Here is a 141,408-nt window from a genome sequence, read left to right as displayed (position 1 = left end):
TGAGGTCACCCTCCCAGTTATCTTAACTCCTTAAGGTCACCCTCCCAGTCATCTCAACTCCCTAAGGTCACCCTCCCAGGAATGGGAACAAAGCCCTTAAAGCTGTTCCAAGAAACAGCCCCAAACAGAGAATAAAAGGGTAAATTGAGCCAGATAGCCAGATAGTGCTCAAACAGTATGATTACCAGAAACTATTGACCAGAATCTACGCCCTGTTGTAAAACATTGTGAAACATGTTGTATGTTATCAGCAAACCCAGACCCCCTTTGAAATTTCCCGGCAGCTTTGTCCCCCTTTTCCCTTTCATGTGCGACCCCTCCCGATGTGTGGTTTCTGCCTTTATAAACCTACAAGATTTTCTGCTAGGGACTCGACTCCTCGAGTTGGGTCCCAGTGCGCTGGAATAAACACCTCTTGCGGTTTGCATCAAGTGACGCCTCCTGCGGCTGATTGGGGTTGCCGTCCGTCCATGGGACAGAGTTGGGGTTTCCTTTTGGGGGGGCCTTACACTACCAGTTCTTTATTGGTGAAAACATGAATCCAGATGGCATGGTCGCTCTCCTGGACTACCGTGAGGATGGTGTTGAAAGAATGGACATTTTTTTAAGCTGTCTGTTTTATCTCAACTCCCTAAGGTTTCCCTCCCAGTAATGGAACAAAGCCCTTAAAGCTGTTCCAGGAAACAGCCCCAAACAGAGAGTAAAAGAGTAAATTGAGCCTGATAGCCAGATAGTGCTCAAACAGTAGGATTATCCGAAACTATTGACCAGAATCTACACCCTGTTGTAAAACATTGTGAAACATTTTGTCAGCAAACCCAGACCCCCTTTGAAATTTCCTGGCAGCTTTGTTCCCCCTTTTCCCCCTTTCATGTGTGACCCCTCCCGATGTGTGGTTTCTGCCTTTATAAACCTACAAGATTTTCTGCTAGGGACTCGACTCCTCGAGTTGGGTCCCAGCGTGCTGAAATAAACACCTCTTGCGGTTTGCATCAAGTGACGCCTCCTGCGGTTGATTGGGGTTGCCGTCCATCCATGGGACAGAGTTGGGGTTTCCTTTTTGGGGGCCTTACAGTGTGACCCCATATATGATTTTCTTTAAGGATGGTTTAGAAATGGAAAAATGTTAACAAATTTGGCAGTTGCTTTGGATTTATCATCTGTCATCATAACTGGCTGCTGCTTGTCATCCACACAACACCGGACTTAAGACAAATGGAACTGATACCATCTTGAGCACATTTATTTTGACCGTGATTTATTTGGAGTGGAGGCATTGTTTTTTAAGAAAACATGTCATGTAGGTTGTCTAAAAATAAAGTGCATTTAAACTCACTTGAGAGAAGTTCTCTTAGTTTAATACATGTTTAAACTAAATCCAACCTGTAGTGTTCCTGGAGAAGCTAGAGCCTGATTGTAGGCCACCATTAGAAAGCTGACTGTCTTCAGAAAATTCCTGCAGTGAAAACTACTTCTGCAACTGGAATATAAAAAAACAAGAATCAAAGTTTTAATTCTGACTTGTAATAAAGGGAAAGACATGCTCATAGCAGTGCCAACATTTGAAGTGTGGAACCCTACACACTGCATCACCTACAACGGAAGTAGTTAACCCTGGAAGAGATTACCAAAAGAATAAAAAGAGACTAACTCAGTTGGAAGCAATGTATTGTCTGAGCTTATTTTAACCTAAGTAGAATCAAGTCACCTGGAAAGAACCACCAATCCCCTGTTAACTAGAACAGGGGTTGGCAATTGGGCCCATCCTGCCACCTGTACAACTCCAGGTGGTGGTTGTATCTTTAAATGGTTGGGGGTGGGGTTAAAATATATGGGATATGAAATTGAAAAAAAAAAAAAAAACCTTATAATGACTATCATCCAATGAAAATTACTAGACAGGGGCTGGGGAGATAGCTCAGTTGGTAGAGTGCTTGTCTTGCATGCACAAGGCTCTGGGTTCGGTCCCCGGCACCGCGGAAAAAAAAAGAAAAAATTACTAGACAATGGCAAGAATAGGCAAATCTATTTGTTTGGTGGGATTTGGGGTTTTTATTTTATAGTATTAGGGATTAAGCCCAGGAATGCTCTATCACTGAGCTACATCCCCAGCCCTCCATATTTTTTATGTTGAGATATGCTCTTGCTAAGTTGCCCAGGTTGGCCTTGAACTTGTGATTCTCCTGCCTCATTCTCCCAAGTAGCTGGTGAAAGGCTATGGAAAATAATATTTCTACAAGACAGCTCCCCAAGAAAAAAGGGAGGAACTGTGTGGCTCGGGAGGAGGTAGGGGAAATTGATCAAACATTAAACCTCTCCCAGGGCATTCTTTCCTGATAACAATGGGCCCTGGGGGGGAAAGGGGCAGATAAGGAATGCTGGACCCTAAACCTTGACCTTCCCCCATGTCAAATTAGTCCTAAATGACAATGGGCAAGATTTGATTACTCTTCCCTCCAGATCTGGTACAACTAGCCCCTACCGGTCAAAACTGCACATGCACAGTTTCTAATGATTACATCATCCTCATTGTACCCTATAAAACCAAAATACCCTCGGTAACTGATGGCCATTTTTCCAGGTCTGGAAAATGGGCCCCAACAGTGCCTGAGGTCTGCAAAGGAATAAAGTCTTCTCTGAATCTGTTCAGGTCTGCTGTCCCTCCTTTTGCACTTATAGCTGGGAGTATACACATGTGCCACCACACCCCACTTAAAAACAGGCAAATATATAGGGACAGGTAGTAGTGATACCTCCATTTACCGGTGACGAGTCCTACTTCCTCAAGTGTTGAAGTATAATGCCAGAGAAGCACTCAGAGGAAAGCATAGAGTAGAATGTAAGAATCTTTATTAAAGAAAAGTAAAAGCAGACTTCTTGTAGGTGGAAGAGGGGAACCCAAGGTGGAATCTCGGATTGAGCAAATCTTGTCCTTTTTATAGGTTTTATTCTCCCATTCTTTCCCCCTTATCTCTTTCCTTCCTGCCTACATGATTAGGCCCGGTTTTGCATAAAGTAAGAAGGGATGGTCAGGGGGAGGGCCAAGGTGATTCAGGCAGGTAAGAGCCCAGGGGGCATTAATTAGCATCTCCTTGCCTGTAGTCCCTGACAAGGGCAGGTAAATTTGGTTATCAATGGACTCCACAGGTCCTTGACATTCCATTCTCCCCAGGGTGGTCTCCAACTTCCAGAGGCAAGTGGCTTTCATGGCCCCCATTTCCTCGATCTGACCCTTGATCCCCTATTTCTCCACTAACTGCCTGTCCCCAATTCTGGCTTCATAGGGGACTGGATGCCTATGGCTGGGGGTGTTGGAGGAATGAGGACTTGAAAAAAAATTCTAAAAGTAACTTGGTTACACAATTTTGTGAACATATTAAGCCGCCATTAAATTGTGACTTTGTCACAGAAGAGATGTTTCCATAGGAGGATTTATTCAAGTAGGAAGAAAAGAGACAGAGATCCCACAGGGCAAGTGTACTAGTTTAGGGATTTATTTAACTATTGAGTAGAAGCATTGATCAATATTGTAAGTGTGAAAGGATGGGAGGCAGACCTGAACGGATTCAGAGAGGCCTTTTTTCTTTTGCAGATTCAGGCGCCATTGGGACTAATTTTCTGGTTGGGGAAAATGACCCTCGGTTACAGGGGGTATTTGGCTTTCTGGGGTACAATGATGCAATCATTATAGGCCACGTACATCAGGGGCTAATTGTACAGGTTAAAACTTTAACTTATGCTAACCAGGTATTCTTGTGCCTAGTGGCTCGAGACCCCACAAAGACCACCAGAGACCACGATCAATGCAAGTAGCAAAGAGTCATTTATTAGCAAGCTCGAGCCTGGTCCTCCGCGCACTCGGTAACCTGTGACGCTAAAAGACCCTGAGCCCTTGTTCAGCAGGCTTTTATAATGAAAGGCAGACAGTTTTATAGTGCTCTTTTTAATTGGTTAACATTTGAACAGCTAAACATTAGTCCTCCTCTGGTTGGGTCCTGCCAATCTATTTGATTCTCATTGGGTCCCACCAGAACTGAATGGTCCTAGAGGAAGAAGGGAGGAGGGAAGGGGTGAACTATGCAGGAGATGAGTCGGGGTTAGGCCCCCTGTCCTTGATAAATAAGGTTTCTAGGCAGCTGCACATTCCTCAGACAAGTATCTCTTAACAACCTCGATAAGCACGGGGGCCCAGCAGTCCTGTTTGTGCTGTATTGGCTCTTGAGGGTACAGTCGCAACTGCCTGCATCCTGGTGATTAAGACAGTTAGCTGCACAGACATCACCCTGTTCTCAACAGTATTAGACAAGTATCAAGGCTATTGGTTCAGCCCATGACCTTTTTTTTTTTTTCCTAGAGCGGCATTCTATTCTTTTTTTTTTTTTATCATAAACAAATGGGATACATGTTGTTTCTATTTGTACATGGAGTAACAGCATACCATTTGCATAATCATACATTTACATAGGGTAATAATGTTTTAATGATTCTGTTATTTTTTCCTTCCCCCCACCCCTCCAACCCCTCTTTTCCCACTATACAGTGCCTCCTTCCTCCATTCTTGCACCCCTCCCACCCCCCATTATTGAAGCCAGAATTGGGGACAGGCAGTTAGTGTAGAAATAGGGAATAGGGTCAGATGGAGGAAATGGAGGCCATAAAACCATCTGCCTCTGCAAGTTGGAGACTGCTGTGGGAGAATGGAATGTCAAGGACCTGCAGAACCCATTGATAACCAAATTTACCTGCGCTTGTCAGACTGCAGGCAGGAAGATGCTGATTAGTGCCCCCTGGGCCTTTACCTGCCTGAATCACTTTGGCCCTCCCCCGCCCCATCCGTTTTTCACTTTTTCACATCTCACCTGCAAAACCAGGCCTAATCCCGTAGGCAGGAAGGAAAGAGATAAGGGGGAGAGAATGGGAGAATAAAACCCATAAAAAGGACAGGATTTGCTCATCCCACGGATTCCGCCTTTGGGTCCCCTTCTTCCACCCGGGAGAAGTCTGCTTTTACTTTTCTTTAATAAAGCTGCATTTTCCACTCTACGTTTGCCTCAGCGTGCTTCTCCGGCGTTATACTTCAACACCTGAGGAAGCAGGACTCGTCACCGGTAAAGAGCGGTATCATTATGTGTCATCATCCACTTATCAGTGAGATCATTTGTCCTTTGGATTTTTGAGATTGGATTATCTCACTTAGCATGATGTTCTTCAATCTCATCCGTTTACCTGCAAATGCCATAATTTTATTTTTCTTTATAGCTGAATGATATTCCATTGTGTATATATATACCACAGTTTCTTTATCCATTCATCAATTGAAGGACATCTAGGTTGGTTCCACAGTCTGGCTATTGTGAATTGAGCAGCTATGAACATTGATGTGGCTGTTACCTCTGTAGTATGCTGATTTTAAGTTCTTTGGGAATAGGCCGAGGAGGGGGATAGCTGGGTCAAATGGTGTAGCCCATGACCTAATTTAGTCTGTCCTTTTAGTCCTTGAGTTTGAATTTTCCTGTAATCTCCATTTGGCACCCCCCCACACACACAGACATACACACACATAGTTTCATCCCCCTCCACCATCGGGGACAAAGTCTTATTGTTATGTTTGGAATGTTTCTGATTATTTTCATGGAGTTGCCTTTACATTTGAAAAAAGTCTTAAATGGGGCCCATTACCCTGACTGCCTGACCATTTTACTGTCTATCTCATCTCCTACATTGAGACACATTCTGGCAATCAGGAATACTTGTTCAGCAACTAGCATACGTCTGCCACTACTCCTGATGCCTCAGAATTACACACTGAGGAAAGGCTACTGCCACCAAACACCTTCATAAGGGTAATTTTGTATAGTCTCAAACATCTTCAATTGGAGTATTATTGTAGCAGAGGTTCAGTTTATGCTTTGAATATAGCCCTTGCTGCTCTGCCAATGCAACTGTTATTTTAAAGGGCACGTTTCTTTCTCTTCCTCTCTTTCTGCTCCTCCCTAATCTCTCCACCCCCTAATCTCAGGGGAAACAGGATTACCTTTCTTCCCCATCCTTGGCAGAGTTATCTATCCTTGAGCACACACCCACCATAGGAACTAAATAATTCAGACTTGGGGATGGCACCAGAAGATCTCAGAAATGATTATCTCCCAAATTATTAAGTGAATTACAACTCCTGACAGACAGAATGTAGCCTTCGAATCACCTGTAAGAAATTCCATGAAAACCACTCCGGACACAGGAAATCACATAAGGGAGTTTATCAAGTAAACGAAGTGTCTCCCTGCAGGGTAAGAGAGAAAATGAGAAGAAAAGAAAGAGAGAAAGGGCACACGCTACACAGAGTGGAAAGCAAGGAGGAGAAAGAAAGCAAGTGAGTAGGAGAGAAAAAGCAAGAGAAAAGATGGTGGGGTAGCTACCCTGAAGCAATTGAATTTCGCTGGGCTAACAGGGGACCAATAATGGAGAAGGACACTTGCAAGCTGACTGATGAACCAATAGCTAGCTAGGATGTTCACAGACTGACAGGAGTTGGGAGGCGGGGAAATGGCTGCAAGGGAAAGGGTGGGGAGAGCAGCTTTGTACATTACATCACCTCTTTAAAAGACCCTGTACTCACTGATGGGCAGAATCAGAGCCTCTAGGACGGAATCCCCTGTGCTTTTTCCTTTGCTAGCAAAGCAATAAAATTTATTTTTCCTTTTTCTCAAAACCATGTCCTCATTATTGGATTGGCATTGGGGATGAGGACTGAACTTTTTGTAACAATTGGGTTATTATTATTACTATTATAATTGTTACGGGTTGTTTTGAATTCTGCACATATTCTGGCTATCAAACCTTTGTCAGATGTATGGTTTGCAAAAATATTCTTGCATTCTGTAGATTATCTCTTCACTCTGTTGTTGCCTTGGCTGTGCATAAGCTTTTTAGTTTTTTGGGGTTTTTTGATTGTTTGCTTGGTACTGGGCAATGATTGAACCCCAAGGTGTTTAACCACTGAACCATATCCCCAGCCCTTTTTTATATTTTATTTAGAGACAGGGTCTCACTGAGTTGCTTAAGGTCTCGCTAAATTGCTGAGGCTGCCTTTGAGCTCTTGATCCTCCTGCCTCAGCCTCTTGAGCCACTAGGATTACAGATGTGTGCCACCATGCCCCGCAAGCTTTTTAGTTTCATGTAATCCTACTATAGTTTAGATGTGAAGTGTCTTCCAAAATCTCACCTGTGAGACAATACAAGTTTTATCTGGGCACAGTAACACACTCCTGTAATCCCAGCAGCTCAGGCATCTGAGGCAGGAGGATTGCAATTTTAGCAAGGCCCTAAGTCATTTGGTGAGACCCTATCTCAAAATTAAAAGAACTGGGGATGTGGCTCAGTGGTAAAGCATCCTTGGGTTCAATCCCCATACCAAAAAAAAAGAGAGGTGAAGTGATTGAGTTATGAGAGCCTTAACCCAATCGGTGAATTAATCCCTTGATAGGGATTAACTGAGTGGTAACTGAAGGCAGGTTCTGCCTTGTCTCAGGCCCCAAGGAATGGAGTCCACCATCTGTGAACTGAGACATCTGAAACTGTGAGCTCCCAAATAAATAAACTTTTCCTTCTAAAATTGTTCTTGTCAGGTCTTTTGGTCACAGTAGTGAAAAAGCTGCCTAAAACAAATCCCTATCTACTCTTTTGTAAACCTTATTTCCTGCCTTCTTATTAGTATGCTCCCTGGAGAAGAGAATTTTGCTTTATTCATCATTTTATTCCTAGTGCTTGAAATAGTGCTATTTGTTCATTCTGGGTTTTATCATTCAATTAATATCTATGATGTTCAGTAGATATTGAATAAATGAATACATTATTTAATGAATGAACAAATACATGACTTGGCTCTTATCAATTTCAATGTTATTTTCTTGAGCTTACTAGAATCCTTTTCAACACGTACCCATTCATCGTTTCCTGAACATACTGTTTACTTTGCCACCTCTGTTAATTTTCTCTACTCTTCCCATCCAAGGAACTACATTTTCCTTTAGGACCAAGCCAAGTCCCACCTTCAGTGTGAACATTTCCCTAACTATCCAATATTTCAATGACCTACTGTTTCATCTTCAAAGTTATGGTCTATACCTTCCCAACATATAACATTTTATATACTTTCTCTTGTTAAGTATGTATTTTATCTTCTTAATTGATTTTACGTTCCATAAAAATGGGAATCCTAGTTTTGTTTTCGTTTGTTGCTTTTTGTTTCTGTGTTGCCCAGGCTGGCATTGAACTCCAGAACTCCAATGATTTTCCTGCCTCAGCCTTATGAGTAGCTGGGACTGTAGGCTCAAACCAACCTGCCCAGCAGGAATCCTATTTTTTTGGACCCAATTCCTAGTCTAATCCTAGAAGCTCTCAATAAATACTTAGTAATTTCTAATGGTAGATTTTTAGTTTTAAAATCATAATCATCATAAAAGATCTAGGCCACTCTTTAAACTTAATTTAGTTTGTAAGTGAATAATGAAGCTGTTAAAATATGGGTAACATTTCCATCAAATTTAATACTAGAACATATATATTCTACAGAATTATAATATATAATTATAATAATATACATAATATATAATTATATAATTATAATTATATTCACGGAATTGTAATTGTATAAGTTGTTAGTTTGTGTTGATACCTTGTGAATCAGTTTTCACAGGCAAATGTTATAGTTGCATTCTAGGACACGTGTTCACACGATCAGTTCTTTGAAACTATATTTGGATGAACAAGCTATTAAAAGCTCTTGTACTTAGTGACCTTTAGGCAGAATTTGGATTGAATACTCACGTTGCGGCTGCCTGTTGCTGAGTGGAAAACAGCAGAAAATCCTGGATTCAAACATCTATTGGGTTTTGTTTTGCTTTACTCTGTTTCTTTTCACTTTGCCTTAAGAAGATGAACAATGAAACCACAACCTTGATATCCTTGAAGGAGGCAATGAAAAGGTTGTTAAGGGGTTCAGGAAGGCAATAAGCATGGGTCTGCTATTCTGGGAAGATGGGGAAGCAAAGAAAGAAGAGAAGGAATAAGCAAAGAACTACAGATATACTAGAATTTTCTGTTGAAATGGTTTAAATCTTTCAAGTTCAAAAAATATGTAAATTAACTGCAAAAGAAAAATCTTCTCCTAGGTGCTGTAACACCATTCAATTTAAACATATACTAAATGCTAGATTTACAATAATCCAAACTGGGGATAGACTTGAGCATGTCTCCTGTTTCCTTGTTGGTCAGCCTTCAATAAAAGCTCTTTTCTTCTGCCAAAAAAAAAAAGTGTAAAATGTGATTTCTGCCCTCAAGGAGTGCAGAGCACAGCTAATGGTGGTTTCTGAAGGGTTAATGGAACAGAAAATTCAATTTTGCCTTTGACATTTAAAAAAGGACTCTTCGTAGAAAAACATTTAACCAGTGCACGTTAAGTTTATGAGGAAATGAAATATAGGAAAGAATCTAGATTGAGGAAATTACATGAAAGCCATATGTAAGCTTGGAATTACATATTAGTGATTGGGATGTATAAGAGGACAGGCAGAAGATGAAGGAAAGGGGAAAGGGCTTAATGTTTCCTGCTGAGGAGATCCCATTTGGCATCTAAAGTTATTGGGCAAACTTGGGTGGCATAAAATGTATATCATCTGTTGGGTTACATAATCAAACTGTATTTTAGAAACTATGTCTGGAGGATGGATTGGCGATGAAAGCAGTTTCTAGGTTACAGATGATGAGCTGGCTTAGATCCTGGGATGGAGGAGAGGATAGATTAAAGAGACATTAATTGGAGGGTGAGGGAAAACAGAGTCCAGAATTATTCTGAGATTTTCAGTTCAACTAACTGGATAAATGGTGAGGTCATTAAGGGGAACTATAGTAAAAGCAGACTTGCACTCAGATTTGCATGTCGTTTAATATTTATTTACAATGGTCTGAGCATGCCTTTTGGTGGGAGGATTCTAAAAAATGTTGCAATTAGGGGTTGGGGATATAGCTCAGTTGGTAGAGTGCTTGCCTTGCAAGCACAAGGCCCTGGGTTCAAATCCCCAGTACCAAAAAAAAAAAAAAAAAAAAAAAAAGTTGCAATTATAAATATATACTGATCGACAAGCTATAATTTATTCCTAGAGTTTAAAACTAGAGATGAGCTATAGCATTGTAATCTTAAAAATCTAAACGTTAATACCAGCAGTATGCCAGGTGATATGGTTTTGACTTGTAGACAGAGACTGCTTTCATATTAGATTATGCAGGTTTCTACACCTATGAAATGCACATTTCATATTCAGGATTATCTATGTGCTAATAGAATCTAAGTAGTGAAAAAATCCTTACTTATTAATCTCTGAAGATGGGAGGCATGTTAGTAGATTCAGCTCAGGACAGCTGAATTTGGCATTTCCATCCAGGTAGAAATGTGCAAAACAGATGAAAATATAGGTCTAGAGCTTAGGAGCAAGGTGGTACCTGAAGCTGAATTAGCCTTTGGGGAAACTGAGGATCAAAAGAAGATCATCAAGGATATAGCAACCACAAAGGTATTCAGATCCCTGGGGAAGTAACTTTAAAAAAAAAAATTTTTTTTGTAGTTGTAGATGAACAGCATACCTTTATTTATTTATTTTTATGTGGTGCTGAGGATTGAACCAGGTACCTCACATGTGCTAGGCAAGCACTCTATCGCTGAACTACAGTCCCAGCCCCGTAATGTGTTCTTATGCATCATTTCTTTCTTGAAAGACAAGGTAGATAGCTTTGGGAAAATGAGATGTGTTTCTCCAGTTTTTTTGTGGTTCAGTTACACATAATTCTGCTGCCATAGTGCCCTCTGGTGATCAGGGCTATTCAGAGTTACTCAGATCCCCATGTTGGGTTACATGACTCAGCATCTCGTTCACATCACTGATGTCAATTATATAACATAGAAATATTTTATTAATTCTAGGTAAGTCCTATTCTAGGTATTAGGGGACAGGCATAAAGATATCTAAGAAGTGGTCTCTGATTTTCTTCCTCCCAGAACTTATTTTATGAAAAGCTAACTTAAAAAATGAAGTAGAGGGTGAGGAGTGATAGGTAATACAGGTAGACCCTATAAAAGAGAATCGGGAGGGCAAGAAGATCTTCAGGCAGAGAGAGAATAAAGAAGGTGAAATTTGACCTGATCCTTGAAGGAAAGGAAGGATTTGGACAGTCATAATATGGTAGAGAAAGCCATATAATTATACAGTGGTCCTAGTATTACCTAGCTACATGACATTAAATCTCAGGATTTTAAAACTCAATTTCTTTATCTATAAAATAGTAAAAATGACTGTTTCACTTCTTATGGTTGTGAGAATCAAAGTCATGCATGTATAAAATATTCAAAGTATAAAATATATATAAAGACAAGACTTAATTCAAGTAACTAGAGAATTAAAAAGTCTGAAGGAAGGAAAGAACAAGTATGAATGCTAGAGGGAATGGCAAGTGGGAATATCTACTTATGATTTTATTTATTTATTTAACAATTTTTTTATCGATACATTGTAATTATACATAGCAGTAGGCTCCCTTTTATGCATTCATACATGCACATAAAATAATTTGGTCAATTTTATTTCCCTGTACCATCTGTTCATAATTTTAAATTTAAATATTTACCCAGGGGTTGGAGGTATATCTCAGTGGTAGGGTGCTTGCCTAGCTCACACAAGGCTCTGGGTTTGATACATAGCAACACACACACTGAATTTCATAGTGGTTGTACATAATGTATACCTTAGATTAAAGTAAAACCTTAGTTTTTTCCCCCTGACCTAAACTAATCCTTGATTCTTTTTATCCTATAGAGTAGACCATAAACTCCAAGCTTTAGAAGCACAGTTCAAAGAACTGGACAACACCAAAGATACTCTGACACAGAAATTTGAACAGCATAGCAAGACTTTAGCAAGCCAAGCAGCTCAAGAAGAGATGTGGACAGCAGTTTTGGCACTGAAGTGAGTATTGATAGAGAAATCAGTGGAATTTTACGGCATTTAAGAGCTTGCAGTTGTTATTCCAAAACTGAATTTAATATGGTTCCACCAATAGATTGTGAAGAAATTACATTTCTTGGGTTTATGCATTCAAAAACGATCAATTTGAATACCTATATTATATGCCAGGCACTGTGGTACATGTCATCACAGAGTCTCTTACTAGAACATAGATGGACACTAAAACTCCCTTGTCATTGAATTACTTCTGGTAGGGTAGCCTGAGAACACAGCGATCCAGGTTAGTGCAGGGTCTAATTCTAAAGTATTTTCTAAAATACAACAACTGGTTCTTCTAATGGGTTTGTAATGATCAAATGCATTTTTATGTCTGTTAATGGTGTTCCCTTGCATAAGAAGTTCCTCATGTTTTTTCATAGGTTCACTACAATGGAACTGAATATTTTATACAGCTACATCATTGAAGTACTCATCATCTTGCACACTCGTGTGCTTGAGAAACTGCCAGACCTGGTGAGAGGTCTTCCCACCTTAACTTCTGTCCTTAGACGAAAAGTTAAGAACAAGCGCATTAGAGTTGTGTGGGAGTCTGTTCTGGAGGAGTGTGGGCTACAAGAAGGCGATATCATGGCACTCTGTACCTTCTTTATTGCACATGGTCACAAGGCAGATCATTATGCTGCTAAAGCACGACAGATGTACATCAGGGATATCACATTCATGATCACTAACATGGTAAAGTACCAGGCTCTGCAGGATGGTTTGCTGAGGGCTGTTCAGGTCATTGAGAAAGGGAAAGCAGTGAGGACCCCTAAAGAGCAAAAGTCATCCCTAAAAGAGTTGATACCATCAATCAAAAACTAACCTGCTGCCCCATAACCCTGATGTCACTTGTAGCAATTTACCTTGAAAAAAGCAAAAAGTATGCACAATTTATTTATTGCAGATTTATTTTTATAGCAAAAAGTGAAGGTAGTATTAAAGAATGTGAAATGTGTACAATGAATATTTTTATTTATGTCTATAAATGAATGAAAAAGCTATTTAACGATATGGAGTTATCATCATAATGTGTTGTTTTTAAATATTCCTATATGTATTGTTAAGTGGAAAAATGAAAAAAATCAATATTTTATGACATGTAATATTGGTTTAGCTATCCATAAACTTCTGCACAGATACATAAGAAATTATTTTAGTTGTTTTAGGAAAGAAAACTAATACCTTAGAGGTCAAAGGTAAGAGGAAGTCTTTTCATTGTTAACCCATTTTGGACATTTTGAATTTTGAACTATTTGAATGTACTGTTTATTAAAAGGTGAATAAACAATAAAACCCCTAAAATCTATATCATGAGATGCTGGCATATATTTGTTCTCTAGTATAGTATTGTAGTTATTTACGCTGAAAAGGGAAACTGATCACTTATTTATAATGTTTATTGAAGACCAAATGCCATGTGCTAGGTGTTGTAACAGAAACATTAAAAAATGTGGACACTGTTCACAAGGTGAGGACTAAGTACTGATACTTTCTTTTTTTTTTTTTTTGCAAGCATATTAAGCAGGTTTTATTTAAAGGTAATAATACAGACTTCTCCCGGCAGGGAGAAGGGGGCCATGGCTGATGTTCTAAAGTCCCAAGAAGTGTGCTCACCCTACATCTTTTATAGATTAAAGTCTCTTTTGTTCTCCAGTTCTCTCCCCCCTTATCTCTCCTTCCTGCCTACATGACTAGGCCTGGTTTTGCATTAAGTGAGAAGCCATGGGCAGGGGGAGGGCCAAGGTGACTCAGGCAGGCAAGGGCCCAGGGGGCATTCTGATACTTTCTTTGGAAGGTAAAAATTCAGGTGGTCAGAGTGAGGTAGTATGCTGAAAGAAATGCATGCTGATGACCCACTTCACCACCCACAACAGACATCACTAATCCATTATAGAGTATGCTGTCTTGCTGAGCCAGATATGCCTTGGAATTGTACTTGACACATATTCCCTGGCATCCATTGCCAACTGGTCATTTGGCACATGGTATGAACATACTGCCTTGGAATATATGCCCAAGTCTGTTTCCCATCTCTCTTTTCACAGTACGATGGTATGCTTCAGGAATTCTCCATATACAATTCTCTTTATAACAGCAATAACATTATTACTAGTAGTTAACACATAAGCTTCTTACATATAAAAATCACTAAATCCTATGCTATTATTGGACCACAAATTCCCCAAGCTCTCTACCAAGAACCCACAACTCCTTGTTTAGGTTCCACCTGGAAACCATTCCTTTATCCAGTCTGAATGCCCTCAGCAAACCCAAATGACCTTAAAGCCTATTTCATGCACAGTGATTTTCTTTTCTCCTCCTATACCCCTGCTTATTATTATCTGAACAAAACCAAACCTCTGCTGGGCGCAGTGGGCAATGTCTGTAATCCCAGCAGCTTGGGAAGCTGAAGCAGGAGGACTGAGAGTTCAAAGCCAGTCTCAGCAACTCTGCGAGGCCCTAAGCAACTCGGCGAGACCCTGTCTCTATATAAAATATTTAAAATGGCTGGGAGGGCTGGGGTTGTGGCTTAGTGGTAGAGTGCCCATCTAGCATACGTGAGACCCTGGGTTCAATCCTCAGCACAATATAAAAAAATAAAGGTATTGTGCCCACCTACAACTTTATATATATATATATATAGATTTTTTTTTTTTTAAAGGGGGGACTGGGGATGTGGCTCAGTGGTTAAGCACCTCTGGGTTCAATCCCTGGTACCAAAACTAAACAAAACCAAACCTCAGGTCTGACTTTTAAGTACTAGGGATCACATTCTTTATCTATTTCCCTAGCCAAATTCTGCCTTTTTTTCTTTTTGGGTGCTGGGGATCGAACCCAGGGCCTTGTGCTTACAAGGCAAGCACTCTACTGACTAAGCTATCTCCCCAGCCCCCTGCCTTTTTTTCATAGAAATTAATTCTGTAGAATCAGTTGTGGTTCAAAAAGCTAATGGACCTGGGTATGCAGCTCAGTAGCAGAGTGCATGCTTAGCACGTGCAAAACCCTCAGTTCAATCCCTAACACCACTACCACCATCACCACACACACACACAGAGTTAATGCCAAAATGCATAAAATGTGAAATTATATTCTTATTAATTAACCTACTTTCTAGAGCTTTGCTCTATATTGAAACTTAATACTAAAATGGTGTACATTTTTTTTTTTTTTTTTTTTTTGGTACTAAGGATTGAACCCGGGAGTGTTTTACTACTAAGCTACATACTCAGCCCTTTTTATTTTTTATATTGAGACAGGGTCTTGCTACTTTGCTTAGGGCCTCACTGAATTGCTAAGGTTGGCCTTGAACTTGCAATCCTCCTGCTTCAGCTTCCCAAGTCTGTGGGATTACAGGAGTGTGCCAATGCATCTGGTTATTATTTTTTTAAACTTTGAGACATGATCTTGCTAAATTGCTCAAGCTATGCTTGAACTTGTGTTTCTCCTGCCTCAGCCTCCTGAGTGGCTGGGATTAAGGCGGGTGCAAGGGTGCCTGGCTTGGTGTATGCTACTATTTAAATGAGGCTTGTGACATAAAAGGCTAAGCCCAGAACTGAGATGACCTTGAAGTTTGTTGCCCAAGTTTACAGTCCTCAGGCTTTAAAAAGGAAGGAAATCCTAAAACAATTTATCTCTAGGGTGCAGACTTTAGGGGGCTGGACTATAGGAGGAAGTATAAGTGCCTGTCAAGTTGTCTCAAGTCTGCAGTTACTCTGACGATAAACTTCTCAGAGAAGGGAACCTCTGGGGAAAACCTTCTTAGAAATGCTTTTCTACTGTTAAATAAAACATACAGAAGGCCACTGGACTGAGTTCTTATGCTATGCCTAACAGACTAAACCAAAAGGGACTTACTCATGCTGAATCGCCAAGCCACAGAACCAAAACTAACCTTCACCCCAAAATCAGAAGAGATTGTGAATGTAGCTCAATGGTAGAGTATTAGACTAGCACGTATAAGGCCGTGGGTTCATCACCAACACTGAAAAACAACAAAGATAGGAGAAAAATAAGAGCCAAATCTCCAACAGGTCAGTTTTAGCCAGTAAGGAAATCCTCTCCGCACTTTACAAGAAAAGAAATTTTGAAACCAACCACCAATCTGCTTTTTGTTGTTTCTTTCTTCACCCCTTTTCTGCCTATAAAGCCAATCTTTGCCCAGCTCTTCAGAGCCCAAAAATAAAATTGAAAATAAAATTCAACTAAGATCTCTAAGTTGAATTTGTCGCGATTTTGTCATTTGACACTAAGAACTTTAATAGGAAAAGATAATTTGAAGATTACAAAAAAATTACAAAAATTACTGTTTTGGTCTTTTTTAGAGGTTTCCCTTTTCTACCTGTAATCCCAGCGACTTGGGAAGCTGGGGTAGGAGGATCGCCGAGTTCGAGGCCAGCCTCAGCAACTTAGCGAGGTCCTTATCAACTCGGTGAGACCCTGTCTTTAAAACATAAAAAAGGGCTAGGGATGTGGCTCAGTGGTTAAGCATTCCTGGGTTCAAACTCTGGTACCAAATAAAAATAAGAGTTTCTGCAGCCTCTGAGAGCATGCCCCCAGGAAAGACCAGGAACCACCCACCCTGACGCGAGGAGGTGGCACTGCCGAAGAGCTTCCGGCGGCGGGCTGGACCACAAGGGCGGCGCGCCTAGGTCCCGGAAGTCCCGCCCAGTCGAACATTAGACGCTCTGCCCTTGGCGGATTCTGGGATGAAAAGGGGCGTTTTGGCGGGCAGTTGTGACGTCATTAGCTCGTGTTTGGTGTTTCGGCAACTCTGTAGCGAATAGGGTTTGTGTTTGACCGAAGAGCTGTGAGGGGCCTGTCAGTCACCGAGCCCTAGGGCACTGAGCCGGGCCCCCTAAAGCTGGAACGCGGGGGCTCGTGAGCTGCCCCCACAGCAACGGTAAAACGGAAGTCCTGCGGTCTGAGCCCGGTGTCCTGGCGGAAGCGGCATTCTCTCAGCAGTGGCCGGGAGCCAGCCCCGGAGCCGCCCGGAGCATCCCGATCTGGTAAGCGGGAGGAGGGGAACTTGGCGCGGACTCTCTGCTGCGCCGGAGCCACCGTCTGCCCTGCCGCAGCGGTGGTGCTCCTCCCTCGGAGCCTTGCTCTTCCGACTAAAACCTTCATTTATTTTCTTGGACATTTGTCTTAAAAAGGAGTCGCCGCCTTGCAGGGCTTTGGTGGTTACCTGACCCTCACAGCGTCCTTTTGCTTCAAGCCCGCTTCGAAGCTCCTATTGTCGGAATGGTGATACGCTGCTGGACGTAGTGTTTGAAAACAAAACTGTTCATTTGCTTTCTCTGTAGTTGACTGAAAAGACGATTCTTTTTCTTTCAGGTGTTGATGTAGACTGGGCCTCATTAGCATATTAAAATGGCTCTACCCAAAGACGCCATCCCTTCCCTGTCGGAATGCCAGTGCCAGATCTGTGTGGAAATCCTAATCGAGCCCGTTACCCTTCCTTGTAACCACACGCTCTGTAATCCGTGCTTCCAGTCGACTGTCGAAAAGGCAAGTTTGTGCTGTCCCTTCTGTCGCCGCCGGGTCTCTTCGTGGACTCGGTACCATACCCGAAGAAATTCTCTTATCAATATGGAACTATGGGAAATAATTCAGAAACACTATCCAAAGGAATGCAAGCTTAGAGTCTCAGGGCAAGGATCGGAAGAAATCGGTGAGTAAAACCGCGCCTTTTTTTGGCTAACCCAAAATCCTTTAAAAAGTGAGTCACCATTTTTCCCTTTCAAAAGAGAAGAGGAAAAAAAAAATCTGACTAGAATTTGCCTAAGTTGTTATTGAAGGTTTTGGTTTTGTGAGCCCCGAAATATTGATTAAAGTCAAGAGCAGGATTTTGTCCTCTTTTTTTTTTTTTTTTTTTTTTTTTTGCGGTGCTGGGGATGGAACTCAGGGCCCTGTGCCTGCAAGGCAAGCACTCTACTGACTGAGCTATCTCCCCAGCCTGATTTTGTCCATTTTTATAATGCCAAAACTCTGTTCGATTGCCACGTTTGAGTTAAAAATTAAAATCTTATACATATATGGGTGGGTGTGTGTAGACATATATATATGTGTGTGTATACACACACACACACAGATGAGTAATTGTAGTGTACTGCAACCACAGAAGGAAACTACTGATTCCTGTGTTAATATTTCTTGTACCTTCTCTTTGTTATCTGTCTGTACATTTTCATTCATTGTGTCTCTGTTCTGTTAGCTTTCTATTACTAGTTCCATCTAGTTCAGTCCTTTAAATCAAAACCCTCCACAACGTGGGCTTAAGAGCCCCAAACCAAACACTTGACTCCAGCTTCATTTTCTAATGTGAGCAGTAAGCCATTCATTCAGTGTTTCCTATCTAGGCTTTGAACGTGGTGCCTGTGCTGTGGTGTACCTGCCATTTCTTTATGGTTAAGGAACTATTTAACAAAATTTTTAAACATTTTTAAGCAGTAGTTGTCTTTTTAAAAAACTACTTTATTGAAATACCATACAATTCATCCATGTAAAGTGTTTATACATATATATGTATATATACATATATATATGGTTTTTTTTTTTTGGTATTGGAGATTGAATTTGAACCCAGCAGCCCTTAACCACTGAACCATATCCCCAGTCCTTTTTATTTTTTATTTACTTATTTATTTATTTTGCGGTGCTGGGGATCGAACCCAGGGCCTTGTGCTTCCAAGGCAAGCCCTCTACCAACTGAGCTATCTCTCCAGCCCCCCTTTTTATTTTTTGAGACACGGTCTTCAGTTGCTTAAGGCCTTGCTAAGTTGCTGAGGCTGGCCTTGAATTTGTGATCTTCCTGTCTCAGCCTCTCCAGTAGCTGGGATTATAGACCTGCACCACTGTGTCCAGCTAGGGGCGGTTGTAAATGGACACAATACCGTTATTTATTTTTTTATGTGATGCTTGGGATCAGTCCCAGTGCCTCACATGTGCTAGGCAAGCACTCCACCTCTGAGCTACAACCCCAGCCCCAAAACTTTTTCATTACCCCAGAAAAAATAACCATTAAGCAATGACTACCCCCAATTTACCCTGCCCTCAGACACATAACCTGTGTTCTACTATTATCTCTATGAATTTCCCTGTTCTATATATTTTATATAAGTAAAATCATAGGATATCTTTTATGTCTGGCTTGTTTCACCCAGTATAATGTGTCTGAGGTTCATGCACATTGTGGCATGTATTGGTACTTCATTTGAGGGACATTCATGGATATATTGTATTACACTCATGAACATTTGGGGTTTTTCCATCTTTTGATTGAATAATGCTGATATGAATATGCATATAATATTCATATTGAAACAAGTAATTGTTTCAATACTTGTTTTTATTCTTTTTTGCATATAGTCATCTGTTGGTATGAGGAGATTGGTTCTATTCCTCCTCAGATCCCAAAATTGATTCTCAAGTTTTTTATATAAAATGGTGTAATATTTTGCCTATAATCATGCACATCCTTCCAGCTACTTTAAAAAAAATTTTTTTTAAATTGTAGAGGGACACAATACTTTTAATTAATTAATTTATTTTTATGTGGTGGTGAGGATCAAACCCAGCACCTCACACTTGCTAGGCAAGGGTGCTACCACTGAGCCACAACCTCAGCCCCCTCCCATGTACTTTAAGTCAACTCTGGATTACTTATTATACCCAATACTATTGTAAATTCTTTGTAGATGTTACACTGTATTGTTTATGGGAATGATGAGAAAAAAAGTTCATACATGTTTAGTACAGACACAGGTTTTTTTCTGAATATTTTAAATCTGATATTGGTTGAATCCACAAATGCAGAACCAGTGGCTACACAGGGCAGACTATATATCTAAGTGTGGAATTGCTGAATCTGCCAAACTGTTTTCAACAGTGGCTATACCACTTAATATTGTCATTAGCAATGTACAAGCTTTCCAAGGTTTGTTTGTTTTTGTTTTTTGGTAATGTGGATTGAACACAGGGACACTTGACCTCTGAACCACATTCCCAACCCTTTTTTATTTTTATTTTGAGACAAGGTCTGTGCCACCATACCTGACTTGACTATTAGTGATAAAGTTGTTGAGAAAATTTTTATACAAGTTTCGGTGCTGGGGAGTGAACCCAGGGCCTTGTGCTTAACAGGTAACCACTCTGTGAACTGAGCTATATCCCCAGCCCACAAGTTTTTTTGTTCTTACATATCCTCATTTTCTTGCATAAATACTTACTTAGGAGTAGAATTACTCAGTCATAGAACAGGTACTTATTTGTTCTTTTAAGAAACTGGTAAGATCTTTGTCATTTTATAATCCCAACAAACATCTATATGTTCTGGCTTTTGCACATCTTCACTGATCTTTGGTATGTCTCTTTTTTAAATTGTAACCACCGTAGTAGGTTCTTAGTAGCATATCACTATAGTTTTTAGTTTGTATTTCCATCATTCCCCACGATGTTGAGTCCTTTTTTCATGTGCTTATTGGCAATTCTATTCATTTTCTCTCTTTTTCCTTTTGGCTCTTGTTTCTTTATTCTGCTTTTTTACTTCATTTTTTTTCTTTCCGCTGTACTGGGGATTCTGCTCAGGGCCTCACGTATGCTAGGCAAGCATTCTAACACTGAACCCCCAGTCCTTTTAAAACTTATATTGAAACAGGGTCTCCTAAGTTCCCAGGCTGACCTTAAAATTGAAATCTTCCTGCCTCATCCTCCCTGGTAGCTGGGATTATAGGTATGTACACCTATGCCTGGCTTATTCATTTTCTTATGTCTTTTGATAAGTTGAAATGTATAATTTTTATGAAGTCTAATTCATAACTTTTCCTTTTACAATCATTGCTTTTTGTGTCATCTTTACCTGAGGCAAAGATACTCCTATGTTTTTTCTAAAAGCTTTGTAATTTTAGCTTTTATGCTTAGGTCTCTGATCCATTTTAAGTTAATTTTTGAGTATTCTGTGAGATCAGGGTTGAGACAACTTTTTTCCTTGTAGATATTTGTCATTCCCTGCACCATTTTTTGAGAAGTTTTTTCTTAAAAAAAAAAAAAAAGTAGGTTTTTTTTCTATTCCACTTGTTTGTTGGTTGATTCTGAATTAATATTACACTGTCTTGATTACTATAGCTTTACAGTATATTTTGATACTTTGCAGTATAGTATGCTATGATAGTTCTCCAACTTTGTTCATTTTCATTAGGTATTCTAGGTCCTTTGTATTTTCATATAATTTAAAGGGGAGGGGGAGCAGAGGGGACCAGGGATTTAACCCAGGGGTACTTAACCAGTCACATCCTCAGCCTTTTTTTGAGACAGTCTCAGCTAAATTGCTTAGGGACTCTAACTTGTGATCCTTCTGCTTTAGCCTTCAGTTGCAGGGATTACAAATGTGGATAGCACATTTGGCTTTAAGTGAATTTTTTTAAGAATAGAACTTGAAATCTTCCTTTTCCAAGTATCTACAATCATTTAAAATCCCTCCCTAGCCCCAGAGTAGAATTTTACATGAGAACTTTAATAGTTAGGAATGGTCTCAGCCAGGACTATCCCAACTATGGTCCACAGACCATACTTGACTTTGACTTTCTTTTCTTTTTGAACAGTGGATTGAACCCAGGGGCCTACTGAGCTACATCCCCAGCACTTTTATTTTTTATTTTCGAGACAGGATCTTGTTAAGTTGCTGAAGCTGACTTTGAATTTGTGATTCTCCTGCCTTACCTTCCCAATTCACTGAAACTATGGGCAAGTGCCACCATGCCCAGCTCACCTTTTTCTCTAATGAAGTATTATTCAAATGCATGCGCTACATTCATTTATGACTATAGGGACTTGTGAACTGTAATGGCAGAATTGAGTGACTTGACAGACCATAAGGCCCATAAGACAAAGTATTTATTGTACTGTCCTTTACAGAAAAAATCTGCCAACCCGTAAGTTATAACATCTGATAAAGCACCACCTTTTGGCATATATCCCATTCTTCTTTATTAGAAATGCTATAATAGAAGTGTCCTTCTTATATACCTAGGCTTAGTTTCCAGCCCCTCCTGTTTTTTTAAGGAGCATTATACTTGTGTTTCCTGTGTATTCCTGTGTTGTCTCAAATGGATTGTCCTCAATGGCTAAAATAAATGAGAATTTAACATTCTTCATCCCAATTTATTATGGATTTATAGCACTGTTTTTAATTTGTTTACTGATTTGCAAAGTACTGGCCTGTTGGTCATATGAAGCCTGCAGACATGTTTTTTGTGACCCATCTGGCATCAACATTTAAATTGAAATATTTCATATGAAAATGGGATTTCTGGATTTTCTTGAGAAAGCCAAAAAAATACTACAGTGTGCCTGAGTTTTCTGTTGGCGTAGTAAGCTGGAGTTGAGTTGTCTCTGTGAGTAAGATGTCCCTATAAAGAATCTTATTTTATGGATGTGTGCTTTTTATAGTACCTTATTCTCCTTTTATGGAATAAAATTCTCATCAGCTCTGCTGAGAGGACACACACATACACACACACACAATTCAGCTTATGTTTTCTGTTCCTGAATTGTTTTTCACTTCAAGGTGGCCCTCCCCTCTTTTCTGTATGTATAGCTTGGTATTTTTCTTTAATCTTTAATTTCTATAATCTGATATATTTCAAATATATTTCAAATATCTGGTGGTTTAGGTTTCATATTTAAAAATGAGATCCTGGATAAAAGCTCCATGTACATAGATGGGATTGGTGACTGGAAGACATTGAAGTCATGCAGACGGAAACTGGCCATTGTGCTTTGCCAGCTGTAGCTGCCAGGTCACAGAAGGCTTTGTTCTGGGTTACCACTTCTTTCATTAGGTACTGTGAGTCTCTCTAGACAGTTCCGTTTCTTTAAAGAAATATGCTTATGTGTACCTGTATACATATCCAGGAAGAATGCCTATCAGTCAAGTATTCTGATTTCTGAGTTTGTAAACTTTGAATTTTTGTGTCCTCAGTCTCACACTTAGTCACTCTGGACTCCTTTGTGCCTTATATTTCTGGATCTGAGCCACTCTCTGGGCAGATATGGAGCGGAATTCTCTTCGACCTCCTCTATAGCCTTTTCGTTCCAATGATTCCATCAGTCATCTTTCTTCCATTGGCTTCCCATTTTCTAGAAGTTGGTTAAAATTTGTTACTGACTTGACCACCCCCTATCTCTTTAATGTTGTGGGGTTACCTATTTTTTTAAAAACTATTTTTACTATTATTTTAATGGCATTGAGAGGAAGAATTAAGGATTATGTATTCATGTGCCACTTGGAACCAGAAAATTTCTGGCATTTTAAAATGAAATCCCAAAAGAAGATATTATTACTATAACTATTGATACATTTTATTTTAATTTTATATATTTATAGTAATACAATTTTAATGGAAGGCCAAAATTAGCCATAAAATTCTATTTGCCTATAATATTATTTTCTTTTTGATGTGAAATAGTTGATGATTATCAGCCCATTCATCTGTTAAGTAAACCTGGAGAATTAAGAAGAGAATATGAAGAAGAGATAAGCAAGGTAGGTGCTAAATAGTTAATCTTTTTTTGAAAATTTTCTCTGCTGTTTTCAGTCTCAGATTTTACATGTAATTTTATTTTCTTGAATAATTAGTATATGTTGAAATGTAAGTATTTAGATGTACTTTATAAAGGTTCCATTTTTTAGCCCATATTCAAAATAGTTACATACTAGCTTTAATTTCCTTATACATAATTGGTGTCGTTTATTGGTATTATTATCCCTAAGCATTTAAGGATATAGGAAATTTCTTTCACCTGATGTTTTGAGCTAAAAGAATGGAAAGAGGGTAGTAGATTGTAGGTTTACATGAGGAAAACATATGGGTTACTTGTAAAGAAAAATGGAAAAGAGGGAGTAATGCTTAGTGAATTCTTTGACTTCACTAGTACAGTAGTAGGAGAACCCTAGTATACTCTTCTGTATGGGTAGTACTGTCCAGTAGAAATATGAGTGTGTATGTAATTAAATTTTTCTAGTAGCCACATTTAAAATATTATTTTTCTTTTTTTTAATTAAATTTTTTTTATTTTTACATTTTGATTCATTGTACACAAATGGGGTACAACCTTTCATTTCTATGGTTGTACACAATGTAGATTCACACCATTCATGTAATCATAATATACATAGGGTAATATTGTCTGTTTCATTCTACTATCTTTCCATCCCCACCCCCTCCCACCCGTTTTCCTCTACACCATTCAAAGTTCCTTCATTCTTCTCTTCCCCGCTGCCAACCCCCCTCCTTATATATTGTCATGCACTTATCGGAGAAAACATGAGGCCTTTGGTTTTTTGGACTTGGCCTATTTCATTTAGCATGATATTTTCTGACTTCATCCATTTACCAGCAAATGCCATAATTTTTATTCTTCTTTATGGCTAATATTCCATTGTGTATATATACCACAGTTTCTTTATCCATTCATCAATCGTAGCGCATCTAGGTTGGTTCCACAATCTGGCTATTGTGAATTGAGCTGCTATGAACATTGATGTGGTTGCATCACTAGTATGCTGATTTTAAGTCCTTTGGATATAAACCCGGAGTGGGATAGTGGATTGAATGGTTGGTCCATTCCAAGTTTTCTGAGGGATCTCCAAACTGCTTTCCAGGGTGGCTGCACCAATTTGCAACTCCACCAGCACATCACACCAACACATTATTGCTTGTGTTCTTGATAATAGCCATTCTTATTGGAGTTAGATGAAATCTTAGGTGCCATCATTTTTTAAAAGATAAAATTAATATTTTATTTATCCAGTATATCTAAAATGATATTTTACCATATAAGAATTATATAAAATTATAATTGTTTTAGTAACATAAGGATACATAAAAATTTATGAGAGATCATATCTTTTTTATCTTACCTTACTCAGACTTCAAAATCTATTATATGTTTTGTACTTAAAGTACATTTCAATTTGGCCACTTCACATAGCTAATGGCTACTGTATTAGACTGTGCAGCTCTACAAGACCTAATAAACTATTAAACATAATTGTTAGTGTATTGTCTAAATAGTGTCGTAAGTAAGGGTTTTTTGTTTGTTTGCTTTTGGTACCAGGGATTGAACCCAGAGATGCTAAACCACTGAGCCATCTCACCAGCCCCTGCTCCCCGCTTTTTTTTTTTTTGAGACAGGGTCTTAGTAAATTGCTTAGGGCCTTGCACTTTGACTTTGGGATCCTCCTGCCTCAGCCACCAAGCCTCTGGGATTATAGGTGTGTACCATTGCACCTGGCTATCCTTAATAAGCATTTTAAAGAAATAATTCAACCCTTAAAACATTGCAGTAATAACAGCCTCTATAGGTTGCCTTTGACTACAAATAAAAGAAGACTTGGGATGGTGATAAAGCTCAGTGGTAGAGAAGTTGCCTATCATGTGCAAGACCCTGGATTCTCCCCTGAGTACAGCAAAAACCGAAAAGAAAATTTAAACTACCTAAAGCAATAAGAAAATTATAATTAACTAGAATTTCAGAGGCTTTAAGTTTGTTTTCTTATGGAGCTCCAACTCCATTTCTTTGCTAAATTTTGTGAGCTGGCTCTAATCTCAGGCCAATAGCAAGATGGTTATACAGTTTTGAACCTTAGATTCATATAGAACAACATGTGGAGGAAAAGCAGTGTCTTCTCGTGGTATTTCTTTAAGAGCAAGAAAACTTAACACAGAAGTCCTTTAACAAACTTTCCGTCATGTCTCATTTGTTTGAATTAGGTGAAGAACTTCTGAATCAAATGTTTTGGACTGCCAATGTAGTTCTCATTCAGGCAGTATAGTATAAATGAGTATAAGTGCGGCCGTAGGTCCTAGAAATGGAGTTGGAATCCAACTCTTGCACTCACTAATTGAAGAAAGTAATTGTTTTTTCTGTTTCCCTCCCCTATATGTCCTGTAATGGTTACTTCTTCATTATCTGTTTCTTTCCTGTCCACTGTTTGGGGATTGATCCTAATTTCAAGGATAGGCCCTGATTAGTCTAAGTCAGTTTTTATCATTCCATCTCCTTTCCTAGGTTTTGGTTCAGAAAGTTAGGTCTGTCCAAGTCAGTACATGGCATTCTGTTAACTGAGAAAAGTATTTCCAAAAAGAACTTCCACAAATGTCTATCAGTGTAATAGAAACTGTGATAAGAACTGAAAAGGAAGGGTCTGGGGTTGTGGCTCAGTGGTAGAGCCCTTGCTTAGCACGTATGAGGCACTGGGTTTGATCCTCAGCTCCATGTAAAAATAAATTAATTAATTAAATAATGGTATTGCATTCATCTACAACCAAAAAAAATTTTTTTTTAAAAGAACTGAAGAGGAGATATGGGTTCTTAATCAAGGTTTCATTGGGCTGAGGAAGGCTTCCTGAGGGAGCCCTCTTGAACTATTCTGTTTTTTTTTTTTTTTACCTCCCCCGATTTGTACTTCATTTGAGATATTTAGATCTTGCCAATTTTTCTTTTTTTCTTTTACTGTTCTTATTAGAAAACACTACAAGTATATTAACTTCAGAGAATTATCCTTTATTATTTTGTAGGTGGAGGCAGAGCGACGAGCCAGTGAGGAAGAAGAAAACAAAGCCAGTGAAGAATATATACAGAGATTATTGGCAGAGGAGGAAGAAGAGGCAGAGAAAAGGCGAAGTGAAGTGGAAGAACAATTAAAAAATGATGAAGAACTGGCAAGAAAACTAAGCATTAATATTGTAAGTTTTAGGAGAGGATTTTGAAGCATTAACATTCCAGTTACCTTGACTATGTTTTTCTTTTCTTTTTTTTTTTTTTGGGTGCTGGGGATCGAACCCAGGGCCTTGTGCTTGCATGGCAAGCACTCTACCAACTGAGCTATCTCCCTGCTCCTTGACTATGTTTTTCATTAAGTTGAAGATGAAGCAGTCAACATAATTAGAAGCTATTGTGGATATCTTTGCTCTAGTTAAAACAACTTATTTAAAAACAGACTGCTATATGAAGCATATTTTTTTGTATTGTTACATAATTGTAACTACACATACCCTCAAGATACATTGTAAAGTTATCCAATCCCCTACTGTGCTGGGGATTGAATCTAGGGCTTTGCCCTTGATAGGCGAGTGCTCTATTGACTGAACTACATCCCCAACCCTGGTTACTTTTTTTTAAATCTTAAAAACAAAACTTTTTTGGGCTGGGTGTAGTGGCACCCACCTGTAATCCCAGTGATTCAGGAAGCTAAGCCAAGAGGATCACAAGTTTGAGCAACTTAGCAAGATCCTGTTTCTAAAATATAAATATATAAAAAGGACTGAGGATGTAGCTCAGTGGAAGAGTACCTCTGGGTTCTATTCCCAGTACCACACACACACACATCACATACATACACACTCCCCCAAAATAAAACCTTTTTTGGGCTGGAGTTGTAGCTCAGTGGTTGAATACTTACCTAGCATGGGTAAAGCCCTGGTTTTGATTTCCAGCACTGCAAACCAAATAAAACTTTTTAAAAAAACCAGGGATTGAATCCAGGGGCACTAAACCACTGAGCCCCCAGCTCTTTTTTATATTTTACATAGAGAAAGAGTCTCACTAAGTTGTGGCAGCTGATTTTGAACTCAATGCTCCTGCTCAGCCTCCTAAGCCATTGGAATTACAGGCGTTTGCTTCCACGCCTGGCTCAAACAAAACCTTTAAAATATGTTGTTAGTAAAATTAAATTATATAGGAATTCTATTCAGTGAAAAATAAAAGCTTCCTTTCTCCTTCTTCCACCTCTCTTCTCCTATTCCTGTTCCATCAGTCTCTTTTGCCAAAGGTAACCTTTATTAACGGTTTCTTAAACTTTCCCATTTATTCACCTAAATGATTGTAGTAGTCATACCGTTTTGTTCCCTGCATGTCTTAACTTGATATATCTTAGAAATTTCTCATATTACTAGATATAGTCTATTCATATGTAGATGTAGATCACTTTTTGAAAGTGAAGCACCTAATTTTTCTTTTTTTTCCCCTCTTTTCTTCCTGTGGTGCTGGAGATGGAGTATAGGATCTCATGCATGCTAGGCAAGCACTCTACCACTGATCTACATCCCCAGCCTGGTTCTTAGATAATGTATCAAACTGGGATTTTTTTTTTTTTTTTTTTTTTTTAATTGTACCAGAGATTGAATCCCAGGGGCACTTAACCACTGAGCAATATCCCAAGCCTTTTTTTTTTTAATATTTTATTTTGAGATAGAGTCTCACTAAATTGTTTCAGGCCTTGGTAAGTTCCTGAGGCTGGCCTTGAACTTGCAATCCTACTGATACCACCGCTGTTTACCGGTGACGAGTTCTGCTTCCTCAGGTGTTGAAGTATAACATCAGAGAAGCACACCAAGGCAAGCACATATTAAGCAGATTTTATTTAAAAATAGTAATAATACAGAGTTCTCCCGGGAGAGAGAAGGGGGCCATGGCTGATGTTCTAGGTCCCAAAAAGTGAGCACGCCCTACATCTTTTATAGGTTAGGGTCTCTTTTCTCCAGTTCTCTCCCCAGTTATCTCTCTCTTTCCTGCCTACATGACTAGGCCCAGGAGATGACGTAGCAAAGAAGGTAAGAAGCAGATGGCAGGGGGAAGGGCCACAGGGAAAATTCAGGCAGGTAGGGGCCCACGGGGCATTAATTAGCAACTCCCTGCCTTCCACTTTTTGGGAGGGGCTGTTAGGTAACCTTGGTGACCAAAAGGGCTCTAAAGACACTGACATTCCAGTCGGGGGCAGTCTCCAACTTCCAAGAATCTGATGACTTTCATGGCTTCCATGGCTTCCATTTCCTCGATTTGACCCTAACTGCTTGTCTCCAATTCTGGCTTCACTACTTCCTTGGCCTCCTGAATTGCTGGGATTTAAGGTTTGTGTCACCACACCCTACTTTTCCCCTTTTTACATATCCTTTATTTTCTAAATTTGAGAAGGATACATTTTAAAAGATACCCGATCAGGAAAATAAGTTAAAGACATTGATGAATTGAATAATAAATGGAATAGGGAAGAAAATATGTTAAAGAGAAGAATTTGGAGTTATCTGTGTACCGTCTTTCAAATGTCTAGTTGTAGTCCTGGTTTTCACATAGCATTATGAGAGTAGATTTATCAAAATTTTAGAATAATTTTTGGTTTAATATGTATATTCCATGGTGAACAATCATATGAACTTTTCCAATAGTGTGATAAGAAACTTAGGAGACTTATTATAGTAAGTAAATATCTGTGATATTTATTGATATGCCCTTAAAACTCGGTTATTTTTCTCTCTTTTACTCCAGGTATATTCAAAGCTCTTTAAAATTTCCCCTATAGATTAAAATAGTTATAATTATACACAACACTTTATTAGAAAAATCCTCAGAAATTATTGAGATTAGTATTATGCCTTTTTGTGCTTTATAATGTACAGTAAGAATTAATTAATTTAGACCAACTTTGGTAAACTTGGTTTTGTTTATATAGTGTTCCCTCAATATCTGCAAGGGATTATTAGTTCCAGGACCTCCTGTGACTACAAAAATTCAAGGCTACTCAAGTCTCTTATATAGGCATTGTGCACATAACCTACAAACATTCTCTTTTGTGCTTTATATCATTTCTAGATTATTTATGATATCTAAAACAATGTAAATGCTATATAATTGTTATATTATATTGTTTAGGAACTGATTTAAAAAAAGGTCCACATGTTCAGTTCAGAGGTAATATTTTCTCCCAATATTATCTTTTAAAATTTTAGTAATTTTCTTTATTAAATAATTTTGTGATAATTATTCTTTATTAAAAATTTTGTGATTTTTATGTTTTTTAAAATAATAACTTCTTTATTTATTTATTTGTTTTTTTTTTTTTTTTTTTTTATGTAGTGCTAAGGATTGAACCCAGTGCTTCACATATGCTAGGCAAGCCCTCTTCCACTGAGCCACAACCCTACAATCCTACCCCTGATTTTAACCTTTTTATATTTAACATTTCAGTGACATTTCTTACATTCACAAATTTAAACCATCATTAACACTATTTCGAAAAAATTATAACATGCCAAACAGAGACTTTGCAATCATGAATCAATCCATAACTCTAAATTTCCCTTTGCCTAGTTCCTGGAAATCTGGTATAGTTTTCTTCTCTATGATTTTGTCAATTGTAGATGTTTCATACAGTTTAAATCATACGCTTTTTTTTCTGTATTATTTCAGTTTGCTCATGTCTTCACAGTTCATGTTGTACTATGTACAGAACTTCGTTTCTTTATGACTAATATTCCATTGCATGTATATACCACATTGTGTTTGTCGGTTCATCTAATGATGTACATTTGGGTTGTTACCATCTATTCACTTTGTGACTAATACTTCAGTGGACAGTGGTTTCTACACAATTAACCTGCTTGAGAACTAGTTTTTTTCAATTCTTTTGTGTATACACCTAGAAATGCTGGGTGCTAGATTAACTCTATGGTTAGCTTTATGAGGAATCATCAAACGATTCTGCCCAGTGGCCATATCACTTTACATTCCCACCAGGCATGAAGTAATGGAGGAATACTCCAATTTTTCCACATCTTCAGCAATATTTATTATAGAAGGTATATATTATAGGAGGTATAAATTAGTATCTTCTTGTGGTTTTGATTTGCATTTCCCTAATGTGAATGATGTTAAACATTTTTACTTTGCTTATTGTCATTTGTTTATCTCCTCCAAATATTTTCTTTTTTTTTTTTTTTTTTTTTTTTTCTGATACTGGGGATTGAACCCAGGGGCACACTTAACTACTGAGTCACATCCGCAGCCCTTTTTTATATATTTTTTAAATTTAGAGACAAGGTCTTACTGAGTTGCTTAGGGCTTTGCTAACTTGTGGAGGCTGACTTTGAACTTGCCATCCTCCTGCCTCCGCCTCCCAAACTGCTGGGATTATAGGCGTGTGCTACCACACCCAGCATCCCTCAAATATTTTCAGTTCATGATCAGGTGAATCCCTGGGTACACAGCCCATAGGTATAGAGAGCTGACTGTACTGATTTTTGCGTGGTCACTATTCTTCAAAGAATGTATAGAGATTAAATATGGTTCCTGAAACATTTTGTGGATTCTGAATTAATTAGTACAATTAATAGCTTATTTTATCATAAAGTTTTCATTAATTATGTCTTTTCGTGCTTTTCTTGTTGAAGAATAATTTGTTTGAGGGAAGTACCTTGGCTTCGCCTTTGACTTCCAGAAAATCTGATCCACTTACAAGCAAGTCACAAAAGAAAAATAAGAACAAACAAAGAAACATTGGAGATATTCAGAAGTAAGTGAATATGATTATCGATTATCTGTTGACCATCTACTGTATTAGGGTTTTTTGTTCAAATTAGACCACTGGTAATTAAAAGTTTTCTCCATGAGCTCTTATGAAAACCATAAAGACAATCTGAGAATTGATATAAAGTGAAAAGAAATGAGTTACTCTCATGTCATTCCTGGCTAGCACAGGAGAGATGGTGAAACCTGTCATGCTTTTTACCCAGTCACTTATTTTGATTTTGGCAGATTTGCACTTTTTATCTCGTTTCAAGATTTACAAGTTGGATTTTCACAAAATGAACCAGTTACATTTCTCTGCTTCTTAAATTCAACTGGAAAAACCTAGTCCACGATAGGCTTATCTTCATTGAAAGTTTCCTCCTCTCCCTTTTTTCCCAGTTTATACATCATATTTTTTTTCTATTGTAAATCAAAATAAAACAAAACATGGATCAAGTAGTCACTGATGGTGTGAGCTAGTTTCCCTACCTTACCCCTCTAGAATCTCTTAGTAGGTAGAGAGGTAGAATTGATGGTTTTGTGATGCCATAAGTCTTCCATTGTAACTCATAGTTGAAAAAGTTTAAAAATCACAAATGACTTCTGATTCAGCTTAGTACATAATGTGCAGGTAATTCAGCTTCCTTCCAAAATTTGTTGAAATTTTGAGTTTCAAAATTTTAGAGTGGGAGGACTTTTGGAAAGAGAGTTAAAAAAAAAAAAAAGGTAGTTGCTGTTAAATGAAAAAAATGTGTGGCTCTGTCAATATTGTTAATAATGGTGATTGATATGCAAAGTAGAAATCAAAAGAAAACCTTTTAAAACAGGAAAAGCAGGGCTGGGGATGTAACTTAGTGGCAAGTGCTTGCATAGTGTGTACAAGATCCTGGGTTCAATACCCGTTAACTGGGGAAAAAAACAAAGAAAAGCATAGATAGGTATTTCATGTTGACATAATATTATATTGCTTAAGTATATGACTTATGAATCTTTGAATATTTAAAATATATTTTGAAATAGAGATTTAAAAATTACTAGAAGAAACAGACACCAAAAAACTGATAAAGCTAAAACAAAGTTAAAAACAGTTGAGGTCCTTGGAGCGTGGCTCAGTGATGGAATGAATGGTTAACATGGCCCTTGGTTTAATTCCTAGCACCACAAAAAAAAAAAAATTATGAAAATGGAGCCAGGCACAGTACCTCACTTATAGTCCTATAGATACTCACAGGAGTGAGGCAAGAAATTCACTTGATCCCAGGAGTTCAGGGCCAGCCTGGGCAACATAGCATGACTCTTCTCTTACCAAAAAAAAAAATGAAAAATAAAAACTTACAAGGTTCTAGTCTCTAGAATATGTTAAATACTTGTAACTCAACAACTAAAGACAACACAGTTTATAAAAGGGCAAAGGACTTACAGGTATTTCCAATGAAGTATAAGTGACCTGTAGGCACATGAAATGATACCCAACATCATTGGTAATTAAGAAGTGCAGAAAAGAAAAGAAAAAAAAGAGGAAAGACTGAAAATAAATTTAAAAAGACATTCCCAGGGCTGGGATTGTGGCTCAGTAGTGGAGCATTTGCCTAGCACATATGAGGCACTTGATTTGCTCCTCAGCACCACATAAAATAAATAAATAAAACAAAGATTAAAACAAAGTCTTTAAAAAAATTAATAAAAGACATTCCCAGGATACTTGCTGGTTTTTGGGGGGTGGTTATTTTTGTTGTTTTTTGTACTGGGTTTAAACCCAGGGGTGCTATATCACTGAGCTACATCCCCAGCCCTTTTTCCCTTTAAACTATGTGGTAATTATTTGAGTTTCCATGGTAATGTAAATTTTTAGAACTTTGGAAGTATGGTATGCATATTTTAAAGTACACTAATCTTAAGTGTACTTAGTGAATTTAAAAAATTTTTTTTTTTAGGCATGATGGATGTTTATTTTATTCATTTATTTATATGTGGTGCTGAGAATCGAACCCAGTTCACATGCTAGGCAAGTGCTCTACCCCTGAGTCACAACTCCAGCCCCCTTAGTGAATATTTTAAAAATACTTTTTAGTTGTTGATGAACTATTTTATTTATTTATTTATTTATGATGCTAAGAAGCAAACCCAGTGCCTCACACATGCTAGGCACAACCCTAGCCCCACTTAGTGAATTTTTGCATGTATATAAACCACCAGTCCCTGAGTTAAGGTACAAAATATTTACAAAAAGTAACCCTTTGGCTGGCTGGGGTGGAGACTCAGTGGTTGAGCATTTGCCTAGCTTGTATGAGGCACTGGGTTTGTTTCTCAGCACTGCATATAAAGAAATGAATAAAGTAAAGGTCCATCAACAACTAAAAAAATATTTTAAAAAAAGGTATCCTTTTGGGGATAGGGATATAGCTCAGTTGGTAGAGTGCTTGCCTTGCAAGCACAAGGCCCTGGGTTCAATCCCCAGCACCACATTAAAAAAAATAAATAAATTAAAAAAGGTGCCCTTTTTATTTCTAGTCAGTATCCCCTCCCCATAACTATGATGTATTGTGATTACATTTTTCTAACTATTCTCTTGTAAAACTTCATTTTATGAAGTAAACGATTCATTTTCATGATATTCTTCTTTGTAATCATTAAGATATATGTGCGGGAAAAAAATCACAGAAGATTTTATCTATTTTTTGAGGGGGAGGTTGGGGTTACTGGGGATTGAACCTGGGGACACTCTACCAATGAACTATAGGTACCTCAGCCCACCCCACCCCCACCTTTGTTTTTTTAAATTTGAGACAGCCTGGACAGTTCCAGTCTGGTCTCAAACTTACTACCGTCCTCCTTCCTCAGCCTTCTGAGTCTCTTAGATTATAGGCATGTACCCTACATGAGTGTGTTTGCTTTAAAAAAGATAAGTGGGGCTAGGGTGCTACTCTGGTAGAAAGCTTGTTCAGGGCATGTGTGAAACCCTCTGTTCAATCCCCAACACTGCAAAAACAAGCAAAACAACGACAATTATTTGGTGGGGTGAGGAGTAACTGAGCCAAGATACTGCAGAATCTGCCAGTTCTTTATTAGATTGCCTAGGTTGCTTCATGTAGGCATTTTGAAAGTTCTAGAGAAACAAAAACTGTTTCAGGGAGAATATTGGAATTCCAGTTCATCTGAAGGGCAGGGTAGCTGATTCCTATATAGAACCACCATGGTTCTTTGAGTTGGGAATAAAATGTACCATACCAGCTGACTATGGATTCATTTCCCAACAAGAAGATTGACTTCAGCCTTTCCCACAATCACTTGGTTTATTTTCACTCTCTGTGGACCAGTAATCTGAAAAATAACTGAGTTCTTTTTAGGGATTCAATAATTGTGCAAATTTGACATGTACTAACTGCTCTCAGTAAAGTAGTCCTGACTGTGAAAAGAAAAAAAAGGAAATCATAGTTTTTAAAAAATTAGTTATAAGCATATCTTTGGCTCACAGGAGGCACTGGGCTTAATTCCTAACACCAAAAGGGAAAAAACAAAGTTATATATGAGGAACCAAATGAGAATAGAAAGGGCCAATATGTGTATTTCCTTTACTTCTGTTTATTGCAATGAACATGTATTGATACATTACTTGCTATTTTATAAATAAAGAATAACTGGAAGAGTTTAATGAATCTTCACTGATTCTGTCATGTATTTGATCACATTTTGTTCTCTGTTTACGAATTTTGAAATAACTTACATAAAACCTAATACCTTGGTACTGATATATACTTTCTAACTAATGGATTTTTGCCTTTTTTTCTTTAATTATAAAAATAATATCTAGCTGTTTTTTAAAAATTACCCAAAGTTACTATTACTTGAAAACAACATTTTGGGAGATTTCTGTTAATGTTTATTATAGTTATGTATATGATTACATCGCTTACCATTTAAAAAATAAACCTACAAACTTGTAATCTTCCTTTATTATTCTTTATTCTGTTATAGCATCTTCTATTTTATTTTAAACTGCATTTTTTTCTTTTTTTCTTTTTTTTTGCGGTACTGGGGATCGAACCCAGGACCTCATGCTTGCAAGGCAAGCACTCTACCGACTGAGCTATCTCCCCAGCCCTTAAACTTCATATTTTTAGTGGCAAACAGCCTATTAGGAAATAGCTATTATGTTTATATATGTTAACATATCTTTATGTCTGTAAACAGGTAGTTGATATAAAAAGTATATAATGGTAAGAATCTAATCATGAATTCTTTTTCAACAGAGATTAAAAATGTAGTAAACAGAGGCTCATGGTATGTGGTTTAGAGATAGAGAACTTGCTTAATTAGCATGTGTAAGGCCTGGGGTTCAATGCCCAGCACTGAAAAAAGAAAAAAAAAAAAATGGAGTAAATAGCCACAGTTTCTGATATGAAAAGACACTAACATATATTTTTTCCTGACTTAAAATGTCATTTCTGTTAATTTTGGGAGGACTCGCGTAACTTAAAGCTATCTGTCTTTTACAATTTTTTCAAGAATTAAAAAATACTTTTGACTTTTACTTCCTTTTTTACTATTTTTTTTTTTCTTTTTCCTTTCACTAAAATATCAGTGTCATCTTATTTTGTTTTAACTGTGCTGGGGATCAAACACAGGACTTAAACCATGCCAGATCAGATGCTCTGCTGCTGATCTATACACCCAGCCCTGTAATACTCTCGGTTTTAAGTTTTGACCTGGAGTTAGGCCAAAATACCTGAGATCAGGAGATGAAACACACTCTGACAAATCAGCTAGTGAGTAAACTGGACAACCTTGGGCATAAATAGTTAATCTGGCCATAGCATACTGGGTATATGGCACTTGTCTTTCAAAACATTTATACTTGGATAATTTTTTTAAAGGTATTTGTCACCTAAATCTCTATTTGGATCAGCATCACAGTCTGAAATTGTACAAGAAGTCAGGAGAAACTCCATATCTGAGGTATGTTGATACTGAAGATGTTCTTAGTTGGGCACATTTACTAGTAGTATAGATTACTTATACTTGTGTTTCCTAACATTTTTAAAGGCACTGTGGTTGGGGGATACCAGGAATTGAACTTGGGGGTACTTGACCACATCCCTAGCCCTATTTTGTATTGATTGAGAGACAAGGTCTCACTGAGTTGCTTAGCATCTTGCTTTTGCTGAGTCTGGCTTTGAACTCATGATTCTCCTGCCTTAACCTCCTGAGCCTCTGGGATTACAGGCGTGTGTCACTGTGCCTGGCTAACGAGAATACCCTTTTGTAGTCATTTTAGGCTTACCTAAACCAGGAATAAGCAAACCTTTTCTCTCAGGGACCAGGTAGAACTATTTTAATCTTTGTGATCAAAACAGTCTCTGTCATATCTATCCAGCCATGCTATTGTAGTTGAAAGCATCCATTGCCAAATGTAAACAAGTGAGCTTATCTGTTACAGTAAAACTTTTGTTTACAAAAATAGGTAGCAGGCTAGATCCATAGGCCATACTTTCGTGATCCTTGATGTAGATACTGAAACTCATAAAACTGAGGTAGACCTGGTACCAGCTTCACTTAGATTATAAGATGAGAAACAAATGTGCTAATAGGGCAGCATCAAGTGTATCTATTTAGAAGGTGTCCTCATAGCTGAATTTGTAAGCAATGGCCTAGAAACAAGACCATGCAAGTGAATGTGGTAACTGCCAAAGCTCCAGGGCCTATAAAAATCAATTTATTTCTGGTAAAAGCCTGTGGGTATAGCTTCCAGGGATCCTAGTAAGGAACATACCTAGTCTAAAGAACTATAAGTCACTTATAGAAGAAGCCTTGAGCTTAGAACACTCTTAATCCTAACACAGATGCAGTTCACCAATCCGGGGTCCTTTTTACTAAGCTGTTTGGCCTAGTAATACATGTGACATTTCACCTTTATCAGATTTCCAGGTAAATAGAACTAGGGAAGAGGGATTCATGCCAAGTCAATTTCCTACAGAGAAATTTTGTTAACTATTTTCTCTCAGGTTCCTAACATTTGTTTCAATTAAAACTAGGCGGTTTTATACCACCAAACATGTAATGAACATTTACTGTGTGCCAAATCATGTATGTGTAATCTTTAATTTTTTTTTTTTTTCCCGGTGCTGGGAATTGAATCCAGGGCCTTGTGCTTGCAGGGCCTTGTGCAAGCACTCTACCAACTGAGCTATCTCCCCAGCCCCCATAATCTTTAATCTTTATCACAGCTACAAATTCTCTTAGGTCATCTTCTTGTGCTCATTAAAAATAAATAAATAAATACACACAGACACACACATATATTTTAGTTGTAGATGGGCACACTGACTTCATTTATTTTTATTTAGTATTGAGGATCAAACCCATTGTCTCAGGGATACAAGACGAGCACTCTACCACTGAGCCACAACCTCAGCCCCTTCTTGTGCTTAATTTACATTTAGGAAAAACAGGTGTGGTGGCACAGACCTGCAATCCCAGCAGCTCAGGAGGCTGAGGCAGAAGAATCACAAGTTTGAAGCCAACCTCAGCAAAATTGAGGCACTAAGCAACTCAGTGAGACCCTATCTCTAAATAAAATACAAAATAGGGCTGGGGACATGGCTCAGTGGTTGAGTGCCCCTGAGTTCAATCCCCAGTACCAAAAAAAAAAGTGCTATCAGGAATGATAAATGGAAAGCAAAATAGGCAAAAGAATAGATATGAAGTCTCCAACACATAGGATATTCTTTGTTCTGAGGCACATTATCATCAAAGCCTTTTTTAAGGCTTTCCCATTGTCAAAACTATTCCTAGCTCTTGAATTACCTAAGACCTAGAAGTGAGAAGAAGAATTATACTAAAGTAAGAGTAGTTAACCTAAGGTCTAGATGGAAGAAAAAGTAAGTATTTTGCTAATCTCTAATTTTAGTTTTTAATTTTGGATGCAGACAGCAACTATAGTAATAGTAATAGTATCTGTGACTTTGTTATCAATAGAAGGTGCAGCTATTTTTATATCACATTATATTTGTTACGGATCTCTTGAATATCATTTATAATCATCTCTATTTGATACTACAAGTTTTTGGACTTGCTACTATGTCTTAATGTGTCTATAGATGAACATTTGGTTTATTAACATTTTAATAATTGTGTTGCAATGTAAATTCCTTCCCTTTGAAAGGCCATTAATATTAATTTTTGTATTTGAAAATATTATTCTCAGATGATGTCTGTCTAGAAGTTTCAACAGAATGTCAAAAGGAGGATCCACAGTGCAGAAAGTGGCTTTAAAGCCCCAGACTAGAAGTTGTTTGTAAGGTGAAAGAGTGAAATGGTCTTGATGCCAGCTTTTGGCCATACGAAGAATCTAGTTTGCAAGTTTTAATCTGTAGGTTTTCTTGGAATTGAAAATGAATTAATGCCCTATTCTAAACTGGCCCATAGGATTAACAATAAATATACTAAGAAAGAAGTAGGCCTAGAGATGTAACTCAGAGGTAGAGTACTTCTTAGCATCCAGAGATCCTGGGTTCAATTTCTAGCATCACAAAAAAAGGGAGGCTTCCCTTCAAATACCTTATTAGTAATACTTAACAATATATAGTGACAGTTCAGCTATGGTATTTAATATATACCATTATTTGGTGTTTTCCCCTTGTATGTTCAGTATTTTTTTTTTTTAACTTTTATCTATTTATTTTCATTAACTTTGTTTTTTTTACAGTATTTTTGTTTTCTACAGGAAATTGACAGTAGTGATATGAAGAGCCCTAAATGGCAAGATACAGAAATTGAAGAAAACATGCCAACACTTTCTCCTCAAATATGCCTTGAAATTCAAGAACAAGGTGCAAAGTCTTCAGTAGAGTCACCTATGCCATGGTTATGTGTCTATGATGCAGAACAGTGTCCTGAAGGAAAAGCCAAAACACAATCCAACAATCATGATCAAGAGTTATGTGTCATAAACTCTGAAGGACCTAAAACCAAAGTTCCATACTCTAAAGAAGCTATAATTAAGTCTTGTGGCAAGGCAGAGAATGGGTGTACTTCCTCAGATAAAACACAAGTAATTGGAGACAACCCAGTTGAGACAGAAAATGAAGAGTCTAGCCAACTGATCAGTAAAGGTATTTCAAAAAGAAAAAGCCAAGAATCTTCACTTGAAGCAGTCAGGGATCCATGCTTTTCTTTAAAACGGAAGAAAATGTTCTCATTATCTTCTTCAGATCAAGAGGAAACAGAAATGAATTTTACCCAAAAACTGATAGATTTGGAGCATTTACTTTTTGAGAGACATAAACAAGAAGAACAGGACCGATTATTAGCATTACAACTACAGAAAGAGGTGGATAAAGAACTAATGAAGCCAAACCGGCAAAAAGGATCCCCAGATGAGTACCAGTTACGTGCTACATCCTCACCTCCAGATAACTTACTAAGTGGGCAGAAGAATTACAAAGATAGGAACTTCAAAAGGCAGACTGATGTAGAACATCCTAAACCTCGGAGAGGCTCAAGAGATGAAAATTGGCAACCTTCTTTTAAAATTCAGTTGAACCGTTCAGTTAATGGAAAAAAGATGTCAAACTCTACTAGAGAAAGTTGTAATGTATCTAAAAGTACTCATTCTCTACAGCCTAGTAATTCACAGAAAAGTATTTTTCAAATGTTTCAGAGATACACCAAATAATGTGGACAGAGGGAATGTCTTCTAGTAAAACTGGATTGTGAAGCTCTCTTCTGTCATAGAATCTTTATAAATTTCACATGAATCTCTGCTTTCTGAGTATACTTCTTATCTTTAAAGACTGTGATTACAAAGGAAGAATATACAAATGTGTTTCTATAAAACTCAGCGTTAAGCAAGGGTCACTATCCATTGTTAATAACTAATGCGTACTAAGTTTAACAATCCTTTTGTATGTACAAATGCATTCGGGAAGCCCAAGAAGTCTTAAAGTGCCACTCTAAAATAATAATAATAATAATAAGTTTTATGGCCTTTGCTCATTTACTGTCATGAATAATCAAAACAAAGATGATATCAAATAGTTAAGGAGTCCTTGTAGGATTTAGTCTAGATTTTCTTTTTTACTTTTCCTTATATTTACACAGCACTTGAGATATATCTACCATAACACTTGAGTAGTTAATTTCCATCACTAATTAAATTTTAAGCATCATAGCATTTTCTTTGACTTAAAATAGATTAGGACAATGTTAAATCAGAGTTTTCTAGTAAACTAAAATTAATTGACAGATAGGAAAGCCAGATTTTTTATGCATAAAGAGTTAGGGGCTGGGGAGATAGCTCAGTTGGTAGAGTGCTTGCCTTGCAAGCACAGGGCCCTGGGTTCGATCCCCAGCACCACAAAAAAAGAAAAAAAAAAAGAAACAGTTAGGAATAGACCAAGTGGGGTAGATTGGCAGTTTAGGAGCATTCTGGACCCAGTTTCTAATAGTTGATGTTATTTGGCATAATGTTCTCTCTTGTCTTTCTTTGCAATAAATGACACAAAAATTTTGGGTTTATACCTTTTCACACCATAGTATTCACTGTCATAATCCAAATTAGTTTTCTGAATTTTTAGAAATTCATACTTCTGTTAATGCTATTTCCTGAAAAAATGGAAATTTGCTATAGAAGAGTCACATCCCAGTATCTTGTTTTGGAATCTGAAACAACCATGAGTTTTATTTCCTTATACTATCATTTGTGCTGATACTTTTCTTTGTGCTTGTGGACAGTGAGAATGTATGTAGGTTTTGCTCTTACCCCTGAAAGTTAAATCAGAAGCAGTGATTTCATTCGTGAAACTTTAGAGATTAATGCTTTTAATTCTGCTGCTAATTTAAAATTCTAGTTTTTTCTTTCTCAAAAAAAAAAAATTTTTTTTTTTTGGACCTCTAAGTAATGATCGTGGTGAGATGAGGTGTAGTCAGAAACTAACCAAATTTGTCCAAAACAGATTAAAATCTGCCTTACCATCAAACCAGTATTTTTCTAAGAGCAATTCACTTAATGTTTTAGCATAGACATTGTTGGAACTCCTTGAATTAAGTTATCCAAAGCTTCCTGAAATGTTCTATGACCAAAAGGGAAAGAAATAATAAATAGCCTGTGGTGTGATATATCTCGGATTTATTTATTTAACCACTTATTCATCTGTGAAGAAGTCTTCCTGACTAGAGTTGGCTTTAAGATAAATTTGAATTTCTCTATTAGTCTTTCTGCTCTTCCATGTATGCATTTTTATTAGAAGTTAATAAATATTTTGTGCCAGTCATTAGAATGTAATGCTGTTTTTTCCTCATTTTTGTGGGATATGAGTACGTTTAATTTCTTAGTACTAAAGCTGTACAGATGTCATGAATCCGAAAATTAAAAGAATTATTAAAAATTAAAATTGATAGTTACATATATTTCACTACTCAAATAGAAATTGGCTATATAAAAAGTATAAGTCCTGCATAATGAAACTATCATAAAGCCAGATGTGGTGAACATGACTGTAATCCCAGCAACTTTGGAGGCTGAGTCAGGAGGATAAGAAGTTTGAGGTCAGCCTCAGTAACTTAGTGAAACCTAGTCTCAAAAGAAAAAATAAAAAGGGCTGGGGATGTAGCTCAGTCATCCTTAAGTGCCCCTGAATTCGATCTCTGGTACCATAAATAAACAAATAAATAAATAAATCTACCGTAAAAGACATGGCAAACTGGGGGAAGACATGGTTACAATTCGTCACAGAGCTAATTTCATATATATATATATATATATATATATATATATATATATAATATCGGTTCATTAAGGTGTAGCTCAGTGGTAGAGCGAGCACTTGCCTAGCATGTGAAAAGGGTACATAACATCACTTATGTCTTTGCTTTCTTCAGTTAGTAAAGATGAAGTATTTCATTTTTGTGTATGTATGTGGTGTTTTTAATTTTGGCAAGAATGGGGGAAATGAGCATTTTTATGCATTGCTTGGTATGAATAGATCATTGAAAATCCCTATGGAGGTAAACTTAGCAGTTCTACTTCTCAGGTTTTCTTAAGGCTGTTGTCATATGTATGCTGAATGACACGCACAAAAATTTTTTTATTGCATTGTCTGTAATAATAAGCTTAGAAACAACTTTAGTGTCCATAATAGATACTCAATAAATGATGGTACAATGGAATACTGTACAACAGTTTAAAAAATGTTATATGAAAAGAATAAGAGTTAAAAAATAAAAGACGTATGCAATCTTTTGTCTAAAGAAGGGAAATTATTTTGTATGTATTTGGTTTATACCTGTAATCCAGCAGCTCCAGAAACTTAGGCTGGGAGATCCCAAGTTCAAAGGCATCCTCAGCAACTTAGAGACGCCCTGTCTCAAATAAATAAGGGCTGGGGATGTGCCTCAGTGGTTATTGAATCATTGAATATTTCATCTAGTCAAAAAACTAATAAATGTTCTTAAACTATTGCAAGATAAGCCGGGTTCAGTAGTACACGCCTATAATCCCAGTGGCTCAAGAGGCTGAGGCAGGAGGATCGAGTTCAAAGCCAGTCTCAGCAAAAGTGAGGTGCTAAGCAACCCAGTGAGACCCTATCTCTAAATAAAATAGGGCTGGGGATGTGGTTAAGTGCCCCTGCGTTCAATCCTCTGTACCCCACCTCCAAAATATTGCAAAATAAAGGAAGCTTATAAATCAGCCTGAACTACTTAGGTGACCCTTTTGCCTGTTTTAAGAATTATTATAAATCAGGAAAGTTTTATTCAGTGTGAAAAGAAAATAACATTGAAGTTGATTTCATTTTTATGCTTTAATGTGGAGTTTTTAAATTATTCGAAAGCAGAGTTTATGCTTTCCAGGTAGGATTTTAGCAGATCCACAATTCTGATGTGAATGAAAGAAACCAAATAAAAGTGTAAAATTGTCTATTTTAAAAGCATTAGTGAGCTACTGAAAATGAAGACAAAGGGGCTAAAACTAGAGAAAGGGGAGCTTAAGAGATAAATTGATAATTTGCAACCACCTTTTCCCTCCTAGCAAGATCCTATTCTAAGTATAAGACAAGAATCAGGCCTGCTGCTAAAGAACAGAGACTGACAGCTCTTGGCCAACCCCTGAGACTGGAGTAACTTGGAGATTTGAGGGTCGTTGACTATGTGACTGGTTTCCCCATCAAGAAGACTGCAGAAAACTGCTGGGCAGAAGCTAAAAGCTAGACTGAAAACCAGGTTCATGGCGCTGATAAGACAAAAGATGAGATTGCTATGGAAGGAACCCTACTGAATACAAGTTTCTCAATTGAAAGCCCTGTAACAGTCTGCAGACCATCCCAATGGCCAAATCTGACATGCTATTATTCATAGTGCTATGAGCTAAGAATGGCTATAAATAGATTTTAAATTGTGTACTTCATTGGTCTACAAACATTTTAGTCTATAAGGAATTGAAGACAGAACTGGTAATTCCTATGTGAGTTTGTAGACTATGAAAACAAGAGCATGTAAAACAGGAGGAAGAAAGAACAAAATTCCCTTACTGACTTGGTTTCTACCTGTATGACCTTGGGGCAGCTATAATACAAAGCTGCTCTCCCCGCCCTTTCCCTTGCAGCCATTTTCCCTATCTCCCAACTACTGTCAGTGGTGAACATCCTAGCTAGCTATTGGTTCATCAGTCAGCTTGCAAGTATCCTTCTCCATTATTGGTCCCCTGTTAGCCCCCCAGGATTCTTAAAGATAGCTTCACCGCCATCTTTTGCTTTTCTCTCTCCCTGACTCACTCTCTTTCTCCTCCTCGTTTTCCACTCTCTCTAGTGTGTGCCCTTTCTCTTTCCCTTTCTTTTCCTCTCATTTTCTCTCTTACCCTACAGGGAGACACTCTGTTTGCTTAATAAACTCCCTTATGTGATTTCCCGTGTCCGGTGTGGTTTCGTGGGATTCTTTATAGCAACTACTTAACTTTTATTACCTCAATTTGTAAAATGGAAATCATAAAGTCACCAACAGAGTTGCTATGAAGAATTAAGGGAATTGATATGCTTGGAGTACGTGGCTCAGGTAGCAACAAAAATGATCCATAACAAGCGCCTTCCTCCTGACTATCCTCCTCTCTCACTAGTTCATCAGTCCACTTTTGAAAGTCACTTCTTGGAGTCATCAGTAATTCATGCTCCCATAAGTCCCCAGATACAGCATCCAGTAAATTGCAGACATGGCTCCAAAAGAAACCAACTCTCACAAATATCTGTGACTTGCTCAAGTTTTTATATTGGTTCCAAATATGTGGTATAGATAATGCTGTGCAAAATATACACTAAAATTTTTTGTATTAAAAACATTGGGGGCTGGGGAGATAGCTCAGTTGGTACAGTGCTTGCCTTGCAAGCACAAGGCCCTGGGTTCAATCCCCAGCATCGCAAAAAAAAAAAAAAAAAAAAAAAAAAAAAAAAGATTGGGGCCAGGCACAGTGATACATGTCTATATTCCCAGCAACTTCAGGGGATAAGACGGAAGGATAACAAGTTCAAAACCATCCTCACCTGGGAGTGTAATTTAGTGCATGAGGTCCTAGCTTTGAGAACAAGCAAAGCAAAACAAAAAAATGGAAGAGGATTGGGGAGTCAAGCCACTACTACATGTTTACCTATTTCTTCCTGTATAAAGATCATAATCACAATTTAAAATTTTAAGGCTGTGGCTGGGGGTATAGCTCAGTGATAGAGCTCTTGACTAGCAGAAACAAGATGTGGGTTCAACCCCCAACACTGCAAAAATAAACACATCTTGAGTATGATTTTTTTCCCCAGAATATTTTTCCTTGTCTTAAAAGGACTTGGAGAAATATAGACCCTGAGTTCAACAGGTGGGAATTAAAGAATCCAGATTCTTCTCCTTTCCCATTTCAACTTGACTTTTGTGATCCCAGGCTACTGCAATTCGGATCCATCCCTGAGATTTCAACTAAGAAGGCTCACTCTCAGGGATGATAAATTGAATCTATCTATCCATTATTTGTATCATTTCTATTAAGAACCATAAAAGTTTGTTTACAATAAAATTTTTTTAAAAAATTTTAAAAAAAAAACCATAAAAGGGTCAGGCATGGTGGCACACACCTGTAATCCCAGCAATTTAGGAGGCTAAGGCAGGAGGATAAAGTTCAAGACCAGCCTCAGCAAATTATTGAGGCCCTAAGCAACTTAATGAGACCCTGTCTAAAAAGAAAAAAATAAAAAGGGCTGGGGATGTAACTCAGTGGTACAGCACCCCTAGGTTCAATCCCCAGTGCAAAAAAAAAAAAAAAAAAAAAAAAAAAAAAGTCTTGGTTGTCTCTTTTACTTAAGGTTAAACTATGAATTTTTCTGAGATCCAGGATAATGAAGGGAGGTCTGCTCCTATTCAGTTATACACTAGACAAAGATAGGTTATACTGGATGTATTGATCCAGTTAAGAAATTAAAAACCACAGTATTTCAACAGTAGGCATTCAACATAGGTAATTATTTATATAGAAGATAGAACAAAAGAGAACACTGAAATAACCCAAAGATGACAACTGCAGAAAGTGGACCCTCAAAGCTGAGAAAAGGTCATTTTTATTTTTGGTTATTAGAATGTAGGAGTTTAGTGGGGCTGGGCCTGTAGCTCAGCGGCAGTGTGCTTGCCCAGCACGTGTGAGGCACTGGAGTCAATCCTTAGCACCACATTAAAAATAAACAAAGGCATTTTGTCCATCTGTAACTACAAAACATTTTTTTTTAAAAAAAAGAATGTAGGAGCTTAGAGTATGGGGTAGGTTGGACCCTGAAGACTAGGTATGTAGAAATCTGAGAAGGAAATACTCCCAGTTGCTGTTGTTACTTTTGAAATGGCCCAATTAACTCTAACCCTAGAAAAGGAAGAAATTTGGAGATTGAAGTCAACTACCACTGAACTACACTGGCATGAATAGAGAGGGGGAAAAAAACCCAACTCATTAATAAAATTTAGTAGGAAGTCAGCTGATAAAGGACTCTGGGATTTTTTTTTTTTAAACATAGAATTTAGAATGGCATGTTTGGAAATGAGACAAGTGGGTAGGAAAACACACCAAAGATGTTTTCCTTTAACAGATTTGAGACTAAGATGTCTGGAAGTTTCTAAGGCAAAAGCCTGTAAGCTTCTATCTTGACAAGATGGAGTAGTATTACATGTGAGGAAATGATGCTTATCCAAGCAGGGGATCAGGAACTGAAATTGATTTTCATGCACATTTACGTTTGTCAGGATGAACCCAATTACAATGTATAACTACAAAGCTCTAATTTTTAAAAAAAGATGCTTATTGATGAATTCCCAGGAGCAGTCAAACCTCATTAAGGATCAATGGAAGAAAACTGGAGAACCTTCAAGGACCTGAAGAAAACCCAAGTGTTTAGTTTCTCTTGCCCTGATTATGACCAGAACAAGGTTGTGTGCACCTCACCCCCACACAAACTGGCAGTCACTTGAAGCTATCATTATCATTGTCCTATTTTCTGAGTCCCTACAAACCCTACAAATTCCTGCAATTCCTCACCTACAGAGATGCCTAGAACGTATTTTTCCTATTTTCTCCATATAAAATCAAGCCTGTAGGACTGGGATTGTGGCTCAGTGGTAGAGCACTTGCCTAGCATGTGTTAGGCACTAGGTTCGATTCTCAGCACCACACATAAGGAAATAAAATAAAGATCCACTGACAACTAAAATATATAAAAAAAAAATTAAGCAAAGCATTTCAGCTCATATATAAAACTGAATAATATAGACAAAATTTCTCATTAGTATCCAGAGGGAAATAAAACAGACATTCACATATATTCATTATGACAGTAATCTGTAAAAAAAAAAAAAAAAAGTCAAGTCTCTAGACATCATCACTGAATTCCCAGAGCTCCTAGTAGGATATACCCAGAAATAATAGAACACCAGGATACAATTCGATTTCTCTATTAAAAGGAGGGCATTTAAGTAATTGGAACTAGAACATAATGAAGTAATTCTCCAGAGTAAACCTAGATTACAAAAGATCAGGATAGAGGACATGTAACAATTCTACCAAGAGACACTGGCACTAAATCAACTTGGTTTTAATGTGCAAGAGATTCTACTTCTACAAACTTGAAATGCTGTCACTAATTCAATTCTAAATTTATTGAATTGAAACAGTGTTAAAAATCTCAGGATTTCAAGAATGACTGAAAAAGCACATTATAAACAAAAAAATCCAGGCACCGTGGTGCATGCCTTGTAATCTCAGCAAATCAGGAGACTAAGGCAAGAGGATCTCAAGTTCAAGGCCAGCATGGGTAACTTAGTGAGACCCTGTCTCAAGATAAAAGAGAGAGAGAGAGACAGAGAGAGAGAGAGAGAGAGACAGAGAGAGAGAGAGAGCTGGTAGAGCCCTCCTGCTCCACCCAATCCCTAGTACCAAAATAAATACATAAATAAGTAAACAAAACTTGATTCCTTCTATCAGCAAGCATGTGGAAAACTTAATTTAAATCTTTTTTTGTATAACGCTAAAAAATATATGAATTTAGAGTCAGGAATCATGGAGTAGGTTCAAGGTCTACCTGGGCAACATAGTGAGTCATCAGTCTAGGGGGAAAAAAAAAAAAAGAGAGAAACAAAAAGAAAGAAATCAATAAACACAAAGAGTATATGAATTTAGCTGATTTATTTTTAGAAGAATTTAACTTTTTAAACCAATAGTAATTTTTAAAGAAGAGTCTTAAAAACAAAATTTTCTTTGGTGCTGATAAGAAGAATAAGCCACCTGCTAAAAAGTAGATGAAAGACAATTAAGACTTAGGTATTTAGTGGGGAGAAGTGGCTAATTTTAATGTTGTATAGTAGCAAAAGTCCTCATTTCTAAGGCAACCCCAGATGTCCCCAATTGATCACTCCTCTTTTCTTTGGCTTAAAAAAGTCATTTATGTATCATGTAATTTTCTAAAAATGTTTACTTTAAATTTGGTGACTTTTGCATTAAATGTCTTTTGATATTCTACCTTAATTTTACAGAATGTGGTTTGCGTTTTTGCTACAGGAGCTTGAGAACAGTTACTAGAGAAAACATTTATTATGAACGTGGTTGAGATATTTTTGTTTGCTTGTTTGTTTTGGCGCTAGGGATTAAAGCCAGGACCTAAAACATGCTAAGCATTCTCTCTACCACTGATCTATACACCAACCCAAGATTAAGAAAAAAAAAATTATTATTATTACTTTTTAGTTGTAGGTGGACACAATACTTTATTTTTATGTGGTGCTGAGGATCAAACCCAGGGTCTCACGCATGCTAGGTAAGTACTCTACCACTGAGCCACAACCCCTGTCCAATTTTTTTTCTCTCTCTCAAGGTTCTCAATATTTATTTTTCTATTTAGGTTTTTTCCTTTATTTTTCTATTGGGCTATTTGTCTTTTCTTTTTAATTTCTAGGGGCTCTTTATGTATTAGAAAGTGATCCACCGGGCATGGTGGTGCACACCTGTGATTCCAGGGACTCTGGAGGCTAAGCAGGAGGATCACAAGTTGTAGACCAGCCTCAGCAATTTAGGGAGGCCCTAAGCAACTTAGCAAGACCCTGTCTTAGAATAAAAAATAAAAGGGAGACCAAAGAAATTAAAGGGATATGAATAGGAAAAGAAGAACTCAAACTGTCCCTATTTGCTGATGATATGATTATATACTTAGAGGAACCAGGAAATTCCACCAGAAAACTTTTAGAACTCATAAGTGAATTCAGTAAAGTAGCGGGATATAAGATCAATGCACATAAGTCTAATGCATTTTTATACATAAGTGATGAATCTTTGGAAAGAATAATTAGGAAAACTACCCCTTTCACAATAGCCTCGAAAAAAATAAAATACTTGGGAATCAATCTCACAAAAGAGGTGAAAGACCTCTATAATGAGAACTACAGAACACTAAAGAAAGAAATTGAAGAAAACCTTAGAAGATGGAAAGATCTCCCACGTTCTTGGATAGGCAAAATTAATATTGTCAAAATGGCCATACTACCTAAAGTACTATACAGATTCAATGCAATTCCAATTAAAATCCCAATGACGTACCTGACAGAAATAGAGCAAGCAATTATGAAATTCATCTGGAAGAATAAGAAACCCAGAATAGCTAAAGCAATCCTTAGCAGGAAGAGTGAAACAGGGGGTATCGCAATACCAGATCTTCAACTATACTACAAAGCAATAGTAACAAAAACGGCATGGTATTGGTACCAAAATAAAAATAGAAAGGTAGATCAATGGTACAGAATAGCGGACATGAACACAAACCCAAATAAATACAATTTTCTCATACTAGACAAAGGTGCCAAAAATATGCAATGGAGAAAAGATAGCCTCTTCAACAAATGGTGCTGGGAGAATTGGAAATCCATATGCAACAGAATGAAACTAAACCCATATCTCTCACCATGCACGAAACTAAACTCAAAATGGATTAAGGACCTCGGAATCAGACCAGAGACCCTGCAGATTATAGAAGAAAAAGTAGGTCCAGATCTTCAACATGTCAGCTTAGGACCAGACTTCCTCAACAGGACTCTCATAGCACAAGAAATAAAAGCAAGAATCAATAACTGGGATAGATTCAAACTAAAAAGCTTTCTCTCAGCAAAGGAAATTATCAGCAATGAGAAGAAAGAGCCTACAGAGTGGGAGAACATCTTTGCCACTCATACTTCAGATAGAGCACTGATTTCCAGAATATATAAAGAACTCAAAAAACTCTACACCAAGAATACAAATAACCCAATCAACAAATGGGCTAAGGATATGAACAGACACTTCACAGAAGAAGATGTACAAGCAATCAACAAACATATGAAAAAATGTTCACCATCTTTAGTAATAAGAGAAATGCAAATCAAAACTACACTAAGATTCCATCTCACCCCCATTAGAATGGTGATTATCAAGAATACAAGCAACAATAGGCGTTGGAGAGGATGTGGGGAAAAAGGTACACTCATGCATTGCTGGTGGGGCTGCAAATTAGTGCAGCCACACTGTAAAGCAGTGTGGAGATTCCTTAGAAAACTTGGAATGGACCCACCATTTGACCCAGCTATCCCACTCCTCGGCCTATACCCAAAGGACTTAAAGTCAGCATACTACAGAGATACAGCCACATCAATGTTCATAGCTGCTCAATTCACAATAGTCAGATTGTGGAACCAACCTAGATGTCCTTCAATTGATGAATGGATAAAGAAACTGTGGTGTGTATATATACAATGGAATATTACTCAGCCATAAAGAATGATAAAATTATGGCATTTGCAGGCAAATGGATGAAATTGGAGAATATCATGCTAAGTGAGATAAGCCAATCTCAAAAAACCAAAGGACGAATGATCTCGTTGATAAGTGGATGATGACACATAATGGGGGGAGGGAGGGGTTAGTGTTAGGGTTAGAGTTAGGGTTAGGGAGGGGGGCAAGAATGGAGGAAGGAAGGACGGTATAGAGGGAAAAGAGGGGTGGGAGGGGTGGAGGGAAGGGAAAAAATAACAGAATGAATCAAACAACATTACCCTATGTAAATTTATGATTACACAAATGGTATGCCTTTACGCTATGTACACACAGAGAAACAACATGTATCCCATTTGTTTACAATAAAAAAAAAAAGATTTGTCATGAACAAAAATAAAAAAAATAATAAAAATAAAATAAAAGGGACTGGGGATGTGGCTCAGTGGTTAAGTGCCTTTGGGTTCAATACCCAGCACCCCCCCACCAAAAAAAAAAAAAAATACAAAAATAAATAAATTAAAGAAACTGACCCTTTCTATGTATTGAGTTACCAAAAAAATTCCCTCCTAAGAGTCTCCATGTTCCTGGGAAAAGATTGTTCTGTATTCATAGTAACAAGCAGCCATCGGAATAGGTTATACACTTGTCTAATCAATGACAATTTGGTTCATTGAACATACTTCTGGAAACCAATCAGTGACAGTCTTGTGTTTTGAAAGTCAGCTCATCATTGGTGGTCTCAAATCCAGGAAACACACCTCTAAAGCTGATTCCAACCCACTCCTGCCTCTATAGCCAAAACAACCCAAATCATTACACTTCTAAAAATCCTATGACATCAATGAGATTGACAGTTTGCTTTGTGCAATGTGACTATGCCTGTGACTTAAGTAATAAACTCATATTTGGGGGTAAGATGAGTGGTGGTCTCAATTTTACACAAGTTTGTCATTTGACCTAGATTATGAGACTTTTTGTTTCTTATGTTTGCCATGTTGAAGTTTCTAATTTTGATATTTTTTCAATCTTTTTAAAAATGAAATTTGAATTTTTATTTAAAGCATTTTTCACTACATATACAATTTTCACCCTCTCCCACCAATATGTGCAGTTTTTTCCCCATATTTCAATGTTTAAGTCATTTGTTATTTAATCTGGTATAGGGAGGGAAGTGTGATCTTTTACGGTCCCACATCCTCTTCAGCATTTATTATTATTTGTATTTTGATGACTGCCATTCACTGGAGCAAGATGAATTCTCAGTGTAGTTTTGGTTTGCATTTCCCTTATTGCTAAAGATGTTGAACATTTTTTAAATATATGTTGGTCATTTGTATTTCTTCCTTTGAGAAGTGTCTGTTAATTCACTAGCCCATTTAATTGACTGGGTTATCTGGGTTTTTTGTGGTAGGTTTGTGACTTTTTTCTTGAACATCTATGAGAAGCTTCTTGGGAAACTTAAAAAATAATTTTCAACTACTTTGGGTAAATAGCACAACTTCTGAATTATATACTAAGAACGTGCTTAATTTTTTAAGAAATTGCTGAACTGTGTTCCCAGTGGTTATACCATTTTGCATTCCCATGAGCAAGAAATGAGTTACCTTTTTTTTTTTTTTTTTGGTACCAGAGACAGAACCCAGGGTGGGGGGAGCTTAACCACTGAGCCACATCCCCAGCCCATTTTTATATTTTATTTAAGGACAGGGTCTCACAGAGTTGCTTAGTGCCTCCCTAAGTTGCTGAGGCTGGTTTGAAATTGTGATCCTCCTGCCTCAGCCTCCTGAGCCACTGGATTTACAAGCATGCACCACTGGGCCCAGTGCCATTCTTTTGTGTGTGTGTGTGCATTATAACTATATATAATAGTTGGGATTTGTTATGCCATATTCATAAATGAACATAACATAATTTTGTAGGTTTCATTCCCCAGTACTTTCCACCCCCTCCTCTCCTCCTTCCCTCTTGATCCCCTTCCTTTACTCTGTTGGTCTTCTTGGGAGACATTTTGAAGGAAACTGAGGTCCTGTGTGAGCAGGTAAGGGTGACCTGCCAGCAAAATTTTGGAAAAGAAATATTGTGATCTCATTTGCATAAGATCTGGAATATTCAGGTTATACTTTCAAAAACTTATAGGTAGTATATGATAAGATGATAAGAAGAGGGTTCTAAGAATCAGTTAAACATTTAGATTCTGCTTCTAGTTATAGCCCCAGCCTATCTGAATGTTTCTTAAATGGTTAAATCATAAGTATGATAGAATAGGTTTTTGAAATATTTAACCAATATTTTATTCTGTTCTTGCATTACTTGTTCCTTCCTGCATTATCTAGCTGGGATACTAGGCAGGTTCCTTCAGAAATGGATTTACCTAGAAGAAAAAGAAAAAAAATCCCAACACTGCAAAGAAAAAAAAAAAAAAGTTTAGGAAAGGATAAACATCTCTCTTTTATAGTAGTCCTCCTTTATCCACAGGGAATACTTTCCAAGACCCCCTGTGGATGTCTGAAACTTCAGATAGTACTGACAACAGTACATGCTGTGTTTTTTCCTATACCTCTTACCTATGATAAAGTTTAATTTATAAATTAGGCACATCGTTTAATAACTAATGAAATAGAATGATTATAAATAATATCCTGCAATAAAAGTCATGTGAATGTGGTCTCTTTTTCTTTTAAAATATCTTATTTTACTATACTCACTCTTGTGCTAAAGTGAGACTATAATGCTGAGGTGATGAGATTAAGTGAACAGAATAGCATCAGAGTACTGTTGACCTTCAGATAAGATGTTAGGAGTCTCATCTGCTTCAGCTGATCCTAGACCATTGAGCCATGATGATATCAGTCTTTGGGTGTCAGACTGCAGTTGACTGCAGGAAACTGAAACTATGGAAAATGAAACTGCAGGTAAGGTGAGACTGTCGTACTTTGTAGTAAAAATGTACCAATCCACAAAGAGAACTCACACCCTTTTAGTTTTTTTTTTTTTTTTGTGGTGCTAGGAATTTGAACCCAGGGCCTTGTGCTTGTGAGACAAACACTCTACCACCTGAGCTATATCCCCACCCCTTAGTTTTTGTTTTTTGAGACAAGGTCTAGTTATGTTGCCCTGGCTGGTCTCTTGAACTTCTGGGTTCAAGTGATCTTCCTGCTTCAGTCTCCTAAGTAGCTGAGACTACCAATGCATGTTACCATGCTGGGCAAGAACCCATGAATATTAACATACACATCAAGTTAAGGCTTTGGGAAAGATACCATCTCTGAGTCAGAAACGAGTCAGAGAATCTACAAGAGCTCATTTTGGCTGGCACCAATTTTATCTTTTTGGTCCTGATACTGGTCTATATTATCTGAGAAGAAAGATGGCAGATGACATGGCAGGACATTAAGCTCCTGTTATTATTTAAAAAAAATTTTTTTTACTTACATATGGACACAATACCTTTATTTTATTTATTTATTTTTAGGTGGTGCTGAGTCTCAAACTCAGTGCCTCACATAAGCTAGGCAAGTGTACTACCACTGAGCTACCCCCAGCCCCAGGCTCCTATTATTTTTAAGCTGAATCAGTGGCTCTGCCCTTCCAGGTGTATAAGGCCCATGAGAAGATTCACCAAGTACTGTAAAAGTCCTAATCCCGGAAGAGTGGAGGCAATGGGTCCTGTATTACAGCAGATGTATAGACTCTATAGGGAAGAACTTTTAAAATTACTCATCAATGCAAAAGCAGGTGAACACACTGCCCTGGATCCATGCTTACCTGGGAATCTGAGGAGCCCAGTTATCTACTGCTGTGTAACAAACAAATAATTCCAAAACTTGAAGACATAAAATAATAATGAACACTTATTATCATACGAAGTTTCTGTGGGCCAGGAATTCTGGAATGGCTTAGCTAAGAGGTTCTGAATGAGGTTCCATCAGGATATGGCTAAGATGTCAATTGGCTGTGGTTTCTGAATGAATGACTGGTGACGGAAAGTCAGTCAGTGCTGCCTGTTGGCAGAAAGCCTGGCTCCTTGCCACATAGGTTTCTCCACAGAACTTCTTGAGTAGCCTCATAATATGGCAGTTTTCCCTGAATAATTAAAGCAAGAAGGAACAAAGTAGAAGCTGCAATTCCTTTTATGGCATAATCTTGGAAGTCTCCCTCTTCTGACATATTATTTTTATTAGAAGCAAGTCACTAAATCCAGCCCGCTCTAAAGAGGAGAGGAATAGGTACCCTTTTTTGAAGGAAGGGAGGTAAAAAAATTTGTAGATGATATTTTAAAACAACTCTTGGTAGTATCACTAACACAGGCCTGAACTGCGTTATAAGAGGAGTCCCCGTGTTGTGGAATCTAACCTGGGACAAAAGCCCAGGTCCCCTAATTACAAAGGGCAAGACTTTTGGATAAGAATTACCTTTGAAATTCCGCCCTATAACACAGTCATAACCAATGAGAAAAATATGGAACTCTGCTGTGAGTTTCTGGGAAAGATTTTGCTTGGCTGCTTTCCTCTTCTTTCTGCCTTAAACACTTAAAACATGAGTTAAATTTTTGCAGTTGGAGTTGCAAAAATTATCTTGCAAACATGAGCAAAAGGCTGAGAGTTATCAGCCCAGACTTCACTGAAAAACTACTAGCTTATCTACCTCTGGACATCTTGTTACATAATAGAAGTGAGCCTCTATTACTAGCCACAGGTAGCCAAGTTTTCTATTATTTACAGCCAAAATTATGCCTGTTTCCATCAACATAGTAGAAAGCAGGGAAAAAGAAAAAGGGTCCATTCTTAGATTTGTAATTTCAAAACCCAAGGCTTCAGGGTGGAAAAACAAAAACAAAAACTTGGGATATGGACAACAGATTAGGTCCCTTTGTGATGATGGGACCTGGGATTTGTCCCAGATGAGATTCTATAGGACAGGAACTCCTTCTTACAAATGGTTTTAATAAAAGTAATAATTGATGAATAGTATCTAGGCTATCCCATCCCTAGGTTTCACAAAAATAATATAGTCTAGATAATAAAAATTAAACTGAGTTATGGAAAAATAAAATTATACTTAATTGTTTTTTTAATTACTTTTTTATTTTTACAGACTACATTTTGAGTCATTGTACACAAATGGGGTACAACTTCACATGTCTATGGTTGTACACAATGTAGATTCACACCATTCATGTAATCATAAATATAACATAGGGTAATACTGTCTCATTCTACTACCTTTCCTTCCCCAACCCCCAACCCCTTCTACATCATTTCCTCTATACCATTCAAAGTTTCTTCATTTTTCTCTTTACCCCTCACCCCCCCCCTCGTTATATATCATTATCCACCTATCAGAGAAAACATTAGTTCTTTGGTTTTTTGGAGTTGGCCTATTTCATTTACTGTGATATTTTCCAACTTCATCCACTTACCAGCAAATGCCATAATTTTATTCTTCTTTATTGCTGAGTAATATTCCATTGTGTATATATACCACAGTTTCTTTATCCATTCATCAGCTGAAGGGCATCTCAGTTGGTTCCACAATCTAGCTGCTATGAACATTGATATGGCTGCATCACTGTAGTATGCTGATTTTAAGTCCTTTGGGTATAAACTGAGGAATGGGATAGCTGAGTCAAATGGTGGGTCCATTGCAAGTTTTCTGAGGAATCTCCATACTGCTTTCCAGAGTGGCTGCACCAATTTGCAACTCCACCAGCAAAGTAAGAGTGTGCCTTTTTCCCCACATCCACGCCAAAACTTATTATTGCTTGTGTTCTTGATAGTAGCCATTCTAATTGGAGTTAGATGAAATCTTAGGGTGGTTTTAATTTGAATTTCTCTAATTACTAGGGATGATGAGCACTTTTTCATATATTTGTTGATGACCTGTATATCTTCCTCTGTGAAGTGTCTGCCCAGTTCCTTAGCCCATTTATTGATTGGGTTCTTTGTATTTTGGGTGTTGTTTTTTAAGTTCTTTATAAACTTTGGAGATTAGCGCTCTGTCTGAAGTGTGTGTGGAAAAGATTTTCTCCCACTCTGTAGGCTCTCTTTTCACATTATTGATTGTTTCCTGTGCTGAGAAAAAGCTTTTTAGTTTGAATCTATCCCATTTATTGATTCTTGCTTTTATTTCTATAAACTTGAAATGCTGTCACTAATTCAATTCTAAATTTATATGATCATTCAATGCCTGCATTTGCTGTCTTATATCATCCTTTGTTTCACAAATCATCTTAATCACGTATAATCTGAAGTCCTTTTCTGACATGTCTTCTACCATACTGTCACTAGATTCTATTAATACAGAATCTAGGTTCGTTTGGATCATTTTCTTCCCTTGTTTTTTCATGTTGTTCATGTACCTTTTCCTCTAGCCGTGCAGATCTGGGGTATTGCAGTTTCCCCCCTATAGGCTTATAGTGACCCTATAGGTTCCAAAAACCTCTTCTTTAAGGGGGAGATCAATATTAGTAGCACCCAGTACAGACAATATGCAGCCCTAAACCAAACAGCCCCTTTGAGGATATTAACTATATTGTCATAATAAACAGAATGAGTTCAATTAGATCTACAGTATAACAAATAGATTTGCAATAAGGTCTGCAGTTTCTAATGGAGGACAAAGAGAATGGGGAGGGGTGTAGAATGTAAATCTTAATGGGATAAGAAAAAAATATAAAAAAGTTCTAGATTGTAGAAAGAGTGAAAGTTTAATGAAAAGAATTTGGTTGTTAGCATGAGAAAAGGGAGAGACTCCGAGGAAACAGGCAAACAAAAGTAAAGTACAAAGAGTATGAAAAGTAAAGAAAAAATTAAAATTTTTCAAAAAGGAGAAAAAGAAAAAATCTACACTATAACAGTCATATAGTATTCAAACCTCCCAGTCTTCAGTAGCCTGATACATGAGAGGTACCTGACAATGAGCTTCCAGTCTCCAGCAGGTGCCTCAGGATGGGATTTGCCCCACCTAAAGATGGGAACTTCCACTTCCAGGATAATCCAAGATGGCCACTCTGGCTTCCAAATGTGTTAGCAAATGGGAAGCTGTAGCTTGGAGTTGGGCATGGTTGGCCGGGGGTCCTAGAGGTGGGGTGCAGTTGGTTGGGTAGGAATCCTGGAGGTGGGGCACTGTCAGTCTGTACGGGGATCCTGGAGACAGGATGTTGTTAGTCAGGGTGAGGGTTCTTGGAGACAGGGCTCTGTCAGTCTGGCTGGGGATCCTACAGGTCCTGGTCGTTGTCTCAAAATGGTGGCAGCCACGTGTAACCAAACCTGCAGGTACTGTGACAGTGAACTTCCAGGCAACAGCTGGCAGCTGGCAATCCACTGACAGTCTGTGATTGGCCTGGTGGCTACCAGTGGACAATCAGCAGGTGGACCTCAGGCGGTGGGTGATGGATAGGTAAAAGGCAGGTGATGGGCAGGCAAGAGGCAGGCAAATGGCAGATGACAGGCACCAGACAATGAGCAATCTGCAACTCAAAAAGTAGTCCATATGCTGGCAGAGTGCAGGTGATTGCAGTAGCCAAATGGGGTAAACAGCAGGGGATCAATAAGCAGCAAAGACTGCCTCATCGAGAAACATATTTTCTGCTTAAAACCCAAGTCACAGAGTGACAAGAAACGCAGCCTCCCTCTAGTCTGCCATCTTGGATCCTCATGAATGATATCTCCTCACTTCATTGTTATATCAGTTTGTGAGGTAAAATTTATACTTACATTATACAGAAACTCTCATTGACTGAAAATGTCATTCCTTTCTTGCCCTTTGATGTCTTACTATTATCCTAAACAATACTCACAGGCATTCTCTGGAAGTTCACTTTTCTTTTTTATTTTGTGATGCTAGGGATCAAACCCAGCACCTCATATGTGATAGGTGATCACTCTGACACTGAGCTACACTTCCAGCACCAGAAAACTTATTTTCTTTTGATCTTTTACTAGAAATCACCATTTTCTCCTCCCAGGCTTATAGCCTTGAGATTTCCTTTTAATTTTGCCTCTTCTTTTCTTTTAAACTTTTTTTCTTTTAATTCTTCCAGGCCAGCCATAATCTTTTAAACTTTTATTTATTTTTATTAACTTTTTTGACGGTGATAAATATTTTTTTAAAAATTCTTTTCATACATGTATATAAGAAAATAATATCTGTCTCAATCTACCACCCTTCACATCCCCACCTGCCCCACCCCTCCTCTCACTCCCTTCTGTACAATCCAATGTTCCTTCATTCTTCCCTACCCACCCTCCAAGTATGGTTCAGCATCCACTCATCAGAGAAAGCATTTGACTTTTGTTTTTTAGGATAGGCTTATTTCACTTACCATGATAGTCTCCAGTTCCACCCATTTCATGCAAATGCCATAATTTCATTCTCCTTTAAGGTTGAGTATTATTCCATTGTGTATATGTACCACATTTTCTTTATCCATTCATCTGCTGAAGGGCATCTAAGTTGGTTCCATAGTTTCACTATTGTGAATTGAGCTGCTAGAAATATTGATGTGGCTACATCACTGGAATTTGATGATTTTAAGTCCTTTGGGTATAAACTGAGGAATGGGATAACTGGGTCAAATGGTGGTTCCATTCCAAATTTTCTTAGGAATCTCCATACTGCTTTCCAAAGTGGTTGCACCAATCTGCAGTCCCACCTGTATGAGTGTACCTTTTTCCCCATATCCTCACCAACACTTATTATTGCTTGTATTCTTGATAATTGCCATTCTGACTGGAGTGAGATGAGCAGTTTTGATTTGCATTTCTCTAATTTCAAGAGATGATGAACATTTTTTCATATGTTTGTTGATTGATTGTATTTCTTCTGTGAAGTGTCTGTTCAGTTCCTTATTGAGTGGGTTATTTGTTTTTTTTGTGTTAAGTTTTTTGAGTTCTTTATATGTCTTGGAGATTAGTGCTGTATTTGAGGTGATATTTTACCATTCTGTAGGTTTTCTCTTCAAATTGTTGATTGTTTCCTTTGCTGAGAAGAAGCTTTTTAGTTTTAATCCATCCCATTTATTGGTTCATAATTGGTTTACTCCTTGTGCTTTAGGAGTCTTGTTAAGGAAATCAGGTCCTAAGCCAACATGAGAAGATTTGGGCCTACTTTTTCTTCTATTCTTCTCTGTTCTAGTGTCTAAATCTTTGATCCACTTTGAGTTGATTTTTGTGCAGGGTAAGAGGTAGAGGTTTAATTTCATTTTGTTACATATGGATTTCCAGTTTTCCCAGAACCGTTTGTTGTATAGGTTATCTTTTCTTGAATGTATATTTTTGGCACCCTTGTCTAGTATGAGATAACCGTATTTATGTGGGTTTGTCTTTCTGTCTTCTATTTTGTACCATTGTTCTACATGTCTATTTTGGTGCCAATACCATGCTGTTTTTATTACTATTGCTCTGTAGTATATTCGAAGGTCTGGTAGTATGATGCCTCCTGCTTCATTTTTCTTGCTAAGGATGGCTAAGGATTGAATTCTTGGCTATTCTGGGTCTCTTATTTTTCTAAATGAATTTCATAATTGCTTTTTCAATTTCTATGAAGAATGTCATTGGGATTTAAGTAGGAATTGCATTGAATCTGTATAACATTTTTAGGTCATTTTGACAATATTAATTCTGCCTATCCAAGAGTATGTGAAATTTTTCCATCTTCTAAGGTCTTCTTTAATATCTTTCTGTAGTATTCTTTAGTTTTCTTTGTAGAAGTCTTTCACTTCTTTTGTTAGATTGACTCCTAAGTATTTTATTTTTATTGAGGCTATGGTAAATGAGGTAGTTTTCCTAATTTCTCTTGCAGTGGATTCATTGCTTATGTATAGAAATGCATTTGAGGGCTGGGGAGATAGCTCAGTTGGTAAAGTGCTTGCCTTGCAAGCACAAGGCCCTGGGTTCTGTCCCCAGCACCACAAAAAAAAAAAAAAAAAAAAAATGCATTTGATTTATGGGTATTGATTTTATATCCTGCTACTTTGCTGAATTCATTTATGAGTTCTAGAGTTTTCTGGTGGAATTTTTTGGATCTTCTAAGTATAGAATTATGTTGTTGGCAAATAGTGATAGTTTGAGTTCTTTTCCTATTTGTAGCCCTTTATTTTGTCTGCGTGATTGCTCTCATTAGAGTTTCAAGGACGATGCTGAATAGAAGTGGTGAAAGAGGGCATTCCTGTCTTGTTCCAATTTTTTAAGGGAATGCTTTCATTTTTTCTCCATTTGGAAAGATGTTGTCCATGGGCTTAGCATAGATAGCTTTTACAATGTTGAGGTATGGTCCTAGTATCCTTAGTTTTTCTAGTGCTTTGAACATGAAAAGGTGCTGTATTTCACAAATGCTTTCTCTGCATCTATTGAAATAATCAAATGATTCTGGTCTTTAAGTCTGTTGATGTGATGTAGTACGTTTATTGATTTCTGTATGTTGAACCAACCTTGCATCTCCGGGATGAACCCTACTTGATCATGGTTGCACCATCTTTTTAATATATATTTGTATGTGATTTGCCAGAATCTTATTGAGAATTTTTGCATCTATGTTCATCAGGGATATTCGTCTGAAATTTTCTTTCCTTGATGTGTCTTTGTCTAGTTTTGGTATAAGGGTGATGCTAGCCTCATAGAATGAGTTTGGAAGGGTTCCCTCCTTTTCTATTTCATGGAAAATTTGATGAGTATTGGCGTTAATCATTCTTTGAAGGTCATGGTAGAACTCAACTAAGAATCCATCTGGTTCTGGGTTTTTCTTGGTTGGTAGGCTTTTGATGGTATCTTTTATTTCTTTGCTTGAAATCGATCTGTTTAAGTTCTGTATGTCCTCCTGCATCAGTTTGGGTAGATCATATGTCTCTAGAAATTTGTCAATGTCTTCAATATTTTCTATTTTATTTGAGAATAAATTTTCAAAACAGTTTCTAATTATCTTCTCTATTTCAGTAGTATCTGTTGTGATATTTCCTTTTTCATCACAAATTTTAGTAATTTTTCTCTCTCTTTGTTAGTGTGGCTAAGAGTTTATCAATTTTGTTTATTTTTTCAAAGAACCAACTTTTTGTTTTGTCAATTTTTGAATTGTTTCTTTCATTTCAATTTCATTGATTTCAGCTCTGATTTTAATTACTTTCTGTCTTCTGCTGCGTTTGGTGTTGATTTGTTCTTCTTTTTCTAGGGCTCTGAGATGTAATGTTAGGTCATTTATTTGTTGACTCTATTCTTTTAATGTATGAGTTCAATGCAATGAACTTTCCTCTTAGCAGTCCCTTCATAGTGTCCCAGAGATTTTAATATGTTGTATCAGTGTTCTCATTGAACTCTAAGTATTTTTTTATTTCCTGCTTGATTTCTTCTTTTATTCATTCATCATTCAATAGCATGCTATTTAGTCTCCAGGTGTTGGAGTTTCTTCAATTTTTTATTTTATCATTGATTTCTAGTTTCATTCCATTTTGATCTGATATAATGCAGGGTTAGTATTTCAATTTTTTTGTATTTGCTGAGAGTTGCTTTGTAGCATAACATATGGTCTATTTTACAGAAAGATCCATGTGTGCTGAGAAGAAAGTATATTAACTCAATGATGGATGAAATATTCTATATATGTCTGTTAAGTCTAAATCATTGATTGTATCACTTAATTCTATAGTTTCTTTGTTTAGTTTTTGTTTGGAAGATCTATTCAGTGATGAGAGAGGTGTGTTAAAGTCACCCAGTATTATTATGTTGTGGTCAATTTGATTCTTGAAATTGAGAAGAATTTGTTTGATGTATTAAATGCTCCATTGTTTGGGGCATATCTATATTTACAATTGTTAAGTCTTGTTGGTGTATGATTCCCTTAAGCAGTATGAAATGTCCTTCTTTATCTCCTCTGAATAACTTTGGTTTGAAGTTCACTTTGTCTAATATGAGGATGGAAACCCCTGCTTGTTTACACAGTCCATGTGAGTGACATGATTTTTCCTAACCTCTCACCTTCAGTCTGTGGGTGTCTTTTCCTAGGAGATGAGTCTGTTGAAGACAGCATATTGTTGGGGCTTTTTAAAAAATCAAATCTGCTAGTCTATGTCTTTTGATTGATGAGTTTAGGCCATTAACATTTGGGGTTATTATTGAGATATGATTTGTGTTCCTGGCTGTTTTGATTTAGTATTTTTGTTGTTGTTTTTTGTTTTTGTTTTTGTTTTGTTTGTTTTTTAACTTAACTTAGTTTCTCCTTTGATTGACCTTTCCTTTTGTGTAGTTCCTCCCTTTGCTGATTTTGTTTTTTCCTCATTTCCTTCTCATGGAATATTTTGCTGAGAATGTTCTGTAGTTCAGGTTTTCTAGTTGTGAATTCTTTTAACTTTTGTTTATCATGGAAGGTTTTTATTTCATCTTTGAATCTGAAGTTTAATTTTGCTGGATATAAAATTCTCAGTTGGCATTCATTTTGTTTCAGGGCTTGATATATGTTCTTCCAGAACCTCCTGGCATTGAGGATCTGGGCTAAGAAATCAGCTGAGATCCGAATTTGTTTTCCCCTATATGTAATTTGATTTTTTTCTCTCACTATCTTTAAAACTCTATCCTTATTCTGTATGTTAGCCTTATTGTGGATCTGCTGTGATTCTGTACAGTTGGGGTCTTGTAAGTCTCTTGTACTTGATGTTTCATTTCATTCTTAAGATCTGGGAAGTTTTCTGATATTATGCAATTGAAAAGGTTGTGCATTCCTTCAATTTGTATCTCCAAGCCTTCGTCCATTCTGATAAATCTTAAATTTGGTATTTTCATGTTGTCCCATATTTCTTGGAAGTTGTGTTCATGGTTTCTTACCATCTTCTCTGTGATGTCAACTTTATTTTCAAGAGTATATATTTTATCTCATATTCTGAGGTTCTTTCTTCCCAGTGGTCTAGTCTGTTGGTGATACTTTCCATTGAATTTTCAATTTGGTTTATTGTTTCCTTCATTTTTAGGATTTCTGCTTGATTCCTTTTTATAATTTTTCTCTTTATTGAAGTGATCTTTCACTTCCTGTATTTTTTTCAATACCATCCTTTATTTCAAAGATCAATCTAAGTTTGTATTTTCTAAACTTCATCTCTGATATTTCTTCTCCTGTGTTGTCTATGGATTCTATTGTTGGAACATCTTGGTTTGTTTGAGGCACTTTGTTCCCTTGTTTTTTCATGTTGCTTGTGTGTCTTCTTATCTAGCAGTATGGAGCTAAGACAGTACAGATTCTACTCTGTCGTCTTTTAGTGTCCCTGAAGGCTTCCAGTACCTCATCTTTAAGGGGAAGACCAATATTAACACAGCACCCAATGTAAACGATACACTACCTTAAACCTAATGGTTCCTATGAAGGCATTTACAGTTTTGTTACAATAGACAGAAATTATTGTCTACAATTATTGTCTACAATCTAAACAGTAAATTTGCTAAAAGGGTTTACCATTTCAAATGATGGACAATGAGGGAACAGAAGTAGTGTAAGATGTAATGTTTATGAGGGAGAGGGAGAGAAGATAGAGGTAAAAATTTATAGTAAGAGTGAGGGAGGAATTAATAGAGGATGGCTGTTAATATGAAAGAAGTGAGGAAGAAAATCTAGGGAGACAAGGGAGAGGAAAAAATATGTAGAGTTTTTTTTTTTTTTAAAGTAAAAATGCAGGAATACACAATACACAATAATATATGCCATATATTATTCAGACATTCACTCCTCAGTAAATTGATGCATGAAAAATATTTGGATTCAGAGATGGTAGAGGTGTGAGACAGAGGGCGAAAAAAAAAATAAAGGAGGAAAGTCTCAATGGAAATCGAATGATTGGTTCTGTTGGTTTTCAAAAACGTTCTCTGTTTCCCTTTGCTGATAGGTGGGGTTGTCTGAAGTTTGATGTTAACAGTCCAGTGGGTGATGGACTGGTTGGGTGAGCCAATAGCAAGATGTCCTCACACCCTCTTTCAGTCTTCCCATCTGTTGTAGCTGGTCCTTTCCATCCCTGCACGCTCTAGGACTCACTGAGCTGGAGAGAGCTCAGTTTTCTACAGTTTGTTCAACCTGTGCTCTCTCCCCGGCAAACTGGCCCCTAATCTCTGGCTTTCCACAGGCTTGCAATACTCAGACTGGTCCACGCAAACCCAGCTGCAATCTTATGGACCAGTTTTAGCTTTCCCAGATTCCATCTTGTTGCAGTCCCAATATCTCAATGCCCTTTCAGCTTGCAGAGACCACCAGGGAAGTGCTCACACGAAGGAGCAACCCTGCAAAGAGGCAGCCAGATGGGAGCCACTACCACACCAAGCAGACGGACCCCAGATGCAACCAGACATGCAGGTACCCCAATGTATCTCCAGGCCCTAGCCTGAGTCCTCAGACCGAGGTGGCATGCCCCAAGATGGTGGTGGCAGCACAACAAACCTACAGGTCCTGGGTATTGTCCCCAGATGGCAGCAGCAACATGTAACCAAATCTGCAGGTACTGTGACATTGAACGTCCAGGCAACAGCAGGCAGCAGGCTATCCACTGGCGGTCTGTGGGTGGTCTGCAGGCTAAGGGCAGACTATTGGTGGGTAGACGTTGGATAGTGGGCAATAGGTAGGTGAAAGGTGGGCGATGGGCAGGCAAGAGGCAGGCAAATGGACAAATGGCAGATGATAGACAGCAGTGAGCGATCTGCACTCAAAAAATAGGCTGGCAGGCTGCAGGTGATCATGGTGGACAAATGGGGTAAACAGCAGGGGATCCATAAGTAGCAAAGACTGTCTCATAGAGAAACAGATTTCCCCTGCTTGAATCCCAAGTTTCGGAGTGACAAGGAATGCAGCTTCCCTCTAGTTCGCCTTTTCGTTTATTTATTTATCTATTTGGTTGTAGATGGACACAATGCTTTTCTTTTATTTTTATGTGGTGCCGAGGATTGAACCCAGCGCCCCACATGTGCTAGGCAAGCGCTCTACCACTGAGCTATAACTCCAGCCCAGTTTTGCTTCTTCTTTAGCTCCTCTATTATTTCTTTCTTGACTTTTCTTTCTTTTCTCTCTCTCTCCCTTTTCTTCCCCACTCCTCCCTCTTCCTTTTTTGAAGTCTTTCATTATCAGAACTGATAATGTATTTAATACATTAACTTCTCAACCACAATGCAGCTGCAGGTTCTGCAAAACTATTCTGTGTTTGTTGGTGGGTATTAACTAGACACAGAAAATCACTAAAAATGCTGAATACTATTTTACAACAAACAGGAGCTGGGGGTAGATTGATCCCCAGCACCACAAAATGCAACACACACACACACACGCACAACACCCACAAAATCTTTTAAAACCATTGCAGACTCCAGGTGGGATAGCACAACCCTGCAATCCCAGCTACTTGGAAGCCTGAGGAAGGGGGATCACAGATTTGAGGCTAGCCTCAGTAATTTATCCAGACCCTGTTTCAAAATAAAACAGTCTGGGAATGTAGAGTGACCCTGGGTTCAATCCCCAGCACTACAAAAACAAAACAAAACAAAAAAAGAAGACCATTGCAGAGTAGATAAGATGTAATGGATTACTGAAACAAAATCAAAAGGCAAGTGGAATTGCAGAAGGAAAAACATTAAGCCTCCTTTCTTTGAGGGAGTTTGCCAAACCTGGTGAACATGAGCTACAATTTCATGGCCCTGTGGGATATGGAATAAAGAAATAAAAGGCCAGAGTTACTAAAGGTGAGGAATTATATTAGTTTGCCAGGACTGCCATAATAAAATACTATAGATTGGATGGCTTAAATAATAGAAATTTATTCCCCACAGTTCTGGAATCTGAGAGTCCAAGATAAAGGTGTTGGTAGGTTTGGTTTCATTTCAAGGCCTCCTTCCTTAGCCTGCACATGGTCATTCTCTTTATCTTCACATGGTGTCTCCTCTGTAAATGTATGCCCTTGGTGTCTTCCCCATGTGTCCTAATTTCCTTTTTTATAAGGATGCAAGCCAGATTGGATCAGAGCCCACCCTAAAGTCCTCATTTTAACTTAATCACTTCTTTAGAGGTTCTATGTTCTTTAGAGGTTCTATGTTTGAATACAGTCACATTCTAAAGTATTGGGAAGTTAGAATTTCAACATATTAATTTGTGGAGAGGGAGAAAGGAAGAAACAATTCAGTTCCAAAAAAAAAAAAAGTCTGATATGAAATGATCCCGTAATGCCAGAATCCCTTTAGTGAGGGAGAACCAGAAGTAAACCTGGTTCCCCTGCTGTCACCTGGGGCTGCTTTGGTGATAGGGTGGGGAGTAGGGGAAGTTGTAGTTCCAGATTAGCTCTCACCTGTTGATTTGCAGCCCAAATTCATGTTACCTGTGTGGTTCAGAAAGCTTTAGGAAATGAGTTTAAAATGGTCTAGTATGTTACTAGTTGCTGGACAGGAACAAATGTAAATTCTTTCTGGAAAAAAGATACTATGATAGGCCTCAAAGAATTCCTATTAAGAATTTTGCAAGAAACAAAAAAGCAGCTCATACTGAAAAAGCAAACACACAGACACACACACACACACACACACACACATACACACATACACACACCATGTATTAGAACCAGTATGAAAAATCAATTGCAAAGACTTCAATATTAGAATTTTCAGACATGGACTATAAAATATGATTACCATGTTTAAAGAAATCAAACAGTACTATCTTGAAAGCATTTACAAGGAGCAAGAATTTTTTTAATGTAACTAATCAGATTTGAAATGTAAATGAAACTTGTAGAAATAAAAATAGAAGATTTTCAACTCTTTTATACAAAAGTTACAAACATACAGGAAAAAAAATCACAATGAACACCTATATACTCAGTACCTAGATTCAACAACTATTTACATTTGCCAGTGTTTACTTCTTTGTTTATTTATTTTTGAGTACCAGGGATTGAACTCAGGGGCACTCACCCATTGATCCACATCCCCAGCCCTATTTTTTTTTTTTTTTTTTTCATTTAGAGACAGGGTTTTACATTGCTGAGGCTGGCTTTGAACTCATGATCCTCCTGCCTCAACTTTCCAAGTCTCTGGGATTATAGGCATGCACCACCGTGCCTGGCTTTATTTTTAAATTTACTGAATCATTTAAAAGTAAGTTGTAGAATCATATTTTATCCCTGCATGTTAGAGTACATCTCCTAGAAATAAAAACACTTCTTTCTATTGCTGCAATGTCATTATAATATCCAAGAAAATTATTTGCTAATCCCTCACATAGAGTTCATATAATTTTTGGTTTTCCAAAAAAGGTATTTTAAAACTGTATTCTTTTTTCTTTTTGCAATCAAGATCTAATCTAAGCATCTGGGGAGGCTGAGGCAGGAGGATCTCAAGTTCAATACCAGTCTGGATAATTTAGCAAGACCCCATCCCAAAATAAAATAAAAAGGAGTGGGGATATAGCTTAGAAATAGAGAGCCACTGGGTTAAATCTACAGGACTGAAAGGAGAGAGAGAGAGAGAGAGAGATTTTGAAACAATATTTCTTGGTTACAAGCATCAATAATAAGGGTGGCATCAGTCTTAGATTATATAGACAATTGCTGGGCAGACATCCTCACCAAAGCATATTCTATGTAATGTTGGGGTGACTTTGTATAAGGCTGTAGTTCTGAAAGAATCTCTGTTTTGTGAACAGATTTTGTTATCAGACTTATATGCACGCAGTTCCTCCAGAACATCCTGGATTTATTTATTTATTTTTTTGGTGAGGGCTCGATAAATGTTATCCCATTTTATTCTGACAACCTTCTCAGTATCGACATTTAAATTATTGTTCCTTTCTTTTTGTACTGGGAATTGAATTCAGGGGCTTGTGCAGGCCAGGCAAGTGCCCTACCACTGAAGCATATCCCAAGCCCTTTTTATTTTTTATTTAGAGACAGGGTGTGATAGTCAGCTTTTCATTGCTATGACCAAAATACCTGACAAGAACAACTTAGAGGAGAAAATGTTGATTTTGGCTCATGGTTTCAGAGGTTCCATCCATGCTTGGCTGACTCCACTCCTCTGGGCCCAAGATAAGGCAGAATATCATAGCAGAAGAACATGGTGGAAGAGCATTGCTTAACTCATGGCATCCAGAAAGCAGAGGGAGAAAGGCAGAGGGGTTACAGGGAAGGCGAACCTTTTCAGGGAACGCCTCCAGTGACACCTTCTCCAGTCACAACCCACCTGCCTACATTTACCACCCAGTACAGTAGTTCTTTCAAATTATAAAATCATCAAATGGATTAATCCATCAATTAGGTCACACTTCTCATGATCTAATCATTTTACCTCCTGCATGAATATAGGAGCTTTTAGGGAATACCTCATATCCTAACCATAACACAGTGTCTCACTAAATTGTTCAAGCTGGCCTTGAACTTGTAGTCCTGCTTTAGCCTCTTGAGTAGCTACGATTGCAGGCATGTGCCACTACACCCCACTCAATTTTTAAATTCCATTATGGGAGACAGATGTCTCCAATGACTGCCACTCATTCACTGTTTTCCTGGTATCTAGGAATTTGGAAAGGATAAGTGTTATTCAGAAGAATTCTAGGTAAAGGTAAAATTAGAATAAATGGAAATAGAGGAATATTTCATCATGCCTGGAGTGAAGTTTTATGAATGGAGCATATTCTGTTGACTGCCTAATTAACTAACATCCGTTCCCCTCCTTCCTTCTCTTTAAAGCACTACACTCTGGGGAGGTATCCACCTTCCTCCACAAAGCCATATGCTTTACTAAACCAGTTATGTTTATCTCACATCCCTTGGCACATGGACTGTTTTAGGAACAGAATTGTGACTCAATGCAGACTGATGAATTTTGGAGGAATGTCTCCCAAGAGACTTCGAAGAAATGTTTCCTTTCTTAGTAGAAGAGAGGAGATGCTGTTTTTCCTCTGCATCTTTTTTTGGGGGGTACTGGGGATTGAACTCAGGAGCACTTAACCACTGAGCCACATCCCCAGTCCTACTTTGTGTTTTATTAGAGACAGGGTCTCACTGGGTTGCTTAGAGCCTCACTGTTGCTAAGGCTGGCTTTGAACCCCTGATCCTCCTGCCTCAGTCTCCCAATTCCTCTGCATCTTATTATACTTCAATTTGATGCTTGGAACTGCTGCAGCTATCCTGACATCAGCCTAGGATAGACGAAGAAAAGACAAGAGGGTCAGAGGAAAGTAGAGCTGGATCCATATGGTACTGAACATAGACCTTGCCCTAATTTTCCTTGCTATTTACATCAGCCGATTTGGGTGTAGACCCTACAATATAATGCACCTTTCTGTTCTTCAGTGCTGGGAGTTGAACCCAGGACCTTCTTAATACAAGGCAAGTACTCTCCCATTAAGGTATACTCCCAACCCATCTCCCATTTTTCCTTGTTTTTTTTTTTTTTTTTGATACCAAGAATTGAACCTAGAGGTGCTTAATGACTGAGTCACATCTCCAGCTGGTTTTATTTTATTTTATTTTTTGAGAGAGAGTCTTGCTAGGTTCCTGAGGCTGGCTTTGATTTTTTTTTTTTTTTTTTTTTTTTTTTTTTTTTTTTGCTATGCTGGGGATTGAATTCAGGGCCTTGTGCTTGACGGGCAAGCACTCTACTAACTGAGCTATATCCCCAACCCCTGAGGCTGGCTTTGAACTCACAATCCTCCTGCCTCAGCCTCCTGAGTTGCTAGGATTACAGGTGTGCACCACCATGCCTGGTTCACATCTTTTTCTTCCTTGATTTGAACTTTCAAGATCCACAACTATGTTGTTGGTCAGCTTCTCATTGCTTTGACAAAGTACCTGAGAAAATCAACATAAGGGAGGAGATATTTTATTTTGGCTCATGGTTTCGATCCATGATCACTTGGTTCCATTGTTTCTGGGCCTGTGGTGAGGCAGAACATCATAATGAGGAAACCTGGTGAAGCAAAGCTGCTCACACTAGTAGACAGAAAGGAGGGGTAGGAAGAATGGTCTGGGGACAAAATATACCTTTCAAGGGTATGCCTCCAATTACTTCCTCCTGCTAGGCCCTGCTTCCTAAAGTTTCTACCACATCCCAAGAGCCTATTAGGTTATGAATCCATAAAGTGCCAGCACAGTGGTACATGCTTATAATCCCAGCAACTTGAGAAGCTAAGATAAGGAGGATCATGAGTTTGAGGCTAGCCTTGGCAACACAGCAAGACCCTCAGCAACTTATCAAGACCTTGACTCAAAATGAAAAAGGAACCAGTTTTCAATCCATAAATGAATTAATTCATTCATGAGGTTAGAGCCCTAATGATCCAATCACCTCCCAAGGTCCCACGTCTGAATGCTGCACTGGGGATCAAATCTTCAGCACATGAGGGACATTTAAGATCTGACCCATAACAGGGCCGTCCATTCACATTGTTCTATATGAATGGTGCCCCCTGAAGCCCTAAGTGAATGGTGTACTCAAGTTGTGCAAAGCAGTTCTATTTGAAGCCATTAGGATAAGTCCCTACATTTTCTTCTCAAAGTTGCAAAATTTTGGGACTGGGGATGTGGCTCAAGTGGTAGAGCACTTGCTTGGCATGTGTGAGGCATTGGGTTCAATCCTCAGTGCTACATAAAAATAAACAAATAAAATAAATGTATTGTGTCCATCAACAACTAAAAAAAAAGTTGTAAAATTTTGTTATTTTCATTTAAGTCTTGAAGAAGTATATAATTTGGGCTGGGGTTATACAGTAAGTAGTAGAGTAATTGCCTAGTGTGTGTGAGGCCCTGGGTTTGATCCCTACTACCATAAAAAAATGGAAGAAGAGGAGAAAAGAAAGAAGAAAGTCAGAAGAGAAAGAGGAGAAGGAGAAGAAATATATAATTTTTTGTATCTAATATGAGTTTAGGATCTAATTTTTTTCCGATCCCAGGGTTATCATTTGAATAGCCCGTCCTTTCCTCTACTGATTAGTAATATCACGTCTATCATCTTGTTCGTATATGTTTATGTCTACTTTTGGACTCCCTGTTCTATACTCTATTTGTCTATCCCCCAACATAATATAGTTAATTATTGTACTTTAATAATAATTATTCACTTCTGGTAAACAAGACTTCTACCTTGTTCTTCTACTTCAAAAGTGTCTTATGATTTATTCCTTAGTCTTGAATTTTAAAGTCATCTTATTAAAATGCTTGAGAAACTCAAGAGAAATTTTAATTGGAATTAGATTGAATTTCTTGGTTAGTACACAGAAAATTGGCATCTTTGTAATACTGACTCCTCCCATACATGAATACATATTTATTTCATGCCTATCAAAAAACTTTCATAATTTTCCTCATAAGACCCTGTACATTTTTGTTAAATCTATGCTTAGGTACATTTTCAGTTGGTATTGTGAAATGAACATTACTATTTTTATTATTATTATTATTACCAGCATCATCATTGCAGGGATAGAACCCAGGGTCTTGCACATGCTAGGTAAGCATTTTACCACCAAGCTACATCCTCAACCCTTGAAAAGAATATTTTTAAAATTACAGTTCCAAACTATTGGCTGCTCATGTTTTAAAATGCAATATTGGAAAAAAATACATACATACAGAGGCATTTAAAAAATTGCAGTATTGGGACTGGCACATAGCTCAGCAGTGGAGTTGTTATATAATATGTCCGAGGCCCTGGATAAATCCCAAACATAGTTCCCCCTATGGTTTTAAAATTTTTATTGGTTTATTTTATTTTATTTATTTATTTTATTTTTCTATTTTATTAATTTAATTTATGTTTTATTTATTATTTTATTAATTTAATTTATTTTAATTTTTGGAACTAAAAAACCCAAGGATGCTCTACCACTGAGTCACATCCTCAGCCCTTTTTTGTATTTTATTTGAATACAGGCTCTTGCCAAGTTGCTCGTTAAGTTGCTGAGGTTGGCCTTGAACTTGTAATCCTCCTCAGTGCCTCATTCTCCTAAGCCACAGGGATTATAAGTGTGTGCCACTGCACCCAGCTTGTTTATTGGTTTTATATTGCAAAATATATCTGAACTCTTTTATTGGTTCTAAAGTTTCTCTGTTGATGCTCTTAGATCATATAAATAACCACATGATGCATTATAATGATTCCCCCCCCACATTTAAAAAATTCCTCGCTGGTCATAGTGGTGCACACCTATAATCCTAGTTACTTGGAAGGCTAAAGCAGGAAGATTATAAATTCAAAATCAGCCCCAGCAACTTAGGGAGGCCCTAAGAAAGGCCAAGACTCTGTCTCAAAATATAAAAGGGTTGGGGATGTAGCTCAGTGGTTCTTAACCCAGTTAAGCCCCTGGGTTCAATCCCTAGTACCTGCCCCCCAAAAAAATCCTAAGTATTTTTTTTCTTGTCTTATTGCTGTGGTTATGACTTCTAGTATAATGCTAAATAGAAATAATGGTAGATTATATACTTCTCTTTTTTTGATAAAGCAGATTTAACTCAGGGAGACTTAATCACTGAGATATATCCTTAGCCCTGCCCTTTTAATTTTTTTGAGACAGGCTCTCATTTTGCTAAACTACTAAGTCTGGCTTCAAACTTGTGATCCTCATGCCTCAGCCTCCTGAGTCTCTGAGATAACAGGTATGAGTCACAGTGTCTGACTTTATCTTGTTTTTTAAGTATGATACTGTTTACTGCTTTTGGAATATATATATAGTAGATTTTGTTGTTGATGATGTGTTTTAGGTTATTTACCCAGTTTTGTTAAGTTTTTTAAAGTCTTGTAAATTTTTAAAAAATATGTTTTAGTTGTAGATGGACACAATGCCTTTATTTATTTATTTATTTTTATGTGGTGCTGAGAATTAAACTCAGTGCCTCACACATACTAGGTGGGCACATTAACACTGAGCCACAACCCCAGCAAGTTTTGTATTTGATTTATACCAATGTCTTTTCTGTATCTGTCCAAATAGTTCCTCTTTATTTGTTTTACTATAAATTAAATAGAATTTTTTCTGTAAAAAATTATGCTTGCATTCTTGAACTAAATCCAATTTAAAGTGAATGCATGTATGTATGCATGCAGGTACATGTGTGTGTGTAACTGGACTTCTAAATTTTGGTTTAGTTTAGGATTTTTGCTTTAGTAACCTTAAATGAGGCTGAGGTCTCATTTGCTGTTGTTTGGTTTTGATATCAAGGTTATGCTAGCCTCATAGGATGAGTTATTTGTTCCATTTGTTCTTTGTCTAGACAGACTTATATAAACTTGGAATTGTCAGTTTCTTAATTTTTGTGGAGTTGAGATCATCAAATCTGGTAGATTTAATTTTACTATAATGAATCTACTTTAGTTTTATCAGCTTTGATAATCCCCCCTCCCAGGAAACTGCCATTTATCAATTTCCTAATTGGCACAAAATAAGAAATTAATATTTTCTTATTTTTAAGTTACTGTTATAGCTGCTATATCCTTTTCACAATAGTTTGTGACTTTCTCTTTTTTTTTTTTCTTTGCGGTGCTGGGGATCGAACCCAGGGACTTATGCTTGCAAGGCAAGCACTCTACCAACTGAACTATATCCCCAGCCCTTTCCTCTTTCTTTTTAATCTTATTTGTCAAAATTTTTAAATTTTGTTATTTCAAAGAAGCAGCTTTTGATTTTATGGATCCTCTCTTCTGTATTTTATTTTACTTATTTCTGCTCTTTATAATTTTTCCTTTATATTTCCCTAGATTTATTCTGTTGTGTCTTTATTAACTTCTTGAATAGGTATTGAGGTGTTAATTTCTCAATCTTCTTCTGTAATATAACTATTTAAGGCGATATACTTTCTTTTAAGATTTTGTCAAGACTGGAGTCCACAAGTTTTGATGCCTGTTACCAAGACCTTCAGTTTCAAATTTGTGCCTATCAACTTCTTTTTGCCTCTCTAGATCCACTTATTCTGCTTTCCACCCTGGTCTATGCCCTGTGGGCTGCCTATGTAAACTTTGTCAATAGCTACTGGCAATATCTTCCAGTTGGGGTTGCTAGTGGGAATTCCTGGCAAGAGAAGGAGAACACAGTATTTATTTTGCTGGTCTCTCTGAGACAGCCTCAGCTGGCTTCATCCTTTGACAGAAGGTCACTGTTTCTTGGATAGTGACTTGCTCTACAAACAGATTGGAATCTCTTTTGGGATCCCAATAATCTCTCTCTCCTCCTCCCTTTGGACCTAGAAATTGTGATGGTTCTAGTGTTGCTTGTCCAAGAATCTCTACTGTGCCTTGTGACTCCCACACCTTTTTAAAATTTATTCTTTTATAAATGACTTGGGTGGCAATCTGTTTCCTGTTTGGACCCTGAATGATACATTATTTTTATTTTGTCTTTCATTATTTTTATTGTCTTTTATTTTGTTCCTGAGTTATTTAGAAGTATGTTTCGAACTTTCTAAATATGAGTTTTTAAAAGTTTATTCTTTTTAGAAAAATTTTGTTTTTTTGAGGCAGAATCTCACTATGTAACCAGACTGGCCTTGAACTTGTAATTCTATTTCCTCAACCTCCCAAAGTAGCTAGAATTACAGGGGCACACTACCATTCTTTGGCTAAAGTTATTATTTTTTAAACTTTACCTTACCTTTTTTTTCCCCCAAGTGCTGGAGATTGAACCCAGGGCCTTGTACATACTAGGCAAGCATTCTAACACTGAGCCACATCTCCAGTCCTAAAGTTATTCTTTTTAAAAACTAATTTCTAATTGCTTCTTGGCCTTTTGGCTAAGAACAAATGTATTATCTGTTCTTATCAGTTTAATATGTGATATGTCCTGTCAGAGGACAATATATTAAATGGATTTTTGGAAATAGAAGATGGAATAGGAACTTGCTCTGTGCACTCCACACACGGACCTAGTGTTGCAGTACTTCCAGGAAAAGTACACCCCCTTTGGAGAAATAGAAAAATAAATAAATGTAATTTCTAATTTAATTGATTTGTATTTGAAGAAAATGTTCTGTACTGTAATGATTATTTTATATTCTTCAGATTTGCTTTGTGGCCTTTACATGATCAAATTTTATTATGTTTCATGTGTATTTGAATAGAATGAGTAGTCTATGTTTATTTACTATCATCAGAGATAAGGGGTATGCACGATTGTATGTTTATCATATTTCTTCTTTATAGTTCCAACTCCCCATTTCTTTTCTTTTCTTTCTTTCCTTCTTCCTTTATTTTACTTATTTATATTTTACAGTATTGGGGATTGAATCCAGGCCTCATGCATGCCAGGCAAAAGTGCTCTACCACTGAGTAATATCCCCAATCCTTTCATTTCTTATTTTGAAATAGGGTCTTGCTAAGTTACCCAGGCTGGCCGTAAATTTATAATCCTCCTGCCTCAGCACAATTTGGGAGTCTTAAAATCAGATTTAGAATTAAAAACAAAATCCTGATATAACTGGATGTTACTAATGCTAATAGTAATTAACTGATGTGTAGCTTTGGAACATTTGCCTTAAGTCATTGAATTTTTCCATTATTCAATGTATAGTACTTATGCATTTTAATTTCTTTTCTGAGGACCATCTATTTTTCTTTAAAATACATTTCCCCATGATTTTAGGGATGCACTTAAGTATATTTTCTTGTGATTCTAAAAACCTTTTACATTTTAATGACTCAAATAAAATATTCAAAGTTGTATTCTTAAGTTTCTGCCTTGTTTTCTTTTACTTTATTTAAAAATATCTATGAAAACTCTCCTGGACTTGGAAATGCTACTATCTTTATAACTTGTTTTTTGCCAGAGTAATCTAAAAATCACACCACTAACTAGTTTTTCCATATGACGGAGGTACAGTAGTAAAAGTGTTTTGTTTTTGTAATCAATGCTACATCATTTTATTTGGAACTTGATTTTGCATGGTTGGTTACAGTGACCCAGCCTTAGGGATTCAGGGTTTTAAGAAGGAAATGTCATACTATTTCTTGGTTCTGGCTGTCCCCGCTTCCACTTTTTTCTCTCTGGTTCAAGGATACTCCTGCCTCAGCCTCCCTAGTAGCATGACTACAGGTGGCTCTGCCTTCACTTCGTTATTTAATTTTCCCTAATACTACATTTACCCTTAAGATGTGGCACTTCTCAGAGTAACTCATCTTTCATTGGGCCATTATCCTATGAAGGTGCAAAATATGTCCAGGTGGGGGTGGGAGCAGGGAGACTTAAACTAAACTGAATCTCTTCAACTTTATTCTCAAAGTAGGGAATCATCAGATTTGTGTGTGTGCCTGTTTATAAAAATATTTAAAATTACGCAAGTAACATACTAATATTTTCTTGGTTTAAAAATAAAGGAGGCCGAGCGCAGTGGCACATGCCTGCAATCCCAGTGGCTCGGGAGGCTGAGGCAGGAGGGTCACCAGTTCAAAGCCACAGCCTCAGCAAAAGCGAGGTGCTAAGCAACTCAGTGAGACCCTGTCTCTAAATAAAAATACTAAATAGGGCTGGGGATGTGGTTTAGTGGTCGAGTGTCCCTGAGTTCAATCCCTGGTACCCCCCCCCCAAAAAAAAAAAAAAAAAAAAGGAACCCAAAGTCTCCTTTCTTCATCTCCCTATCATTTTCTGGTCTAAATGTAACCATTATCAGCGTTTTGAGAGCCTTTTCCAGTGTCCTTTCTGTACATTTTCTTTGTACATGACACCTCCTCATTTTATAGGTGAGGAAGCTAAGACTCTGAGGAGTGACGTGTTTGCAAACTTGCTGAAGAAAAGCAGACTGGTTAATCGTTTATTATCAGCCCATTATGTGTCAAACCCGCGCCCAGTGATTTCTTGGCATGAAGGGTTCTGGTGTTTCACTTCTGACTCTGTCGCCACACGAGGTTTAGCCAAGTCATTAATTTAGAGGTTAGTGAGAGAGTACAGGAGTCGTTTCAGGACGAGGATGTAGGATTTGTACTTTGATGGAAACTGCAAGAAATCTAGCAGAGTGCAGCGGAGTTGCAAAAAAGAAAAAAATATATATCGTTACGGACAGTTGGGTCTATTAGTAAAGTTGGTGAAGCTGAAACGCGAAGAATCTATTACGTGCGGAAACCGGAGCTTCCTTCGGAAACTGGAATCAACACTGAGCCTTTAAGGTTGGCCTAGGAACTTTGGAGAGGAAGGCACTAAGTGTTGCAAAGAGATTGCGGCGAGCAAGCTGCACCCAACAGCCTACCCAAAAGCCGAGCGCGCTCTGGGCCGGGGCAAATGCGCCTGCGCGGGTCCCTCGCGACGGGGGCGAGAGGGGCGGAGCATGGGGGCGGTCAGTGAGCCTGCGCAAACCGCGCGGCGAGGTGGGGGAGGGCGGTCCGTGTGTGTCTGTGTTGTTGTTCGGCGGCGGCGGCGGCGGCGGTAAGATGGCTGCCCACGGGGGCTCCGCGGCTTCCTCGGCGCTGAAGGGGTTAATTCAGCAGTTCACCGCCATCACCGGTAAGAGACGCGGTTACCGGAAGGTGGAGAGTGGGGTCCGCGGTGGGCGGTGGGGCTGACCCTAGCTTCCCCTTACCTTCGTGCATTACTCCCTCGGGCTTTACCCACAGCTCGAGTCCTCCCTCCAGATCTAGAGGCGACGACGGCGGCGGGGTCTTGGGTTCAGGCGGGCGACAGCTCCCCCGCGCTCCCCAGTTCCTCGTTCTCCGTCTCCTAGCAATTTGGAGAGAGACCCCCACGCCCCCTGCCAACCCAGACCGGGGTTGGGCCGAGCCCGCCGGTCCCCGCTGGCCGGCGGACCTGGGGGCGGGAGGAGTGGGGGGCCGCACCCGGGCCACCGCCCTCCTCCTCCTTCATCACCTCTTGTGTGTGCAGCCCACAGACAAGGGGGTGCAGTGCATCCTTTCGCTCCTCCTGCCTTTCTTCCCCGGCCAGGTCATTCTCACCCGCGTCCCTGGCTTGCCCTCCCCTTTCTGGGCCCCTCGGAGCCTTCGCGGTGGCCCTGGCGTGTTCGGCCCTCCGGTTTTAACGGCGAGGCCGGTGGGTTCCGCAGAGCCTTTACACATCCCGAGGGGGACGAGCCGCCAGAAACCGGGGGTGTTGACGAGTACCTTAGGGACTGAGGCTTTAAGAGAAGAAAGAGGGGGAACCCCCCAAGCTTAATAGGAAGGTCTGGAGAAATCCTGGGTGGCTTTTCCCACCTCCCCATAATAAAATATGTCATAAAGACCAAGACGATGGCGCCTGAGCCTCCTGCTGATAAAATAGGGATGGCGGCGGAAACTTCTTTGAGAGAAATCTGTTCCTGGGTGTCAGTACCCCCCAAACCTTAGGCCTAGGTTTTTATTTCCCTTTGGACCCCTGCGAAGGGCACACGCAGATCCTCTTACCGCCTGGAGGAAAGGCCCTAAGCCATTCTATGAATTCGCTCTGTCTTGTTTCTCTCTGATGGTGCTGAACTTTTTTTGCATGAGTTATTAGAGGGCGGAGCAAATGATGAAGTTCTCTGTGGAGTGATTTGAGAGAAGAGTACTCCATGTGCCTGAGTTTAATTTTGCCGTTCTAGTTTGTCATTTTGTAAAGAGGTCAGAATGTTAGTTCCCTTTTTTAACATATCTATACTTTCTTCGGTCGTAATTTGTTAAATACAGAGAATATTTCCACTGTTAATTGTCTTAGAATTTGATATGTAGGATCTGGTTAAGTAAACTTTTACGTCATTTTAACCTGTAAGGTTCTATGCAAGTTGCCGTTTTGTAATTAGTTTCGTTTTTTGCTCTGCAACTACGCGTTTGATTCATTGTCTGTCTTGTGGCATGAAATATGACAAGAAGATTGGTAAAGTAAAATTGGGACGATGAGTGGGACTTTTCATAATTTGAAATTTTGTGATTGGATTATTGTATTTAAGATGTAGTGGATTTTCCATTGTCTGACCAAATCATTGTTACTGAAGAAAACTTCAAAATTATTTTGTATATAAATTAATATTGCTGCATTGTTTATTTAGAAAAATCTTTGTAGTGAATACCATAGAGAAGTGAGTATCTTTTTCTTGTGTGTGTGGAATGAGGTGGTTAGAATTGAATCCAGGGCCCGGCAAGTTAGGTAAGCACTATGTCACTGAACTACATCCTCAGCACTTTTAATTTTTTTTGGAATGGGGTACTTGTGACCACTGAGCCACATTCCCAACCCTATTTTGTATTTTTATTTAGAGAACAAGGTTTCACTGAGTTGCTTAACACCCTGCTTTTGCTGAGTCTGGCTTTGAACTCATGATCATCCTGCCTTAGATCCCCTTGCTGCTGGGATTATAGGCCTAGACACCGCGCCCCCTCTAATTTTATTTTTGAGTCAGGGTCTTGCTCAGTTGTCTAGACTGACCTGGAACTTGCCTCCTAAGTAGCTGGGATTACAGGTGTGTGCCACCATGCCTGACTTGAATATCATTATTATTTCTTTAGATTTCCTAGAGATGGTTTAAGTTGCCGTTTATTAATTTCAGTTTCTTAATTCAAAATACTACCCATCAGAAATTCAAATCTTTTTACCCCACATTACTTCTTCTTATGAAACATTTTAAGATACACAAAAAAAACAAAGTGTGGTGAGATAAATAGACTTACTTAATTGTTCTGATTTTTTTTCTGCCTGCAAATCTACACAGCCTGTTTCTTGGTCACAGGCCTCTGTATTGCTGAGTTAAGTTGTAGTCTCAGTAAACAATGATCATCTATCTGAAAGTTTAAGAAGGGAAAATTTCTTAGACTGTTTTTGATGTGTTGTGGATTTATTTCTTTTCATTTCTTTGATGGGAATTAACCCCAGGGCCTCAACACATGCTAAGCACTTGCTCTACCTCAGAGCTACACTCCCAGCCCTCTAAAGGTGAACAGGTCTTTTATTGGGGGGTGGGCCAGGGATTTGAATCCAGGACCTCAGGAATGCTAAAAGTGTGCTCTGCTCCTGAACTATATCCCTAGGAGTGTTGTGAATTCCTATTGATACTTTTTGGGATTCATTTTATGATAGTGATTAACCATTAGAAATACATGATAAACTGGGCAAGGTAGTATACAATTTAGTTCCAGCTACTTGAGAAGCTGAGGCAGGAGTATCACTTGAGTCCTGGAATTGAAGGCCAGTCTGGGTAGTATAGTGAGATCCTATGTCCAAAAAATAATAATACTAGTAATAACAATTATAATCCCTTTGAACTGTTTGTTTTTAGTTGCTGACAGACCTTTATTTGTTTATTTATATATGGTGCTAAGAATCGAACCCATAACCTCATACATGCTCGGCAGGCGCTCTACCACTGAGTTATAACTCTAGCCCGCTTTGAACCTTTTTCACATACCTTAAAAGGAATTTCAGAGGACTGGGGTTGTAGCTCTGTGGTAGAGCACTTGCCTGGCATGTGTGAGGCCCTGGGTTCAATCCTCAGCACCACATATAAATAAATAAAATAAAGGTTCATTGAAAAAAAAAAATTGGGGGGACTTGGCGTGGTGACAGATGCCTGTAATCCCAGTGACTTGAAAGAGTGAGGTAGGAGGATCTCAGGTTCAGAGTCAGCAACTTAGTGAGATTCTAAGCAACCTTGCCGAGACCCTGTCACAAAATAAAAAAGGGCTGGGGATGTGGCTCAGTGGTTAATTGCTCCTGAGTTCAATCCCTAGTACAAAAAAAAAAAAAAGTAGTAGAAGAAGAAAAAAGAAATTTTAGGTGTTCTTCCAAGAGGTCAGTTCTATATACATTTTATTTCATTTTATATATATTTATTTATGGTGCTGAGTATCGAACTTAAGGCCTCACACATGCCAGGCAAGCACTCTACCACTGAGTCACAACTCCAGCCCCCCACATGCATTTTAAATTGCAGTGTTTATGATTAAAAGTATTTGATATTCAGTTGCCGGATGAATTAGACTGACCTTAACAGCTTATACTGTAATTTTCAAAAGGTTTTTTGAGGCTCAGTATTCTGGTAAAAGCAAGTAAGTTCTTCAAAAATGTGAGTCGTACTTTTTTTTTTTTTTTACTAGAAGGCAGAATTGAAAGAGTTTTGATAAATCTTATTTCTCACAAAAATAGGAACAAGTCTCTCCATATAAAATAATATGGTGAGGCTGGGCATGGTGGCGCACGCCTGTAATCCTAGTGACTCCAGAGGCTGAGGCAGGAGTATCACAAGTTCAAAGCCAGACTCAACAACTTAGCAGGCACTTAGCAACTCAGCAAGACCCTGTCTCTAAATAAAATACATTTAAAAAATAAAAGGACTGGGGATGTGGTTCAGTGGTTAAGCACCCCTGATTCAATCTTCAGTACCAAAGTAATAATAATAGTAATAACAACAACAATAATAATAATATGACTAATAATGACTGATTTTTTTTTAATAAAATGTATGTGACAATATGAAGTAACTTTGAAAAAAGGGAAGAAACTAATCCTTCATTCTCACAGTAGCAGTATTCTTATTTTTACTTATTAACTTTCAATTCTGGTTTACATGCTTATTTGCACTGTGGATCTTAGTATTCATAATACAGAATTCTGAAATTTTTGCATAACGTTATATTATAAACATTTTTCTGTAAAAAATCAGACTGATAAGCACGTGGCAAGGGGAATGATGTTCTTAGATGCCTTCAGAGTTATCTAATGCTATGTACAAAAACTGATGCTGTTACTTTATAGTCATACAACATTTTACAATATTATGCAGTTTGATCTTCAGTGATATTCATTGTATGTGGCTTTGGATGATTGTTAATTGCTTTACAGAAGTCATATCAAGTTTCAGAACATGAAGAAAGAATATGCTGCTGCATCTGTTTCGGAAGACAGTTTTTAAATATGTTTTGAATCATGGCAGCATCTCAGCACCAACTTTGGGCTGACATTCAGCCCCACACATAGAAAATGTATATGTACAATCAGAATAATTCATGGGGCAAGAATGAGGGATACATAGATACTGTAGGTAGAAATAACTAACAATCAGAACAATCAGAAAATGGAGACTGGGAAGAGTGTAAGATGTTACTAGGATAGAATTTCATAGAGCTTTGTACATAGTAGGCATTCATATATACTTCCTGAAATTACAGAATCTCATTTGTGGAAGAGACCTCAGTTTAACCTTTACTAAAATAATTGAATGAATGGATATTTAAAAATTAGAAACTGTGTGTGGTATTTGACTTGGTGGCCAATTTCTGTTCTTGTTGTTTTGTATAGTACATTTCTCTTGGGCTAATGTTCTCTTGGGCTATGTATTAGTAAAGGTGGTTACAAGTTTTCTAGATTTTAAAGGATAACTGTTAGAATTTTAAGAACCATTTCAAAAGGTGATTATGAAGTTTGAGAAGAAAGTTAAGGGAGATCATACATACACACCAGGGATTGAACTCAAGGGCACTTAACCACTGAACCACATCTCCATCCCTTTTTTGTATTTTATTTAGAGACAGTGTCTCACTGTATTGCTTAGCACCTCCCTAAGTTGCTGAGGCTCTCTTTGAACTCATGATCCTCCTGCCTCAACCTCCAGAGCTGCTGGGATTACAGGTTTGCACCACCACAATAATGATTTTGAGTTGTAAATTAAATCTTAGTAAAGCATTCAGTATTTATTGGTAGACTGTTATATGGCAGGCATAGTTCAGATCTTAAGTTTACAACCAAGAGTAAGACATAGTGTTATGGTCAGTAAGCTTTAAGGTTAACGAAAATATAAACAACATAAGTAGACATTGTAATACAGTGACTAAAAAGGAGCTAATGTGGGAACACAAAAGAGGGAGATCAAGAAAGATTTCCCTAGTCAGGTGCAATGGCACATACCTATAATCGAAGCTACTCAGGAGGCTGAGGCAGAAGTACCACAAGTTTGAGGCGAGCCTGGACAGCTTAGTGAAATTCTATCTCAACATCAAAAATACAAAGGACTGGGGATGTAGTGCACCCCTGGGTGCAATCCTCAGTACTGAAGGGGGGAAAAAAGGGCAGAAAGTCTTCCCAGAAGAAATAAGATATGTTTTGTTTTCTTTTGGTACCAGGGGTTGAACTCAGTGATACTTAACTAATGAGCCACATTGCCGGCCCTTTTTATTTTTTATTTTGAGGCTGGGTCTAACCAAGTTGCTGAGGCTGGCTCTGATTTTGTGATCCTCCTGTTTCAGCCTCCTGAGTTGCTGGGATTACAAATGTGCTCCACTGTGCCCAGTAGAATAAATTATTTTTTTTTTAAATAGGATTTTTTATTTTGAGTTTTCTTTTTTTTTCTTTTCTTTTTAGTTGTCGATGGGGCCTTTATTTTATTTATTTACATGCGGTGCTGAGGATCGGAACCAGTGCCTCACATACACTAGGCAAGTACTCTACCATTGAGCCACAACCCCAGCCCAATAATTTTTTACATAAAAAAACCTGGAGGAGAGAAATTTCTAGCAGGAAGAATATGTGCAGAGGTGTGGAGGAGAAAGGGATGTATACATACAGAGGTGAGAGAGGAGACAGTAAGTCTAGGGAGTTGGTATTAATTCCAAGTGAATAAGGCATAGCTAGTGGGAGATGAAATAAATGGAACTGAAGGGTTAAACAGGTACCAGATTGAGAAGTATCTTGTAAACCAATTTAGGAATTCTGACTTTTTTTGAATGTAGTATGGAAGGAGTGACTTACTCAAAATTGGTTTTAAGAAAAAGCTACTTGACTATAGTGGTGAAGAGATAAGCACTAGAAGACTGTTGCATTAATCCAAGAAAGATTTTGGTGTCCTGACATAAAGTGGAAGAGAAGATTTCTGAAAGAACTGGGAAGAAATCTAAGGAGTCACAATGAAACTTAGGATTCTGTATTGGACATCTATGGATATAACATGCAATTATGAAGTTCTGGGATAGTAGAAGAGGTTTGGTGAGTTGATTAATTCAATTTTGGATAAGTTAAGGTTCTGCCAGTGGGAACTGTTCAACATGAATGTTTGGGTCTAGAAAGAGGTCTGAGAGATCTGTCATATTGGTGGCATTTAAAGTTAAAGAAGTGGATGACATCTTGCAGGGAGAGTATTGTGAGAAAATAGTAGGCTCTGGGACACAAAACTGAAGGAACATCAACATCTGGAGGACTATAAAGAAGAAAGTAAACAAGAGACCCAGGAGAAACTAATGTAGGAAGTAAGCCAGGAAAGAATGATGGCCCTTCAAACATCAGAAACATGGTGATACCTTATATTGGATAGGCACAGTAGGAAATCAGAAATCCTAGAGGTTCGTTTTGTTTTTTGTTTTGCTCAGGGCTGGAAGATAACGTTAGAAACCATCTTGACTCTTTTCTGAGTTAGATAAAATTGCCAACAGAATTAAACTGACTTAGATATGTCTAGGAGAATACTTATCAAACTTATTTGTAGGAAAGGACCCTTTCCCCTTATTTTAAAATTTGCAGTCTTCATGTATCAGTATTTTTGTAAAATATAATAAAATTAATTATGAAGACATAAAAATAAAAGCCCACTAGATTCAGTCCCTAGCACTGCAAAAAATAAAATAAGGTGTAATTTACATGCAGAAAATTTTTACCCTATTTGTTTTATAGGTTACATAACTTTTTAAAAAATTTTTTTAAATATATACTTCAGTTGTCAGTGGACCTTTATTTTACTTATTTATATGTGGTGCTGAGAATCGAACCCAATGTGTCACACATGCCAGACAAGCACTCTCCCCCTGAACTATACAGCTCCAGCCCCTAGTTACATATATTTTGATAAATAAAACAATCCTTTCACCACTAGCACAGTTGAGATGTAGGACAAGCCTGGTGTAGTGGTGAGTGTCTATAGTCCTAGCTACTCTGAAGGCTGGGTAGGAGGATCACTTGAGCCCATGTGGTTGAGACCAAATAGAGCAACAGCAGGAACCCGCCTCAGGGATAAATAAAAGGAGGATGCAGAACAGTTTCTGCTTCTTTGTAGTTACCCCTACACCTGTAACTTAAATCGTTTAAGTCTGATTTTTTTTTTCCCCTACAATGTCTTAAATGGAATCATAGTGCGTAACCTTTTGAATCTGGTTTCTTTCCTTTAGCATATTGCATTTGAAATTCATTCACATTTTGTGGTGTCTGTAGTTCCTTCCTGTTACTGGTGAATAGTATAACATTTTATGGCTATTTATTTGGTATTGGGGATTGAACCCAGAAGTGCTTTATCACTGGACTACATCCCCAGTTCTGTTTATTTTTTGAGAAAGTGTCTCACCAAGTGGTTGAGGGCCTTACTTAATTGCTGAGACTAACCTTGAATTTGGAATCATCCTGCCTCAGCCTCCTGACTCTGGGATTTAGTTGTGCGCCACCACAGTTATGTTAACTTTATTTATCTGTCCCTCAAATTAAGCAAACTTGTATTGTTTCCAATTTGGGGAAATTACAGATAAAACTGCTAGAAACATTAGTGTGCAAGTACATGAATTTAAGTTTTCATTTCCTTTGGATGCATACCTAGTTTGTTTATTGGATCTTATATGTCTAAATTGCTAAAGAAACTGCCAGATTTTTTTTTAAGAGTCAACCATACCATTTTTCATTTTTAAGCAGTATAGAAGAGTTTTGTTGTTCTCTTCTTGGCAGCACTTGGTATCTTAGGGTGTGCTTTCTTTCTTTCTTTCTTTTTTTTTTTTTTGCCTTTTTATTCAGTGTATAATAGAATCTCATTGTGGTTTTAATTTGCATTTCCCTAGGGGCTATTGCTTTGGGGCATTTTTTCCATATGATAACTTGCCATCTATAATTCTTCTAATCTTCAGCATCTAATTATTAGGTTCAGTGACATAAAATTACTCCATAAGGTTGCTATCAGAGTTTCTAAATACTTGCACTGGAATTTTCTGGTTTTTTTTTTTTTTGTTGTTGTTGTTTTGTTTTGTTTTAACTGTTTGAGGACCACACTTTGGGTAACACTAGTCTAGGTATAATGGCAGATCAGGGACCAGAACTTCAGTGCCTTTATTCCTAGGCTTATGCATTTTTACTGTGTCACTGCTTCCCAATCTCAGTAGGTTTTTTTTTGTTTGTTTGGTTTTGGTTTTTAAGTTGTAGATGGACACTTTTTTTTTTTGTCTTTATGTGGTGCTAAGGATCGAACCCAGTGCCTCATATGTGGGAGGCAAGCGCTCTACCACTGAGCTACAGCCCCAGTCCAAGTAGTTTGTTTTTGATCCATTGAATATTGCTTTTTAAATTTAACACTTAGCTGCTGGGTGTGGTAGTGCATACTGTAATCGCGGCAGCTCTGGAGACTGAGGCAGGAGGTTTTCAAGTTCAAAGCCAGCCTCAGAAAAAGCTAGGCACTAAGCAACTCAGCAAGACCCTGTCTCTAAATAAAATACAAAAAAGGTCTGGGGATATGGCTCAGTGGTCTAGTGCCCCTGAATTCAATCCCCAATACAGCCCCCCACAAAAAATTAATCCCTCGCTTTATCATTTCATTTCCCTTGGACTTAATAAATTTAGTGCTTTGTGTATACATTTTTTTTATTAAAAATCATAAGTTTACATAGGGCAATGTTGTTTGATTCATTCTGTTATTTTTCCCTTCCCCCACCCCTCCCACCCCTCTTTTCCCTCTATACAGTCCTTCCTTCCTCCATTCTTACCACCCTCCTTATCCCTAACCCTAAACCTAACCCTAATGCTAACCCCACCTACCCCCCATTATATGTCCTCATCCGCTTATCAGCGAGATCATTCGTCCTTTAGTTTTTTGAAATTGGCTTATCTCACTTAGCATGATATCCTCCAATTTCATCCATTTGCCTGCAAATGCCATAATTTTGTCATTCTTCATGGCAGAGTAATATTCCATTGTATATATATGCCACAGTTTCTTTATCCATTCATCAACTGAAGGGCATCTAGGTTGGTTCCATGTTTTGTGTATACATTAATTTTTTTTTCTGTTCTTGAAAACTTAAAAGCTTGCTAAGTGAAGACATAAAAGTTTCCAAATATTTCTTAGTTGCCACTCCCTTTTCCTTTGTGTATAGTTATAGTTTACTCTGTTACTATTGCTGGGAGAAATATGGAACCAAAAAGTAACCCCTTTGTGTCCCTTTCATTTCTATAAAGGAGTTGAAAAAAAATAAATCTGTGACTGCTACACTTTGCTTCCTTGATTGTAGTTAAAAGACATCCTCCTTTTGACACTAATAGTAATATAGTGTATAGGCATAAGGAACTATTAAAGTTTGTACTATCTCTTGACTCTTCCTTGCAGCTGTGTTAGACAGGGACTGCGTCATAGGTTTGGGGCTGTTTCCTGTATCTAGCCATTAATGAAGAAAAGGGTGTAAAGGAGACAACAGCAAGGAAATGGCCACTCATAAATTGTGTGCCATAAACTGAGTTAAATATGCCATTCAGTACCATTAGTAAGCTTAAAATAGATGGAAGAAAGAAAGCTAAAGGATAGATAAAGGAGCACATTTGGTGACTAACAGGATAATGGGATTCCTGCCATAGATTATAGATTACTAAGTGAATTAAGCTATCTTTTTGTTACCTATAAATTGGGAATTCATAATAAGCCCATTTTCACAAGTTTGTTTGCAAACTTGTTTTATTAAACCCTCCTTAAAAGGTATACTTTAATGATAAAATAGAAATCTCAATTCTTCATTCTTTTTATTTTTGGGGTGCTAGTGATTGAACTCAGGGCTTTATGCTTGCTAGGCAAATGCTCTACCACTGAACTAAGATCCCAGAAGCCCAAGTTTTTATAACTGACCCATTAAATTGTTATTACTGGCACTGCGGGGAATAGCTTATTGGTAAGGCACCAGCTCAGGGTCATGGGTTTGATCTCTAGCCCCTCCCAACCCCCCAAATATTATCACCTTTGGGTTTATAGATAAAATTTGCCTTTTAAGACTTATAGACAGGGTTGGGGTTATAGCTCAGTGGTAGAGGGCTTGCTTAGCATGTGTGAGGCACTGGGTTCAATCCTCCTCACCACATAAAAATAAAGGTATTGTGTCCATCTATAATTTAAAAACATTTTAAAAAGACTTCCAGTCATTAAGAACTACCATACTGGAGCCTTTACTTATCTTTTGGTTAGCTTCTGTTTCTAAAACAATATACTAAGAGGCACAACAACTGATACACTATGAATGACTGATTATGCCAGAACAGATGCTAAGATGATTTCTCTTTATTTAAGATATGGTACACTTTGCTTTATGGGCTTCTTTTCTAAAACTACCTTTCTTTAATCTTGCCAAGGCTTAGCATATGTTTCCTTAAAAAAAGAAAAAAAAAAAATTGCAGAGTCTGATGGCTTCTATTCACAGCTACTGGGGATACTGAGGTGGGAATATAAAACCCCAGGCCTCATGCATGATAGGCAAGTGTTCTACCCCAGAGTCACATCCCCAGCCCACCCTTAGTAACTCTAAAGATGAAAATCATTCTGTCAAATTGTCCACAGAGGTATAATAGAACCATCCCAAGATGTGCTGTGGATTGTGTCGGTTCTAGCATTAAATGGATGAGGGAGAATTATGGACCAGATGGCAAAAGGTCTCTCCTCATCTTAATTTTGGACCCTGAGTATTGACACCCTCTGCCCCAAAATATTACAGTTGTTATTTTATTATGGTTTTGTTATTTTTGTGTCTTGAAATCTTATAAGAATTCCTTTTAATAAATTGTATTTTAATCTTTGGTTCTACTTGGAAATTTTGGAGTACTTACAGATTCTTGTTACTCCGTTTTCTGTTGCTTTAGTCTGTCACACTGGAGTGGTGTTTAGTTGATACAGATTTCTTTGGTTCAGATCCCTTTCATGTATCATTTCATCCTTTATCTGTAACATTCATTTTTTAAAAAAAATTTTTTTTAGTTGTAGATGGACATAATACCTTTATTTTATTTATTCTTTTTTTAATGTGGTGCTGAGGATTGAACCCAGTGCTTCACACATGCCAGGCAAGTGCTCTACCACTGAGCTACAACCCTAGAAATGTAACATTCACTTTTTAATAGTTCTTTTGTCCCCCAATAGTAGGATTTGAGCCCAGGGGTGCAGTAGCTGAGATTACAAGCATGGGACATTGTGTCCAGCTGGGTTTTTTTGTTTGTTTGTTTGTTTAATGAGTGTTTAACGTGAGAGAGACATAGATTCATAGCATCAGATGAGTAAGAAAAATAAACTTGATTATCCTGTTCTGTTTACTGTCTGACAAAATGTCATTCTCCATAACCTACATATGAATAGTCACATTTTATGCTATATGTTTTTCATTTGTTGTTTATGTATAGCTTGTATACCACATGACCTTGAACAGTGTATATTTTTTAAGAGCTTATTAATCCTTTGTCAATTAAGAACTGCGCCAGGTTCTTTTATGTCATTTTTTCTTAATCTCCACAAGCACTTCATGAAGTTGGTGATTACCCATTTTATAACTGAGGGATCTCAGGCCTTCAGAAACTAGTAATTTACTCAAAGTCACACAGCTACTCAATGACAGAACTAGGATTTATACTCAGGTTTATCTGAGTAGTTCCTAGGCTCTTGATATCTATACCGTATTCCTTAAACTGTGTACAGAAGGAAATATGAAGAATGTTTTCTCTTTATTACTAAGCACAGGACTGGACAGAAGCAAAAATTTGATATATTTTAACTGCTTGGTGTCTTTCTATCCCCAGGTACTTGGTGTATTTTTGATGCCCTAAGTTCATCCTGTGTGGCACTTAATTTAGGTGTTACTTACCTCTTCCTCCAAAGACACTTGACATGCTAAAACTACTTTAAGTTGTTTAAATTTCTTCTTCAAATTTGTATTCTCTATATATCAAACCTTAATTCATTATTACTGGCTTTTAGGAAGGAGCAGTATGATTGGATTAATTCAGGTAGTGAAATGATTGATACATTTTACTCTTCAGTTAGTGCTTATATTTTAAATAAAATGTTTTTCCCAATTAATGTCTTAATTGATAATATTTTAGGCAACATAATAAAGTAAAGAAAAAATTAGGCAGTTAGGGAAGGCTTTTGAAATAGACCAAAAGGTTGACAGATCTATTTGCTCGAAGATTAGCTTAACAAATTCCTGATTTTCATAGTGTCATTTATTTCATATCGATGGCACTGGCATTGGAGTTTCAGTAGGAGTAGGGTGGCAGAAAGGGAGACAGTGACAGTTCTTATGCATTGGGCATTTTTGTTGAAATTTTTATCAACAAATAAATTTCAAAATGAGAGCCAACAGTATTAAATGTTTTTATAGTAGTGCCATCAGCATGTTCTTTGTGCATTTTGTGGTACTTCAGGGCTGTGTGAGCACTTAGGCAAGAACCAAAATAGTATAAATGAACTGTCAATTATCTAAAAGGAGTTAAGAATTGGTAGATTCCTTGAGCAACTGGTTTTAGAGTTTATTGGGAGACAGATGTTAATGCTTCATCTCTGCTAGAACAGGCAGCCACAGTAATCTACTTTCAGAAATGCTAATAACTTTCAGAAGCTGCTGTGTAGTTAAGTAAATTAAAATGACAGAGTGTAGTAGATCCTAAACTTTTCTTTTTTTTTTTTCTTTTGCCGGGGGTACTAGGATTGAACCAAGTGCTTTACCACTGAGCCACAATCCCAGCCCTTTATTTTTTATTTTGAGTTAGGGTCTCAGTAAGTTGCTTAGGGCCTTGCTGAGTTGCTGAGGCTGGCCTTGCATGAGGTCCTCCTGCCTCAGCCTCCCAAATTGCTGGGATTGCACTAGGCTGAACACTGAATTTTTAGGTTGGCGTTTAAAAAGTACAACATAGTATAATTGGAGACATTGTAAGAACATTAGGAAAGCATTGAAACAAAGCCTTAACTTTTAAGAATAAGGATATGGGAAGTTGATTATCAAACTTGTGTTGTTTTGCCCCTGAGAATTTGTATTTAATTACCTGACATAGGTTGGCTATTGGGCTATTTGAACTCTTTTTCCTCAAAAAATTTATATTTTTATTTCAAGATTTCTCTTTCCTTCTTCTCCCTCCTTCTGTCTTATTCCTTCTCCCCCCTCTGTTCCTGCCTACATTCCCTCCTTCTTTTGCTAGGGATCAGTCCCACAGTTTCAAGAAAGCTAAACATATGCTCTGCCACTGAGCTGGGCCCAGACAAGAGATTTCATTTTATATAGTGTTTTCTGAAGGTGAAAATGTAAATTTGTACATACTACAATTTGAGAATTTTTGTTTCAGTTTGAATGCGTACTTAGAGAGAGGTAACTGGAATGAGAAAATGAGAACTGGGCCATTCCATTGAGTTTTTAGTTTGTAAGATAGAAGAGCTAGCAGAAACAAGAATAGAGTTTAAGACACCAAAAGAAAGTATGTACCTATTGCTCCATCTACTTTAGGGTGAGGCAAGGAGGTGGGGAAAGGTCCAGAACTTAACAGAAAGCTGGGTATTTAGTATGTTGTCAGGAAAAAATGAGAGGAATGATTTGACTGATACCACTATCCAAATCCTGCAGATAATGGTTTTGTGAAGTACCACCAGCGGACCTATTTACCACATGTAGACCATTGTGGCTGGAGGAAACAGTATAGACTTGAGAGCAGAGGGATATAAAATAGGAGAAGTAAATAAAGGTCAGATTTTGTATGTAATTTAAGAGAGATTAACTTTTCCAGTTAGCAGTGTATAACTGTTAAAGTAGGGGAGATAATCAATTAAATTATTTTATAGTATAGAGAATATATCAGTGAGGAGCCTGACCAAGAGCAGTGAGGTGCAGTAGTTCTTGAAAGTCGTGTTAGACTGTAGCAGTGAGCAAAGAGAAGAGGTAAGGTGGGAGTGGTATTAATCAGATGAAACTGTAGGATTTATTGGTTGACAGATGGCATGTTCACACTTGAGGGAGAAAGAAGAGTAAGAAAGTTTCTTAAATTGAATAATATATGAACCCTTTTTAAGAAAAAAATCTCCTTGTTCCCATGTAGCTTAAATTATCACGTATGCCCACATATAAGAAATCCCAAATATATGTCTAGTGTTTTGTTTTTCCTCTGTTCTTGCATAGTAGTCAATACAGACCACCTCTTTGTGAAAAGTATGAGGATTTCTCCTTACCAGCAAGCAAGCAATTTTATAGCTGCCTATATCAAGCTTGTCTTCTAATCCAGTTCATTTCCTGGATTGTACCTGGAGACAGTGTCAGATCCCACAGGTTGAGACTCAGTCCCCAAGACTGCCCTGTCTTCTTTAGATGCCAGTTGCAAGCCCCAGGTTGTTTTTACCTGTCTGTGCTTTTGACTGACTGTATACATGCCCGCCCCCCTTTTCTGATTCAGTTAATTTGCTCTAGCAGCTCACAGAATGCGAACACTTAAGTTTCCCAGTAAAGGATTATTTCAAAGGCTTCAGATAAAGAGATACATAGGGAGCGGTATGGAGAAGGGATGTGGAGCTTCCTTGCCCTCTCTGGGTACAGCATCCTCCAGGAACCTAACTTATTTGTCTATGCAGAAACTCTCTGAATCCTATGTTTTCTGTTTTTTAAGTGGAGACTTCATTACATAAGTGTCATTAAATCCTCAGAAAGTGGGGATCATTTTAACCTTCAGTCCTTCCTTCTCTTGAGGTTCAATAGGACTGAGTCTCAGTCCTCTAATCCCACCTTCATCTTTGGGGAGAGCAGCCCCCATCTTGAAGCTACCTTGGGACTGCCAGCCATTAGTCATTTCAGTTGAACACCAAAAGACACTTAGCACCAAAGATTCCAAGAATTTTAGAAATTGTACTCCAGAAAAGATGTAGAAGACCAAATATATATATTTGTTTGTTGGTTATTACTTTTTAAACTTTGGGTTTTCATTTCCCAGAAGAAAAGAATGGAAGAAAAAGAGGTTTGATCTTCTGGGAAGAGTCTCTGGGACTCACTCCTTCTATTTTGTCTTTTCTTTGAAGATTCTTTAGAGATTCTCCATTGCAGTTGGACAGATGTGTCCTACTGCAAGTATGACAGCCATCCAGGAGAAAAACATTCCAGTTCTCCAACCCTGTCACATATCATGTCATGCCACCATCATTGAAGAAGGAAGGAGAGCCAAATGTCAAGACAGGCTGAGGGGGATCACTCAGGCAATCTACAGAATCCTCACCTTTAAACAAGCAAGCCATGTATTTGTTGATCACCTGTATATCTTCTTCTGTGTCTGTCCAGTTCCTTAACCCATTTATTGATTGGGTTGTTTGTATTTTTGGTATAAAGTTTTTTAAGTTCTTTATAAACTTTGGAGATTAGTGCTCTATCTGAAGTGTGTGTGGAAAAGATTTTCTCCCACTCTGTAGGCTCTCTCTTCACATTATTGTTTTTGCTGAGAAAAAGCTTTTTAGTTTGAATCCATCCCATTTATTGATTCTTGCTTTTATTTCTTGCCCTCTGGGAGTCTTGTTAAGGAAGTCTGGTTGTAAACCAACATGATGAAGATTCGGGCCTACTTCTTCTTCTGTTTGGTGAAGGGTCTCAGGTCTAATTCCTAGATCCTTGATCCATTTTGAGTTGAGTTTTGTACAGGGTGAGAGATAGGGGTTTAATTTCATTTTACTGTATATGAATTTCCAGTTTTGCCAGCACCATTTGTTGAAGAGGCTATCTTTTCTCCATTGTATGTTTTTGGCACCTTAGATTTCATCTAACTCCAGTTAGAATGGCTATTATCAAGAATACAAGCAATAATAAGTGTTGGCATGGATGTGGGGAAAAAGGCACATTCATACATTGCTGGTGGAGTTGCAAGTTGGTGCAGCCACTCTGAAAAGCAGTTTGGAAATTCCTCAGAAAACTTGGAATGAACCCGCCATTTGACCCAGCTATTCCACTCCTTGGTTTATACCCAAAGGACTTAAAATCGGTATACTACAGTGATGCAGCCACATCAATGTTCATAGCAGCTCAATTCACAATAGGTAGATTGTGGAACCAACCTAGATGCCCTTCAGTTGATGAATGGATAAAGAAACTGTAGTATATATACACAATGGAATATTACTCAGCCATAGAGAAGAATAAAATTGTGACATTGGCTGGTAAATGGATGGAATTGGAGAATATCATGCTAAGTGAAATAAGTCAAGTGCAAAAAACCAAAGGCTGAAAGTTTTTTTCTGATAAGTGGGTGATACATAATGGGAGAGGGGTTGGGGGGTTGCAAGAGAACAATGGAGGAACTTTGGATGGTGTAGAGGAAAATGAGGTGGCAGGGTTGGGGAAGGAAAGATAATAGAATGAAACAGACATTATTATCCTATGTACATGTATGACCTGATTACCTGAATGGTGTGAATCTATATTGTGTACAACCATAGAAATGAAAAGTTGTACCCCATTTGTGTACAATGAATCAAAATGCAGTCTGTAAAAAATAAAAAAAAAAAAAATGCTCATGTAAAACAAAACAAAACAAAACAAAACAAAAAAATCCAAGAGAGATTCCCATGGCAAATAAAGGAAAAGAAAGTAAGCAACCTCCCTCCACCCCTGATTAAGAAAGAAAGAGGCAAAAGGAAAAGGGAAGAGAGTATAGAGGAGCCACAGGGCTAGTTCAAGACATCCCAAATATATTTTTAACAATATTAAATGTATTTATCCAGTTCCCCCCCAAAATGGTGTTTTTTCATTTTTTGTTTTTATGCTAAGATACAGAACAAAATTTACCATTTTAACTATCTTAAGTGTAAATGTCAGTGGTATTAAATATATTAACAATGTGAAGTTATCACTACTGTTTAAAGTTGTTTTACAACTTTTCTGTTATAAAACTAAAACTATAGCAGTTAAACAAAAATTTTCCATTCCTCATTCTTGCTTCCCCCAACCCTTGGCAACCACCATTCTATTTTCTTTTTGTTGTTGTCATTGTTTTTGTTGCAGATGGACATAATACCTTTATTTTATTTATTTTTTATGTGGTGCTGAGTATTGAACCCAGTGCCTCACAGGTGCTAGGTAAGCATTCTGCCACTGAACTACAACCCCATACCTCAGCCTTCTGCTTTCTGTCTCTAAAATTTTGACTACTCTAAGTTCTTCACATAAATGGAATTAGTATTTGTCTTTGTCCTACTGCTTATTTCACTTAGCATAATGTCTTCAAGTTTCTTCTATTGCAGCATGTCAGACTTTCCTTCCTTTTTAAAGGCTGCATGATATTTCATTGTATGTATAGACTGCATTTTACTTATTCATCCATCTGTCAGAAGACAGTTGGGTTGTTTTCATGTTTTAGTTACTGTGAATAATAGTGCTTGAAAATGGATATACAAATTGGGTGTGGTGGTGCATGCCTATAATCCCATCAGCTTGGGAGGCAGAGGCAGGAGGATCACAAGTTTAAAGCCCAGCCTCAGCAACTTAGTGAGACACCCTGTCTCAAAATACAAAATAAAAAGGGCTGGGGATGTTGCTCAGTGGGAAAGTACTCCTGAGTTCAATCCCTGGTATTGAAAAATAAAAGAAAAAAAGAAAGAAAAAACTCATATTATCACTTAAGAAAGAGGTAAGTTTTCAAAAACTGGATATTTGAACTAAGGAAAATAAGATTGTGGTACCATCATCAGGCATGTGTCTGAGTGGTTAAGCATTCCTGGATTCACTCCCCAGTACCAAAAAAAGAGAAAGTGGCTATACAAATATTTGAGATCCTGCTTTCAGTTCTTCTGGGTATATTCTTAGAGGTTAAAGTTCTAGACATATATGGTAATTTTACTTTTAAATTTTTTAGGTGCCGCCATCCTGTTTTTCATGGTGGCAGTACCATTTTACAACCTAACAGTAGTGTACCAAGGTTTTGGTTCTCCTCATCCTCCCCAACGCTGTTTCTTTCTTTCAATAGTAACTATTCTACTGGATGTGTGAAGTAGTACCAAAAAAAGGTTTTTGGCTAACATAAGCATGTACATTTCTAAGACTAAAATGAGTAGATGCTTTTTTTTTTTTTCTTTTGGTAATGTTATTTATTGATTTAAACTTAAATTGCACAGTATTGCATATTGGTAGTTTTTTCCACTCAAGTTTCATGAATTTTTTTTTTTTTTTTTTTTTTTTTTTTTGGTGGGGATTTGAACCCAGGGCCTTGCGCTTGCGAGGCAAGCACTCTACCAACTTAGCTATCTCCCCAGCCCCAATTTTTTAAATTTACATCTTAGGTTTGTGTTTTTGTCATCTGTCTGAAAAGTTGTAGCTTTTCATAGTCACCTGACAATTTTTGGGGACATATTGGTTTTTACTGGTTTTAAGTCGTTTGAGATATAACCACTTAAAAATTTCTATGTGATGCTTTTACTGAAAATTTTGTCATAAGCCTATTTATCCCAAGTACCCATTTGCTATTTGTTTTCACAGTGAAACTATATTGCTTTATCAATTTAATTTAAATTATAAATACTTACAAAATATATATACACAAATATAAGTACAAAGTTTAAAAGATAGAGAAAGATTGCCCATGATTCTGGCTCCTCTCTCCCTGATGTTACCAGTGCCTGGGTAGGGATTTCCAGGGGGTCCTGGCCCATATTCTTGGCATCCCAAACAAAGACTTGAGTGGGATGTGTGAGGTTGGCAAGTAAAGCAAAGATTTATTGAAAGTGAAAGTACACACTCTGGAAGAGTGGACTGAGCTACATAGTACACAGTGGGGCTTGCTTTTATTAAGCTGTGCTAGTGTGTTGGGTGGGGCTGAGGTCCCTAAGGGCAGTAAATTCTCTTCTACCATGCCCTGTCTCTTACCTAACACTGGTGTATTATCTCTTGAACGTAAGCACTATGAGGTAGCTCTAAGTGAATTTATTAGACATTGATCACACATAAGCACAAATATAAAGCTAGGTGCTGGGTATGCAAACATAAGAAAACCAATCCATGTGTTCAAGATGCTTCTACTTTATGCTCCATTTGTGTACAATGTGTGAAAATTCATTCTGTTATGTAGAACCAATTAGAACAAATAAAAAAATTTATATATATTGTAAAATAAATCATACACAAATACAGCTATGCAAGAAGTGTAAATGATCAGGAAGTGAATTCTTGTGTACTCACAACTCAATTTAAGAATTTAAACACTTTGGGTACCAAAAACAAATGCTTATATTTTTTTCAGAGAAGCCAGAAAGTAAACCAGCATTTATTGCTTAGCAGTACATCTTGGATATACTAAAACAGTATAGGGTTGGGGACTAGGAAGTATTTTAGCATTCATAATGACAAAGTAACACTTCTGGTGAGTCTCAGTAAGCCTGAACTAGATGAGGAAGAAAGGGCATTCCAAGCATCAGACTTAGTTAGACTATAGTATAGATAGAGAAGAGGAGAGGCAAGCAATGCCAGAGAAATAAGCTGAGATCTCATCATAAAGGACTTTCCAGGTCATAAAGACTTTGGAATTTATAGTGTAGGTGTCAGGAGAGAGCCATTAGGAATTTTAAACGAGGGTGTGTGGCAGGTAGATGATAGAACCACAGTAATATTTTGGAGTACATGCTAGCAGCAAGGTGGAAGATAGAATGATGATCAGTTAGGAGCCTGTTGTAATCAGGTATGAAGTGTTAAGGACTTGATCTAAAGTCTTACAGGTAGTAGGAAATTGAAAGCAAATGAGAGGTACAGGAATAGAGTCAGCACTTCAGTTTCTCACAGTAAGGCTAAAAGGTTGACAAGAGGCTCAAAATGAAATGAAATTGGACTTCCAGATAGTAGCTTTAATTTGAGCCTTCACCTTGGTGAAATCTGCCTACACTGAATGGTTTTGAACTTCCCTTTTTATAGCTACATAGGGCATAAGAAACAAAGCTTGGGACCTTCCAAGGGAAAGGAGTTTAAAAGGAGATCCTTCCCCTTCTTGAGGCTGAGATTTAATGTTTCAACCGTGGGGGGGTGAGGGGCTCATTTATAGGGATAGATATCTAACAAGGTTTGTTGTAGAATAACATTTTCCCTGTGGTCTTGAAAAGCCTCCAAGTCAAGAATGTATTTAAAATGGTCTCTTGTTTTGTATTAGTACCTATGGGCACCTTGCAAAATCTTTGAAATCCTCTTAGGAGGGATGAACTTTCAACCCAGGCTTCAAAAATCCACAGATTAAAATTCCAAGGCATACAAGATCAGTCAAAAAATAAAAAAATAAAAAAATAAATCACAAATCCTGAAGAAACCTTGGTGCACACTGTGAGAACCAGAAAGAAGACAGTGACCCATAGAGACTGTAAGAAGTTTATCTTGTGTCTTAATAACAATATTTGTTTGATTAATATGCTTGAAGAAATGAAAGATTGAAATAGAAAAAGTTAAGGGTCTCTGAAACATGATGAAGTAGATAAGGAAATAGAAATAGAACTTCTAGTTATAAAAGATTAAATGAAATTAAATAGATGGATAGATTGGCACAGCTAAAGAGAGAATGTGAAATGTAGAAAGTAACCATGAATGCAACATAGAATGATAAAGAGATAATAAATACATGCAAGAAAGCTTGAGACAAAGGCAGAGTGCAGATTTCTAACATAACATTTATTTGAGTTCCCAGAAGGATATATGGTTCAAGGGGTGAGGCAGTGGTCAAATGACTGAAGAATTTTCAGAATCGATAAAAGATAATTTATAGGTGGTGGAAATCCACTGAATCCCAAGGAGGATAAGTAAAATTAGCCCCAACAAATCAGAGTGAAGCAGACAAGAAACAGGTCACAGAGGAATCTTAAAAGTAGCTAGAAAGGACCAACAGATTACTATAAAACTCTTTTCCTTTAGTCTGACAGCTGATTTCCCAATAAGAACAACAGAAGCCAGAAGACATTGGAATGCTATCTTCAGTGTAATGAGAAAATAGCTGTCAGCTTTGAAATGACATACTTAATAAAGCCATCTTGTAGGAATGGCGGCAAAATAGACATTTTCAGACAAAAACTTAGAAGAGCATTTACCACCATCTGAAGGAGATTCTAAGGGACATAATTCAGATAAAGAACATCCCAAATGGAAAGTTTGAGATACTATAGTGACCACAAAGTAGTAAATCAAATGGATGCTATAATTTACATTGTTATTATACATTTATGTTGTTTCCAATTTTTCATTATTAACTGAAGCTACTCTGGACCTACATAGAGATGTTTACGCATATACATTTTCCATAGATTTAGTTTTTTTGACTACGAGTGCACATCACTAAGTCAAAAAAGGAGTATTTTTTATTCTCAGTACATATTGTTTTCTTAAAGGTCTTTACTAATTTACATTTCATTTTAACCAACCACGCTGATTTTGCTTACGGATCAGTATTAGTGCCAGTATTAAATGATAAAAGATCCTTATTTCTTTCAGATTTTGATTTAGTTATATGTTTTAGACAAAAATGACCCATCTCAATTTTTTCTTGCTTGTATGGTATTAAAAATGCTTTGTAACAAATGCTAACTAGAATTCTTTCTTTTTCACAGAAACTATTTCTAACTTTCTAGAACGATGTTTTTAATTTTTTAAATTTTTTTTTAGTTTATTAATTAATATATGCTTAGGGCATTTAAAGAAATGGCAAATGAATGCTTTATTTAGTTTTCATTTTACTGTAAAAGATGAGTATTTTAATGCTGCTACATTCTCTTCTAGTTCTGTATATTTCATACCAGCCAGTCACCAGTGTAGAAATAAACTTATTTTAAAAGGTCATTCATTCTAAAAGGGAAAAGGATTATTAATTTGCTTGACAATTCTGTATTTTAATAAAAGCTGAATGAAAGAAGGTATCTTTAAAGCTTTTTCCCCCTCCCTGTCCTTTTGCTATTTCAGGTGCAAGTGAAAGTGTAGGAAAACATATGCTTGAAGCCTGCAACAATAATCTGGAGATGGCAGTCACTATGTTTTTGGATGGTGGAGGAATTGCTGAAGAGCCCAGTACCAGTTCAGCAAGTGTCTCCACTGTCAGACCACACACAGAGTATGAATTTATTTTTTATTGTTAGGAGCTACCCCTTGCCTAAGTTAACTAGTTGCGTTTTTATCAAAATTAGGTCATTTTCTGGTCTTGGAAAAAAAATTAAGGTTGGAAGCATCTGAAAAAGTATCAGGTGAAAATTTTTGTATTTATATACCTCGAATTCTGTAGAGCACTGTCATGTCTGTTTTTTAATTGTCTCTTAGTCGATCAACTATGTGGTCTTCACATAAAGTCCTAGAGGCCAGCAGTGGCATGGTGGAGGGTGAAGCTTCCAGACTAGGATTGGCCTGTCGCCTGGAGGCAAGGCTTGAATGCCTCACAATAGCCAAAGGGCAGGTGGGGAATCTTAACCAGTGAGCAAGCCTGAGCTCAGTAATTTTTCTGACCACACAGCAGTTAAGCAGCAGAAATAGAAGTCTGGTAAAACTCATATTTCCCAATTCTGGATTTTCTTACATTATTCCAAGAAAGTGAGTTGCTATGAAAAATTAAAAAAAAAAAAAAAAATTCTGGGCTGGGGTATAGTTCAGTGGTAGAGTGTATGCTAAGCATGCATGGGGCCCTAGGTTTAATCCCTAGCACTTTAAAGTAAATTTAATTTACTTTGAAAAAAGAAAAAAGAATTTTGGTTCTTTATACCTTAAATAATTACATGTAGCTAATCATTAAAAGCATCCTCAGTTTATTGAACTGTAATAAATATAGAATAGTAATAATGGTGAAGAGATTTGGTGGATTTGCCCTTTACAGTTGATATCAGTAAGAGTATCAGTATTTGAAATAAATATCTGTTGGGCAAAATTTCAACTGTCTTTGGAAAATATTAGACCTGAACTTTGTTCAGAGGAAGGCATTGTTTTGTTTTGTTTTTTAATAATTTTTTTTTAGTTGTAGATGGACACAATACCTTTATTTTATTTATCTATTTTTATGTGGTGCTGAGGATTCAACCCAGTGCCTCTCATATGCAAGGCACGAGCTCTGTCACTGAGCCCCAAGCCCATCCGTTTTTTTTTTTTTTTTTTTTTTAAACCCAGGTCTTTGCATACGCAAGCACTTCACTGCTGACCTACATCCCTAGCCCCCAATCCCTTATTTAAAATTTTATTTTGAGACAATCTCACTAATTTGCCCAGGCTTGCCTTAAATTTGGGATTCTCCAAGCACAGTCTGCCTTAGTAGCTGGAGTTACAGGTTTATGTCACCATGCTCAGTGGAAAGCCGTTGAATTTTTTTTTTTTTTTTTTTTTTTTTTTTTACCAGAGATTTAACCCAGGGATGCCTAACTACTGAGTCACATCCCCACTCCTTTTTATAGTCTTTTGAGACAGTCTCCTGAGTTACTGAGAGCCTCTAAGTTGCTGAGGCTGGCTTTGAACTTGGGATCCTCCTGCCTCTGCTTCCCAAACTGCTGGGTTATAGGCCTATGCCACCACACCCAGCAAGCCATTCTTTTTTGTGGGATACCAGGGATTGAACTCAGAGGCACTCGACCACTGAGCCACATCCCCAACCCTGTTTTGTATTTTATTTAGAGACAGGGTCTCAGTGAGTTGCTTAGCACCTTGCTTTTGCTGAAGCTGACTTTGAACTAGCAATCTTCTGCTTCAACCTCCCAAGCTGCTGGGATTATAGGTGTGTGCCACCTCCCAGCTGATTTTTTTTTTTTTTTTTTTTTAAAGCAAGCAAGCAGCAGGTTTATTGCAAAAGTGACAGATAGACTTCTAAAGAGAAGAGGCCCCAGAGCTGGGAATCCCAAGCCATTGATTTTTGAGACGAAATTTAAAAACCCTTAAGTGAGACTTTAATATTTTTTATAGCAGTCATTATATATAACATAAGATTTAAGAGGAATCCTTTTAAATAGGATTATGTAAAATACTAGTACTTTATTTTCACTAAAATAGAGATAAATTTAAAAACTAGATCACATACAGGCATAATTGCCTCTTTTGTTGAGCTAGTTTCATATTAATGCAGTATTGATTCCACATGAAGTGTGAATCTTAGGGATCATTATAAATATAACATTTTCCCCTATTAGTGTTAGCCATTTATTTCAAGTGTGATATTCCATTCTCCTCCAGCATGGCTCAGATTTTTAATGGGAATCAATACAAAAACATGATTTAGTTTATAGAAACTTGAATAGTAGATAAGATTTGATTTAGGGGTACATCTGCCCTTCTCACTATATAAAACATGTTTTTTAAATTGTGCTTTAAAAATATGTACATTTTTCTGAGGTTCTGGGCATAGAATTCAGGGGTGCTGTACCACTGAACAATGTTATGAATTATTAGTATGCTCCATGGAGGTAAACTTTGGAGAGAATCGACTTTGAAAAGATGTATAATTACCTTTTCTGATTGATCTGTTTGGGTCTGTTTAGTAAGTAACCTAATGTCACACCTGTGTTAGTCTCCTTTGTAATCAACATAAAATTCATTGCCAATTTATTTGATCTCACTTAATATATCCTTGAGATTTAATTATCTATTATTTTATGTAATGTGATACTACTTCTGTTAAGCCTGGTTTACCATTTTTGTCTGCTTTTTTGGGGTAAATATCCTATCTTTCTTTTTCCTTTAAGAATTTAGAGTGGGGAACATGAGAAGGAATGGGAAATATTTTTTATTTTTCTCTTTGTTCTTGTTTCTTTATAAGATATTTGAGCTGTCTATGCCAGGTACTTTATTCTAGTTCATCTCTGTGGAAATCATCTAAAAAACTTTTATCACGATTACTGTGGTTCCTGAAAGTCACAAAGTCTGGGGTTCATTTTACTTAATTTAAATGTATTCACAGTAATTAATTTGAAGGTATTAGAAAACAGTTCTCATTTGATATTTTCCTACTTTTTTAATAGAGAAGAAGTCCGTGCCCCAATTCCTCAAAAGCAGGAAATATTGGTGGAACCAGAACCTTTGTTTGGTGGTAAGTTCATTTTTCCCCCCTTAATTGACTTTATTGTGGTCTCTAGAATTTTAGTAAAAGAATTCAGAGATATGAAGGCTTGTTAACTTAAAGTGTAGTCAAAACATTTTCTTTTTTTTTTTTTTTTTTTTTTTTTTTTTAAATTGAACCAGGAATTGAACCCAGGGTCTCTTAACCACTGAGCTACCTCCCCAGCCCTTTTTTCATGTTTTATTTTGAGACAGGGTCTCACTAAGTCCTTATGGCCTTGCTAAGTAGCTGAGGTTGGTCTTGAACTTGAAATCTTCCTACCTTAGCCTCCTGAGTTGCTGTGATCTTAGGTTGCATTTCTGTACTCTGCTCAGGAGAGTTGCACAATTGGTTCACAAAAAGCGAAAAAGATAAAACGGAACAATTACTATTTGTTGTCGAAGGCAACAGAACGAAAGTTAGTAAAAAGAATTGTTGTCCTGTAGTGGGGAAAAAAAAATCTATCGTTAGATAAAAGATTTTTTATTGTTTGTTTTCTGAATCCCACTTGACTGACATATCCTTATGGTCTTGCTATCTATTACCTCTCTCTCTTTTAATTTTTAGAATTGGTTATCCTACTTTGAACAAAGGAGTAAATCCCTATTTTGTACAAAGTAAATGTGCTGTCAGTCTGGTGGAGAATGGGAAGTTGCAGCCTTTTCATTTTTTATTTTGAGAGAGGATCTGGTTAAGTTGCTAAAGCTGGAGTTGAACTCAAGATCAGTCTCAGCCTCTCGAGTTGCTAGAATTACAGGTGTTCACCACCACACCCACCACATATAATAAGTTTTAAAGAAAATTTATAGTTTTGTAAGCATTTTGTTTCCCTTTTGCAAGCCAAATACTTTATGCATTAATGGATTTATTTTAAAAAATAGAAGTTGGTTTTAATCTGGTTGGGCAGACATAGAAATACATATTGTACATTTGAGAATGGCAGTGTAAGTTGAGAACAAGAGACTTATATAAAGTTTTGTACAATAGAAGAAAAGAAGTAGAGAAAAGGATGAAGAAAATTATATTAACCATATCTTTTGACTTGAAAACGCACCTTAGTTGAGAGTTTTTAAAGATAGACCTTTAACTTGGCAGTCTTGGAGTTTACTATAGCATGAAATAAAAAAAAATGTATTTGTCCTATGTCTATAGGGAGTTGATTCTAGGAGACTCTCCCTCACACCCTCTTCTTGTGGGTATCAAAATTTGTGGTTGCTCAAGTCTCTGAATAAAATGACTTAATATTTGCATATAATCTATGCATGTCCTGTATACGTTAAATAGTCTCTAGATTACTTGTAATATCCCATATAATGTAAATGCTTTGTAAATAGTTGTATTGTTTAGGGAATAATGACAATAAAATCTGTATGTTTTCAGTATGGAATCTTTTTTTTTTTTCTCTAAAATTTTTCTACCATGGTCAAGCTACAGACATGAAACTTGCATATATGGTTATGTGTGTGTGTGTGAGAGAGAGAGAGAGAGAGAGAGAGAGAGAGAGAGAGAGAGAGAATATTTCTGGATTCAGAAATAAAGGTGGGGGGGAAATGATGAGATTAGAATACTATAAATATAATAATCCTTTCTGAACTATTCAGGTCAGCCGGTCATTGTGCTGTTATTACATCAGATATAATGTGGTGTTCGTATTTTTTCATACGAATGCTGTGAACAGATTTTGGAACTGAAGAGTAATGTTCTTAGGAACTGTATCTTCTCTTTATTTAGAGGAATGAGGCAAGGTCTTTGAGTGGTAAAACTACTGGAAATGAATTCTTTGTTTTGGTGTTGAACAGAGAAAACAGGGTTTTATTTAAAACTGTGCTTATCTTTTTTTTCTTCTAGAATGATATACACTGAGGAGGAAGAGTGATTTTATACAGTTAGAAAGTCAGATTTTACCTTTCATTATTAGGCCTTCTTATAACTTGACAAGAGTCTTTGAAGAAATGTTTTTTTCTTAGGGCAGTATTGATTTAAAGCACAGTTCTTTAACGTGTGATCTGGGAGTCCCTGATGCTCTTTCAGGGGGTCTGCAAAGTTAGTTATTTTCATAATAATGTTAAGAAGTTGTTTGTCTTTTCACCAGAGTGACATTTGAAGTGATGGTTCCAGAAGCAGTGGTGGGTTGGACTGTCAGCATCTTAGTTGTATTAGGGCAGTGGCAACAAAATGTATTACTAGTTATAGACTTCCTTTTTTTTGTGTGTGTGGTACTGGGGATTGAACTCAGGGCCTTGTGCTTGCAAGGCAAGCACACTACCAGCTGAGCTATCTCCCCAGCCCAGTTATAGACTTCTTAACAGTCACATTCTGTCTTTACAAACTAATTCAAAAGGCAGTCTTTTATAATATTCTTGATGAAGCATTAAAAAGCATTATTTTCACTGAGTCTTGATTTTTGAGTGTACATTTTCGGAATACTCTGAAATATGATGTATGCATAATGCACTTCTGCATGCTGAAGGTACTATGGTTGTCTTCAGCAAAAGCACTTTTGTGGTTATTTGAGTTGGAAACGGAATTAGCAGCTTTTTACTGACAGACTAGTTAGGGATATGGCAGACATGTTCTTGAAAATGAAGAATGAACCTGTTACTTTAAGACAACTGATAATATTATCAGTGATATTTGAAGAATTTTCAAGTAAAATCAAATTTAGAAAATTTGTATCCACTATTGTAAGCCTAATACCTTCCCAGTACTTCTGAAATCAGTGGTAACGTTAACAGGTGTTTTGTTGGTTAGTTGGTTAGTTTTTTGATATTGTAATAAAATGTTCCACATTTGGAATATTTACTTAGTTCAATGAATAAGTACTATTAAGTGTGTTAGGTGACCAATGCATGATATTATAAAATCATGCACTGGTAAGTTTAATTCATACTTTAAGATGGATTGTATTAGATATTTATTGCTGTGTAACAGATTGCTCCAACATTAAACTGCTGAAAATAACAAATATTTGTTATATCACAGTTTCTGTGATCTAGGAATCCAAGCATAGCAAAGCTGGGTGCCTTTGGTTAGGATCCCTAATCAAGGTGTCTGCTGGCTACAAGTCATCTCAGAGCTTGAATGTAGGAGTATCTCCTTTAACTCTTGGTTAGCAATATAACTTCTTTACCGCAGAGCAAATGAGAGTCAGAGAGGACTGCCCAAGATGGAAGCTACTGTCTTTTTGGAACTTAATTTTGGAAATGTCATCACTTATGCCACATTCTATTTGATATCACTGATAATCAGGGTATTCACATATAAAATAATGAGAGGGATGTATGTGTAAGTTTTGTGTCACTATAGCAAAGTACCCGGGATAATCAGCTTAAAAAGAGGAAGGGTTTATTTTGGATCACAGTTTTGGAGGTTTCAATCCACAGTCGGTTGTCCCTGTTGCTTTTGGTTCAGGGACAACAGCAGAAGAACATAATGGTGGGAGCACCTAGAGAAGGAAACAGCTCATTTTGTGGCAGTTAGGAAGCAAAAAGAGGAAGAGACTGACATCCCCCTTTAAGGGCACACGTTCAAAGGCCTAACTTCTCCTGCTAGGCTCCATGTCTCCTGCTACTTCCCAATAGCACCGTGAAGTGGGAACTAAACCTTTTACACATGGGCCTTTTGGAAGGCAGTTATCCAAACTCTAGCAAGAGATAATTGGGGGCTCATTTTAGAGAATACCTGCCACCTAGAATAATGAATTTTAATGGAACAGAATATGAAAAGTTCATTGATAATATTTCAAATTCATGTTGCAACAAACCTTAAAGAAATTACTAAAAAGAACCAGAATTCCCAAAGCAATTCTAAACCAAAAAAGCAATGCTGGAAGCATCGTAATACCAGACTACAAGTCATAGTACAGAGCTATAGTAACAAAAACTGTGTGGTACTGGCATAATAATAAACACATAAGACCAAAGAAATGTAATAAAAGACAAAGAGACAAACCCACACAGATACAGTCATATGATCCTTGACAAATGTGCCAAAAATATACACTGGAGAAAAGACAGCATTTTTAACAAATGGGACTGGGGAAACTGGTTATCCACATGTAGAAGAATGATAATAGACTTTTGTTGCTTGTCCTACACAAAAATGAACTAAAAATGGATCCAAGGACCTAGGAATTAGACTAGAACTACAGAAATCCTAGAAGAAAATGTAGGGTCAACTCTTCATATAGGCACAGGCATTGACTTTCTCAGGTGCAGGAATAATAAATAGGATGGAATCAAATTTAAAAATTTCTGCACAGCAAACAATTAAAAATGTGAAGAGAGAATCTATAGAATGGGAGAAAATCTTTATTAGCTATTTTTCTGAAAAGAGGATTGATATCCAGAATATATAAAGATCTCAAAAAACATAACACCAACAAAACAAATAATAAATGGGAAAATGAACTAAGCAGACACTTTTTAAAAGAAGAAATACAAATGGCAAACAATATATGAAAGAATGTTCAAAATCTTTAGCAATTAGGGAAATGCAAGTCAAAGAAAGCTACACAAAATTTCATCTCCAGTTAGAATGACAGCCATCAAGAATACAAACAAGGGGCTGGGGTCGTGGCTCAGTGGTACAGCATTGCCTGACGTGTGAAGCACTGAGTTAGATTCTCAGCACCACAGATAGATAGATAGATAAAGGTCCATTGACAACTAAAAAAAAAAAAAAGAGCATTTTTTTTTAAAAAGAGTAAAATAATAAATGCTGGAGAGGATGTGGAGAAAAATGACACTTTTACGCTATTGGTGGGGTTGTAAATTAGTACAGCCATAATGGAATCAGTGTGGAGTTTTTCTCAAGAGACCAGGCATGGAATCACTATATGACCCAGCTATACCACTCCTCAGTATTTATTATAAAGAATTAAAGTTATCATACTATAGCAATGCATGCATATCTATGTTTATAGCAGCACAATTCACAATAGCCAAATTTAGAACCAGCCTGCGTGTCAGTTAATTGGTGAATGAAGAAAGAAAGTATAGTTTTATTTGACCATAAAGAATGAAATTGTCATTTGCATGAAATAGGATGAAACTTGAAAACATGTTGAGCAAAATAAGCCAAACTCATAAAGTCAGGGGTCATGTTTTTTCTCATGTGTGGAAGATAGAAAAAAGGAAGAAAAAAAAAAGTTGTGTGTGGGAGATAATCTCATGAAAAATCGAAAGGAGATCAGTTAGATAGGGGGAAAGAGAGCGGGGGAAGGGGAAATACTAGGGAATGATGGTGATCAAATTATGTTATATTGTGTGCATGTACAAATATATAACATCAAATCCCACCATTATGTACAACTTAGAGTAGACCAATTTTTAAAAATGGGGGATAAAAAGAAACAGATTAAATTGGAGAAGCAATCATACAGTCATAGACATCATATGCATTACACGTTTGTCCAAGAATACATAAATATTTATATGTATACATATTAAAATTAAAAAAGCTTCCACTAGTTTTGGCATATTATCAAAGAAGAATATCCACAATTATAACATTATTAAAGCACTCTCTGTTTTGTAACTGCATGCCCCATGTGGGGCTGAATTTTAATTTTATTTCTATACTTGAACTAAAGGAATAGCAGTAGAATAAAATAATGCAGAAGATGATCTGAAAATCCATGTTTGTTTGCTTGCTTGTTTTTCTTTTTCTTTCTTTCTTTTGTTTTTTTCCCTTATAGGGGGATTGAAACTAGGGTATAGCTCTATTGTTGAACTACAACATATCCATCCCTTTTTACTTTTTTTTTTTTTTTTTGGCGGTGCTGGGGATCGAACCCAGGGCCTCATGCTTGCAAGGCAAGCACTCTACCAACTGAGCTATCTCCCCAGCCCCCCTTTTTACTTTTTGAGACAAAGTCTTGCTACATTGCCCAGGGTGCCCTCACATTATGATCTTCCTTCCTCAGCTTCTTGAGTATCTGGGATTACAGGAGTGTGCTGTACCTAGCAATTCTTTAACATAAATATTGATATATAGACATGTGAATGACATTCAAACAAATGTGTTTTAAACCCAGTGAAGGTTTTAAACATGTGGTTTCACTTTTTTTGTTTTTCTTTGCCTTTTATTTAGTAGTTTTCATGGAAATAATTACCCTGTGTAATGACACACGCAGGTTGTTGGGAAAGATTCCTTGACATAGGATGGTGGACTCACTCTTGTACTCTTCTTATCTTGCTGCTAATCATTATTTATTAATGTGGAGTGTTCTGGTTACATGCTAGCTAGGCTTACCATAAAGCCACCTTAATAACTCTTATATTGAAAGATATCATTTGGAAGGCCTAATTTATTATAATGTACTAAGTGGTTTGGTAATTTACATTTAAAACCACCTTATATGGAAGATAATATTTTGAAAAAGCATTCCCACAATTACAAAGTAGCTTAGTGACAGAAAATGAATAGAACAAAGGTATCCTGTTCCCCTGTATAGTGTCTACTGCCCAGTCTTTAAGTATCTTATAGGCAAGATCTAGAGTGCCATCATCTTTTAAAATTCAAGATTTTTTTTTAGTGTTTATAATTTTGCATGTGCCACCATTCACTAAGATAGTTTTCGAGTCTTGGTTCTTTTAAGTGTTATACCAAATGATAGTCAATCCCTTTGGCTAACCTGAATTGGACATTTGCAGCATGTGTTATTTCATCTACATGTGGAATCATCCTAAAAAGTCTTTCTTCCTAATATTACCACTGAGCTTTTTGTCTTGGTCAGCTCTCTTACTGGGCTTTAATTTTATCATTTGTAAAACATGATGATTGTGCTAAAGATGATTGGATTAATTAATGAATGACTTAAAAGTTTTTAAGACTTTATTTTTTGTGGGAGGGTACCATTATGAATCTGTGTTTTAAAACATAAACTACTTATAGAAAGAAGTTTCCAGAATTGTTTCAAAATTAATGTTTAACTTTTTTGATCAGTTCTGTTTTTCCCCCTAAAGCTCCTAAAAGACGACGACCTGCCCGCTCAATATTTGATGGTTTCCGGGATTTTCAAACTGAAACTAGTAGGTATCTTTGGACCAGTTTATCATCACCCTCTTCCCCTTCCTATTAAAAAGAAAAAGATGATTAGTGTTAGGCATAATTGTTTTTGAGAATTCATCTTATTGAAAATGTGAAATTATGAATTTGGTTTGCTTATGATGAACTCCCTTTGAGCTAAATTGTTGTTGTTTTATAACCTGTTTGGTTATAGAGGAATAATAATGGAGATGGAAATAATGTAAGGAATCCAGTAATTTATCAATTTGGCTTCTAAATGAGCACTTAAAGGTGACTCTAAGAAAATGAAAAAACTGATTTTCCTCAGGATCTTATCTGAAATTACTTTAACAAAACTATTAGGGTGAATTGAAAAAGATAAGAAAATTCACATGACCCAAAGCAGCCATCATTAATATTTTGACTATAGTTATTTGGAATAAGGTTTTGGGTGGTACAGAGGATTGAACCCAGGGGTGCTCTACCACTGAGCTATATCTCCAGCCTGTTTTATTAATTTTTTTTTTTTTTTTTTGGTACCAGGGATTGAACCTAGGGGAACTTAACCCCTGAACCACATCCCAGCCCTTTTTGTGTTTTATTTTGAGACAAGTTCTCCCCACATTGCTTAGGGCCTCGCTAGGTTGCTGAGGCTCACTTTGAATTTGTGATCCTCCTGCCTCAGCCTCCCGATTTGCTGTAATTACAGACCTGAGCCACTGTGCCCGACTCCTTTTTATTTTTTATTTTGAGGCAGGGCCTTGCTAAATTACCCATGCTGGTCTTGAACTTTCAGTCCTCTTGCCTCTGCCTGTGTAGCTGGGATTATAGGTTCATATCTTTCTGTGGAATAAGGTAGGAGAATCTTGGCCTCATATTTTTACAAGATTTAGTACTGAGTTAGCAATGGAATCCTAAGAAAAGGACAGTTAATGTTTAGAGGAATTATGAGAAACTCTTGGACTGTGCTTGGTTTTGTAATTGATTTATGAGCTCATTGAGGGACAGACTGGTCTTGTAACCTTAGAGAGTCATCAGGGGAATCTGTGCCCTTCTAGGGGAAGGTAACAGCAGTGGTCCTCAGTGGTATTGGCAGAATCTCAAAAGATATTGTAAAAAGTAACATGTATTAATTTTATTTTCAGAATTAGGTCAATGTAAATTTATGTTATTTTTTTCCAATGTAAAGTTAGTTTTTGAATATGGGAAGGAAATTATTTTAAATGACTTTTTGCGGGAGGGAGGTACTGGGGATTGAACTCACTAGGCAAATGCTCTACCACTGACCTAACACCCAAGCCCTGGGTGTTATTTTAAATTACTTTTTTGTCTTCAAAGTCAGCATTAGATCTTTGCATTTGAGGTCAAGCACATTGTTCAGTAATTCTTTAGTTTAAACAACTTTTTTTTTATTATGCATTTTATGGCTTTTTTATTTTATGATTAATTTAAACTTTTTCATCCTCTGTGTTGCAGTTCGGCAAGAACAGGAGTTAAGAAATGGAGGAGCAATAGATAAAAAACTAACTACTCTTGCAGATTTGTTCCGGCCACCCATTGATTTGATGCATAAAGGCAGCTTTGAAACAGTAAGTTGTTGAAGATTCTATGCCTTAAAACCTTCTGCATTTTCAGTGCCATTTTATTCCCTCTAAGAACAAAAAGAAATTGGCATCTTAATAAGTATTTTTACATGATACACCTAAAGATTCCGTTGGTTTATATTTCTGCCAGCAATCTATAAAATACATTTCTAACAGTAGTAGATTGAGAGTATTAGTTTGATGAAATTCTCTGATAAGCCTTGTATGGTATCATTTTAGAATGCCATTTTGATAGCTTCTTTTTTATATATATTTTTAGTTGTAGATAGAAACAATACATTTAGTTTATTTTGTTTTATGTGGTGCTGGGGATTGAACCCAGTACCTCATATGTGCCAGGCAAGCGCTCTACCACTGAGCCAAAACCCCAGGCCCTTGATAGCTTCTTAAAAACCTTATTTTTGAAGGTTTATCTTTGACTTATTACTGAGAATAGTGTTTGAATGTTTAACTATTTATGATTTGTAGGCATCTTTTACCTATAGCTTTTTGTTCCTTGAGAAATATTGTGAATTTTTGTATTGTCCTCTGAATTTTATCATAGAAAACTCACATGAGATGATTTGACCAAATGAGATTTTTTTCCATTTAATCAGCCTAGGGTTGTATAGTAGTTGTCTTTTATCTGAAGTTTCACTTCCCATTGTTTCATATGCCCAAAGTCCAAAAATATTAAATGGAAAATTCCAGAAATAATTCATAAATCTTAAATTGTGAACTGTTTTCAGTAGCATAATGAAATATTGAGCCATTACACTCAGGACAGTATGTCCACGTGGTATATCCTACCTATCTGTTAATTACATAGTACCCTTGTTGGTTATCAAATGAACTGTCACAGTATTCTAGTGCTAACATTGAACTATTATTTTATGTAACAGTGGCGCCAAAACTCGGCAGTAGTGATACTGGAGGTTAGGATATGTCAAAGAGAAGTTATGAAGTGTTTTCCTTTAAGTGAAAAGGTAAAAGTTCTGAATAAGGAAAGAAAAAAAAAATGGTGAACTTGCTAAGATCTGTTCATTCTTATGAATGAATTATCTGCTTGGCATGGTGGTGCACATCTGTAATCCCAGTGATTTAGGAAACTGAGGCAGGAGGATTGCAAGTTGGAGCCCAACCTGGGCCAGTTAGGGATACCTAACTTGATACCTTGTTTCAAAATAAAAGTTACAAAGCCTGGGAATGTAACTCAGTGGTAGAGTGCCCAGAGGTTCAGTCCCCAGTACCACACATACAAAAAAAAAATCTATCCATATACTTGTGAAGAAGGAAAAAGAAATTAACACTAATTTTTCAGCCATACCTAAGATTACAGAAGTTTTGGCCCAGTGATAAGTGCTTAGTTAAGAAGGAAAAGACAGCCAGGCATGATGATGCTTATCTCAAATCCCAGCTACAAGTTGAAGGCCAACCTGGGCAATTTAGCAAGACCCCATCTTAAGGTTAAAAAGGGATGAGGATGTAGCTCACTGGTAGAGCATTCTTATGTTTAATCCCCTAGTACCTCCAGGAAGAAGAAAAGATGGAAAAGGCATTAAATTTGTGTCTGTCTGACTGTATATGTAGGGGAAAAATTAGTATAATTGGGTTTGGTGGTATTTATGGTTTTAGGTAGGCACAGGGGTTAGTAGAACATAATCATTGCAGATGAGTGTAGCCTACTGTATTTCCATGGGGATCCTTTTGTGTGTGTGTTTGTGTGTGTTTTCCTTGTGTGTTTTTAAAAACGAATCTCTGAAGTTGTAGAGTACTTCATCCTCACTCTTCTTAAATAAACTGGAAGAAAAATTTGCAGAGCAGGTTTAGGTGATTGCTAACTTACAATCTTGATGAGGGCAAGGAGAATTTATTTCTTTTCATTTTGGTAATCCTTGGGACCTAGTGGCTGGCATTTAATAGAAGCAAAATATTTGTTAAATGAATGAATTTAGTTAGTATTTTAATACTCTTCTGTTGAGGTGTTCAAAGAATTTGCTTTTGTATGTTGATTAGCATGTTAAGGTTCTTTTGAAAATCAGAATAGCATTTCTAAAGACGTAAACTTAAATTTTAGGTAAGTCTTATCTGTTAGGATAAAGTAGGCCAAAGAATAACAGTATACATCAGTCACATATTTGAAAATGAATTCTGATTATGCATTTTAAAAAATTAACCTTGAGTTAGGGATGTGGTTCAGTGGTAGAATACTTGTGTAGCATATATGAGGCCCTAAGATCAATCCCTAGCACTGCAAAAAATAAAAAATTGACCATTGATATACAGGCATGGCATATTTATTATAAGGAATTTAGCTGTAAACTTGCTCTTTAGCTTTAACATTCTGAATTGTAAAACCTGAAAGTGTTTGGTCACATGTAACAGAAAACTCAAATTTAGGGTGTTTTGAACCAAACAAGTTTATTTTTGTCATTAATCAGCCTAGAGTTGAGGGAGGGAGTCATTGATGTTCATTCATCAACTCAAAGATATCAGATTAGATGTCCCCGCAGTTGTCTTTATCTTTCCCTTGTGGTCTTCACAGTGCAACTGCCTATCCTTTCTAGTGTTTTAGTTATAATATAGCCATTGAACTGAAAAAGCAGCTGTATGAAAGACAAAAATGATCTGGGGTGTATGGAATGTTTTCTGTTTTTATTAACTTCCAAGTTGCCCTAGAACTTAATGCAATAACTCTGAGCTTGATTTAATTTGGTCACTTTGGGCTAATTAAAAGCAGTAGCTTGCCAGTCACAGTAATCCCAGCAGCTTGGGAGGCAGGAGGATGGTGAGTTCAGAGCTAGCCTCAGCAACTTAGAGAGACCCCAAGCAACTCAGTGAAACTCTGTCTCTAAATAATATATTAAAAAGGCTGGCAATGTGGGTTTGATTCCCCAATTTAAAAAAAAAAAACAGTAACCTTTTGTTTGTTCGTTGAGAAATATTGTGAATTTCTTTTGTATTGTCCTCTGAATTTTATCACCTTTTTTTCCTTTGTATTTCATGACCATATTGTTTACAACAATCTGTTCATTTTCTTTTTTCTTTTTTTCTTTTTTTTTTTTTTTTTGCAAAAAACCTTACACCACTTTATTTCAACCTTTATCTAAAAATGTAAAAAGTGTTACAAATGTGTAGTTCTGAGATTCAGATACTAACCTCTAATCCTCACAGGCAGGTGGGGAGAGAGGGTCAGGATAAAAGTTCAAAATTCTCCTACCCCTAAGGGAGGCCCGAGGCACAGTATAGGATCAAAACACCAGGACCCTAAGGAGAATGCCTCCTAGCACCAGCCCAAGACCCTCCCACCCAATCCATGCCCCCAACTCTCCTCTTCAATGGAGAAGAAACATTTAAAATTCTTGAAACTTGTCCAGGAACATGGTGCATGGTGATGTAGCAGGCAGTTACCTGACCAAAGGCAGCTATGGCCTACCCGCCTGCTTTTTGGCAGGAAGGATGGGGCACAACTCAGCTTCCTCCTCTTCATTCTCTTCTTCACTCTCCTCTTCCTCAGAAACATCATTGCTTATAGTAACATGGGCTGGCAAGACAACTTGAGGTTGGCCACAGGAACCGCAGTCTCCTGGTGGTCATGGTTTCGGGCCACAACTTCCACCACATTACACTCATCCTTGGCCCCCTCGGTGAGGCAGAGCATGGTCAACGCCAGCACGTGCTCTGCATCATCCTCTTCCTCTACCTTGAAAGTGAAGGAGCGGGTGTGGCCAGAAAGCTCACAGCTGAAAAAGAAACTGTCCATAGTGACCGGGGCCGGGATCCGCAGACCCCCGACACCCCCGGCCCGGGCCTGTTCATTTTCTTTTAAACTGATAATATTAAATGTAACCATCTTCAAGTCTAAGTGATGTAAGAACTCAAAACACAGGCATTTCATTATGTTTAGATAACTCTTAGTTTTATCAAAATTAGGGAAGTAATATACAATTCATTGATGTTTAGAGAGGTAGATATTAAAAATTGGGGGATACTGCTGCTCACAGAAGACTCACAAGTTCCATTTCCATATTACATATAAATCTGAGCCACACTTTTACAGGTTACAGTGTAACTAGACAGATTATATTGAGATTCTTTTCAGACCATGCTAACCAAATGAGAGATTGATTAATTCACATAGTCATTTGATAAGTATTTATTGAGGCCTTTTTTTAAATTGTAGATGGACACAATACCTTTATTTATTTATTTTTATGTGGTGCTGAGGATCGAACACAGAGCCTCACACGTGCTAGGCAGGCACTCTACCACTGAGCTACAATCCCACCCCTTATTGAGGCCTTTCCTATATGATGGAGTTTATATATTTTGGAGTTAAGATTGGACTCCATGTAGCTGTGTGCCACCTGACTGTAATCTTAGCTTTTCAGGAGACTGAGGCAGGAAGATCACAAGTTCAGGGAGCTTAGGCAACTTAGTTGGGCAACTTAGTGAGACCATGTCTCAAACAGGGTTGGGCATGGAGCTCAGTAAAAGAGCACTTGCCTAGCATCTGTAAGGCCCTAAGTTCAATCCTCAGTTCTGCCAAAAAAAAGAAAAAAAAAAAAAAAAAAAGAATTATATGTGACAGAGACAGGAAAAAAAATTAGTAGCTTAAGTAAAAGGTTAGGCTGTTAGGATGATCTGCTTCATGTAGTTATTAGACGTACTTATTTTTGTCTTGTTCTGTCATGCTATAGTTCTTCCTTGATCCTTTCAGTGATTCAAGATGACTTACCACCATGTTTGTTTTCTAGCCAGCATGGAGGAGGGAAGGGGCTGAGTAGGGTATGCCTTTCCATATTAAAGACACAACCTACAAGTTGTACACATTACTTCTGCTCACACCTCATTGATTAGAACTTGATAACATGGCCATACCATGTTGCAAGTAGACTAGACACTAAGAAATCCCGATACTTAGATAAAACTGGAGATTCTCAGACTGATGGAGAGAATGTGTCTGTGGTATCTGTTTTAGTCAATTTTATGTGACTATGACCAAAACATGTGACAAGAACAACTTAGGGGAGGAGAAGTTTGCTGTGGGCTCAGGGCTTTTGTGGTCTCAGTCCATAGATTGCCAGCTCCCTTGCTCTGGGCTCAAGGTGAGGCAGTATATAGTGGCAGAAGGGCATGGTTGGAGGAGCACTGCTGTATTCACAGTGCCCAGGAAGCAGTGGGAGAAAGGGAAAGGGGCCACAAAAGAACAACCCCTGCAGGGCACACCCCTAGTAACCCCCCTCCTCTAGCCACACCCCACCTGCCTACAGTTAACACCCAGGTAGTCCATTGAAATTAGGGGGTTGGTACTGATTAGGTTAAGCTCTCAGTCTAATCATTTCACCTCTGGATATTCCTGCTTTAACACAGGAGCTTTGGGGGGCACTTTGTATCCAAAGCATAACATTCCATCCCTCATCCCCAAAAGCTCATGTTCATCTCCAGGGAGTACTGGTAGTCTGCATAGTTAGCAGCATTTCCCAAAAATTCAAGTGCAAAGTCTCATCTGGGACTTAAGGCAAATTCTTGGCCTTGAGACCTGTAAAAATTAAAAGCAAGCTACATATATCCAATATATAATGGTACAGAGTAAACATTCTCATTCCAAAGTGGGGAATCGGGGCATAGAAAGAAGAAATGAGACCAAAAAAGACCTAAAACCAGTTGGGCAAACATTACGTTCTGCAATTGCATGTCCAGCATCCAGAGCACATGTTGGTGGCATGTTAGCTCCAAAGGGTTTGGCCAGGCCCACCCTGTGGCCTTTCTGGTTGCAGCTCTCATAGCCTCTTAGCCTGTCTATCTCCACAGCCAGCAACTTTCCTTGGCAGACGGTCCATATTACTGATATCACCTAATTCCTGGAGTCTCCATTCCAGCTTCAACTTCACTTGCACAATTTTGTGCATTGCCTTCTTAGGGGATGCTTGCAGGAACTCTAACCCACTTGCCCTTTGCTGGCCTTCTAGGCCTTCCTTTGAAATGTCAGTGAAAGCCATGTGATCTCCAAATTCCAGCATCCTGCATTCCTGCAGAATCAGTACCATGTAGATGACAACCACAGTCTGCCACCAGCTCTAGCAGTAGCTGGGCCCCCTTGGACCTTCATGGCACCAGTGACCTCTGAGTGGCCAAGCACAGTGAAGCAACTTCCTAGGCTTCCCTTTGCAATTAGGGTGCCCCACTCTTACGATAATTTTTACTTTAATATCCTTAAAGCTGCAATGAGTATGGCCTTGCCAATTCCTGAGAAGAACTCGAAGCATCTTTCCTGTTGTCTCTGTGCAGAGTACTTGGCATCTCTTTAGTGGCTGTTATCTCTTCAGTAAACATACCTGCTGTGGTCCCAGTTTTATACACACTTTTTTGACCAGATTGCAAGTTTATAAAATTCTTCTGGGCTTTTTGCCTCCAGTTCTCACAGTAAACCTGGCTTAAAGCTGCTAGCAATATCCATCCACTGCCTTAATGCTGCACTGCCTGGAAATTTCCTCCACCAATTAATTTATCCATCGCTTTTGACTTTAACCTCACAGAAAGTCTCAGGACATGAATATAATGTAGCCAGATTCTTTGCCAGAATATAACAGAGTGCTCTCTAGTCAAGTTCTCAGTAGAGTTCTCATTTCTCTTTGAAACCTCATGAGCACAGTCCACATTCCTGTTGGCATTCTGCTCTCCGACCTCCCACCAGAAGCATGCTTTAAGCTCCACTTATAACATCCTAAAACTTTTCCAATTTATATCTCTAAACTTTTCAAAATTCCTCTCACATACCAGCACCAAAGGCTTCAGAACCACATGGTCAGGTTAGTTAACAACAGCGATCTCACTTCCCAGTGCCAGTATCTGTTTTAGTTTAGTTTTACATTACTGTGACCAAAATACTCTACAAGGACAACTTGAAGAAAAACTCAAGTCCCTTATATAAAATGATACAGTATTTGCATATAGCATACATCCTCCTGTATACATTAAATCATCTCTAGATTATTCACAATACTTAATACAATATAAATGTTCTGTAGATAGTTGTAATACTATATTGTTTGGAAAATAAGGACCAAAAAAAAGTTCATGCATGTTCAGTACAAAGGCAGTCATTATAGGAGATAAAAAATGCTCAAAACAAGAAGTACTGGATTAAGATTGAGGATCTGTGAAATGGCAGAAAGTTATAGCAGGGTATTCCTACACATGACTTCATTCCACATGACTTCATTCTTCATTTGTGTGAATTCAGCATATGTTCTGCATGTGGCAAATGCAAGTTTACTTGTTGGAACTGGAATTTTTTTTTCTAAATATTTCCTTCCTGTGACTGGTTGAATCTGAGAATGTGGAGAACTAACTGTATAGCTTACATTTAGTTTTATTCCATTTAAAGAAATTAGGGAAAATAATAAAAATTATAATTTTAATTTCCCCACTGTACATATGCATATTTTAATATTTCCTTCTTGATTTTATTTGTGTATATTTACTGAAACATTTATTTTTTTCTCTGATTCTTATTTTTCATGCTTTTCTGATCTACCTGGGACTGGGAAAAAGATGTTTGTCTCCTGTTGTTTTGCCCGAGGGTCTCCCTATAATGGTTTTTGGATGTTGATTTAGAACAGCCTAATAGATTTCAAGAGGAATGTTGCTCATTTGTCCCATAGCCTACTCCCACCTCCAGTCCTTGACTGTAATTGGTATACTTAGTGAAATTGCATTAGACTTTCTCTTCCTCATATTTAATTGTATATATTTAAAATGTATGGGGTTGTGGTTGTAGTTCAGTGGTGGAGCGCTTGCTTCGCATGCATGAGGCACTGGGTTCAATCCTCAGCACCACATAAATAAATAAAGGTATTGTGTCTGTCTATAACTAAACAAAAATTTTTTAATAAAAAGTACAGCATGATGTTTTGCTTTATGTAGTGAAATGATTACTACAATAAAGCAAATTAACCTATCCATCATCTTTCATAGTTACCACCCCATTCATGGTAAGAGCTTTCAAAATCTACTCTCAGCAAATTTTTCAGTGTATAATGCAAAATTGCTAACTATAGTCATGTTGTATCATCTCTAGACTTATTCAGGACCCTCTTTTATTCCCTCCAAATATTGTTGCTCTGTCTAAAGTTGTGTCATCTTTGGACCCTTTCTTCTAGCATTAATTTGTTACCATTGTCTTCAGTGTGGATAATACCATCGACTCTAAATTTTGTTTGCTGGTATAAGGTTTCTCCCCCAATGTAAGATTTATGAGGGAATGGATTTTGTGTTTGGTAACTGCTATAACTCTACCTGAAACCTTGTAGATGCTTAGTATTTATTGAATGACTGAATCTGAATTAATGAAAGCATGAATGTCAATAAGCAAATATTAAAAAACAAAGTAAACGACTCACCATTTTTAACTGAAGACCTTTATTCATTTTTAGTTTTATATATTTATTTTTGTCAATGTTGTAGTTGCAGGCAACCTTACATAAATTTACTATTACAAGAGTATATGCTCTGCAGTCTATAACGAATCTGTGGGACTTTTTTTTTCTTTTAAGACCTTTTTCTTCAGATAAGGAGGTTTAATTACTCCCTTGTAAATCATTTGTTAAATCTTTGTCTGGTAGGTGAAGAAGTAAATGGACCAAAATTACTTTCAAGGAGCAAGGAGTTATTTTATTATATTTATATACTTTAAAAAATACCTTTCACCAGTTAAAGATAGCTTGCTGACTGAGTACAGGAATACTTCTTTTTAGACTCTGACCTTTCACCTATGGAATCAGTAAGAAAATATTAGAAAAGAATTTTCTCTGGGAATTCATGCACCCAAAAAAGATAGCCTTTATAAAATTGTGTAAACTGTCTTAAAACAGAAAATAGTCTTACATTTTCTAATAACCCCCAGAATGATATATATTCTTTGGTTACTATTATACAGAATTCATTGATTCCATGCCAAACTGATATGGAAAAGAATATTTTTCCAGGACTAGAGTTATAGCTCAGTGGTAGAGTGCTTGCCTAGCCTGTGTGAGGCATTGGGTTCGATCCTCAGCACCACATAAAAATAAAGTAAAGGCATTGTGTCCATATACAACTAAAAAATACATTTAAAAAAATATTGTTCCAGAAAAGTACAAAAAACTATGACTTTCTTGTCTTTGTTCCTATGCAAAGATTTGAGGTTGCATTTTCTCATTTGCTTTTCTGTCATTACTTTCACATTCAACAAAAAAGAGTCTTCATGGTGATGAAACAAAAAGTTTACGCTTATGATTTGTGCTATAAAATTGAAGGGTCAGGTGGAGATTATTCTCAGTCTTTGATCCTGTAATCCCACCTTTGTGTGTGTGTGTGCTGGGGATTGAACCCAGGGTCTTGTGCATGTGAGGCAAGCACTCTTTACCAATTGAGCTATATCCCCAGCCTGTAATCCCACTTTTTGAAATCTAGGAAAACAACTCTAAGAGGTAAAAATGCTCAGCTTTTATTAAAACATCTAGGGTGATTCTACAAAATAGAGTATGCTTAGTAAATGAAATGAATATGATTTGTGGAAGTGTTATAGAAAATTATGTTGAGAAAAATTAAATATCATAAAGTAATATACACATTCTAGTTATACCATTTAAAAAGGAGAGAGGTGTATTTGTTGATAGGGATTGGAAGAGAATAAAATTTCTAATTGTTGATCTTAATTTTGTGGAATCCTTTTCTGGTAGATATATTTAAATATGTTTAAAATTCATTATGACAATGGGTTAAAAAGAAAACAGTTTATTTTAAATTTGAGAAATGTTTGAAGCAGTATAGTTATGTATATATATGCAAAGTAATTATAAATATATAAATACTGAAAACTGTAATATAAAGAGCTTACTATATATGGAAAGGGGGAGCTTCTGAATTCTGAAACAAATCATTCACCAAGTAGAAACTGTTTTTAACACATGTTGTATAAACTCCTCTCTTACAGGCTAAAGAGTGTGGCCAGATGCAGAATAAGTGGCTGATGATAAATATTCAAAATGTACAAGACTTTGCATGCCAATGTCTCAACCGAGATGTATGGAGCAATGAAGCTGTGAAGAATATTATCCGGGAGCATTTCATTTTCTGGCAGGTGAGAAAGTTAATCAGAATTTTTGTGGTATTTAATTTTTATAGTGTGGGATGTTGGGGAGGAGGAATTAGGTTATAAACTGGAAAACTGAGTTAAAACTTGACATATAAACCACCCATAATGGCTGAAATAGTAAAGGCAAGTGAAAGGGTAGCAGTGGAGAACTCCCAAAGAAGAGTTCTTATAAACCATATAATACTCATCCCAGAAGTGTCTTGATAGAGTGAATGAACAGCTGTACTGTTCAGTAGGAATATAATGTAAACCACTTACATAATTTTAAATTTTCTGTTAGCGACATTAAAAAAGACAAAAAAAAAATGGGTGAAATTAATTTTAGTAATATATTTTGTTTAAATCAGTATATCATAATAATATAAAAATAGCAATGGAATATTTTGCTTTGTGTGTGTGTGTTAAATCATTAAAATGTGGTGTCTGTTTCCACATGTAGGCCATCTCAGTTTGTACTATCCAATTTCAAGTTCTTCAAAGAGCCACTTGTGGCTAGTGACTAGTGGCTTGTGTATAGTACAGGTAAAGATGATTTTGGAGTAATAGAAAGACATTTGACTAAAACTTGAATTTTTGGTTTGGACTTGATTCTGTTTCTGTCACTTGAAGTGTGCGCATCCTCTCTTTTTTTTTTGGCAGGGGGTGCTGGGGATTGAACCCAGGATCTTGTGCATACCCCTGAGCTGTATATACCTCCACCCTGATATACTAACTTTATGTCCCTGGACATATAACTTAGTCTTCTTGACTAGTTTTTCTTTTTTGTACCAGGGATTGGGGATTGAACTCAGGATTGTTTAACCATTGAGCCACATCCCCAGCCTTTTTTATTTTTTCTTTCTTTCTTTTTTAAAAGTATTTATTTGTTTGTTTATTTTTATGCAGTGCTAAGTATTGAACCCAGTGCCTCACACATGTTAGGCAAGCACTCTACCACTCAGCCCCAGCCCCAACCCTCTAGTTTCCTTTTATCTAAAATTATCCAGCTGAGGTTAGGTGATAACTTTTAAATGAACTTAGTTTTTTCTGTTACAAGATATGTTAAAGTTACTAATTTGCTTATGTTTTACAGGAGCCTAAATTCAATGTGATGATTTTTAATGGCAAAACTCCTTTGTTTTATTCATCACATGTTGATTGAGCATCTTGTTGTCTAGCATTATGTTAGACTCTCCAGCTAATAATTTAATATGTTGTGATTTATTAGGATATATGTACTTGAGGGTCAGGAATGACAGAGATAGACAGACACTTGAATAGGAAGAGCAATACTTCTTCTGAACTGGGAAGAAAATGGATTTATATGTTCATGGTAAATTTCCTGAGGGCAGGAAGTTGAGGGAGTCCTTATCATATGACCTTCATTTTTTTTTTAACATGGAAATGAGATCCTAACACATGACACCAAAGGTATATTTGAAAAATTGTTATTGATGTATAACAAGATTATAGTCAATACTTTTTTTTTTAGAAGCTGACTTTTTTATATATCAATGACTTAACAGGTTTATCATGACAGTGAGGAAGGTCAGAGATATATACAGTTCTATAAACTAGGGGATTTCCCCTATGTTTCCATCTTGGACCCACGGACAGGTAAGATTTATATCAGTCTACAGCCTTTAACCTATCATTTATTTTTCATTTACCTAGATGGTTGATCTTTAATATTTAACTGGATCTGGTTTTAGAATTATAATAATTTAGGTGAAAGTTTCTTGTTCATTCACCTTACAATTATTTAAATATGTATTGATGTTTATATTCAAGGAATCCATTTCTGGCTGCTTGAGAGATGGTAATATTTTATATTTGTACAGTTCGATTCTTTCAAAGAACAACACAACTAATATATTCATTTTATAAAGGGTATCTTCAGGTTTTGGTATTTTGTGTTTTTTTTTTTTTTTTTTTCTTTCCTTTGTTTTGTTTTTTGGTGCTGAAGATTGAATCCAGTGCGCCTAACCACTGAATGACTTCCCCAGTCCTTATTATTTTCTGTTTTGAAATAGGGTCTTACTAAGTTGCTGAGGCTGGTCTCAAACTTGGGATCCTCCTGCCTTGGCCTCCCAAATTGCTAGGATTACAGGCATGCACCACCACACCCAGTCCCTTAAGTTTTTTAATGCTAAAATATTAAGATTTTTCAGATACAGATTTTAATTTCATCAGAGAATTACACAGTAATGCTGGTTTTATTTTTTAAAAATGTTTTGAAACAGGATTTCAGTATATTCCCAGGCTGGCCTTAAACTTGTGATCTTCCTGGTTCATCCTTCTCAGTAGCTGGGTTTACAGGTGTGTACCACTGTACCCAGCTTGGTTTTATTATTAATTGATTGTATTTTATTTAGACACTGTTTTGTTTGAATTTCTTCTTCCGAAATAGCAATAAGTGATAAGATAGTTGCTTTATCATGATGAGTGGGAATCTATCAGGTGAGTTATAATCTATGTAGTTTCTAGGTTAAGCTAGTGAAGTCTGGGGATATATGTTCATGGAACATTTTAATTATGCATATGCCTAAGGAACTACTTCATGAGAATGTTCAAAAAAGGTATTTTTTTGTTGTTGTTTATATATATCCTAATTTTTAATCTTTAGGTCAGAAGCTAGTAGAGTGGCACCAATTAGATGTATCATCTTTCTTGGACCAAGTGACAGGATTTCTGGGTGAACATGGGCAACTGGATGGACTTTCTAGCAGTCCCCCCAAAAAATGTGCCCGATCAGTAAGTATGAGTAAGAAGTGGTGATATAATTGTATGTAAGCATCTTATGTAAAATGTTCGATGTTAAGATAGTAATGATAATGTAAATAAGTAACAGTTATCATTTGTGACTGTACTACATCTTAGATACCCACCTTTTTATTTCAATAATTTTCCATATAAGGCTTCCATCTTTTCAGCGAAGTCATAATACTCATATTCCAGTCTCTGGGTATAGTTGGGGTATAGACATATCACCTAAGATTTTGATTTAGATGTAAACAGTGTGAATATGTAAAACAAGAGGACTGATCTGGGAGATCTGGTAGTGGAGGCATCCTCTCCCTCAGGAACAGCACTGTGAGGGCTGGTATCCAAGTAGATGCAAGTATACATGGTTTTGTTTTGTTTTGTTTTTTGTTTTTTTTTTTTTTTTTTCTGGAACACCTTTCATGGTATATAGCTTTAGGGCCTGTCTCTGATTCTCTTAGATTGTTTCTGTATTTAATTTCTGTAATCTGCTATTACTAGGCAGACCTCTTTGATAATTGGTATCCTGATTAGTTACAAGTAAGAGACCTTCAAAGACAGGCAGTCTTACATTGTTTATAGTAGCTGTTTCTGTTTGGTGTCAGTAAAGATAAAAATCCTTTTATTAGAGCATATGATTTTGGCAGTCCACATCAAGTACTCACTTACTTAAGTTATCACCTAGGATGAAGTACCTGTTTAAGGAAAAGCCTTAGGGGATAACATTCTTTTTAAGGAATTAAAACCAAAACCAGCCCTTTCCACCTTCTTTTCATGCTGCCATAATGGTGTCCATGAGTGTCCTGGCTGATGCTCTGAACATCAACAATGCTGAAAAGAAAGGCAAATGCCAGGTCCTTTTTAGGCCGTGCTCCATGTCCAGTTTCTAACTGTGATGATGAAGTATGGTTACATTTGGAAATTTGAAATCTTTGATAATCACAGAGCTGGGAAAATTGTTGTCAGCCTCACAGGCAAGTTAAACAAGTGTGGAGCGATCAACTAGATTTGATGTGCAGCTCAAAGACCTAGAAAAATGGCAGAATTATCTGCTGCCATCCCATCAGTTTGGTTTCATTGTATTGACAACCTCAGCTGGCATCATGGACCATGAAGAAGCAAGATGAAAACACACAGGAGGAAAAATCCTGGAATTCTTTTTCTAGGGATGTAAAACATATAAGTACAATAACTGCCTCAATGGACAAAAACAACAACAAAACAAAAATTTCAGTGTTTCTTTAATTTCCCTAAGAGTTTCTTTTGCATTCATAAGGCTGGTATTGGAAAAACCAGAACCTGAACCTGTGAGCCACTGGATTATGGCATAAATTGAGTTTATAACCTCACTATACTCTCTTTTAAGAGTCAAAACACTTAGGGGCTGGGCTTGTAGCTCAGTGGCAAAGTGCTTGCCTAGCATATGTGAAGCACTGGGTTCCATCCTCGGCACCATAAAACTAAACAAACAAAATAAGGTATTATGTCTATCTACAACTAAGAATATTTAAAAAAAGAAGAAGAAGAAGAAGAGTTAAAGCACTTAATGGGAAAGCCTGGACCATAAAATTGGGACAAATACATAGGAATGGATTTGGGTATCTGGTACCTCAGACTTTTGATTCCAAATTCTTTGAACTCTACAAATTTATTTCAACTGCGTGTAAAATAAACACCAATAAATAACAATTTAAACAAGAAAAATGCTTATTTTTCTCAGCTAAAAGGCCATATAGGCAGTCTGTGGGTTGAATTCTCTGTATGTGAAGGAACCAGGTTCTTCCACATTTTTATCCTCCTTCATCTTTAGTCTTGGTTTTTGTCCTGTGGTCACTGTCAGATCATATCTGTATTCCAAACATGGATGAGGAGAAAGGGATATCATCTTATGACAAAGGTAAATAGCTACAGATAAGAGTCTATTTTAGCTGGACACATTTTCTTACACAAATGCAGTTGAGATGCTATTAGTAAAGAGGCAGAGGAGAATGGATATGAGATAGGAAACAGAGTCATTATCTGTAGTCAGTCCAAACTGTTACATGTCATGTGGGTACAAGTTTGCTTTTCTCTGTGTGTGATAAATTCACCTCAAGTTTATTTTTAAAAATTTTATACCTTTATTGATGTACAATTATTGTGCAATAAAATTGAACATATTTAAAATTTATGGTTGGCAGATTTTAATGTTGACCCTTTTTTTCATTTGCTCAAGCTAGAGAGCAAAAAAAGCACATGAAAAAAGTATTTCTTTCAGTGAAGTGTTATTCTGATCTCTGACCCATTTTTTTTGTTATCTCTTAAATAATGAATTACAAGAGATCTTTTTATATTCTAAATATAAGCCCTTTGTTGGATAAATGGTTTGCAGATATTTTCTCCCAGTCCATTATTTGTTTTCATTTTTATAACAGTGTCATTTGAAGAACAAGATATAAATTTTTGATGAAATTCAATTTGTCAGATTTTCTTTTTTCTTTGTTTGGCACTGGGGATTGAACTGAAGAGTACTTAACCGCTGAGCCAGCCCTTTTTATTTTTTATTTTAAGACAGGGTCTTGCTAAGTTGCTTAGAGCTTCCCTAAGTTGCTTAGGCTAGCCTCAAACTTACGATCTCCTGCCTCAGCCTCCTGAATTGCTGGCATTACAGGCATGCACCAGCATGCCTGGCTATCTTTTTCTTTAATACATACTTGTAATAGACTTTGAGTCTATTACAAAGTTTGAATTGATTTTTTAAATTAATTCATTTATTTTTATTGGTACATTGTAATTAATCCACAAGAGCAGGATTCCTTATGCCTTATTCATACATGCACATAACATAATTTGGCCAGTCTCATTCTCCAGTTACCTTCCCTTGTAGCACATTATCTAAAAGGTTGTCACTCACACACCCTAACCTCATTGTATCTATGCTGCTCTTTATGAGCATATAACCCCAAGACCTCCCTTTTTATTATGAATTATGATACATTAGCAAATATTTTGGAAGTTAAAATAATAGGTAGTCATGAATTTCTTTTTGTTGACTGAAGCAGGTTCAACAACTGTGTAATGAGTAGTAAGAAGACTGGTGAATTAATTTTTGTATATGATGTTAATCTGTGGTTGAGTTGGATTTTTATGTTTTTTTATGTGTGTGTGTTAGGTTATTCATTAGTTTCAGTATTATCTGATGAAAGGAATTTTCCTTCCCCCATTGAATTTGCCTTGGTACCTTTGTCAGAAATAAATCATGTATGTGCAGAACTGTAGATGGACCCAGACCAGTTCTAGTGATTAATAGTGTCCTTTACATCAACATTTCAGTGTTTTAATTAATGTAGCTTTGTAATAAGTCTTGAAATCACATGTTAGACTTCAAACTTTATCTTTAAAATTGTTTTTGTTATTTCAAGGCCTGTGCATTTCCATATAAGTTTTAGAACTGCTTGTAACTTTCTACTAAAAAAAAAAAAAAAAAAAAACCTGGGATTTTGTATGGAAATGTGTTGGCTTTATGGAGAATTTTGAGGAGAATTGACATCCTAACAATTGAATCTTCAGATCTGAACATGGAATATACCTCCTCATTTACTTGTCTTAATTTCCCTCAGCAGTGTTTTCAAGTTCTTACATATTGACCTTGTAGCCTGCAACCTCACTAAACTAATTCTAGTAGCTCTTTAGTAGATTCCTTAGACGTTCTTGTATCTTAAGTCATGTTGTGAGCAAATAAAGATTTTATTTCTTCTTTTCTAATTCCGAGGCCTTTTATTTGCTTTTCTTGCCTTAGTCCACTGGCTAAGATCTGCCTTACAGTGTTACAGAGTAGTGAGATGAGATACCCTTATCTCATTTCTGATGTTAGGGTGAATGCATTCCGTCTTTTTTTTTTTTTTAAGTTGTCAATGGATATTTATTTATTTATTTATTTATATGCAGTGCTGAAAATCAAACCCACTATCACACATGTGCTAGGCAGGCACTCTGCTGACTGAGCTACAACCCCAGTCCTGAATGCATTTAGTCTTTTACCACACAATTTCATGTTAACAATGTATTTCTTATAGATATACTTTTATCAGGTGAGGAAGTTTCCTTCTCTTCCTGGCTTGCTGAGTTTTTATTGTGAGTGGATTCATGATTTTTTTTTTTTAACATCTGTTAAGATTATCTTAGTTTTCTTCTAGTAAATTCCATTGGTTGATAGTTTTTAACATTAAATCAACCATGCGTTCTTGACCGAAAAGCCACATGGATATAATCCATTTCTTTTTCATATGTTGTTGGATTTGATTTATTTAATATTTATTTATTTTGTGTGTTGAGTAGAGATGGAACCCAAGGCTCACATGTGCTTTTGCAAGTGCTCTACCACTGAATTACATCCCTACCTCTCTCCCCTTTTAAAATCACTGGATATTGAGACAGTATCTCTGTAAGCTGGCCAGAAACTTAGAATCCTCCTGCCTCAACCTCCTGAGTACCTGGGATTACCAGCGTGTGTCCCCAGTTCTCAGCTGTTATAGGGATTTCTTTTGGTTTTTTGCTTTTGAGGGTTTTTTGTTGCCGATCTGTCTTCCTTATAACACCTGTAATGTCTGTCTGTTTTTGATATTCAGTTAATGCTGAACGCACAGTAAATTGGAAATTGTTTCCATGTCTTCTCTTTTCTGTAAGAGTATGTGTAGAATTGTTATTATTTATTCATTAGTATTTGGTAATATTTACCAACTGGGTGTAAGAGTTTTTCTCCATGGGAAGTTTTAAACTACAAATTCAATTTTATTATGAAATATAGTATTTTGGGGGTACCTATTTGTTTTTGTTTGTCTTTTAATAGTTGTAGATGGACACAATTCCTTTATTTTTATGTGGGTGCTGAGGATCAAACCTAGTGCTTCACACACTAGGCAAGTTCTCTACCACTGAACTACAACCCCAGCACTCTTATTTGTTTTTGAATGAGCTTTAGTAGGTGGTGTGTTTCTAGGGATCTGTCCATTTTATCTGAGAGGTTAAATATGTTGACAAAATTCATTATGTTCCCTTGTTATTCCTTTAATGACTGTAGAGACTATAGTTGGCCCCTCTTAACTCTGTTATTGGTAATTTGTTGGTTCTCTTTTTTCCTGATAGTCTCTCTGGATGCTTAACAGGTTTATTGGTCTTAAAGAGCCAGCTTTTGGTTTCACATTTTTTTTTTTTAAACCTGTTATGTTTCTGTTTTCTAAATCATTCATTAGTTTCCATCCTTTTCTGCCCTTTCCCCCTTTCTGGTTAATTTGGGATTAATATTGCTTTCTTTTTCTAAGTGGATAGTTTTTGGTTTTTTTGTTTTTTTTTTTTTGTTTTTAATTGCCAATGGATCTTTTATTTTATTTATTTATGTATGGTACTGAGTATTGAACCCAGGGCCTCACACATGCCAAGTAAGCGTTCTACCACTGAGCCACAACTCCAGCCCCTGGGTTTTTTTTTTTTTAAAGTGGAAACTTAGATACTGCTTTAGTTCAGATACCATAATTTTTTCTAGCTACAAGGGAAACTAGTAAATGGAATTTCTTAGGTGTACATGTTTTCTTTTTTTCCAGCGATAGTACTGATGATTGAACCTACAGGTGCTCTACCTCTGAGCTTCACCCCCATTTTTTATTTTGTAACAGGGTCTTGCTAAGTTGCTGAAGCTGACCTCAAACTTCAGTCCTCTTGCCTCAGCCTCCTGAGTTGCTGGAATTATAGGCATTCACCACTGTGCCCAACTGCTAGACATGTTTTCTTTTATAAACATAATTAGAATTCTAAGAAAGAAATCAGAGGAGGGTGAATATTGAATAGGAACCTAGTAGTGTCTGTTGTGGCTACTTTCTTTAAAATTAAACTATATGCTGTACAATGTCATTATTATAAATCTGCAATCTACCTAAGCCATTGAATGTCACGTGGGTACATCTTCCTGCTTTTTGGGGGTGATAAACTGAACGTGTTTATTTTTAGATTTTTCTTTAATTTTTTATCATGTGATTGATAGTAGAAATCAAAATGAGGTTCATTTTATTTTTGTCAGCAACACATTTTTTACCTTTATATTGTGGAAAAATTTAAGCATATTCAGAAACAGAAGGGATTTATGATGCAGTAGATATTCATTAGTTAATTTCAGTAATCTGATTCCACCATATCTGCGTTATTTTGAAGCAGATCTCAGAATTTACTGTTTTGTTCATTAATACTTTGGCATGTATCTTGATAAAGGCTTTTATTGTTTTTAAAGAACCATTTAAAGCATTATAATACCATTTAGCTTTCCTTAAAATTAACAGTAATTTCTCAAAATGGAATATCTAGTGTTCAGCTTGATCTTACAAGTTTTTTCTCTATAGTGGGCTTGAGTCCAAATCTAAATAAGTTTTCCTCTAGTAATCCATATTTTGTAACACATTGTTCAGTGAAAACTGACATGAAAACTTTACCAAGGGGAAAAACTAAAAATTTGCATTTCTCCTTATCATAATGAATACTTTTATTGTAATTAATCTTGGGAGAATTTTGTCATCATTTTCCCCTACTTTTGTATGGTATTTTGTTTTGAATGTTAAAAATTAGTGCTAGTTGAAGAGTATACTGGTGAGCAAGAAAGACATCTTTTTCTATTGTTTAGTCATTTTAAAGAATGGTGTTTTGGCATTCGTGGAGGCACCTGCCTGGAATCCCAGCAATGGGAGGTTGATAAGGCAAGCTGGGCAACTTAATGAGACCCTGTCTAAAAATAAAACATCAAAAGGACTGAGGGTATAGCTCAGAAGTAGAGTGTCCCTGGGTTCAACCCCCCATACTGGGTCCCCCAAGGGGGCAAAAACATGGTGTTTGGGCTTTATATTTAAAACTTTTAGTTCTTGTTGTTTTCTAAGCAAGGAATAAACTGTTTTCTTTGTTTTGTTTATTTTGATGCCAAGAATATGTGTTATTTTTATTTTTAAAATGTCCATTCCAATTTGACTTCATAAGACACGGTTCTTGCCCTCAAATAGCTTAAAAGTTAGCGGATACTCTGTTTGGCCTGACTATTTTTGGTTTAACTGTTTTTTGTTGTTTTTTTTTTTTTCTACTTGTGTTTTATGACTGCATCTCACAGGAGAGCCTTATAGATGCAAGTGAAGACAGCCAGCTAGAAGCTGCCATCAGAGCCTCCTTGCAAGAAACACATTTCGATTCAACACAGACAAAACAGGATAGCCGTTCAGATGAAGAATCTGAATCTGAACTTTTTTCTGGCAGTGAGGAGTTCATATCCATTTGTGGCTCTGATGAAGAAGAGGAGATAGAGAATCTTGCCAAGTCCAGAAAGTCTCCTCACAAGGATTTGGGGCATAGAAAAGAGGAGAATAGAAGACCACTGACTGAGCCCCCTGCTAGAACTGAGCCTGGAACAACCACAAATCACCAGGGATTGACGGCTGTGGACCCAGAGATTTTGGAGATATCACCTGAAAAATCAGATGGAGTAGTGGAGGGGATAGACGTAAATGGTGGGTTAGATTTCAGACTTATTTAAAGCTTAAATATTACTGAATGACTTACTTTGTTTATTTAAATTAATCTCCTATGCTAAACTCATATTGTTGTCTTTTTCTTTTTTTTTAACTTACCTTAGGACCAAAAGCACAGCTGATGTTGCGGTACCCAGATGGAAAAAGGGAACAGATCACTCTTCCAGAGCAAGCTAAACTGCTAGTAAGTATATCTAATTGAGAAGCATTTGGTTGGATCAGAGAAACTAATAAATTGAAGTAAGTCCAGTGAGTGTTGCTTGATTCTTTGAAATAGATGTTAGGTAACTGGAAACTTAACTGTGATGAATCTTAATTCTAATTAATTTCCTTCCTAGATATCTTGGGCAAGTGACATAGGTTGTGTTCCATTCAAGCTGTTTTTATTCCATGGTTATGTGGAATACAATTAGTTCTGGAATAATTAGTTCTGGAAAAGGAGGAGTGGGTTTATTTGAAGACTTGGGACTCCTGGGTTTTCTAGTAGCTGTTACTACAGGGGTCTAGCAGGTTTTCTCCTGGTGGTTTTTCTGTTTCATACCATTTTCCTCCCTGAATACCACTAGCTTTTGTTTACTCCTCAGCTTGCACATGATGTAGCCCATCATGTCATGGAATTAGATTTTCATCTAATTCCACTGCAGATGGGCCTTTTCTCTTTATTTTTTAATTGCTGGAAAAGAGAATGAGTCTGATTAGCTTAGCCTATGAATGAACCCCCACTAAGTCAGGTGTAAGTATCTAACCATTCTCTGTGGATTGTGATAACTAGGATGATTTATTTTTATCTATTATTTATTTATTTTGAGAAAAAAGAAAAGGAAGGTTTATTAGAGAGACACAGGGGACTCCTGTCCCAGAGGCTGTGATTCTACCCATCAGCAGGAACAAGGGGCTTTTAAAGAGGTGAAGGGTACATTCCACATGTTCTCTATTGGAGTTGTAATTCACTTGTTAATTTGGGAGATAATTATTTCTGAGATCTTCTGATGCCATCCCCATAGTCTAGATGACTTCATTACTATTTCTAAGGTGGGTAAGTGTTCCAGGACAGATAACTCTGTCTTGGATGGGGAAGAAAGGTAATCCTGTTTCCCCTGAGATGAGGGAGGGAGAAAGATTAGGAAGGAGAAGCAGGAGAGGACGAGAAAGAAATGAGTCCATTTTAAAAATAAGTTGCAGTGGGAGGAGCAGCACGGGCTATACTCAAAGCATAAAGTGGACCACTGTTATTTCCCCACTCTCAACTTCTACATTCCATTTCTGTGGAAATATGGGCAACAATATCTCCAGGCTGCTTCCTGCTGAAAGAGGGTGAAGTTGGGGAAAATAATGCAAAGTCCTTGTTCTCTGTCAGGTAGGATGTGGATGGTTGAAGGTATTCAGCATCAGAGCAGTCCAGAGGGACCGAGGATATAGCTCAATAGGTAGAGTGCTTGCCTAGCATGCACAGGGCCCTGGGTTCAATCCCCAGCACCACCACCAAAAAAAAAAAAAAAAAAAAAAGAGGGCAGGCAGAGCAATCCAGGGCTCCACAGTGGCAGATGGCAGTTGACTGGACAAAGCATAAATAGGGCATGGATCATGTAGGTGACCAAGGGTGTCACAACTTCACTGAGTTTAGTTTCCTTTTTCTCAAAGTGGACTATGGTAGAGCCACCCTCCTGCAGTTAGCTCTCAACAAGTGTGTATCCTCAGTATGAAAATGGCGCTTCTTGGAGAGCCAGGCCTGCCCAAGAAAGCTGCAGCAGGGAGTTGGGGCTGCTCTTGGGTTCCATCTAGGATGCCAAATTTGTTGCTCAAAGCAGGTCCTTGTCCTTAATGCCAGTCCAATAATGAGGACAGTTTTGAGAAAAAGGAAAAGGAAGGTTTATTGCTGTGCTTGCAAAAGAGAAAGAGGGGATTCCTGTCCCCAAGGCTGTAATTCTCAATTAGATTGATTCTTGAAGACTACATGTGACTGGAGTTACAAGTAGGGTCTGGCCTCTGGTGTTGACAACTAGACCGTCTCCTGGTCTAGTGCTTGTAAGGGGACAGAGGTGAGACAGGGGAACCAACAATTACAGTAGGTCCTCCTCCTTTATCCACTAAGATTTTAGGTGCCTGCAATCAATAGCAGTCTAAAAATATTAAATAGAAAATTCCAGAAATAATTCATAAATTTTAAGTTGCACACCATTCTGATTAGCTTCTTACAGTAAAATCTTAGACCATCTCACTTGGTCACCTGAGATCTGAATCCTCCCTTTGTCCAGCATGTCCATTCTATATATACCCACCAGTCAAGTCACATCTCTATTACCTCATTGACTATTGCAGTATAACAGTGCTGTCTTAACTCTTTAAAAATAAATATTTAATTATGTTTGTAAAAATATTTATACTTCAATGTCAGTAGATATATTTTTGCATTTATCATTTGGAGACCCTTATTAAACTTAATAATGGTTCCAAAGCTTAAGAGGAATGATGCTGGCAATTTTATTACAGTATATTGTTTTATGTTATTATTGTTTTTAATATCTTAGGTTTATATGTATAAGAAAAAACATAATATATGTGGGTCCATAATCTGTGGTTTCAAATATCCACTGGGGGGTCTTGGAACATATTCCCTGGGGACAGGAGAAACTACCATATAGATGACTCTTTTGAGAAGTTTGATTATAAAGCTGGAGGGAAGAGTGGGCTGTAAATAGAAGGAAAAAGGTAATTGGTGAGACTGAGCATGTTTTAAGTCTGATGGGAAGCATCTGTAGAGAGGGAGAAACTAAAGAAATTATTAAATGGGATAATCTGTAGTGTTGCAGTTTCTGAAAAGACAAGAAGAAATCAACGCACAGGTGGCAGAATTGGCCTATGTGATAAAAGGAAGACGAGAAAACTGATAAAAGTTTTAAAATGAGGACAGTATCTTGCAAACTGATTGGTTTGTCTGTTGGGGAGATGATAATAATACTGTGTATTTCACTGACACATAGTATTCCTAAGTTATTGGATGCAAAGGGTTATATTGGTCCTTCTGCAAGGATAAACTTCAAACCAGGCATTATGAAGATAATTGAAGATAAACTTAAAGTACCTGAAAGAAAAATCTACACTTTATATTTTATCTAATATGATAGAAAATATTATTGGCTTGGGGGATGTAATTCAGTGGTAGAGCACTTGTCTAGCATGCATGAGAACCCTGGGTTCAGTCTTTAGTACTGCAAAAGGAAAAAAAGGGCAGTGTTTTATCATCTCATAACTTTTTCTTTCTCTGTTTCTCATAGGCTTTGGTGAAGCACGTCCAGTCTAAAGGATATCCAAATGAACGTTTTGAACTTCTCACCAACTTCCCTCGAAGGAAACTGTCTCATCTGGACTATGATATTACATTACAAGAGGCAGGGCTTTGTCCTCAAGAGACTGTCTTTGTACAGGAAAGAAATTAACACCATGGCCTGACCTCTCTCAGCTTACCCCTTTTTTCCTTTTTCCTGTGAGATACCATGTCACTAAGTATGCGTTTTGGCTCATAGGACCATAGAGCCAAGTTGGCAAGCAAGTCACCTGCCTTCTCTTTTATTTCTTGTTCTCACCTGTAATCAGTCTCTTTCTCCCTTTTCTCCCCCTCTTTCCTCTCCTATTCTCTTATTTTTTCCATGTCCTTCCTTCCTTAACTATTCTGGTGACCAAATGGAAGTGTATGGATAAATCTCTCCTAGTACTGGCAGCAGGAAATGTGTGTTTCAGTAAGTGATCTCTTGCACGGCACTTTTTTGGGATCAAATGATACTATTTCTCAGACTTCTTTGACAAAGAATGGCTAGATTCAGAATAAGAACAACCTCCCTATTTTGTAAGCCCCCATTTGTAGTAAGAAGAACTTTTCAACCAATTTTTCTGTTGTTGTTCTTCATGTAGGAAATAGCAAATAACAAAATATCCAGGCTTTTGTTTACATGGAAAAAGCACCATAATTATTGCTTATCATATTTAAAATTTTTTTTCCCAAAGAATTCCCATCTTCCATTCTGCAAGAGCTATTCCCATGATACATGTTAGTGGCAGAATGAGTATTCGGTGTAGGGTATGTAGCATGGAATGGCTTTCGGTGTCCAAGCCTGAGATAGCATTCTTCATTACTACTCTATTATATTGATCCTGCTCGTCCTAGAATGGACACTTAGTGAGCATATTGTAGTGACTGGGATAGGAAGGTGCTTACTCTTTTTGCCAGTACAGCATATTAGTTCCTTTGGCTCCTCCATTGTCTGGGTCCACAGCAATCTAGGAAGGCAGCTATTCAATAATCATGCAGTACAATGGCTTGTAATTGCAACCACTGTGGTTATGGATTGTCCTATGTGCTTAAGGCATACTTGGGTATGTCCCAGGGGTAAAAGAAAAACATGCAGCTGAGAGTTGCTAACCATGTTCCTTTGGTTATAAATAATGATTCATTTTTTACCCCTGGTGGGAGTAATCTCTAAAAGGCTCTGGTGACTGGCCTTTAATTCCTCACACTGTTTTCTTTCAAAAGGTATGAAAACAAAGTCTCCAAGAGGAAGACCTTTAAACTAAATTCTTGAAAAGACTACATTTTAGTAAGGGGTGATGGAGATTACCAGTGATCTTCAGATGTTGTGGTGTTTTCTGACAACAGCAGCCACATTCAAATTGTAGTTGGTGAAAACATCTTTCAGTATTATTTAGAAAAAAACATCTTGAATCTATATAATACTGTTTACTTATCAGTTTCACTATGTGCTCAACTCTTTGTTTGAGCTTTAAATAGAGTCCTCTGACAGGATGGTAGTGATCTGGTGGCAAAATCAGAACTTGTTATAAAACCATTTATATAGAATGACCTGTTTTATCAGTTGGGGGTTTGGATTGATTCTTCTACTTGAGGAACATATGGTAAATTGCTATTGCTCAGAGACCTTTTAGGTTCCCATCCACTTTAAGATCACTCTCTTGGCAACTAGGGGATTTAAAGAAAAAAAGAAAAAAAAGAAAAAAAAAAAAACTGTGTGTTGCTAGTACACAATTATAGAATATGGTTTTTAATGGTTGGATTTTGAGGGACCCTTCCTAAAGAATGAGTTATGTATCTCCTCAAGGAAATCATGGAAAATTCTGTTATTCTTCAGTGAGTCCTTTCGAATTAATGTTCTTAACATTTTTTTCTAAGTCTGTGTAAGTGCTTATGTATACGTATATAATTGTATAAATATTTATAAATATATTTATATAATTGAAATTTCATTTATACCTTGAGTCAAAGTTCTCTCTTTAGATCGGTGACTGAATAATACCACTTTGGTGTTTTTCATAGGCTCTTGAGGCTTAACTAGCAGCTTCTGGTTTATTGAGGAAACATGGTTTTTATGTTAATTCCTCAGTTATATCTCTGAACTTGGATAACTGACTTGCTATCTGAGGAATAGAGCTATATACTTGAAGGTACAGAAGAGGGTAAAAAACTTGTTGGTAGTTAGTCAAGGTCAGAAATCTAAAAATTCATGGAGGCACAGGGTAAGAAGTGAGGATGTGCTCAGCTTTGTGCTTTGCTAGCAGCTATCTTCACTCCCAGCAAAGTCACAGCTAAAACCCAAATTGGTCAAAATTCTGAGAATTTTCCCCATGGAACTGTTTCATCCTCTTTCCTACTAACTTCTCTTTATAAAACATATCTTGAAGTCCTGAGGCAGCATGCTCATAAATGAGAGGATGTGGTTCCTTCTAATATGCTCAGCACTGGCAAACCAGGTATTAAAAACTAAAGTGACTTTTTCATCTTAAGTTACTATGAGATGACTGAGCGTATGTATGATTTAAGTGCAAGACAGGGCATGGTACATTCATCTATCCTGGATACAGTCAGATGTGTAGAGTACAGAATGTAGAGGATTTTGTTTCATTTTGAAGCAGAAGTATACTTATCTTGTGGTGGATAGAGAGACCCATGAGGAGAAGTTATGGATTATACTTGGGAAGCATAAATGCAAAGTATTGCTTTGCTCAACTTAATGTATTTAGGGAGTATGCTTGCTCCAGTTTGCCTTATTTCCTCTGCAAGTTCCTTTGCTTTTTGATGGAGAGGGTTTATTGAATAGATTAAATGAGGTCAGTAAGGTTAGATAAAAATAGTCACTCCCCCTGTAGGTATTGGAAACAACTTAAAAGAGTTTTAAAAAGGTATGGAGGACAAGAACAAGATAGACTTTGAGAGTGACAAAAGTATAGGGAGATGGAATGAAAACTAGCAAGGAAAAAAGTAGGAGAGGAACACTTTATTGATATGATTTAGGAAGAAACCAGAGAAGAGAAAGAATAGTGCCAAATGCGGAAAGAACAAGGAACTAATTTAACTAGTGTGTGCTGTGTTCTTCATGTGCTTTTTCTCCTTAAGTCTTCCTACAAACCCTACAAAATGTATAATTTCCCAATTTAACAAATAAGGAAGAAAATTAAAATTCATAGAACTTGTTCAGGATGTCACAGCTAGTAAGTGGCAAATCAAAATTGGAATTCAGAGTCCATTCTCTTTTACCCTGGTGCTGTGTTCTCCCACATAAGGGAAATCTGCCCAAAAGATTATCTTCTCATTGTTTGGCTTTACAAATTACAGTTGGTTTTGTTTCCTTATAGCTAGGGGGAGTAGTTGAGGTAAAGCTTGTGGAATTTGCATTGTGCCTATAAATTCTTACTTATGCCATAATTTTGAGAGACTAATTATTAATAATTGCTTTTTAAGAATGATGCACTGATGAAAATGTGAAAGGAGAGTAACTAACATTATTTGCCAAGAATAAATGTAAAGGATAAAAAAGAATTTTCTTTCTTTAACCATTTTTCAGAAAAGATACAATTAATCTTTTCTATAACCCATCCATGCTAAATTATTGAACCTTCTGTGTGTTTTTTGATGTTCTATAAAATTCTACTTCCTTGACCCAATAAGGCAACAGTTATCTTTTGAGTCCTTATTCAAAATTGGAAATATTTTTAAATCTAAGATCTGATTCTTGACTGTTTATCCAATTAAGGAGACACACTACAAAATAATCTTATCATTGGAGAGTATGTAAATGTTTGCCTTTCCCAGAATGAACTTTAATTACAATAGAAGTTTAGAGAAAGGAAGGAATAGTGTAGGTTTTAGTTAGGTAAGTCTTCACAAAGAAGACAAAGGTGGTAAACACTGTAGCTCAAATATTTTTTTCATCTGTATTCTTTAGCTTCACCTTTTGTAACTACTGGATTTTAGGTTCAGTAAGACATAACCAATACCCAAGTGTCAAAGGATTCTTGATCCCCAGCACTAAAAATTCTTAACTATTAGATCTTACTTGGACACTTAAGAAAAACACAAGAGGAAGCTACTAGCAACTGAAAAATAAAGTTTTAACCCTGGTACAAATTAAACATAGTGTATTTTGTAATTTATGCAGAAAGGGCACTGTATTTAGTTTTAAGTGCACTTGGGTAATAGCTATGCTAATTAACTTAACCTTGGCAAGTCTCTTTCTACCTCTGAGTCTTGGGTTCCTCATCCAAATAATTGGAAATCTGACTAGATTAATAATTCTCAATCTTTTCAAGTAAAAGTACTTATAATTCTAAATTTTGGCATGGGTATGGAATTGTGGGATTAACTGTGAATATAAATTCCATAGAGAAAATGGAATGTGCACCTGGAATTGGAGAGCCCTTGGAGAAACTCTAGGCATCCACATACTGTAGACCACTGAGTTGCATTACCTCTGAAGTCCTTTCCCACTCCAAAATTTTATGCATCTGGTCTTTCCCCTTTGTTATATATTATCCTTAGGCTTATTAAAAGTGTTCTTGTTAATCTGTTCCTTTGCTTTTTTTTTTTTCTGTGTCCAGGTATCATTTGCCAAATAACTTGATATAACCATTCTGTGATGACTGAAATTCCCCCAAAGGAAAGTGTAATAGTTATATAGATCTAGTAATGACCTTTTAAACAATTCATTAATTTTTAACAAGTAATGCTGTGTGCCCCATTGATGTTCAGTACAACTAAAATGTAATTAATGAGAACCAAATACATCACTGGTGCTGGAGTTGATTTTTATTTTATGTACTTTAAACAAAGGACTTAACTGACTCAGCAATTGTTAGGAAACTGATTTAAGTTTGGGTGGAAACAACTTTCAGGACCTCATTAAGTTGACTTTTAAAAATAGTTCATAAATATCCTGTAGAGTGTGTCTTTATTGTTTCAGTCTCTCCCTGTCCCCACTTTTGGCCTTTTTTTTCATTTAACTACTCTGTAGTAAATTATGCAGTACAGGCTAATGAATAAGCAATGTCTTGTTGTATAGCTAAAAGGAGACTTGTCTCCCCCCCCCCCCAAAAAAAAAAAAAAAAAGAGTAAAAGAAGAACCAACCTTCTGCCGTTTTCCAGTAATACAAGTGTTGATGGACAGGCCACTTAAAAATAACTATGAATTATGAATATGCAACTTCATTGGTTTGCCTTGCTTATTAGCATTTCAGTTATTGTCTTGTCATGAAACAGTATTGCAGAGTACACCACACATTTTAGAGCAGTGCAAGGATGTTCTTTAGAACTGATAGTAACCAGAAGAATACCACTCCAATATATTAGTTTCCTCTATTACATAGAGGTTGGGTATTTCAAGGATGATTTTCTTGATTTTGACTTACCTGTGTCAATCCTGTTGAACAGCTTAAAATCACGGTTTGTCTTTTTTTTTTTTTTTTAAATAGAGATTATGGTTTCCTTGGTTAATTTTTCCTATGAAGTGAACTCATGATTATTGGATGTGATGAAAAC

General features: G+C 37.1%; 3 protein-coding genes and 2 pseudogenes across 6 annotated transcripts; 4 read left to right on the top strand and 1 right to left on the bottom strand.

The window, feature by feature from the left end:
* Positions 1-8,919: 8,919 nt before the first annotated feature.
* On the top strand, positions 8,920-13,521 carry SMCO1 (single-pass membrane protein with coiled-coil domains 1). Its single transcript, XM_079156301.1, has 3 exons — positions 8,920-8,984; positions 11,865-12,014; positions 12,434-13,521. Exons 1-3 carry the CDS (start codon positions 8,935-8,937, stop codon positions 12,876-12,878), a joined length of 645 nt encoding a protein of 214 aa, XP_079012427.1. The 5' UTR covers positions 8,920-8,934; the 3' UTR covers positions 12,879-13,521.
* A 2,091-nt stretch (positions 13,522-15,612) lies between these two features.
* Positions 15,613-40,769, top strand: RNF168 (ring finger protein 168). 2 transcript variants are annotated; one of them, XM_079156226.1, is made up of 7 exons: positions 15,613-17,062; positions 17,391-17,727; positions 23,522-23,598; positions 26,636-26,803; positions 31,283-31,404; positions 36,275-36,356; positions 39,106-40,769. In XM_079156226.1, the coding sequence occupies exons 2-7, from the start codon at positions 17,427-17,429 to the stop codon at positions 40,072-40,074; spliced, it is 1,719 nt and encodes a 572-aa protein (XP_079012352.1). In that variant the 5' UTR covers positions 15,613-17,062; positions 17,391-17,426; the 3' UTR covers positions 40,075-40,769. The 2 variants fall into 2 exon arrangements, with proteins under 2 accessions (XP_079012352.1, XP_079012353.1); XM_079156227.1 differs by having other exon boundaries at positions 15,615-17,062; positions 39,124-40,769.
* Positions 40,770-77,963: 37,194 nt separating this feature from the next.
* On the top strand, positions 77,964-140,993 carry UBXN7 (UBX domain protein 7). Its single transcript, XM_079156236.1, has 11 exons — positions 77,964-78,114; positions 100,479-100,626; positions 103,499-103,566; positions 110,544-110,609; positions 112,063-112,175; positions 122,149-122,295; positions 123,816-123,906; positions 124,916-125,043; positions 132,173-132,566; positions 132,692-132,771; positions 135,863-140,993. Exons 1-11 carry the CDS (start codon positions 78,042-78,044, stop codon positions 136,022-136,024), a joined length of 1,470 nt encoding a protein of 489 aa, XP_079012362.1. The 5' UTR covers positions 77,964-78,041; the 3' UTR covers positions 136,025-140,993.
* On the bottom strand, positions 115,245-116,022 carry LOC306670406 (nucleoplasmin-3-like; annotated as a pseudogene). The gene has a single exon. The product of its transcript is annotated as a nucleoplasmin-3-like (transcript).
* LOC306671073 (small ribosomal subunit protein uS8-like) lies at positions 125,448-132,078 on the top strand (annotated as a pseudogene). Its single transcript has one exon. The product of its transcript is annotated as a small ribosomal subunit protein uS8-like (transcript).
* Positions 140,994-141,408: the final 415 nt, after the last annotated feature.

The sequence above is a fragment of the Sciurus vulgaris genome, assembly GCF_902686455.1.
Source record: "Sciurus vulgaris genome assembly, chromosome: 10".
Classification (NCBI taxonomy): Eukaryota; Metazoa; Chordata; class Mammalia; order Rodentia; family Sciuridae; genus Sciurus; species Sciurus vulgaris.
Note: the sequence above shows the minus strand (reverse complement) of the source record. Positions and strands in the feature narration are given on the sequence as shown.

Bases quoted from the DNA above. Each gene is read 5' to 3' on its own strand.
- RNF168 (XM_079156226.1), top strand. From the start codon at position 17,427: ATGGCTCTACCCAAAGACGCCATCCCTTCCCTGTCGGAATGCCAGTGC. The intron at 26,804-31,282 runs GTAAGTTTTAGG...TTCTTGTTGAAG, and splicing joins GAAAACTAAGCATTAATATT to AATAATTTGTTTGAGGGAAG. The intron at 36,357-39,105 runs GTATGTTGATAC...TTTTTTTTACAG, and splicing joins GGAGAAACTCCATATCTGAG to TATTTTTGTTTTCTACAGGA.
- UBXN7 (XM_079156236.1), top strand. From the start codon at position 78,042: ATGGCTGCCCACGGGGGCTCCGCGGCTTCCTCGGCGCTGAAGGGGTTA. The intron at 78,115-100,478 runs GTAAGAGACGCG...TTGCTATTTCAG, and splicing joins GCAGTTCACCGCCATCACCG to GTGCAAGTGAAAGTGTAGGA. The intron at 132,772-135,862 runs GTAAGTATATCT...TGTTTCTCATAG, and splicing joins CAGAGCAAGCTAAACTGCTA to GCTTTGGTGAAGCACGTCCA.
- SMCO1 (XM_079156301.1), top strand. From the start codon at position 8,935: ATGAACAATGAAACCACAACCTTGATATCCTTGAAGGAGGCAATGAAA. The intron at 8,985-11,864 runs GTTGTTAAGGGG...TTTATCCTATAG, and splicing joins TTGAAGGAGGCAATGAAAAG to AGTAGACCATAAACTCCAAG. The intron at 12,015-12,433 runs GTGAGTATTGAT...GTTTTTTCATAG, and splicing joins ACAGCAGTTTTGGCACTGAA to GTTCACTACAATGGAACTGA.